Here is a 137,513-nt window from a genome sequence, read left to right as displayed (position 1 = left end):
CCATCGTTATCGCCGAGAAGATCCAGAAGTTGTGAAGGGGTCTGAGCAGCTCGAACTGCAGCCAGGCTGCCTGGTGCTCCTCCCCTTCCTCCCAGCCTTCCTCCTCCTCCTCCTCCCAGCCTCTGCAGTGGTGCGAGGGTGACTCCGGCAACACACACAAACTGGCACCTGGACGTGGGGACTCCTCGCACCTCTGGCAGTCAGTTGGTGTTCCTCCTCTCCCTCCCTGCCTATCCGACAGCCACAGCTCAGCTGATGTGTTCTCAACCAGCTTCCCAAAGGAAAAGGGACCGTCCTGCCCTGCTGCTCCAGCGCTAAGACCTTGGACTTGCCTCTTGGTGGGCAGTTTGCACGGTGTGAGCAGCCAGGCTCTGCTGGGCAGCCTTGCCCTTCCCGGCGGCTCTGAGTCCTGCAAACCACCCAGGACTTGTGGCCGCAGTCCCTGAGCAGCTGCTGGACTCTGTTCCTTCTGCTTGTAATCCCAGGGGCTGGGGGATCCTGGCAGCCAGGCTGCCGTCTGCTCCCTGGGAGGTGTTTGCTCTCAGATGCTGAAAAGTTGATTCTGTAGTTCCAACACCCCAGACCCCTCTCCCTACCCTCTGTTGATGCTGTTGGAGAAGCACCCAGGGGGTTGAGCAGTGATGCTGGCAAAGGGAGGTTATTTTGTGGCTTGAAGTGACGTGGGCAGGGCAGGACCTTCCAGGAGGTTCCGCTTGCTGCCTTGTGCGTCTCTCCGCAGGGAGGGAGCCAGGGACACCCCTGCTCCAGCCTCCTGCTTCAGCACCCTTGGATAACCCCGGCTGCTTTCCCAGCAAGGTGTGTGTCCCTCAGCGCTGCCTGTGCCTGCTCTCCTCTCTCCCTTCTTTCTTCTTCCCTTTCTCCTCTCCCTGCCTTCTGCCTTACACGAGTCGCTCTCATCAGGGTTGTGCACAAAGCTCAGGTCCCCACACCTCTGCTTCTGGACCTGTCCCTGCATCCAGGTGACAGTGGGGTCCCCTCCTCCCGTGTGGGCCATGCTGGTGTTGGGGAGAGCTTGGGGAGCCCACCCAGCTGCCCTCCTCTGCCTCCTCCCTCCCTGTGGGATGAGAGGTGGGGCCAGGTCCCCAGGAGATGCTCTGCAAGCCAGACAGAGGGAACTGGGGCACAGGGAAAGTCATGGGGAGAGTCCCAGGGTGCCCAGAAGTCCAGGTGGGGGCTCAGAAACACCTATGGAGAGACCCAGGGAGCAGGGAGAGGTGCTTGGAGGGCTCTGGGCTCACTGAGAGACTCATAGAATTCCCTGAGGTGCTGGAAGGCCTGGGGAGGGCTCCAGGGTGCAAGAGAAGGCAGAAGGAGAACTTTAGGGTACAGTGAATATGCTCAGAGGCCTCAAGCACCCCTAAAGGCACTTGGGGGCTCTGAGGGGGTGCACACTCACAGAACACAGGAAGGGGGGTGTAGGAAAAGCCAAATGCCATCTCAATACCGCGCCAGAAAGAGCGCCCAGAGGGCTCTGTTAGGAGGACCTGGGGCTCAGGGATGCAGCACAAGGCAGGCAGAGGTTCCTGGGGCACAGCCACAGCTGCTTCCATGCCCGGGGGATTCCTGGGAACACCAGGAGCAGGGCTGTGGCCATGGGGCTCTGGCTCTCACAAGCAGAGAAACCCAGATGTGTCCCGGGGGACAAGCAGCAGCCTCTGTCCCACTGCTGGCCATCCCACGCTTTGGAAGCTTTTCTCTTGGTGTCAGAGAGCAGAGCTGCAGGGCCCAGCCAGTGAACACAGCAGCTCCTTCCTTCCTTCCAAGGTCTGTTTTCCTGCTCTGCTTGTGGCAGTTCTGCCCAGGTGCTGGTGTGGGGATCTTTCCAAGTTTTTCCAGTCTGCTCCAGCCAAAGCAGTGTGTGCTCTGTGCCAGCTGCCATCCTGTGGTGGTACCAGTAGCATCTGAACTTCCCAAAGTGATGGAACCACCCCCCCCCCACCTCCAGTACAGAGAGGAGCAAGGCTGTCTCTCACCAGCCTTTTCCTCAGGTTTCTCCTTCTGGATAACGTTGACATTGTGTCTGGAGCACGGAAGTGGCTGCACATGTTACCCCTGGACACACCTGGGCCATCCATGCAGAGCTGGTGCGTGGCCAGGCTGGGTTTGCCACTGAGCTTTTGGCTGAGGATGATCCCTCACTCTCAGGGGAAGCAGGAATTGCAGCCACCAGCCCCAAGGAAGTGCAGCAGCTCCCATGGATCCTTTGGGAAAGACCACAGCCACCTGCTTCTCCAGCACTGCCCTTTTTCCTGTTCCTTCTTCCCTGTCCATGAGTGTAAATATAACACAGTCTAGTTTGCTTGGATGCTGTGGGTGCTCTGTTGCAGGCAGGAGTGTCTGTGGGGGCACCATTTGGCTCTGGGCTCTTTTTTGGGGTGGCTGTGGGGCTCTGTGCCTCGGTTTCCCTGTGGATGATCATTCACAGTACCTGGTGCTGGCTGGGGATCAGAACACCCCGGACCTGCAGCCCCTCGATCTCAAATCCACCAGATTTGATAAATGCATTGGGGGGGAGGGCCTGGCTGAATGCAGAGCTCAGAGGGGTCTGATAAGCACAGCAGAGTCCACCTGTGGTCAACACCGTCCCCAGGGATCAGTACTTCATCCAGCCTTGTTCAGTTTGTGTAGCAACGACCTGCTCGAGAGATAGAATGGATCCTGATTGTGTTTCAGGATGAGTCAGGTGGGGGGCAGGGACTGATTCACCTGAAGGCTGTGCTGCCATTCAGAGGGACCTTGAGGGGCTGGGTGAGAGTTGGGTGGAGAGAAACCTAAGGAGGTTCAACAAGGGCAAGTGTAGGGTCCTGCACCTGGGGAGGAACAACCCCAAGTGCCAGCACAGGCTGGGGATGACCCACTAGAAGACCAGCTCTGCAGAGAAGGACCTGGGGGTCCTGGTGGATGACAAACTGTCCCTGAGCCAGCAGAGTGTCCTGGGACCCTAATGGGACTCTGGGGGGCATTGGGAAGAGCGTGGCCAGCAGGGCAGGGAGTGATCCTGCCCCTCTACTCAGCCCTAGTGAGGCACATCTGGGGTGCTGAGTCCTGTTCTGGGACAAGAAGGACGAGGAGCTACTGGAGAGGGTACAGCAGAGACCCCAAAGATAATTTGGGGTCTGGAGCATCTCTCTGATGAGGAGACCACGAGAGCTGGGCTTGGTTAGTCCAGAGAAGACTGAGAGTGTTGGATGTGTGTTTTCTAAAAAAAACCCCAAAACTATAAAATGTGATAGTTTAAAGTCATAAAAGCTCAGAAGTTATATTCGACAATATGGAGGGCAGATGCACATGGCACTGATACAAACAAAACAGCTCCAGAGCCGTGACAAGCAGCCTGGTCATTTAGTCCAGCTGACTTTGGGAATGTCCTAGTGCTCAGTCAGAGCATCCAAGTGCCTGTTCACCTCCTCTGCTGGCTGCTTGTGAGTTTTGGACTTTTTCAGGACCCTCTCCACTTGCCGCTTCTCCTGCATCTTCTCAAAGGCGATCTGTGCCCGGGCTGCACGTCCAGCCCTGCTGTCCTCTGCTGCTGCTTCCTGCTGCTCGTGATCTGCTCCAGGATCTGGGGTTTGTCTTTCACCTTCTTCTGCTTGCCGCCCCCCAGGGCGCCCCCGCTGCCCTTCAGCCGCAGGGGAGCACGCTCCATTATTTTTCTCAAACTACTAGATTTTTCTCAAACTTTATACAGTCCAAAACCCATAGAAATCCATCGGTTTAATGTTTATTGGTCCCGAGTTGCGCAGTTCTTAGTATTTGGTTTCCTACTGGATACGGATTTCTTCGCCTTTGATGTTAATTAGGTGTTCACTCCCGGATTTCCTTATCGGCCTTTTCCGGGCCAGGTGTCTCCATCCGCGCCAGGGGGCAGGTCTGGGGTAGGTGTTCATTGATGTTTGCTGATGGTTCGCCAATGGCCCTTGATGGCCGTTATCTCTCGTGTATCTCTCGTGTGCTCTCAGCCTGCTGAGATGCTGAACTCATAGGGCCTCACCTGGTGGAACAAAGCCTTGGGGAGAAACTTCCGTTCCGTTCCCCCGGGGGCAAAGGCGAACAAACGTGACTAGAGTTTGAAAATAAAATTTTTAGACTTGCTATATTTTCCAACAAGAGGCGATCTCACCAATCTACATAAATATCTCCAAAGTGAGTGCCAGACTCCTTTCAGTGGTGGAATGGCCATAAACTAAACCACAAGAAGTCCCACCTCAACATGGGGAAGAATTTCTTTACACACGATGGCAGAACACCGAACAGCTACGCGGGGAGGCGGTGGACTCTCCCTCTCTGGAGACATTGCAAGCCCCCTGCTGCAGGTGGCCGTGCCCAGGTCGGACCGGACGATCTCCAGAGATCCCATTTGGGCTCCGGGGGCCGAGGAGGGGCCGCGCCGCGTCCCCGCCATGCGGTGGCCGCGCCGTTCCCATGGCAACGGGCGCGGAGCGATGGCGTCACTTCCGGCCGGGGCGGGGCCAGCACCGCCCCCGCCTGGGAGGCCGCAACGGCCGCGGGGCCTCGGGCAGCGCCGAGCGGGGCCGGGGGGCCGGGAGAATGTGCAGGTACCGGGCAGGGACAGGCACACGGGCCGGGGGGGCGTGTGCGGGCACCGCCGCGGCGGAGGGAGCCTGCAGGGATCGGGGTGCAGCGGCGGGGCGGGAGGGCGGTCAGTGTGTGCTGGTTGGGGGTCCCACAGCGCGGTCAGAGGGAGGGGAGGCCCCGGTACTCGGGGGAGGCCACGCCGGTCGGTGTGGTGGGGACACAGTGGTCAGGGTATGTCTGGGGGGCCCGCGGGGGTCAGTGAGGGTGTGGGACCCTCCCGACGGGCAGCGGGAGCTCAAAGGTCCCCGCTGGTCAGCGGAGGCCGGTCGGTGTGGGTAAGACCCCTGCAGCAGGCGGGAGGGGCTCACGGCGGTCGGCGTGTGCCACAGCAGGCGGTGGGGGCAGGGGGAGACCCACGCGGGTCAGGATGTGCTCATGGGCGTCCCTCAGTAGTCGGGGAGGTCTCGAGGAGGTCAGCGGGGGGATCGGTGGGCTTATACGGGTGCAGGGGGGCTGTGGGGGACACACACACAGTGATCGGGGAGGGGTCCCACTGCTCAGTGTGTGTTTGGGGAGACTCCCCAGCGATCAGTGAGGGGATTGAGGCCCACAGCAGTCGGGGGGGCCCACAAGGGTCAGTGTGAGTGGGGGGTGGGTCTCCATGCTCAGGGCCACAATGGGCAGTGAGGGGAGAACTCACTGGTCAGTGCTGGGGACGCCACACGGGTGAGTTGGCGGGGAGGGGTCAGTGGTGGGAGAAAGGCCAACGGCAGGCAGGGGGGAAAGTGTATGTGCAGTCAGTGTGTGTGGGGCGGGCCTCCCATGCCTGTCAGGGGAGGGGGGGCACCCACCGGTCAGTGCTGGGGGCCCCACAGAGGTCAGTAGCTGGGTGCAGCATGGACCCCCCCCCGTGGCTGTGGATGGGTGTGGGGTCGGTGTGTGTGCGGTGGGTCGGGCCCCCACAGCAGGTGTGTGGTGAGGGCTGCCCACCCACGGCGAGGTGTCCCCAGCTGATGCCTGGCTTTGTCCCAACATGTGCAAGACATACGACACGAGTGTAGCACACGATGGAAGTGGCCTGTAGTGCCACCTCCCCGCGTGGACCCCGTGCAGGTGTGCGGCCACCGGCTCTGCCCCGGGAGTGCTGGTCCCAGTGCCACTCGGGGGATCCGCTGGTCCCATGGCACACGGGCTGCCAAACCGGGGAGGAACGGGGCTTCCACGTGCCAGGTGTGACACCGGCCCCGGCCCTGCTGTGGATGGTCACCGGCCCGAGGGGGCCTGGCTCCTACGGGGGCACGGGGCATCCCTTCACTCCCAGTATTTTGGCATATTTCAGTGCCATATCCCTCTTCCACCCTTTCCTCCCCTTTCCCAGTCCTTCGGAAGCAGATGGAGCGAATTCCTCGGGGTGTGGGCTGGTTTGACATTCCTCAGCTCAAGCCTGTGCCCAAACTTGCAGAAAATAGTTCCTTTTTTTTTTTTTTTTTTTTTTTTTCCTCCCTCTCTCTTTCCCCCTTTCTCTCCCCTTTCCCCTTTTCTCTCGGGAGCTCAGCACTCCCGCACACCTGTGCCGGCACCTAGGTGGCCCCGGGGGAGCCGTGTCCTTTGTCCCATCAGCCGTGTGGCTGCTGTGGGGGTGGTGTGTGTGTGATGCTGCGCTTGTGCTCGCCCCCTCCGCGTGGGCTGCCCGCGGGGCTGGCGAATGTGGCAGGCGGTTTGATTTTGGGGGGGCTGCGTGGGCTCGGTGGGGGCTGCGAGCTGCAGAGGTGCTCGAGGAGGAGGGTGGGGACAGTGCGGGGAGCACGTTTGTCCCCGGCCGTGGGTCACAGAGAGGACAGAGCCCTCAGAGCCCCCACCCCGCCCGCAGGCCTCTGCAGCTGCCGGACGGACAGATGGACACGGCAGCCCCGCCGCACGCCCCGGCCCGCGCTGCACGGCCGGCGCCCGCCGTGCCCAGGGCCAGCTGAGGACTGGGCGTCTCCGGGCCGGCCTCGTTCCCGGCCTCTGTCCGATTCGGATCCTCCCTCGCTCCGGGCGCCTCCCGCCCCGCCGCCGTCATGAACGGGCTGTCGATCAGCCAACTCTGCTGCCTCTTCTGCTGCCCGCCCTGCCCCAGCCGCATCGCGGCCAAGCTCGCCTTCCTGCCCCCGGAGCCCACCTACGCCATGGTGCCCGAGCCCGAGCCCGTGGGCAGCACGGGCTCCCTGCGGGGCGCCGCGGGCCGCTGGAAGCTGCACTTGAAGGACCGGGCAGATTTCCAGTACTCCCAGCGGGAGCTGGACAACATCGAGGTGTTCGTCACCAAGAGCAGCCGGGGGAACCGCGTCGGCTGCATGTACGTCCGCTGCGTGCCCGGCGCCAGGTGAGTCACCCCTGGGTGTGCCAGCTGAGGCTCTGCTGGGCTGGGGCCGTGCTGGGGGGCTCCTGTCCCCTCCTCTCCCTGGGCTGGGCGTCACTGGAGGAGCTGGCCCTGCCACGGGGCTTTGGAGGCGTCCGGTGGGATGGGCGAGCTGGGCTCCCAGGACCGGTCTGGCTTGTGGCCACACCGGGAATGGGGTTAAAGCAGGAGCAGAGGCAAAGCCAGAGGCTGCAGGGATATGGGGATTCCCCAGGCTGTCTCACAATCCCCCAATGTCACTGGCAGTGACGCAACACTCCAGTTGTTGGCACAGAGCTTGTTTCTCAGGGAATGCCAGGGTGGCTGCACCAGCTGCTTCTCCCCATTCCCAGCCCTGCAGTGACCATGGGGATGGATAACTGCCCGTGCCAGCCAGGAGTGCCTGGTTTAGTCAAATTCACAGGGACATTTGATTCCTCAAGGAAAAGAATGATGGGACTGAAAGCCAGGAGGGGTTTGGTCACTCCCGTGTGGCTGTGAACTGGGAAGCAGGAGAGAGGCACCCTGGAGTGTGAGATGGAGACCTTCTCCTGCTACCAGTGCCTGGGCAGGAGGAGACAGGAGGGGACTTGGCAGCTGCTCCCCAAGCCGTGGCACAGTTTGGGTATTCTGGTGCAGAGGGAAGCCAGGTCACCCCAGCTGACCCCTTTCCTATATCCTCCCAGGAACAACAGGTCCTCAAAGACCAGCATCACAGGCTGCAGGGCTGGAGGGAAGAACCTGGGCTGGGGGAGCCCAACCTCCCAAACAGGTGCTGCTGGCTCACCCTGTCACTGACTTCCAGCTGGGGCTCTCTGGGCATCTAGGCCAGGACTGAGGCTCAGCCTGGCCCCAAACCCCTTGGACCAGCTGCATGGCCTCAGCAGGGAGTGGGTCCTCTCCCTCCCTCTGGTAGAAGGGAGCCAAGCTCCTATCAATCTCTTATTAGTGTTAATTTTTATGATTAACATTGTTTTTCTCCTTATGGTGGAAATTTCTTGTGCCTTGTCACTCCCACAATTCACTTCTCTTTCAGCATCTGGTGTCTTGCCAGGCTCAGGAGAGAAAAAACCCGCTGTCAGAATTCTTACTTGAAATCCCCATTGGGCAAACGGCCCCAAATCCTGAGCTTTTTACCAAAAATAGACTCAAAAACTTGAGCAGAATCATCATCCTGCCTTCAAGCTGCCTGTTCCCACTCAGAGCGAGCCCTTAGCTCCGGCAGCAGAAGGGTCTGGATGTCCCTTGGTGGCCAGAGGGATGTTGGCCCTTTGTGTCCCAGGGTTTGGTTGTTGGCCTCAAGGCTGATGTCCGGGGATATCCTGAGTGCCAGCACCGTGGCAGAGCCCGGGATTAACGTTCTGTACCCATGTTCCAGGTACACAGTGCTCTTCTCCCATGGCAACGCTGTGGACCTGGGGCAGATGAGCAGCTTCTACATCGGGCTGGGCACCCGCATCAACTGCAACATCTTCTCCTATGACTACTCGGGCTACGGTGTGAGCACGGGCAAGCCCTCGGAGCGGAACCTCTACTCTGACATCGACGCCGCGTGGCAGGCGCTGCGCACACGGTGAGCGGGGCAGGGAGCACGGCCTTGCTGCCCTCAGGAAAACCCTGTGCTCCAGCAGTCTGGAAAACAGGAAATCTCCCAGAAGGGGAGCCCTGGGCCACTTGAGACAGGAAGGGTGGTTGGAAAACAGTAGAGGGAGCAGCTGGGGGATCCAAGGGGCAGGGATGCTGCGGGGCATGATCTTGGCACGAGCTGTGCTTCCTGTCTCACTGTGCCAGGCTCAGCTCTGGTTCCCCTACCAGGTTTGGGGTCCCTCCCTGTGCCAGGCTCTGCCTCCTCTTCCTTGGGCCTGGCTCACAGTGTGACCCAGAGGTGGGGCTGCCCCACACGGCTGCAGTCCAGGGTCTGTGAACACCCTATAACCCTGACCTGGTGAGGGAAAGCCTTGACACACCCCAGAACTCACCTGGCAGCTCAGCCCTGGCTGCTCTCTGCTCATTTGGGAGTGCAGGGAACTGCCCTGGGCCCAGCCTAAGGCGCTGGGGGAAGGTCAAACCCTGGACCCTCCCAGGAGCCTAGTGTGTGCGGTGACCAGAGCAGAGTAACCCCTGTGCTGTATCTCCTGGCAATGTGCCTGGACACTGACCTGCCCTGTCCTCTGCCAGGTACGGGATCAGCCCGGAGAACATAATTTTGTATGGACAGAGCATCGGCACGGTGCCCACGGTTGACCTGGCCTCCCGCTACGAGTGCGCGGCCATCGTGCTGCACTCCCCGCTCACCTCCGGCATGCGCGTCGCCTTCCCCGACACCAAGAAGACATACTGGTTTGATGCCTTCCCCAAGTGAGTGCCCTGGGCAGAGGGCGGGGGTGTTTGGAGGGGCAGTGCCAGACCCCTGCTCTGGTCACAGCCAGGGGACACGTGACTTTTGGGCCATTTTTCATGATAGGTTTAAACATCCCCTTTGGCATTTTCTTGCTCTGTATTTGGTGCCCTCTGGGAGTTGTAGCCCTCCCTGGGATCACCATGGGGTCATAGCCTCCTGAGGGCTGTGCCATCATCTCCTGGCCACACTGTCCCAGTGACATTGCCTGCCAGCTTTGGGACTGTGCCCCTAGCCCCTTGTCAGGTGTCACAAGCTCTGGGTGTCCCTGGGACCTCTCTTTCCCCCCAAGAGTAATTCCTTGGGGATTTTTCTGCTCTTCAGATGGCAGGAGTGGTGCTGAGAGGACGAGCTCTTCCTTTGCCTCTCCCTTGCAGCCAGGTCAGTGGGGCCCAGGGGACAGTCCCCGAGCCGGAAGCTGTGGCTGGGAGCCACCAGCCCACGCTCTACATCCTAATGGCCTCGCATGGCCTTTGGGATTGGGCTGGGAGCAGCCGTGCTTCCCTTCCTCAGAGCCCAGCAGAGCTGATCCCAATAGGGAAGGGCTGTCCTGCAGCAGTTCCCATCCGCCCTGCTGAGGTCCCATGGGGATGTTGTCACTGCTGTCTGCTCCTTGTCAGTCACACTGGGGCAGATTTTTCCTTGGCAGAAACTCTGTGTCCCTCCCTGTGCTCTGCCATGATCAAAGAGTGTTTCCTGGTCCTTCTCCCAGGGGACGTTTTGAGGACAGGAGGAGTGGAAATGTCTTGTTCCCTGTGCTTACCCCCCTCTCTTCTCTCTTCCCCATCCACCCTTTTGGCAGCATTGAGAAGATCTCCAAAATCACCTCTCCTGTCCTCATCATCCACGGTACGGAGGACGAAGTCATCGACTTCTCCCACGGCCTGGCGCTCTTTGAGCGCTGCCCCAAGGCTGTGGAGCCGCTGTGGGTGGACGGGGCCGGGCACAATGACATTGAACTCTACAGCCAGTACCTCGAGCGCCTTCGGAAATTCATCTCCCAGGAACTGGCCAGCCAACGCAACTAGCCAGGGGGACAGGCAGGGGGGTTCTGCTTGTTTCTCCGGTTCTCCCAGTAGCTCTCCCTAGTCCCTGCTGCTGGAGCTGTAATGAGTTTGTTCAGCCTCAGCTCCAGGCTCAGGAGAGGGCGAGAAGCCCTGGAATGGACAGTGTTTGCTCTCAGACATGAGCACAGCTCTCCTCCCTCCTGGTGCCAGCCCCCGGCGCTGCTGGCACCACCGGCCTGGCTGGCCAGAGACGGCAGCTCCCTCCTTCCCCCTTCCCAGAGACATGAGCCCACCCTCCGATGGTGGATCCTTGGCTTCAGACATGTCCTCGCCTCCTCTCCCAAACCGGCGACGTCCCGAGTCCCTCCCGGCCACTCTGCTGCTCTGACCATAGCAATAAGGCGAGTTGGAGAGGGGCTGGGGCCCCGGCCTCTCCCCGGTGTCCCTGTGGGTGGGACAGAGGAGGTGGCAGTTCCCGCTCTCCATGGAGCTTTCCCGGGACCAGCACTGGTGGTGCCCGGTGTTCACCCCGCGGCTGGGGCAGAGCCGTGTCCCCACGGGGACTATGGGGATGCATGGAGGAGGTGCCCCCCTGCCCCACACCTCCTCCAGTCTGGCGCTGCTCAGCCTTCCCAGAGCACTCTTGGTGTTCAGGTCACCCCTGGAAAACCTCCTCCGGGCCACTTGCACGGGGAACGGGGTGAGGGAACCAGGCAGCGAATAAAGAGCAGAGGTTTAATGTTTCACCCGTGTGTGCCCTTTCCCTGGGTACCCCTGGGGGCTCCTACCCATGACCCAGCCCTATGGGGCCCTTCCACCTTCCCCCTGTTCAGCACCTTCCCTGGATTGCCCTTGGCCAGATCCCTGGTGCTTGTCACCCTCCTCTGGGGACTGAGCGGCCCCAGGGAGCCAGCAAGACTGGGAAGGATGCCCTTGGCCCCTGGGAGCAGGCTGCACAGGTCTGTGTGTCCAGTGGGACTTGAGGACAACAGGAATCCATTTCCCTGTCCCATGTCATTAGGGGTCCCATGGAATCATGAGTGCAGAGGTAGAGGATGGCCTCAGCCTTCCAGGAGTTGTGGGGGGCTGCGTGTGCACAGGGGAAGGGGGTGATCCCTGTGGCCTGCTCTGTACCAGGGCTAGCACAGCAAGGGACATGGTGGTGTTGAGGTAGATGCGATGGTCCTGGGGAGAGCAAACCTTAGTTTTGACCTGCTCCATGCACAGCTTTGACCAGAGCTGTGTGGGGGCCTCTGATTCTGAGGGTGTGCTGGCCATGGGGGCAGGTGCAGGGGTGTCCCATAGAGTCCTCCCACCAGCACACAGGAAACTTGCTCCAGGGAGAGGGAGAGGCTCAGGCTGGTGATTTTTGGAACAGCACCTGCTCTTACACCCCTGGGAGAGCTGTTTGTGTGTTTTTCTGCCCCTAGGATATCCCTGGCCCCAACTCAAAGAGCAAAACACTGCTCTGCCCTTCCCCTCCCTGTCCTCCTGATGTCCCTTCCCCGGCACGAGGCCCTGGGGCCCGCCAGGCTCATGTGAGGAGGGATTTAATCTCCTTAGGGGCTCAGGGGCCAGGCGGGGGGGCTTGCTGCACCCCCACACTCTGAGCATTCCAATGCACCTATTGTTTGGGGCTGGGACCCAGGAGGGTGGGCACGGGACCCCCTGCTCCCCACACATCCCTCATTTCCCCCACCACCAGAGCAGGGTGTTCCAGAGGAGGAGGGATGACCCTTGGTGCTGGGGCTGTGCAGGAGCTGGAAGAGGATGTGGATGGCTCTGGGGGAGGGCCTCATTCTTTTCCAGGGCAATTTGGGGGTCCAGGAGCTGTCTGGGTTCTCCCTGCACATTCCCCCAGTCCTTTCTTCCCCATCCCTCTGCCAGCAGTGGCCAGGTGGTTTGGGAGCCTTGGGCTCACACGTGTGTGGGAAGCCGAAACCACCCAGCCCGGCTCCCTCTGGCCCCACTGTCCCAGGGCTCCCTAATCCTAGCACAGAGGCATTTTCTGTGCACCCAGGGTATTTTTATCCTCTTACTGCTGCCTGTTTCCTGTTGAGCTGCAAATGCTTTGGGGCAGCTCTGCCTCGCTAGCAGGATGGCTCAGAGACCTTGGGTTTGGGGGGATGTTGAGGTGGCTCGAGGTTATATTTCCTGTGTCTCAGTTTAAAACAAAGGCAAAGGTCAGTAAAGTTCAGCCTGATCCCCAAGGTCTATAGCCAGGTCAGGAATATGAGAGTCCATGGAGATGGACATTTGCTGGGTGCCACCTCCATGGTGGGGAGCCCTGACTGTGATCAGGGCTTTAGGTCTGGATCTGTCACTGCTCCTGGCCCAGGATACAGGCTCCATCCTCACTCAGCAGCTGGAGTGAGGAGCTCTCCAGGGACAGAGGAGCACTCACCCCTAAAAGAGCTGCAGGGGCCTCAGAGAGCATACACTGGGGATCTTGGGCACAGAAACCCCCACCTGGGGCCAAACCGGGCCACTGAGCACTTCGGTCCCGTTTGGGACAGCACTTCTGTCCCCTCCACTGGCTGCATTTTGGGGCGAAGGAAGGGCACTGGCTGGAGGACAGGGCTGGATGGTTTTCATACCTGGAGGGGGACTCTGCAGTGTCCTTTCCCTGAAGGGGACAGGCAGAAGCAAGGCCTTGAGTGTCCCCAAAGTCCCTCCAGAGCAGGGTCAGGGCAGGTGTCCCTCTGGCCAGTTTGAAGCCCCCACCCGGGAGGCACAGGGGCCCAGGCTGGGCATGGAGGACGCCGGGTGACCGGCCAAGAGGGGTTTAAGTCTCATTTGGGGCATAAATGAGGCTTTTGATGGTTGGGGCCTGCGTGCCACAGTCATGAGACCTCGTTCAGAGGCCGAGCTCAGTCATGGGATCCAGGAAACTGAATTAAAGCATCTTAAGGAGCTTTTTTCCGAGCTCTGCACTGGTTTTCCGCGTGCTTGTCATATGAACAAAGACGGTATAAAAGGGCAGAGGGGAAGGATCCCATCGGTGGTCAGGCTGGGAGAGGGAACGGCGTTGGAAAAGGGATGCCAGGGCAAGGGGCACAGCACGGAGCTGGCTGAGGTGGAGGGAAGAGACAGGAAAGGACAAGGAGAGGGGAAGATGCATTGGCTCTGCCCTGACCGGTGAGCGAGGCAGAGGCCTTGGAGACAACAGGGACAGTGGGGACAGGAACGGGGGCAGATCTGGGGGAGCAGAGCTCGTGTCCCCACTCTCCGAGCAGCACAGAGCTGTGAGAGCCCGACGTGCCTGTGGCTGCACCGCGACACCGGCGGCACTTCCCTGGTGAGACACGGTGAGGGGGCAGGGGGGGCAGGGGCACCCACCACCCTGGGGACACCCACAGCCCTGGAGACTCCCAGAACCCTTGGAGGGCACCCAGACCCCGGGGAGGTGCCCGACCCTGCACTGCTGGCTGGTGCTGGGGACAGGGGTGGTGGTCCCTGAGGGTCCCTGAGCTGGGTTGAGACCCTGGGCCTAGGTGGGAAATTATGGGATAGCCCCACCCCTCCGTGCCTGTGCACATCCCTGTGCTCACAGCACACGTGTACGTGCACACAGGTGTGCACACGGATGAGCACATGCACCCTGTGTGGGGACCTCTACACGTGTGTTCACACACACACTCACACATGAGTGTGCACAGCCTGCAGAGACCTGCACACAGACACACACCCCTCTAGACACACACAGATGTGCACACACCCTGAGCAGCCTCACACCCCTTCTGGCCCCTCTCCTCACCCTCGGGCTCCACATGCAGTCTCTGCACCCACTGGCACCTCACACCACCCCCAGGGACCACAGCATTGCCAGGGCTGTGGCTTGCACCAGGGAGACCCACGGGCTGGTTTTCACCTCCTGGAGATGTGGGGCAGGCTGAGAATCTCCAGTTCCCTCTGGTCCCCTAGCTCCCCTGGCTCCATGGGATCCCCCAGGGTGCCTCAGCTGCCACGGATCCCAGAGGATCCCTCAGCTTCCCGGGATTACCCTAGTTCTCTGAACTCCTCGGGATTTTCCAACTCCCCAGAATCCCCCAGCTCCCTCGACTCCTTGCTGTCCCCTCACGTCTCTCCTCTGTCTGCAGGAGCTCTCGGAGGAGTGCGGGGCCGGGCCCGCTGCCCCCTGTGAGCTTCCCTTTGTCATCCTATGCCTGAGCGATGCCTGGAGGCTGGGACGGCCAAGGGAGGCCCACGGGCTGCCACAGCCCCGCGGTGACAGCGCCTGGACAGCACATGTGGGACCATGCATCGGGGCTGGGACACCCTGTGGGACTGAAATGTCCCTTTGGAGGGTCAGAGCATCCCCGTGGGGGGCTGGGGGCAGCCCCTTCGTGGCAAAAGCATTGTCTTGTAGGGGCCAGAGCATCCCCTCAGGACACCGGGAACATCCTGGAGGGATGAAAATCCCATAGAATGACCGGAACATCCTGGAGGAGGGGCTGGGATGCATCCCCTTCTTGTACCAAGAGCATCTGTGAGGACCTGGAGCATCCCCTTGGGAAGGCAAAGCATCCCTTCAGGGTGCCAGGAGAACTGTGGGGAGCTGGAAACACCTATGTGGTGGCTGGCACCCCGTGGGCTGGGCAGGGTGGGATGCAGCAGCCAGGCCATTGCCCCAGGATGTGGATGGGATTATGGGGTGTCACAGAGAATCCCCCTTGTCTGGGGGGGAGCTCCCGTGGGGGACATGGACCATGGGGTGTTATATGTAGGGTGGTACCAGGATGGGTTACTGGGAGTACTGAGAGCGATGTCACATCCTGGTCAGCCCATCCCTGCGAAGATGTGATTCCATGTGAGGATGTTCTGGCAGCTCCAGGGAAGGCTCCATTCTCCCAGCTCTGTTCCCTTCTCCAGCTTCACAAACCCCACCCAGCACCTCGCTGAAGCTGTGCTGGGACAGTGGAAAACTTCCCATGTGGGTACAAAGAAAATCTCCTTCATGGAGAGCAGCAACTCATCCTTGGGTGCTCAGATGGGGTGATGCAGAACAAGGAGTGGGGGTCTGTGGGGGGAGGCTCTGGTCACACCACCATCTCCAGCTGGTTTACAGTTTTTGGGGCTCTTCTCCCAAAACTCGACCCCATTCACCCAGCTGGGGGTTCATGGCAGGGCGGGGATCAGCTGGGAGGGAAGGGCTGGAGGGTGGGGGTGAAAATCCAGGGAGACCCCCAAGCCCCAGGGCTGAATCTCTGCTCTGGGGAATGAACCAGGAGCATTCCCCTTGGCAGCCCTGGAGCCACGATCCTGGGTCACACCCTCATGGTCCTGGATGTGTGGGGGACACCCAGAAAGGTGTGAGGTCACCCTGGTACCAGGACAGGTCCCTGTGTCACCCGACAGAGCACAGTGAGATGTCTCTCTGTCACAGGGACAGGCCCCTGTGTCACTGTCACCCAGCACACTGTGGTGTCTCCCTGTCACTGGGGACAGGTGCCTGTGCCCCCCAGCAGCAGGAAGGGCTGTGGCAGGGGTGACTCTGGCTCGACACAGTGACATCCCCCTGCCTGGCTCTCCTGGGGACGTGAGGGCCAAACTCCTGTTCTCCTTGTCCCTACAGGAACTGAGGTCAGTGACAGCCCCACCCTGTGCCCACCCCTGCCCCAGCTTCACTGCAATCAGGGGCTTTGGCTGTGGGACACGGGGGGCAGTGGGGTTGGGGACCTCTCACTTCTCTGCAGAGGGTCAGGAGCTCGGAGGTGTTGAGGTCAGTTTTGGGGGTCCCTTGGTCAGTCGAGGAGGCTGGGAGGGTTTAGGTCCTGAGCAGGGTTGGAGTGGTTCCTGGGGAGTGCTGAGCAGGATGAGGGAATTTGGGGGTTGCTGCTTCCAGAGGAGCTGCCTCGGTGTACAGAGGAACCCTTGGGACCTTTCCCAGTGCTGTTGACTGGGAGCTGAGTGGGCATCCCAGTTAACTGGGCTTAGGTGAGGAGGCAAAAGCAAGACCAGCATTGATTTTGGGAAGGTTTTCCATGTGGGGTCCTCCAGGTCTGGACAGAAACAAGTATTTTATTTTATTGCTTATTTTATTTAATTTTCCTGGTTTGTGAGTTGATGAAGCACAGGATGAGAATTATAAAGCAGGGAAATACCCTGTGTGTCTGTGCTTTTGTTTATGTGTGTGTCTTTCTTGAAGCTTCTCTGTTACAGCTGAAGTTCTATAAAATAGATTTAACCATACCATAAAATAAAAGCACTCTGTTTTTGTGGGGGAAAGATGTGCTCCCAGGCCTGGTGGGTGAGGGGAACTGGCTGGGAAGGTGTGGGTGGGGATCTCAGCACAGCCCTCCACCAGTACCTGTAAAGCACCTTGTGCCAGGGCCAGGTTTCTGCTGGAGGGAAGGCAACTTATCTTCTGGAGCTTCCTGCTTTTTAGAATCCTTCTATGGATTATTCAGGTGTCCCAGGGTCAGCAGCTGCTGGTTCTGCTGAGTGCTGAGTTCCTCTGAACTCTGCTGGGATGTCGTGGGAGTGGTGGGCAGGGAGGAGGCAGCAGCATGTGCCCAATTTGGAAAACAAAGTGGTTTTCTTTCACTTAAGACTATTATAAAACACAAGTTTCGCAATCTTTCCCTTGTCCCTCCCTTTGGCCAAGGCCAACTCCTCCTTGTGCACCTTTCTCTACATTACCCAATTATTCCTGGTTTTGCCCTTGAGCTTCCCATCTCTCCTTGCACAAGTGGTGAGGCTCTCCTGGATCATCCTGTCTCTCCAGGCTGGGGTGTCTGGTTCCACTCCATGGGATTTCTCCTCAGAGGGCTTGATCCCTGCTGGCCCCAGAAGGGCCTCACCTGCTGGAGGTGGAGTCTCCCTGCTCTAAACACCCAAGACAGGGGCACTGCCCCGTGATTCCCAGGAGCTGTGGATGCTCCTCACCTGGCTGATCCCTCCAGAGTCAGCTCCGAGTCCCTGCTCAGCTCAAAGTGCTGTTACTGTGTGTCTCAGTTTCCCCACTGGTAAATGGTGCGGTGAGACTACCTGGGGTAAGGAGGAGGCTGAGCCCTCGTGGGATGTGGAACTAATTCTTGGCCTGGCCTCAGGGCCACTGCCCAAACCCATCCAGTGTCCTGCTGCTCTTCAGGAGGCCCAAGCTGAGCTGGAGCTCAGGGAGCTGGTTTGAGGTGGTCCATGCTGGGGTGGATGGGCTATGCTGGAGCTGGTGATCCCTGGTGGTCCATGCTGGGACAAGCTGAGGCAGTGGGGTGCCCTGAGACGAGGGCAGTGCTCCGTGCTGGGGAGGTGGTCCATGGTGGGCCATGCTGGGAATACTGGGATGTGCTGGGGCAGTGGTCCATGGTGGGCCATGCTGGGAATACTGGGATGTGCTGGGGCAGTGGTCCAGGGTGGGCCATGCTGGGAATACTGGGATGTGCTGGGGCAGTGGTCCATGCTGGGATCTGCAGGCTCTGCTGGTGTGGTCCATGGTGCTCCACCATGGTTTGTACTGGGGATGCTGGGCTGAAGGGCCACAGAGCAAGGAACCTCCCCTGTGCCCACAGTGCCCATCACTGTGCCCACAGCCGGGGCACTCGGGGGTGCTCGGCAGCAGGATGAGGTGGCTCCAGCCCTGGGGCTGTACCCCCAGTCCCTGTGTCTCCCCTCGCTGTGGGGATGTGCCAAACCCGGCCGAGCTTGAATAACAGAATCCTGGAATGTCCTGAGTTGCAAGGAACCCGGAGGAATCATCAAGTCCAACTCCTGGCCCTGCAGACACCCCAACAATCCCATCCTGGGCACCCCTGAGAGCTTTGGCTCTGGATGGCGGCTCCTGCAGCCCGGCCATGCCCCCAGGGAACGGGAACGCCGGAGCTCAGCTGGAGCAGAGGAGACTGAGGGGAGGCTCCTCGGGGGCTGCAGCTCCTCCCAAGGGGAAGCGGAGGGGCAGGGGCTGAGCTCTGTTCTGGGACAGGGACAGGAGCCCAGGAAGGGCTGGAGCTGTGTCAGGGCTTGGGATGGAGCTCAGGGAAAGGTTCTTCCCCCCGAGGCTGCTGGGGCACTGCCCAGGCTCCCCAGGGAATGGTCCCAGCCTCAAGGCTGCCAGAGCTGCAGGAGCGTTTGGACAACGCTCTCAGGGATGCTCAGGGTGGGATTGTTGGGGTGTCTGTGCAGGGCCAGGGGCTGTTGGATCAGTGATCGCTGCGGGACCCAGCTCAGGACATTCCAAGATCCTGTGACAGTTCCCGGCCCTCCCTCAGCCCCGCCCGACTCTCAGGCGCGCCGCGGGCAGCCCTGTGCGGGCACTGGCGTCGCGGGGTCCTCGCTGCCGCGCCCGGCGCTCCCAAGATGGCGGCGGGGCCGGTACCGGCCGTGTGAGGTGGGAGAGCGTCCCGGCCGCCCGCGGCTCCTCCACCCGCCCGGCCCCGCTCCCGCCCCGCAGCCGGCGGGATGCTCAGATCCACCGGCTACTTCCGCGGCATCGACTGCCCGTTCCTCAACGCCGGGGGGTCGGGGCCGGGCCGGGGGTGCCGCAGGCCCTACTGCCACTTCCGGCACCCTCCGGTTGCCCCGGCGCCGTGCGGAGCCTCCGGAGCCTCGGGCGACCCCAGCGTGGGGCTCCCGCTCGGACACGGCGCAGGTACGGCCCGGCTCGGCCCGGCCGCGGTGACCCTTCACCTTCCCCCTCACCTTCCCCGGGCTGAGGCTGTTCCCGTCCCTGCCGCCCCCAGCCCGGCCGTGTTTTCGCTCCCCGTCCCGAGTGTTTTCCCGCCGGCGAGGGCAGGCCCGTGCCTGGCCTCTCTCCCCTGCCCACCGTTCGGGGCCCGGATCTGTCTCCGGCTGCCCTGAGCCCCCAGCGCCGCGGGATCGCCCCCTCAGCCCCTCCCCGGTGCGGGGACCCCCGGGGGTCTGTCGGTATCGCCCGGTGGGGCCCGCCCGTCCCTCGGCTCCGTGTGCCCAGCCGTGCTCGCGCCGGGGGCTGTCACCTCGCCCTTGGTCCAAGGGAGGGTTTGAAGGAGCTTTGCAGCCCCACCGGGTGAGAGCGATGCGGGTGTCTGGGCTCGGTCGGATCCCGCCGTTGCACGCGGGTGTTGGGGAGCAGCTTCCCGCAGTGTCCGGGGACAGGCGCAGCTGCAGGAGGGCAGCGCTGCCCTGATCCCGTTCTTTGTCGCTCCAGGCACTCGGCTCACGTGGCGCTGAGGTGTCGCCGCCGGATTCCAAACCTGCTGACAGCTCCCGGGCCGTTAGATCCCTTCAGGAGCCGCCGGGATCGGGGAGGCAGGGCGGGTGCTGGGGCCCGTGAGGGGTTTGTGGGGCACAGAGCACTGCCAGGCTTCTCAAAGGCAGCCTGGCACAAAACCCCCAGTGAATCAGGCAGTCATGGAATATCCTGAGTTGGAAGGGACCCACAAGGATCAATAGTGAGCTATTGTTGTCCGTTCTTCCAGCAACTCTTGTCATTTTATTTATACACATTATTCGCTGTTCTGCTGATTTATTGGGAGAAAAAAAAAGCCTTCATTCTTCTCCCTAGAAGAGCCCTGCTGGCTTTCTTTTTGTCAAAGCTTTGTTATTTCTGTTAGGTATAACGGGATAATAATACTGATGTGGACAGTCTCTAATAATCTGAAGCAGAAATTGCCAAAACAAAGCCCAGCTTGTGTTGTTTGTGTGCTTACTTAACTTTGGGTTGCTCTCAAGTTTGGAAGAGGATTAATTGTTGATGCCTCTTGGTTACCAAACCAGCTTACCACCACTACTAGTTTAATTTAAAATAAAAGATGCGTTCTCAGGGCTGTCACAGGTAGACAAGTGTTAGAAAGACAAAACTTTTTGCCAATTTCAGTGTTCTTTTGAATTTTAAAAGCTCCCTAGAATGCTTTAGGATGATTCTTTAGATGATGTTATAATTAACTTTCAGTGTGCTGCTCCTGCATGTCTTTAAATATCTGTAGAGTGTCAATTTTGGAACTGGAATTGCTTATTTTGGCCTGCACCAGGTGCTGCTGTGCTTGATAACAGCTGAGGCTGGGTTTGGAGCTTGAATTGGGAAGAGAAAACCTCTGTGTGCCCCTGGAAAGTGTGTGAGGCTCCCAGAGCTGTCTGGAAGTGTTGGTGTGAGCTGAGTGTGGAGGGCAAGAAAAATACCCCAGTGCCTTGCCAGGCTTGCCCTGGGCATGTCAGAGACAGAAGAGAAGCAGCCTGAGTTTTAGGGAGTAAGAGTTTGCTTACACTCATGGAATTGTTAAGGTTGGAAAAGCCTTCCAAGTTCATCAAATCCAACCTTCAACCATTGTGGTCACCACTAACCCATGTCCACAAGAGCCACATCCACACATTGTTGGGACACTTTCGGGGATGGGGACTCCACCACTGCCCCAGGCAGCCCCTTCAAGTCCTTGACAACATTTTCTGTGAAGGAATTTTTCTTAATATCCAACCTAATCTACAGCACTTAGAGAAGAGGTTTTTTTGCAAATAAATCCCACAGTGTGGGCCTGGTTTCCCAAGGGGAAATTTCTGCTGCTTGTGAAAGAAGCAGGATCAGGAGGCTGAACTCCAGGCACTGCCTCCTGCTCCCTGCAGCCACCTCAGAGCCCGTTCCTGCATCTTTCCCAAACTCTTGGCATCCAGCACGTGGTACAGCTGCCATAACAGGGATCTGTGAGTTCTCGCTCAGCTCAGGGTTTGCCTCCAGCCAGTTTTTGATGTTGGTTCTGTGTTGACTCCCACCTGCAGAGCTGCATCCAGCTCTGGGGCCTTGAACACAAGAAGGATGTGGAGCTGGTGGAGCCAGTCCAGAGGAGGCCACAGAGCTGCTCCAGGGGCTGCAGCCCCTCTGCTCTGGGGACAGGCTGGGGGAGCTGGGGGTGTTCACTGGGACGAGAAAAGGCTCCAGGAGAGCTCAGAGCCCCTTGCAGGGCCTAAAGGGGCTCCAGGAGAGCTGGAGAGGGTTTGGGACAAGGCCTGCAGGGACAGGACACAGGGAATGGCTTCCACTGCCAGAGGGCAGGGCTGGATGGGATATTGGGAAGAAAGTGTTGGCTGTGAGGGTGGGGAGGCCCTGGCACAGGGTGCCCAGAGCAGCTGTGGCTACCCCTGGATCCCTGGAGGTGTCCAAAGCCAGGCTGGACAGCTCTTGGAGCAGCCTGGGATAGTAGAAGGAGTCCCTGACCTTGGCAGGGGTGGAATGGGATGGGCTTCAAGGTCCCTTCTAATCCAAACCAGTCTGGGATTCTGTGGTTCCAGTTGAGAAATGGGAGATGAGCAATGCACCTGCTGCAGTCTCAGGCTTTTAGAACAGATTCCAGTGAGTCACAAAATGTTCTTGATTCCTATAGGAGCAGGAGGCACTTTTACAGTTATTTTGCAGTGCTTGGCTCAGCTTCCTGGGAAGGATTCTGGTTAAAGTGCTCCTGTCATTTCCCTGCCTGCCTGAGGCTCCTGTCGCTTGGAAGGATCTGTAGGATTTACACTAGAGGGTGTAGTAGCTCAGCCAGAACCAGGCAACCATCTTCTGGGAGCAGGTTCTCCATCCCCCAGGGCTTGCTCCTTGCCAGGGGAACTGCCTGTCTTGTTTTGAAGTAGCCTCCTAACTGTGCACGTGGGCAGATCTGACCTATTTAATCACATCACTCGACAGAGAAGCTTTAAAAGCGTCATTTTTTGCCAAGGTGGGTGGGTTCCTACACCAAGAGTTACAGCACAGATTGATGTTTTCTGGGATGGTGCCTAGAAAAAAAGGATAACATCTAAAGGAGCAGTGGCTGGGGCTGGCTTTGATGTTTGAGGATCACTGGAGGATTGGCAGGAACCCCAAAACTCTTGGTGCAATTTTGTAGCTTTGACAGGAGCTTTTGAAAACTGCGGGTGGAGCTGGTCCTGGCAGGTTGGGGTGGGGGGGGGGGCATGGACACATGCCAGATGGAGCAGAGAGGATGTGAAAAGAGGAATTAGTGGGATGTAACACTGTTTCCCCCCTTTTTTTGCCAACCCTCGACTACTCCAGATTTCCCAAAGTTCAGGTGTTCATATCATCCCTGTTTTTCATACATGGCGCTTGTGTGCTCCCAGGCAGTAGGGGACAGTGGTGCAGAGCCCTCCATGCCCCTTGGAGATCTGCAGGAGCAGGAGCACTGAGTTTTCCCTGACTGCTGCTGTCTGGATGTGTCAGGTGTTGCCTTTCCTTCCTGTCTGGAAGCAGGTGCATAAATACAAACACATTGAGTGAGGGGCATGTTTGAACTGGGGTCTGAAACACGGAATGTTTGATGTGGGAAACCTGTTCCATGTTTTATTGCAGGATTGCCTGTGCAGTAACAGAATGTGGCTGCCTTGGAAGTTTGTGAAAATTCTGTGCTGGCGAGCATTGAGGCTGATGGGATTTTCTGCCCAGGACTGGGAATCTGAAGATTGCAAATTCTCATCCTGACTTGGCTGAAGTGCTTTTTCCATCTCTGAGATGACTAAAACCCACCTGCTTCAGAGCAGGATGAAAAGATTATTGAATGTGTGTGAAGTGCTTTGAAAGCGTGCGCTGTAAGGAGGAGGGAAGAGCTGCCTTCAGTCCTAAAAGCGTCTTTTCAAGAGCTGTAGAGGGGAAAAATAGGTCTCTCTTTAAAGTCGAGGTCCTGCGTATGGTGAAAGACATAAAAGAGGCATAATACAGCTCTTCATAAATATCTTAAGGTAGGCAGCCCTGGTTTGCTGGTTTGATGCTGTCAGGGAGTGTTTTGGAGGTGGATGTTTTTGATCCCAGAGCACAAAGCTGCTTCCAGGTCTGGAGCTCTGAGCTCTTTTGTCTGCACTGATCGCAGAACTCTGGGATGTCCAGAGCTGAATGGACCTACAGGGGTCATCAGTGCAGCCCCTGGCCCTGCACAGACACCCCAACAATCCCACCCTGAGCATCCCTGAGAGCGTTGTCCAAACGCTCCTGCAGCTCTGGCAGCCTTGGGGCTGGGACCATTCCCTGGGGAGCCTGGGCAGTGCCCCAGCAGCCTCAGGGGGAAGAACCTTTCCCTGAGCTCCATCCCAAGCCCTGACACAGCTCCAGCCATTCCCTCAGGTCCTGATCCTTGTGTTCTTGTGGGATGGGAAAAGCCAGCCAGGCTTTCAGCACTCTGCCTGAAGTACTTTGTTCTGTAGTGGAGTGCACTGAGCTGCTCGGCAGGTTTCTGATGTGGTCCAAAGCTTGTGGGGCAGTTTTCTTGCTGTGTGGATTTTCTTCTGGGTGTACAAAGCTTCGCAGGTTAGACCTGCAAAGATCTAATCTGTGATCAAATCTGTGGAAGGTGTCAGGGACAGAATTCTGCTCCTCTGTTTGATTGATACACAGTGAGCTGCTGCAACGCTGTTGGGCTCAGGTCAAGTGTGGAGAAATCCTTGGGTTTATCTCTCCAGCTTGAACTCTGGATCCTGTCACTGGTGCAGGGAGGCATTTCACCTCTCCCTTGTTCTGCCCAAAAGCAGCCCCAAAGGATGGCTGTGACCAGCATGATCTGTGTCTGTGCAGGGCCAGGGATTGGATCAATGATCACTGTGGTTCCCTCCCAACTAAGGACATTGTGTGGTTCTGTGATACTTGGTAAAACCTAAAGAGGCTCTTTAAAAGTTTAAACCCAGCTTTAATCACCCCACGTGTCAACACAGGGTCAGGGCCATTGTCAGGTTCATCACACCGCGCTTTGCTGAGGGGCTGTGCCTGTTTGGTGGGAGCAGCCTTGGCACAGGGTGGGATTCAGAGCCTTGCTGTGACTCACATTGCAGGCCATGTTCACAGTGTGTGTGGAATGGATGGGAAAAAGATCATTCCCAGTGTGTTTTCCTTCCTGGATTTGATGTTGTGCAAGATAATCTCAGAAAAGAGCTTTTATTACTGTATTTGCTACAACAGAAGTGGAAACTCATGAAGTGTTTTCAGTATCGTTTCACTGACAGAGCAAAGCAGGTGCTCAGTCTGTGAACTGGGAGGGGGCATCAATTCTGCTTTTCCCTCTCACATTTATGTTTAGGAGAATAATTACCAAAATGCGACCAGTGGATTTTATTTTTAACCAAGTTTTGAAATGAAGAGTGAAAAATCTCAGTTGGTGGTGGGGTCAGCAGTTTGGGATTTGTGGTGATTTCCCTGCACTGTCTGTTGGGGCAGTTTCCTGTGGGTGGGCAGGTGCAGGTGCCCTTTGTGCCGGGATTTTAGTGTGGGCTTACAGGACACTTCCCATTTTTGGTCTTTCTGTGGCTGTGGGGAGATTCTGCCCTGAATCCGAGCTCCCCACATGGGGCAGATCCAGATGTGTGAAAAGCAGGAGGTGGGAGCCGATCTCCATCAAGCTACAGGATTTTGGGTTTGGCACAGCTGGAGTTGTGCCAGTGCTGGTGAGTCCCCGGCTGCTCTCCACCCGCCCAGGAGCCCATTGTCTGCTCTCCCGATACCTTCCTCTCTGCTGTGGGATATCTTCCCTGACATTTGAACACTTCCTTTGATTTATGTTTTTAATCTCCAGCCAAGCCCCGCCGCGCTGGTGCGAAGCACAGGTCACTAATCCAGGGCTTCCCGGAGCGTGTTCCCTGCGCTGGGCGAGGCGGAGGCGCCGCGTGGCTGACGTGGGTCGGGCAGGCACCGACAGGCAGGGCCCGGCTCTGTCCCAGCCCTGCCACCTCCTCCCCGGCGGGCACAGCGTGGGCAGGGGGCTGGGGGGTTTGGGTCGGGCTGGGGGCACAGCACGGCCGGGGATGGATGCCTGGGGAAGCACCGCGCACACCAAAGTGTGGAGCTCAGACCGAGCCAAAAGCAGCTGCAGGTGGGGAGTGGGGAGAGGAGGAGGAGGTCAGGAACTCCCCCAAGGTGAGGGCAGCAGCGCTAGGAGAGAGGATCGGGGTCGGGTAGCCCTTGCAGACACTCCGAACCCGAAGGAGCTGGGGACAGATGAGAGTGAAGGCGGGACTCGGGCAGGTCCTGCCCCAGTTGGCACGAAAGCGCTGTGTCAGCACCTGAGCACCGCGTGCTGCCTCCAGCCCCTGCCGGGGTGTCTCGGCAGCACCGGGCGGCTCCGGCATGAACAAGTATCTGCAGTGTTTATTGACCCCGGGCAGCTCAGGTAACTCTTTTTGAAGTTTTTGGCTTCCTGCGGGGTGAGGTCGAGGTTTGGGGGTTGTGGCTGGGAAGGAGCAGCTGGAGAGAAGCAACTTGTCCGGAGAGGCTTTCACGTGGTCACCATTCATTGAACAGGAGACCTGAGTCCTGGTGTCCATATTCCTCTGGAATATGTGGACTGTACAAAAAGCTCAGATTGGCTTTGGAGGGTTTGGTTTATAATGGTTTTCATTTCCCTCTGGATTTTGGGTTTTCATTGAAGAGAGGATTGTGCTGGAAGTGTTAGGTTCTGTGGTTAAAAGTGCCTGTGGAGCTGCAGGTGTCCAAGACCTAAAGGAGCTGCAGAGTTTTAATTCCAGCTTTAGAATTGTTTGAAGCCAGACAGGCTTTAAAAACAGCTTAAGTTTTGCTTTTAGCCTTTCGTACGTCACAGCGGAAATGTTTTAATGTAATACAGCTTGAAAGGTGCTTTTCTTTAGCTTTTAAATTAGTTTTCCAAGCGTCCAGTTGTTACTAAGTTGAAATAGTTGGGTTTTGGTGGTTTTTTTTTTTTTTTTCCTTTTTTCTTAAGCAGGAGTTTTTCACCCATGCTAGTTAAATAATAAGACAGGTGTTGAGAAGATAACTTATCTGGAGCACGCCAGAGAAAGGCTGGAAAATTAAAGGACTGGTGGGTGTTGCTGCTTCTGACTATGCTGGTTGGAGTCAGTTTTCAAGGTGAAGTTGAATAAAGAGAAGTCACTAGAATACTTGAAATATTTAAATACTTCTTTTTCTCCTTTGAAAAGAAGACTTGCTCTGCTAATTGCATATTTGACTAGATCCTTAGTTTTATCCAGCACTTTACACTTTATGAGATGTGGAAATGTTTTCTGGGCTTTTTCTTAGAGAAAAAAAAAAAAAAAAAACAAGTCTCTGTTAAGTCTGTTGTTTTGGTTTTTTTGGTTTTTTTTCCCCCAAACAGAATTTCAACCTTTCTTGTATTTTGAGGAGTAACCTTATAGCTAAAATGAGAGGGGGAATAGAAAGCTCTCCAAAGAACATTGAATATCCAGATTTTCAAATGGTGAGACTCCAGCCTGTGCATGACAGGCTGTGGGGTCGGAGTGTATTTTGGGTGCCAGTCTTTGTCCTCTGCCTGTTCTAGCCAATCCAACCAATTGGAATTCTCACATTCTTTCCTCAGTTATGGGAGAAATGTGCCAGTGGTGTGATTTCCTCTTAGGAAAATGTGTCACAGACCTTGATGCTCTTTGCTGTTTTACACCAAAGTGAGTGGGACTGTCAGTGATTCTGGGCATAGAGGGATGGGAATGATGGATTTGTGTGGGCCAGGTCATCATATCCTGGCTTTTGCATCCCTGGATTTCAGTGGTGTTGCTGTGTGAGGCAGTGACAGCCCCAGGTGTCCTTGGGGGCTCCCTGTAAGGCCACCAAGAGGGTGAAGCTGCCACATTCAGTGGCTTGAGGACATTTCAAATTATTGTTTTGCTGCACCAGAGACGAAACTGCCCAAAGTTGTCTTGAATAAGTTGAGGAGGTGAGTGCTGCATCCCAACTTGTTTTCTGTCTGAGCTGATTTGTGCCCTGATGAGTTTCCTACTGAGTTGTTCCCTGATAATGCTTCCACCTCTGGAAGGACACTCTGGAGCTGCTCCTGCTGGAATGAACCCATCTGGGCAGGTCCCTCTCTCAGGAGATCAGGACTTTGGACAAGGGCCTGGAGAGACAGGACACAGGGAATGGATTCCCACTTCCAGAGGGCAGGGAGAGATGGGATATTGGGAAGGAATATCCCTGTGAGGGTGGGGAGGCCCTGGCACAGGGTGCCCAGAGCAGCTGTGGCTGTCCCTGGATCCCTGGCGGTGTCTGGAGGGGACTTGGAGCAGCCTGGGACACTGGGAGGTGTCCAGGAACGAGATGGGCTTTAAGGTCCCTTTCAATCCAGAGCGTTCCATGATTTCTCCCTGGGCACTGCCTGCCCTCAGTCTGGGATGGCTGAGCTCAGGAAACAGCTCAGAGGACAGTACAGCAGTGGTGTCTGGCTGCTCTTGTCCCTCGATGTGACCCCCTCCCTGTGCTGTGTCACCTCTGGGGTTCAGCCCATGGGGACAGGTGGCCCCATTGGCCACAACACCTGGAGAAACCAGCGCTGCCCCAGCTGGGTCCCAGCAGGGCTAAAAATACCTCGGAGTGAGAGATGATTGTTCAGACGTTTTTTCAGCCTTGCTAATATCAGACTTTCTTTTTTCATATTTGCATTCTTTTTTTTCCATTAAAGAAATGACTGTAGAGGTTCATGATGTACTTTGAGGCTGTGGCATTAAATACCTCCCCTGGAGGAACAAATCCAAGGAGTGGGGTGCACAGGGATTCTTCTGTGTCTGATACCTCTCAAACTTTGCTTCCTTGTGTTCCTTGACCAGCACAAGGTTATCTCTGCTTCTAACACTTAATTTTATAATTGGAGTTATTTTTCAAAAACACAAAAAAGGAGAAAAACAAATCCTTGGACTAGGGTTGAATTTAAAGTTGAAGAAACATTTCTCTTAGCTCCCCTTTCCTGCCCTCGTAACCCATTTCCTCTGGATGATTATTTGAAATGTACTCTTTTAAATCTCAGTGTTAATTATTTCCAAGTGTTTGCGTATTATTGTTAAATTAATTGTTGGAAATTTGCTTTGGGTCCCAGCAAATGAGCTCTGTGCCAAAACCTGCCATTTCTTGTGTGCTCCTTAATTCTGAAGAGTAGCAGAACTCAGGCTGCTGGTAAAACCTCTCTGAAACATTTTGTTCTTAAGGAACCACTGTCCCTTCTATGAAGTGTTAAATGAAAAGCTCAGAATGATTTTCCAGTGGTGATAATTTTTGTGCAATCACAGAGGTTGTCCCTTTGCTGAGTACTGGCACTGTAAACACAGTGAGTTCTTAAGCCAACAAAGCTGTTCCGATGACGTGAAATAAAAATGCCTTTATTTTGTCTTTTTCCAAAGAGCCTTCACCTTCCCCACCTCCCTATGAATGCACCTTTTGTTGCCAGCTGCAGGTGACCCAGGGCAATGGGTGACTTCAGCCGCAGCAGGGCTAGAAAATCGAAAACAGCTGTAAGATCAGTGTGTCCAAGAGTCAGCCCAGCCACCATGGTCACCACTAAACCATGTCCCCAAGTGCCCCATCCACATAGTTTTTGAACACTTACAGGGACAGTGACTCCATCAGTGCCCCAGCAGCCTGTGCCAATGCCTGACAACCCTTTCTGTGAAGAAATGTTACCAATATCCCATCTAAACCTCTCCTGGCACAGCCTGAGGCCATTCCCTCTCCTCCTGTCCCTGTTCCCTGGGAGCAGAGCCTGATCCTCCCCTGGCTACGCTCTCCTGTCAGGGAGTTGTGAAGAGCCACAAGGTCCCCCCTGAGCCTCCTTTTCTCCAGGCTGAGGCCCCCCCAGCTCCCTCAGTTGTTCCTGGTGCACCAGACCCTTCCCCAGCTCTGTTCCTTTCTCTGAACACACTCCAGCTCCTCAGTGTCTTTCTTGTGGGTTCACTACAAGAAATGTTCAATGTCTTTTGACCCCTGCTGGTCCCTCTGCAGGTTGGCCAGCAAAGCCTTTTGTTTTGAATTCTTAATTGCTGTAAATTTGAATGTTTCTAATTTTTGCAGCCTTTTTGTCTGGCAGCAGCAGCAGCTGAGTAGCTCTGTTGGATCTGGAAGAAGCAGCTGTCATCCAGTTGTCCAGTGCAGCTGTGGCTGCTGCATCCCTGGAAGTGTCCAAGGTTGGATGGGGCTTGGAGCAGCCTGGGATAGTGGAAGGTGACAGGAATGGATGGGCTTTAAGGTCCCTTCCAACCCAAACCAGTCTGGGATTCTGTTCCCTCCATGCATTCAAGAGCTGGACTCCTTTTCCAAAACCTGCAGGTTTGCATTGACCAGCACCTGTCACACATTTGGGCTTTTCTGTATTTAAAGCATCTCAGGTATGTGCTGTGGTAGGGCTGGGGAAAAAAAAAAGAAAGAGTTTTCTCTGGAATGATTCACTGTAAAATGAGTTTTACCTTCACACAGGTGACCTTGTCCTCCCACGCTTCTTTAATGTCAGCTTTGTTTATGGCCCTTGCCTGTTGCCCAAACTAGAAGGACCAGTGAGGAGTCTGGCTCAGGGAAGCTTTGTAATAATCCAGCTCCACCTTGGAACTGAGACCTCGTGTCCCTCAACCAGCATGACAGTAACCAGGAACAAAACCCATCCGCCTGTTTTTTTAGGTAGAATCTTGTTTTATGCTTCCATATTTTCCGTGCTGCAATAGCTGATTTAAGCACAGCTCAGTTGGGTGTGTTCTAAAGCAGTTCTGGACTAAATAAAACATTCACTGAAGTTCTGTGTAAAGTATTAATAACTTGTTTTCTATAATATTGATGGTAACCTCACTTTTTGTTTCTCTGGAGGATTATTTCATATGTCTGAGGTACATTAATTTATTAAAATAGTTTGTACTTTAAGAAGTGTTTAGTTCACAATCCTGCAAGGAGTTGGCATCTCAAGTCTCATTATCTCATGATTCCCAAGGGTCAGAGCAGACTCTGCTTTCCCTCCCTCGAAAAAGAGTTATTTCACTATGAGTGCCTCTCAGTCCTTTTGCTCCCTCAGGAGCTGCAGCCATCTGCTACATCAGAACAGCAACCCCAGTGCAGCTCATCCTGTACACGCTGAGTGTCCAGGTTAGTGAAAGGAAGATGAATAAGGGAAAATGTGTACCAGACTCCTTTGAGTGTCAGATCCCAGTGGCAGGAAGATCCTTCCCTTTTCTGGTTCCTGGGAGTGTAATTTTGTCAGCTGAAAAGCTGCTCTGACTTCAAACAGCAAATTAAACATCTCTGGTTTGGAGACTTGTGTGTTTATGCCTCATCATATAGACATATAAATATAAATATATTTGTGTGTGTGTTTTCATATAAATAAAATCCCCTCCTGCCGTGTTTCTGCTGTAGTACCTGCAGATGCCTCCTGGCCAGAGGGGACGGTGCTGATGGGCATCGTGGAGCTGACACAAATCTTTCATGGCCAGGCAGCCTTTGATCAGCAGTGCTGGAGGATCCATCAGGCCTCCCCCACACTTTCACGAGAGCTCTTTCCCTGCCCTGTCTCAGAGCCTGTGGCATATCCTGAGGTTATAATGTGTGTTTTCATCTGGCTGTTTCAGCCACAGAAAATGTGCCGGGAGTTTTGTGCTGGAGATTAACAGCAGACACCATGTCTGTGTTGGGGCTGCCCTCTGCATTCCCTGATCCTGATATATTTAAAATAGTTTGGTTTTCTGCATGGACAAGATGGCTTTTGTTTGGTTAGGGTTTGTTGCCTTTTTTTCTTTGGTAAGTCTCTAGATCCAAGACTCTGTGTTCTCTGTTTGCAGACCATCTCATATTTACCCCTGCATGAATTATCAGGCTTTCAGCTGTTCCCTTAAAATATTTGTGCTGAATTTTAGGTCTCAATCCTGATTTCGAGACTCCTCCAGGCTTCAGTGCACTGATCCTTTCTGCCAGTGTGGAGCTGATGTTTGATACTGTGGTCAGAGATGAGCTGGTGGGCATGGAGAGCTCTCTGCTCCTTATCACTTCTTAGGCTGATACTATCCCTAACAATTCTGATAATCTGTACATATCCTTGCCTTGATACTGCTGCTGTTTGCACATGGGTGTGTTCATGTTTTTTCCTTGTTACCTGCTTTTCTTCAAGGTTTCTAACCAGGAATTAGTCTGTCCAGTGCCTGCTGCCCTGGTTTGTCACCTGCTCCCTCCCTCTGTCCCCGGCTGTGCTGGGTGTTTTAGGGAGGAGCACACCCTGGGTTTGGAAATGTTTTTTGTGTCATCATTACAGCTCCCTGCAATAGCTGGAGGGGAACTGGTTATAGAAATAGCACCTTGTTCTCTTCTCCACGTTTCTGGCTCTGAACAGGGCTCAGACAGGCCTGTGGAAGGTGGTGACACCACGCTGCCGTTGCCCAGAGTCCCTGTTCTATCAGAGGCTAATTGGTTTGGAAAAAAACTTCACAAACCCAAAGGGATAAAAAGTATTTTCTGAAACTGCTGCCTTTGTTTTAACCCAGCCTCTTTCATTCTGCTTCCTTGGGGGCCAGTTCTGCCAACTGCTAGACAGATCCTTTTCCTGTTGCCAAAGGAAGCTGTGCATGCATGCATCCTCTCTAAAATCCCCAAACCTACCCTTGCTCTCCCCCCCAAAACCCCAAACCTCTGTCTTACAAGAATGGTAGGAATGGGTCTTTTAACACTGTGTTTCTGACTGTTATAAGAAATTCTTTCATCCCTCTTAGACCTGAGAGGTTTTTAATTTCGTGTTTTCAGTCTCTGTGCTTATTGTTTGGTTCTTCTGCATATCCATGTTGTAGAGCCAGTTTTAGTACTGTCCTTGTAGCAGAGAATAAAAAGCTCCTCTAGAGTGTCAGCATCCAGAGACACTGTGATAGAACAAGGATTGAAAACAGTTCAGAGCCAAAAAGCAGCTGTTAATGTTCCTGTGGCTTCTGTTGATTTGCTAAATGCAACTTTTGTTGGAGTCCTGGAATGGTTTGGGTTGGGAGAAACTTTAAAAATCATCCAGTGCCACTCCCTGACATGGGCAGAGACACCTTCCACTATCCCAGGCTGCTCCAAGCCCTGTCCAGCCTGGCCTTGGACACTGCCAGGGATCCAGGGGTAGCCACAGCTGCTCTGGGCACCCTGTGCCGGGGCCTGCTCACCCTCACAGCCAACAGTTCCCTCCAAGTATCCCATCTAGCCCTGCCCTCTGGCAGCAGGAAGCCATTCCCTGTGTCCTGTCCCTCCATCCCTTGTTCCAAGTCCCTCTCCAGCTCTCCTGGAGCCCCTTTAGGCCCTGGAGGAGGCTCTGAGCTCTCCCTGCAGCCTTCTCTTCTCCAGGTAGACATGGAAGAGAGGCCATTGAAGGGACTTTTCTGGAAAGGGGAATGTGGGAAAGGGAAATGTTTTGGGTATTCAGTGTTCTTGTCTTGGTGGTTACTCTGAGTGGTTGTGTTGCTCGTTGTAGTTTTTCCTTCCTGCCAGCAGCTCTCAGTTTTTCAGTCCAGATGAGAGTGGTTTTCCTGCAGCTGCCATGAGAAACATTGAGCCTTGAGGAATATTGGAGGCTTTGGTGGCTTTAGGTGTTGGCATTGGGAAGTAAGAACCTAATCCACAGTTTCTTGCTGGAATCCTCTTTCCTCCTTGATGGCTTCATTGAATCAAGCAGATAGTTCTGTGCACAGTCAGCTCCCCTCGAGCCTAATACAGTGATCATTCTTTGGTGCCCTGAAGAATATTTAATTTATAGACCTTTTCCAGAAGGTCTATAAGGTTTTGTTAACAAAGAAGTACTTTGTTAACAGATTTCTAGTCCTGGGAGTAGTTTGTACAATCTGGTTTTAGTCTAGGCCAGGGAACATCACTGGGTGGCTTTTGGTATCCGACATTTATTTATTTTGTGGCGCAAGAGTGTGGCTTTTGGTTGTGTCATTCAGTGTTGGGGTTTGATCAGAGCAGACCTAAAAAGACCTCTTTTAAATTTTACTTGAATTGCTGACAGTAAATGATTTTTTTTCTCTTTCCAGAGCGAGGCTATGATCCCTACAACCCTGAGCTTCCCAGGCCCTCGCTGGAGGCTGAGAATGGCACTCTGGCTGACATTTCAGATGTCACACCCGGAATTCTGGAGCTGGAGCTGGTCAACAAGGCCATTGAGGCAGTGAAGAACGAAGTGGAGAGGGAGCAGAAGAAGTATGAGGAGCTGCTGGAAACCACAAAGGAGTTTGGTGCTTCAGAGGGCTCCTCACTCATTTCTAACTCACCTGTGTCAGCTGCTGGGCCTCAGAATGATTCCTTTGCCTCCTTGGAGTATAACCCAGGGAGCTACAACTTCAATAATAACTCGGACTACAACCCCACTCCTCTGGCTGCTGCTGGCCGGTCCAGTAAATACACTTTGGATTCCTCCCGCTCCAAAGGGAGCTCACTGGAATATGTCCCCAAGGCTGTGGTACAGAATAAAAAATACAGCAGCACTGTCACTAACAATAAATACGTGATTGATGACTCCAAGCCTTCCACAGACTTGGAGTATGACCCCCTTTCCAATTACTCTGCCAGGCTGTTGGGCAAAGCTACAACCAAGGGGTCCAAAAGGGAAAGAGCCTCTGATTATGAGGACTCTTACTCTCCATCACGGAAGAAGCTGTGTGAAGATCCCGATGATGACGAAGTGTTGGCCAGGTTCTCCTCCTCTGAAGATGAGACTGAGGTGGAATGTAAAACAGCTTCTGGTAGTTCACCCTCAAAAGCTGGTTCTGAGAGTGAATCAAACAATGAATTCTCCAGCAAAGAGCAGAGCACAAAAGTGGATGGCTCTGCTTCCCAGCAGAGCAAAGAAGCAGCACTGCACAAGGAGGGCCTTCCAAATTCACAGAAAAACCTTGCCAAGAACTCATCAGACAAGAACTCAAAAGCAGCAAAGTTGTGTTCTGGTAAGAACAACAAGGAAATTGAAAATAGAAACAAAGACTCCAAAGACAAAACAAAAAAGAAGAAAACAGATGTTAGTAAAACACCAGGCCTCAGTGAGGCTGGGAAGAAGGAGAAAAATAAAAATGCAGACAAAGACAAAGTGCTCAAGAAAGAAGAAAAATTAAAAACCAAGAATGAAGAGAAAAACTGCAAAGACAAAAGCATCAAAGTGAAAACAGATGGGAACTTGAAGAAACCTGAAAAACAGAAGACAGAAAAAGTGGATGGGTGTAAGAAGGAAAAATCCAAGTCCACCACCAGCAGTTCAGGGAAAAGCAAGAGCGAGGGTGTCACCAAGGGCTCAGAGAAAGTGGGGAGCAGCAAGAAAGAGTCACAGAGCAAAACAGCTGATGTGAAAAATGGCAAGGAAAGCTCTGGTCGTAAAAACAAGGAGAAAGGGACCAAGACCTCCCTGGAGCGAAAGAAAGACAAGGTCAGTTGTGCAGGACAAGGAGACCCAAAGAAGGGTCGGAAGCAGCGGAGTTTGAGTCACGTTGACCTGTTTGGAGATGAGAGTGGAGATGAGGATGACAAAGGCCGGCCTTTATCCTCCTCCTTACTTAGTGTGAGCTCAGACCTGGATGGGGCTGACTCTGGCTCAGCCTCTGAGAGTGACGAGGACAGGACAAAGAAAGTGAAGCGCTCTAAGTTGTCCAAGTCATCATCATCTTCTTCAACATCTGATGACATTGATTATTCCATCCTTGAGAAAGATGTGGACTTTGAGTCAGATCCCATGGAGGAGTGTCTCAGGATATTTAATGAATCAAAAGATGTGAAAACGGAAGACAAGGGAAGGCTGGGGAAACAGGTAATGCTGGGTTGGGGTTGTTGGCTCTCTCCCCTCCAAAGGTGGAAGGATTTGGTTCAGTTTAGTGGTTTGCTTGTCTCAGGTAGAAGAGGGAGACTCCGTGTGTTGGAAGAATCTTTTACTTGTCATGACTGAATGCTTGGAAGTGTTTGCACCTGAATTTACCTGCTGGGTTGAAAGCTGCTGTGAAATGCAAGGGTTCAGTTCCCTTTTGTGTGGAAGGTTTTCAGGGTTATCAATTGCTTCTGTCTCCATCTGACCACCTGAGAACTTTGGGGGTGTGGGTAGCTGGAGAAAAGACTGAGGGAGTGAGTTTTGGGGGTTTCAAAACCAATCTAAGATTGCCAGTCTGGGCACTGCCTTCTTGTTGCAGCAGAGTTTAAGGAACATTGGGGCAGCTAGAACCTGGATGAGGTGTTGGTGCAAGTCAGTCCAGTATTTGTCAGAAACTTTGTAGACTCCCCAAATTCATCTTTCCTATTCTAAATGCATACTACAGGTAGTTCCTCAGGATCTCTGGATACCTTGTGGGTGGTGCAAGCAAGAAATGGAGGGTAAAATTTCTTCCAGTGGTACCAGGGGCTTCAGACTAAGGAGGTAAAAAGACAATATTTACATAAAAAGAAAATAGTGGAAGGGCACATAATCTGTAGCAGGAATTATTGATCACTGAATTCAGAAAGTGCTAGACCAGGGGCTGCCACTCACAGCAAACAGTTAATTGTGGCCTGGAGTGACAAAGCTCAGCTGTCAGCAGCCATGTGTGGCTCCTTTGCCCTCCCTGCACTGAAGTTTGATTTCCTCCTCTTCTGGGAAGGAGGCTCACTGCACCACAGGGATCCTTCTTTGGGAGATGGGTGTCTGTGGATAGGCACCTGGGAGGTGGGATTGGACATGGGGCATTTTTTTTGTTGATGGAATAATTTCCTTGATGGACCCATTGTGGTTTGACACTGGCCAAAGTCCAGGCACCCATGAAAGTCACTCACTTGCCCTCCCATAGCGGGAGAGGAGAGAAAAAATTCAAAAAAAGGGTTTGTGAGTTGGGATAAGGACCAGGAGAGAACACTCCAAGGGCAAGACAGGCTCAGCTTAGGGGTACAAAGTGAGTTTATTGCTAACAAAATCAGAGGAGGATAATGAGGAGAAAAATAAGCCTTTAAAACACCCTTTTCCCCCTCCAGCTGCTCCCTCCTTCCCACTGACAGCACAGGGAGACAGGGCAGCGGGGTTTGGGTCAGTTCATCACCAAGATTTTCTTCTGCTGGTCTGGGAGAGGAGTCCTTCTCCTGTGAGACCGTGGGATCCCTCCCACAGGAGACAGATCTCTGTGAACTTCCCTGGCATAGGTCCACTCTCACGAGCAGCAGCCCCACTGCACCTGCTGCAACATGAATTCCCCTCTGTGGGCACACTGTCCTCCCAAAACTGCTGTAGGGTGGGTCACTCATCCATGGGGTGCAGTCCTGCAAGGACAAGCTGCCCCAGCCTGGAAGCAGGGATCTGTCTCTCCACTGGGTCTTCCACTAGATCGCAGACTCCTCCAGGCATCCACCTTCTCTGGCATGGGCACCTCTGCCATGGGCTGTGGGTGGATCTCTGTATCCCCTGTGGATCCCCATGGGGTGAGTGTGGATCTCTGTATCCCCTGTGGATCCCCATGGGCTGTGGGTGGATCTCTGCATCCCCATGGATCCCCATGGGCTGCAGGGGCACAGCTGCTTCACCATGGTCATCACCACAGCCTGAAGAGGAACCTCAGCTCTGATGCTTGGAGCAGCTCCTGCCCCTCCTTCTCCACTACCCTTGGTGTCTCCATGTTGTTTCCCTCACATGTTCTCATCTCTTCCTCTTCTCTAGCTGGAATTAAAACTGCATGCCCCACTTCATTTTGATTTTCTTCTTAAGTCTGTTATCACATAGGTGTTACCATCTCCTCTAATTGGCTCAGCCTTGACCAGCAGCATGTCCATCTTCAGGCCCATCAGGGACTGGTTGTGCTGGACATGGTGGAAGCTTCCAGCAGCTTCTCATAGAAGCCATCTCTGTGCTTTCCCCTGCTCCCAAACACCAAGCTGTGCAAAACCAACACAACCCCATGTTGTTTGGTCTCAGTAATGTGTCAGGGACTGGGATGGAGCTCAGGGAAAGGTTCTTCCCCCCAAGGGTGCTGGGGCACTGCCCAGGCTCCCCAGGGAATGGTCCCAGCCCCAAGGCTGCCAGAGCTGCAGGAGTGTTTGGACAACGCTCTCAGGGATGCTCAGGGTGGGATTGTTGGGGTGTCTGTGCAGGGACAGGGGTTGGAATGATGACCCCTGAGGGTCCCTTCCTACTCAGGATGTTCCAGGATTCTGTGGTTCCAGGAAGCTGTGTGTGGGCAGTGCAGTGCTTTTCCACCTGGGAGAATTGCTTTGTGAGAGAGTTTATTAGGGATGTAAGTGGATTAACAGACTTTGGAGTTCCTAAGGAACCAAGTGATTCAGGGTGAAGTGCTCATCCTGAGTGCCCTTGTGGTGATGAACACAGGCTTATCCCAAGTGGTGCCTGAGCTCATCCCTAAATTCAGCCTTTGGCTCTCTTGCTGAATTTCAGAGATTGTCAGGCTCATCTCAGAATTTTGCCAGGAGTTACTTTGAAAAACTGAGAACAAGATTGTCTGGAGAGCAGTTGGAGTTTTGAAAAATAAACCTGTGTTTTATATCAATTAACAATTTCAAGCAGATTTCTAAGTGGTTCTCCTTGCCCAGGAGCAGGTCTGAGGTGTCACTTTGCAGTAGCTTTGGCTGGAGGGGTGCTTCTGCCTCCTGTTGAGTTTCTGAATGTGACCTGGGCTGTGTCACCAAGAGTCTTCCTGCAGTGACAGTTGTGGATGAACCTGTAGAAAATATTTCCCTAAATGTGGGGTGGGGGCACCATGGTTTGCTGCTGAGCATGTGTCAGCACCTGCCCAGGGCAGAAATGAGTCAGTTCCCAACTTCTCAAAAAAAACAAACCACCCCAAACCCCTTGGGCTCTAAAAATGCCATGGGAGGTGAGGTGTGTGAGTGGCTGGCAGGGGAGGGCTGATCCTGCCCTGTGCCAGCTCATGGAGCTGCTGCTGGGCTGGGAATGTCCTGCTGCTGTTCCTTGGCTTCCTTGGTGGCTCCTGGGGTCACAACAAGGTTCTGGCCAGTGGCTGACCACATGTTCTCTCCTGCCCCCTACAAGTTTAACCCAAAAGCAGACTTTCCACATCTCCCTCTTGTGAGGGGTCTTCTAATCTGTTCTCCTGTTATTTTGTTTTCCAGCCATCCAAAGAGGAAGCAAATGAAGAAAAGACAGAAGATAATTTAACTACTTTGTTTCCTGGCCAAAAAAGAAGGATCTCTCATCTTGTCAAACAAGGAAATGTAAGTGCAGATTTAGAAGCAGATGTTTAGGTTGTTCCAAGTGAGGATTTTCTGTCCTGACCCTGGAAAAGGCTACACTCCCAGGGCCAGACAGCAGTGTGGGAGTTGTTTGTGCTGGAATCAGTCTATGGTAGTTTTATTTCCTCTCTTGCTAATTTCTCAAGAAACCCACATGTTTAGGATCTGTCAAAAGTGGCAGCAGAACTCTAATAAACCTTTGTAAAACAAGGGGTAGGCTGGGAAGAGTAAATGGACCGTGCTCTTAGTAACCCTTTGGGATAGGTTGGGGTGTTCGTTTTTCTCCAGTATAGCTTCATCCAGCAATTGCAATAAAAATTAACAGAACACAAGGTCACTCTATGGCTGCTGGTATTTTTCTGTGCCTTGTGGATCTAAAAGATACTGCAGTAATTTGGTCAGATGTTTAAAACATTACCTTACATCTGTTCTGAATCAGCCAATATCTCAGCAGTATTTGTCTGGATATTCTTCTTTCCCAGTTGTGCAAATACAGAGGAGAAAAATTAAAAAAAAAAAAAAAAAGCCAAGAAGGAAGACATTCTGATTTTTTTATTTCTTTCTCCCTGGGATTTTAATTCATGTTTTCTCTGAGGGTTTAATGTGTTTCCCTCCAGGTGCTGAGCACAGATTAGTTTTATGTTGCAGCAGGATAAGAGTAGAGGCCTGTGCACTAATTTGAGCTGGGTAGTCCAAATTAATTGTTCTGCCTTTCCTCTCTGCCTAGGAAAGGTTTTTTTGCCTTTAATAATTTGAAGCCCTGGGGTCAATACAATGGGTTTTATTTAACTACATATCTCCAGCCAGTTCATGTGGATTGATAAGGGCCTTTTCTTCCAAAGTGAAAAGATAAGAGACTGAAGCAAATGGCTTGGAAATTCATTAACTCAAATATTTATTGTAAAGAGGCACCTTTTAGACATGTACAAATCTTTAAATATATTTTCTTAATGTGACAGCTGATCCCAAAATGCTTTCCAAAGATGGGAGCCCCAGCACAGCCTTTGCTTGGGCAAACAGAGCCGATCTGGTGTGCTCAGCTGCCAGGACCTGCATTCCCTGGAGTATCTCAGCTCAGAGCAGCTCCCAGCTCTGTCCAGGAGGTGCTGTAACACCTGAACTGCCACTTTGCACCTCAGAACTGAGGCCTGTGCTTTGCTGTGTCCCTCCAAGTGGAATATTTGCTCAGTCTTGCTCATGATTTATGGCTCCAGGACTGAGCAGGGGAAAAGGGGAGGGAACCAAGTTTGGAGTTGGTTGCTGGGGGAAATGGGGGACCAAAGGAATTGCAGGTGAGGCAGAAAATGAGTGGCCTGTCCTGCTTGGAAGTCTGTAATTATAACTAAATGTCTGACTACACTCAGTTTGGTATCCAGAAGCTGCTGTCAGCATCAGAGGTTGGGAATGCAGGAGGTGCCAGCTTGCCCCCAGGTGTTACACTCAGCCACCCTCCTCCAAGGAGATTTCAGGAGGAAAGGCCTCACATTTCAAAGGCTGTTAAGTAGAGTGGAGAAGTTTGTATTACTGCTGCTTCTCTTGCACTTCTGCTGCTAGGAAACTTCTCTCTTTGCTGACATAATTTCTGGCACTTTTCCTGCAAACCTAAAATTGGCCGTCAAAGGAAACGCGAGGGGAACCTGTTTGTGCTGTAACGGCCGAGGCAGTGAGGTGCCTCCAGAAGTGTTTGAAATTCAGAGCTCAGTTTATGTAATGCTCTGATCCCATAAATACATATCTGTGATGCTTTTAAGCAGTTCCAGGGCTGCAGAGAGGTGGGAGCTGCTGTGATGCAGACATGGATGCAGGGAGTCCTCAGGCAGAGAGCAGTGGATCTCAGAGTCTTGTGGCAAAGGGGAGTGGAGAATTGTTGTCACTTTTTTATTGCAGTAGAAAGCAAAGTGGGCAGCACAGGGCTAGGGCAAGGCCGAGAGTGTTGATGGAGTCCAGGATTGGGCTGGGCACAGCCATGGGGAACATCATGCCACTGAAAGCAGTTCATTAATACCACCTGCCAATTGAGGAACGTTCCAGTGAGCTGGGAGGCCTTCCCAGAGCGTGAATCATTAATGCCATGTTTGTTGAAGGATGACTCTTAATTATTTTGTTCTGGAAGACAGTTGGGATCTTGTCCTCTCAAAACCCTGTAATTGCTAACAGAGATGTTGGGGAGAGGAGATCTTTCTGGGGTGAGTGGAAGGCAGGGGGCGTGGATGGAGCAGGGGAGCTGCTGGCCCTAAATGCTGTTTGTCTGTGCAGGCAGAGGCCCCGAGCAAGCCGGTAGTGCGGCCCTACCGTCCCCCCACGGCCCAGGAGGTGTGTTACCAGAGGATCCAGCTGGCTCAGCAGCAGGCAGCACAGCTGGTTGGGGCCGTTCAAAAGCCCTCTCTCAGTTTGCCAGGAGAAAAGAGGAGGATTGCTCACGTGCCAAATGCAGCCCTCACCGCAGCAGCCAAGCAAAGTAAGCCAGCGGCGGGATTTGGGATTGCTGTCCTGTCCTTCCCCTGGTCAAAGGCACTACCCTGTGTTTACATTTCTCCTGAGCAAGTGGGAAACTGTCAGGGGATGTGTAAGGCTGGCCATGACTTGAATCTTTGCTGATAGTGTCCAGTGGAAAGTCTTCCCCTGAGAAATTCCACCATGTTCTGAGAAGCAACAGGTCAGACATGTACAGCCTCATCTGTCTCACCCAGCCTCCCTCACTTCAGCCTTTCCTTTTTCTGTTTCTTCCTTGGATTGTATTTGCTCTTCATTACCTCTTCCATTTAAGCCTTTGGAGGTGGCAGGAGCAGGAGGGAAGTGATAATTAATGCTCATCGCCATCCCTTTGTAATGGAAGGACTCAGAGCTGACGTGTGGGGTGTCAGTTACCTCTTTAAACTCTGCTGACTCAGTCACCCCAAAACAAACCCAAATGAGACGCATTTCCTGGCAGAAGATTTCTTCATCCTTGCCTGCAAGGTGGTGAAATTGCCCAATTTGTATCCCTTTGGAGACCTGGAGTTGAGAAAATCACAGCTTGCAGCACTGGCCTTTGATAGTTGTTCATTCTGGCAGCCTGAAGCCCAGTGGCAGGATTTGCACCTGAGTGTTTTGTGTTCCCTGCAGGCCTCGGGAGCAGTAAGGCGACTCTTGGTGGCAGGAGTGTCACACCTTCCAGTGACTCTGAAGCCCCCACCCTTCCTCTGAAGCCTTGCACCTTGGCTGGGATGGCTTCCAAGACTACCAGCACCATCGTGCCCAAAAGGGTAGCACATGTTCCCTCCTTACAGGTAAGGGGAATTTGAATTCTTTCCTGTCATTCCCTGGGGAGGGTGGAATGTTTGATCCTGCTGTTCCAAATTTAGCACTCCCTGAAAGTGGTGTTTTGATTATGTTGATTAAGTGGGTTTGTTTCTTCCTGTGGTTTTCCTAGATAGCATTGTGTTAAAAATTAAACACTCAAGGGGTAGGAGCTTAAAAAGGTAGAAATACTTAAGTGCTGCTCTGATCTCTGTGAATATTGATCACTTTTCTTCAGTTTGAGCCTTCTCTTGTGCTGACTGGCCTGGGTGTGTTTGGGTCAAGGGCTTAGAACCTCCTGTGCTGAAAAGCCAGGGATGGATTCATGGCCTTCCCAGGCTCTGTGGGCCACACTGAGGCAGGTGGTTATGAATGATGTCCCTCTGTGACCTAGATAGTAAAATATGATCACTGAACTTCAGGCTGCTGCTGGTGTTTAAAGAAAATACTATTTTGTGTTTATTAGTTGTTATTGTTTTGTTTCTCTTGACCTCCTGGGATCTCTGCCCCACTTTCGGGTACCTTTGCTATGAGTTCCTTAGCAAAGTGACAGGACACAGGGAATGGCTTCCCACTGCCAGAGGGCAGGGCCAGATGGGATATTGGGAAGAAATATGGCTGTGAGGGTGGAGAGGCCCTGGCACAGGGTGCCCAGAGCAGCTGTGGCTGCCCCTGGATCCCTTGGCAGTGTCCAAGGCCAGGTTGGACGGGATTTGGAGGAGCCTGGGATAGTGGACGGTGTCCCTGCCCATGGCAGGGGGTGGGAATGGGATGATTTTTGAAGCCCCTTCCCACCCAAACCATTTCATGATTCTGTTAAGTCCCTCCTTTCCATGAGGACTGGGAAGCTGTTACTTGTTAAGAGAATTCAGAGCAGAATTCCTCACGGGGCAGCCTGGGAATAGCATAAGGAGCTGCTTGCTGGAGTGGATGGCAGAAGGTGGTTAGTGCCAGGACTTGATTAAAGATCCCTTTATTGATGATGTTTTGTGTCAAGATCTGTCATAACTTGCTCTGATTATTTCTAGAAGAGTGAAAAGTAATTTTCTTCCTTTCCCACCCAAACTGCCACCATAGTACCATAGAACTTGAAGCTGATTAAAAGTAAGAGAAATAACTGAAAGGATAAAATACTTAGCAGAGTTACAGAGGTGCTTAAGAGTATCATACTAGAGATTGAGGATTTATATATTTAATGAAAAGGGCCAAATTCCCTTGGACAGGGCATCAAAGTGAGAGTCTCCTGGGGAAAATGAGGACTTTTCCCATTGAGATAGGACCAGTTGCTCCCCTTGGAACAAGCTGACATCTTCCACAGAGCTGTTTTGATTCCAGATTGCAGCAGATGGTTGGTTTATGGATATCTCTTGAGTGGGATGGAGAACAACTGACAAAACAATTGGGTGTTATAGAGATGAATTTACATTTTCCTCTCTGAAAAAGAGACAAGTGTGCTGTGATGTGAGGAATAAACTGGTGTGAAATGGAAAACTGCAGTGGTGGGTCATAGCTCAGTCCATCATGCAGCTTTTAAAGAACATGCCATTAAACTGAAGGAGTAAATCCTTTTAGGAACATCATAATTGGCATTAAAAAAGGAAGAAAACTCCCACTGCAGTCAATTTGCAGGAATGCCCCAGGAAGTGGGATGGGTTAAGTGACTGGCAGGAGGGGCCTCCTGTTCCCTCTTCACAGCCAGAGAACCAAAGCTGTCTATGGTGGCCATAACTGGTGTTGTGTGTTCATGGCTCCAGTTCAGCCTGTGGTGCTTGGTGCCATCCTAACCTTGGATTTCTCACTGGAACTGTCAGCATTCCCTGCTCTGGAACGCCTGTGTGTGACTAATGCCACTGGAGTCCTTGGCTCCTGGCTGACTTCAGAGTGAAATACAGCTGTTTTCTAAAGGAGTTATAGCACTGAAGGTGGTGAAGCCTCAAGTGGTATTTTTAGTACCAAAAGTGCTGCGTGTTAAGTTTGGCTTTGGGCAGATTTTCAAAAAGGAAATCACCCCTTGATTAATAACAGGAAGAGGGAGAGCCTCAGAGCAACCTTCTAGAGCTTGACCAGCCTCTTTCTCTGTCTCACCTCCAGAGCACCACTTTACAGAGGCCTGTTATTCCCACAGAATTTGGAGCTAAAGTCCCAACCAACATTCGTCAGAGGTATCTCAATCTCTTCATTGATGAGTGCCTGAAATTCTGCTCCTCCTCTCAGGAAGCCTTCGACAAGGTCTGTACAGATCTCTGCTTCTCAGGAATAAAGTTTGCAGCGGGGAATGACATCCTCTGCCTTGCCCAAGACCTTCTAAAATGGTAGCAAATCCAGAAAACTGGACTGGATTTATGCTTGCCGAAACTTGGGGGTAGGAACTAGATGATCTTTAAGGTCCCTTCCAAGCCACACCATTCCCTGATTCCATGAAAACACCACTATCCACAAACAGTTCAGTTGAGGAAACTGGCATTAAATATTACCAGACTGGGCAACAGAAAGTGTCATTCCAGTGGGGGTATCCAGTAGGAAATCCCATCTTTCCCTTCGTTTGAAAAGCTTGCCTGATCCCTTTAATAACTCCAAGAGAGGAATGCAGAGGAATGTGCATTGTAGTCGAAGACCTTTTGCTCGGGTGCAGCCAGAAACACCACCTGGAATCAAAGTATTGAGCACAGGGAAGTATTTGGGATAGATGTAATTGGTTGGGCATTGGTTCCTTGCTGCTTCTGAAGCCTTTTTAGGAGACTTTTAAGGAGCTTTCTAGCAGTAGGACAGCATAGGAGGATTTCCCAAAGCAGAGTTGAGAAGGTAATATATTTTATTGGAAAACCTTGGCCATTGGTTGGATAAATGTGGGACATTGTGTGTTGTATTCCAAAACAAAGCAGGCACCACGAGGATTTCTTTTGTGGGATTCCACCTTTCCAACCTCCTGTTGCATCCAAGGAGTCACCATTTGCTAAACCTCCTTTTCTTACCAGTTCAGATCTTGCACTGCACTAAAGTGGGAAAAGAGCCTTTCCCAGGCAGTTCCAAGAACAAGAATCAAGAATTACTTGATGAAAACAATGGCAAGGTTAGATCTTCCTGGGAGCAAGAGCAGCTCTGGAATACTTAATCCAAGGTGGGAGCAGATTTTATGTTAGGGCAAAGAGAAGGGATGATTTAAATACATTAAACAATTTTAAATATGTTAAAGTTTGAAGAAATTTTTTTTTTTTGCTAATTAGGAAATTTTTATTAATCTCTTTGGGAAAGTTTCACATGAAAGTGCTTTTTCCAGCACTTTGTTTAAAATAAAATTACTTTTTTTTTCCTCTTACTTACCTGAGCAAGACCCCACACCAGTACATATTGGTGCCATGTTCCACTTTATTACTCAATTCCTTGTCAGGCAACTTTTTTTTTTTTGTAGTCCTACTTGGAATCAGAATTTTAAGAACCAAACATTTTTTTCTCCAAAAGCAATGGAAACTGTGGCTGCCTCATCCCTAGAAGGGTTCAAGGCTAGGTTGGATGTGGCTTGGAACAACCTGGGAGAGTGGAAGGTGGAAAAAAGTGATCTTTGAGGTTCCTCCCAACCCAAACCATTTTGGGGTTCTGTGAACAGTGGGAAGAGAGTGTGTGGTGATGAGTTGTGCTGTTGGCAGGCCCTGGCAGAGGAGAAGGTGGCCTATGAGCGCAGCACCAGCCGCAACATCTACCTGAACGTGGCCGTGAACACCCTGAAGAAGCTGCGCAGCCTCGTGCCCAACTCCCCGGCCAGCACCAACAGTAGGTACCTTGCAGTTTAACAGCTGGAGCCCTGCTGGGATTACACACCACAGACAGAAACTTGTTTGAAAAGGCAGAACCCATTTCTCAGCAGCATTATGCTGAAAGGCAAACAGCTCCAGTTTAGCTTTTTATAGCCTGGCAAGCTTTAATGGGCCTTCAAGAGGCAGGTCCTGCAATGCTTTGTTGGCTTTCTCAGCCTAAATGGAGATAATGCCACATGGATCTGGGTTTTTTTTAGCACAAGTTCTTTCAAATGAAAAGCCCTGCTAATGGAGTAACTTTCACATGATGCCTTCAAAGTGATAGACTCGTCCATCACCACAGAAATCTGTTACACACATTAAGCTTCAAGAGAGAAACGAAGAGGGTTAAGACATTTCATTATTGGCTCTCGAGAGGGTACATTAAACAATCAATTTGTGCTGTTCTTGTGATTTTTTTTCCTCTGGTCTCTTCCCTTTTCTTCCCCTCTGTCTTCATTACGTTCCTGGCCATTAGGCAGAGCAGCTGAACTTGGAGGCTGGCCTTTAGGAGAGGGCTGCCAGTTAATGATTAGTAAAAAGCCCCTCTCTGCCATTATCTGATGTGCTGAGCATATTCTAGAGCTCTGAAGCTCCTTTCTGAAAGAAGTTGAAAGATCCTGCGTGGGAGGTTGGTCTGCAGGGCCCCAGAATCAAAGCTGCTTCCTGGGGCTGGGTGATGCCCTCACACAGCACATGAAGGGGTCAAGTTGTTTCTGTGCTGGCTCCTCTCTTGCTTTTGGTTAGTTGGAGGGCTTGCTGTGCAGAGTGAGCAGGGAGAGCTGCAAGTTTCTAGCAGAACTGTAAAAATATCCTTGCTGCCCTTAAAATTTTTGTGGGCTGATAGTGTGAACGGAAAACTCTCTGTGGTGCTGAGATGGAAATTCTGGGCCAGTATGTGGCACAAAGAATCCATTTCTGGAGCAGAACAAGAGTTCAAGAGGGTAAACACAGCCGTCCTCTTGCCCATGTGTAGTGTCGCAAACTAGGACTGAAGTCACCCACTGGGTACCTGATCTCTGTCCCCCTGTGCTGTTTCCTTCTTGCAGAGACAAGTAACAAGAAGGTGGTGTCCCATGAAGCTGTGCTGGGAGGGAAGCTTGCTGCCAAGACCAGCTTTACTCTGAACCGCTCAGGGAGCCTGAGAGCCGAGGATCTGACAGGTCAGACCCCGCTCCTGCTGGGCTGTCACTTGTGAGGGTGGAGCTCAGATGTGACACAGAATCAGGCTGTTGCATTCACTTTGAGTTGTGGGGGCACTTGGGACACCACACTGTCAGAAGGATCCAAAGCTGTTGGAGAGTGTCCAAAGGAGGGACATAGAGCTGGGGAAGGCTCTGAGGAGAGGCTGATGGCACTTGGCCCATTCAGCTGGAGCAGAGGAGACTGAGGGGAGGCTCCTCGGGGGCTGCAGCTCCTCCCGAGGGGAGGCGGAGGGGCAGGGGCTGAGCTCTGCTCTGGGACAGGGACAGGAGCCCAGGAAGGGCTGGAGCTGTGTCAGGGCTTGGGATGGAGCTCAGGGAAAGGTTCTTCCCCGTGAGGCTGCTGGGGCACTGTCCAGGCTCCCCAGGGAATGGTCCCAGCCCCAAGGCTGCCAGAGCTGCAGGAGCATTTGGACAACACACTCAGTGTGGGATTGTTGAGGCTGGATCTCAACAGGAACAGGGGTTGGATCAATGATCCCCGAGGGTCCCTTCCCACTCAGGACATTCCAGGATTTTATGACCTGCTGGGATTTCTCTGTTAGGAGTTATTACCTGGCTGCATCACGGAGCTACAGAGTCCCTTGGGGGATGGTGACACCACTGACCAGTGCCCTCCTTCCATCCTCACTGGGGCTGTGAGGTCACTGCTGCAGCCTGGCTGGCTTTGATGGAGCATCAATAACCATTCAGGACTGCCTCTTGTGCTTTGGGCATTATTTTACTTAAACTTTCTTGCCCTGAAGCAATTCTTTACAATGTGCCTGTCAGATTAAAAGGCAAACTTAAAAATCTCCATCTCTGCAGGGCTCAGTTTCACTTTCACCAATGTCACAGTAAGGTCGTATCGTAGCCAAAGGGTTGTGCCACAAGCATTTTTCATGTGGGCTCAAATCAGTTATGGGTATTTTGGTTGCCAAGAGATGTAGGGAAATTGTGGAGGAGATCAGAGAAGAGCCAGGGAGGCCATGGAGCAGAAGGAATTGACATTGAGAAAGCTTAAAAGGGCCAGTATAGCTCAGCTAAGCAACATCAAAGGGCACCCAGGAATATTGGAAGGGTTTAACGCAGCAGCTAAAGGAGATATTGAGCAGAGTGCAAGAAGTTATAATTATTCTGTGAAATGAAACGAGCAGCCTGAAATCAGTAGCAGGAAGAAACTTCTGATAATGAAGTTTTTAGGGAGCTGTGGGTGGCCTTTGAGAGGTATTTGAGGGCTGTGTTACCAATTATCAGCTGTTGCATTTAAACTTTAAAATGGGAGAAGTCTCACATTTAGTGACAGGACAAGAGGGAATGGCTTTCCACTGCCAGAGGGCAGGGCCGGATGGGATATTGGGAAGGAATTGTTGGCTGTGAGGGTGGAGAGGCCCTGGCACAGGGTGCCCAGAGCAGCTGTGGCTGCCCCTGGATCCCTGGCAGTGTCCAAGGCCAGGCTGGACAGGGCTTGGAGCAGCCTGGGAGAGTGGAAGGTGTCCCTGCCCATGGCAGAGGGTGGGAATGGGATGAGCTCCAAGGTCCCTTGCAACCCAAATTGTGTTGATTCTATCAGTAACAGCAAGGCTGAAGATGGGCCTTTTGGAAGAATTCTGTTCCAGATGTGCTTTCCAGACTTGTTCAAGGGGTTCAAAAATCACCTCATGCACTAATGACCAGATTTTAAAAATTACCACCTGACACCTATTCCCCTGCCCATCCTGAGCTGAGGCAGTGGAAGCAAGTTCAGAATAGTGGGGGCAGTTTATCAAGGCAGGAGACTGGGTGAAGGCAGAGAAGCAGGCAGTGCTTTGGTGAGGAGAGCTCAGCACTGTGTTTGTGTGCAGGAGCTGCCCTGTACCGGCGCCTCAAGGAGTACCTGATGACTGAGGAGCAGCTCAAGGAGAATGGGTACCCAATGCCGCACCCCGAGAAGGCCGGACGGGCCGTGCTCTTCACTGCAGAGGAGAAGAAAGTGATTGACTGTAAGCTCTGCTGCCTCTTTCCTTCTGCAGGATTTGCTGGATACAGCTGGAGTTACCTGTTCTGGTTGTGTAAAGGTCTCAGGGTGGAGCCTTTGCTCCTGTTGTGACGGGGAGTGTGGCTGCAGAATTCTGCTGCATTCCTGCATGGAGGAATCCCTGGTGCTCTGCATAGGATTTCCAAGTCAATTCAAACATCATATATTGCACTGTAGTGCATAGTAATGTCAGAGTAATAGGGAGTTTCTTCAGTTTTCACATCCTGAGAATGCTATTTTTGACCCAGAGTTTATAGTCTGTGGGGCTGAAAGAGGTTTCTAATTTCTAATTCCCAGGTAACAGGTGTCAAGATGAAAGGAAATGGCCTCAAGTCACACCAGGGGAGGTTTAGATTGGATATAAGGGAAAATTTCTTCATGGAAAAGATTGTGAAGCATTGAACAGCCTGCCCAGGGCAGTGGGGGAGTCGTCATCCCCATAAATGTTAAAAAAACGTGTGAATGTGGCACCTGGAGACATAGTTTAGTGGTTACCATGGTGGTGGTGCTGATGGTTGGACTTGATATTAAAGATCTTTTCCAACCTTAGCAATTCCATGATTCTGTGCTGCCAAAGAACAGCAACTGAGCAGGTTGGAAAGAGGCTCCTGTTCTGTACTTGGTGACCCTCCCCTCTCCCTTCTCCCAGGGGAAGAATTTTTTTTCTGTCTCTGTCTTTGAGAGCTGCTGTTATAGTGGGATAAGAACTGACAGTGGGCCAGGCTGGCTTTGCAGTGCTGTTCTGTTCTGGATTGCAGTTTTCTGTTTGATCTTGTGGCACTGCTGGGCCAAATAGTTCCCCAGAGCCCTTTTTGCAGCTGGACAAAATAATCATAAAATCACAAAATAGTTTGGATTGGAAGGGACTTTAAAGCCCATCTCATTCCACCCCCTGGAACACCTTCCACCAGACTGGGTTGCTCCAAGCTGCACCCAACCTAGCCATGATCCCACAGGTTTCCTCAGGACAGGATGGGGTCCTCCTCTGAATTTTCTGAACTCATGGCAAGATTTCTGCTCCTCTGCCCCTGACTAAAGCAGACTGTGCTGCAGCAGGGATAAATCCATACTGGGGATTTCTTTTGAGGTGCTTTGCCACGCTCCCCTGAGCATCTGTATAGAGAGGCCTCACTAAAGTGTGTTAAGTGCTCATCCATGTTAACACCTTGTGCCTACATTTGTCCTGTGGTTGCTGAAGCAACCTGGGCAAAAGCTCTCGTGCATTAACAGTTGAGTGCTGTATTTGTGAGGGCCCTTTTTCCCAGGGAACCAGCCAGCTCCTTTATAGGATCCTGAGCTCACGTTCCAGGTTTTATTCCTGTAGTTTCCTGCAGATGTTGCCAGGATCTTTGAATTTCTCCTTGTTTAACTTAAGCCATTGCTTGCTCTGTGCCACAGGGCTGGTGATGTGCTAACAGCTTTAATGCTCACACCAAAACTCATGGAATTGCATGGAGGTTAGAAGAATGTTAGCTCCTTCACAGTGCCTTTTGCATCACTCTTCCCCAAATTTTGGGCAGTAAAAGCAGAGGTGGTAGGAGGGAGCAGATGCAGACTGCCCCCTTGCTGGGCCAGACCCTGCCCTAAGTGTTCCTGGGTTTAGCTGCTGGAAAGTCCTGACAGAAAATCTGTGCCCTGGAAGAGCTAAAATGTCATTTGGAAGTGACAAGGCACAGATCCCCTGGAAACCAGGCTTCATTAGCTCTGGTGTTCAAAAAATGACTTATTTATCCTGCTTCTTAAAATAACTGTGTTAGACTCCAACGTAATTTGCTGTGCATGGAGAAGCAATGCAGCAAACCTTGATGGAACTGGGGGGCCGCTGATGTGGACCAAAGCCACTGGAGAGTCTTTGTGTTTGCCTCTGGGAAGTGTTTGGGGGGCAGATTTCAGAGGGGTTGCTGTGCATTTATAGAAGTTTGGAACAACATTTGGAATAGTTTTTATCAGAAAACGTCATTTCACAGCATTTGGGGCTTGAGTGATTGTGATTTACTTTGCTTTGGCCAGGTTAAGCAGGTGAGGGGTTTCCAGTGACGTGGCTGTTGTTTGTCTCCTGTCCCCAAGCCTCGTGCAGGATCTGCTGTCGCTGTGGCACCGAGTACATGGTCTCAGCCTCGGGGAGCTGTATCCGCAAGGAGGAGTGTGTCCATCACTGGGGGCGGCTGCGCAAGCAGAGAGGTACAGCCCTGCCAGGGGCATTGGCCCGTGCTGGCTGTGCTCCAGCTTCAAACACACAGTCTTCTCAGGTTTGAGCTTGATTTTGGGGCTTGTCATGCTCCCAGGTGGTGACAGTTCCTGTGCCTGTCACTGACATGGCCTCACAAAGAGCTGCTGGGCTTGGTGGTCCCCAAAATGTGACACTGGAGCTGCAGCAGAGGTGCTTTGTTTGGAAAAGTAAAGGAAAAAAACCTTTCGGTGCTTTTTGAAAAAAATCAGCCTTTTAAAAGGCTGACTGGGAGCACTAGAAGTTCTCACTCCCAGGAGAGTTCACTGATCTTGGTTGAATTCATTTGCAGCAAGGCACTAACCTAGTTTGAGCTCTGCTCTGGTTTTCCATCAGAGCATCCAAGTGGCTTCTGGAGTTTGTCTGGCTGAGTACCAGAGACTTAAACTCTTTAGAATGCTGCCTGTGAATCCACAGTTATTTTCCCTCTGTGTTTGACACCTTATTGTTGTGGTCATCCAGGGGATCTGCACGTGAAAGCTGAAGTTCAGGTCTCTTGTTAACAAGACTCTTCTCCTTGACCCTTCATCTCTTGCTCTTTCAGTGCCAGGTGGGTGGGAAACTCACTACAGCTGCTGCTCCGGAGCTGTGGGGTCACCAGGCTGCCAGGTTGCTAAAGTAAGTGATGGAACAACACCTTTTTATTCTCAGTGACATTTGTACTCTGCTCACAGTGGTAGTGGCTGGGAAATCCTTGCTTAAGCCTTTAGAAGAACAGTGGCTTCCCTTAAGGGGATGAAACAAGTGCAGCTTAAATTTTTTGCTCTGCAATGGTAGAAAAATCCAGTATTTGACACTCAGCTGTCTGGAGTGAGTTGGGTTCATTTATCATGAATTGCCCAGCTCATCTACTTGAGGGACATAGAAAAGTTCATGTTCTTTAGTGAATCACAGAAAAAATGAAAAATAAGGGATTTCCTTTTAAGGAGCAGTCTCAGAGCCTTGGCAATAATGTGCCAAACCCTTTTTCTCATCTTTTCCTTTCCAGATTCCCATGCTAAGGTAACTTTCTCCTGGTGGACAAATCTTTTCTTACAAGTTTTCTGTTTGTTATCCTTGGTAATGAGAGGAGGAACCTTCCCAAGGAGCCTTTGTAACTCCAAAATATCACAAAACTTCTTTTGAGGGAGCCCAGTACTAAAAAAAAAGAATTAAGAACCTACTCAGACGTGGAGTTTGATAGAGCAGAGCACTGTTTGGGGTACCTTTGCACAGGTGCTTTTTCCTTTCCTTAGCAGGAGAATTGGTGTCCCAGCCTGGCATCCCCAGGCTGTCTTGTGCTTTTCCCTCAGCTCTCTGGGCACACTCCTTGTCACTTGTTTTAGTGGCATTTTTATATTTGGCAGCTGCCACACAGGGGAGAACCAAAAGCTAGAGGTAGAATGTGAATTCTGGGCAAAATTCAAGTTTTGTTACAATTGGAAATGTTTTCTGGGCACCATAAAAGCCTGCCTTGCACATAAAAATCAGCTTCTCTAGGTAACCTGTGCCAGGGCCTCCTCACCCTCACAGCCAAGAATTCCTTCCCAATATCCCATCTGTCCCTGCCCCCTGGCAGTGGGAAGCCATTCCCCCTTGTCCTGTCATTCCATACCAGTATAAAAAGTCCCTCTTCCTCTTTTTTATAAGCCCCCAGTTTCCACAGCACCCTTTGGAAGATTTGGATTCCCAGCCTGCTCAGCATCAGAACACAGGGGAGTTTTGGGATATTGGGGAGTACAGAATCCTTCAGTTTTGGAGAAGGGCTTTGAAAGCAGAAAATATTTGTAATAAGACACCATTCTCAGTATTTGGACCTGGAGCTGGTTGGAAAAGCTCGTGTGTGTCTGTCCAAGCACAGGGGCGTCCTTGCCTGGGTTTGCTGCAGTTAGGCAGGGAGGCAGGAGGTGGCAGGAAGGAGCTGTGCTGCTCCAGGGAGCCTCGAGTGGCTCTTTGTGATACCTGAGGCTGCTGCTTCCTCAGCTCTCAAAAACAGGAGCAACTTCCCTGCCCTCCTCCCAGCCAGGAGGAATGGACAGTTTCAGAACAGATGGAGAAAAATATCTATTAGGGTTGGGGTTTTTTTTTTTTCACTTCACTGCTCAGTTCTGTTGTACTACACAGGGAGGGAGGGGCTGAAGCTGTGAGGGAGAGGTGTTTGCCGTCTCCTGGCTGCTGAGCTGCTCACCCCGTTCCCTCAGCAGAACAGGGTCCATGCAGAGTGGACAAGGGTGGCCCCTTGCACCTGGGAAGCAGTGATCCATGAGGCCTTTGAGCAGTGCTGGCTGTGAATACAGGGAGAGATTGGCCTCAGTGTTGGCCCAGCTGCCTCATTAACTTCAAATGATGCAGTTCCTGTGCTCTGGCTGCACCTGCAATAGTGACCTGTGCAGGAAAATATGCAAATCCTGCTTTGGTTTCCTCTCTGCCTACACATGTCAGCTTTACAAGTACCTCAGTTCCTCATCTCTTCGGCCTTTTATCCTGAGACAAACAAGAACAGTTTCATTATTTGTAGGGTGAGACCTGTGGGAAGTCCTGTACCGTGCTGGGCGCTGCTGAGACCCCACCTCAGATACTGGGAGCTGTTTTGGGTCTCTCATGACAAGAAGGACATTAAGGGGCTGAAGTGTGTCCAGAGAAGGGAAAAGAGCTGGGGAAGGAGCTGGAGCACCAGGAACAACTGAGGGAACTGGGGGAGAAAAGCCTGGAGAAAAGGAGGCTCAGGGGGTCCTTCTGACTCTGCACAACTCCCTGACAGGAGGGGACAGCCAGGGGGGTCAGGCCCTGCTTCTAGGAAACAGACAGGAGGAGAGGGAATGGCCTGAGGCTGTGCCAGGGGAGATTTAGGTTGGGTATTACAGAAAATTTCTTCACAGAAGGGGTTGTAAAGCTTTGGAAGGGGCTTCCCAGGGCAGTGGTGGAGTCACCATCTCTGGAAGTGTTCAAAAAACACGTGGATGTGGCACTTGGAGACGTGGTTTAATGGTGACCATGGCAGAGCTACTGGATTGACTTGAACTTGGAAGTAATTTCCAACTTTAAGGATTCAGTGATTCCACAGTTTTGAGCATTGCAAAGGAGGCTGTGCCCAGGCTGCTGTGATTGTGCACAAAAAAATACATGAAAATTTAGGGACAGACAAAACTTCAACACAACAAACAACTCCACTGGGAAATAAGAGAGGGAGAGCATCACCTCTGGGTGTGGTGCAGGTTGGTTTTACCTAAAACCATGTCAGCAGGCTAAAGGGCAGTCACAGCCCTGCCATGCCCTCAGTCACCTGTTCCTGCTTCCCCTTTAAACTTCATCCTGCTTAGAACCTCTGCTGCCAGGAAGGTTTCAGAATAACCAGTGGGATCTGTGCTGGGAGGAGTGTGGAAGTACCTGTGTTGCAACAGCAGCTCAGTCATGCACTGGCTTAAGCCACTTGTGAAATCACTCCCTGAGTTTTCCTGCTGGATCTTGTTGACCCTGGAGCTTTAGCTGGGAACAGTGCAGAGTGCTTGGAAATGTCCTTTAATGCCTCAAGTGCTGGTGGGCTGGAGATCCTGTTAGTGTGGGCTGGCTGGGTGTGGAATGCAGTGGCTATGAGTGGGTGCACACACAGACACACTCTGGAGCTGAGTGTCTGCTGTCACATGCACATGGTGCTCGTGCTCACACAGGAGTGTCTGGGGATAGGATCCTGCACCTGGGCTTGTCTTGGCCACAGGAACCAAGAGCTGGAGTTACATCCATGTCAGGCCTCTATGTGACCCTTCCTGACTAATTCTGCTCCAGATTGAAAGCTCCTTCTCCCCAGACACATCCTGTCCTGCTCCTCCATGTGCTGTCAGTATGATGCCACCAGCCCTGATCTGCCATTGGAATTAGGGCTGCCCATGGCTGTGTTTGTTGTGGTTGTGAACTTCTTAGGCTCACTGTAGGCAAAACTTATTCCTCATTAAGAAATTATTAAAACCCCACTTCTGTTCAAGTGGAGGTTTGTTGGAGTGGGCTCTTTGGCTTCTTGTTCTCATCATCACCAACTGTCCCTGTCTTTTCCTTTCAGCAACATGTGCACGATGGGCGCAAGGAGAGCCTGGATGGCTTTGTGAAGACTTTTGAGAAGCTGCCCACAACTGATGGTTACCCTGGGATCTACGCCTTAGACTGTGAAATGGTGGGTCCAAAGCCAAAACAAAGCTTTTTGGGACTGGCTGAGGTGTGACACAAGTGGCTGAAGGGAAGCTGTTTCCTGACCTCATTTTCTCTTTTCTGAATATTGGTGCTGGAGGTGTAAATGAGCTCTTATTGATTGGTGTGTTTGATTTGAGGGCTGTGCAGCCCTGGCAGGCTCTGACTGGCCCACGCTGGGCAGTGCTGCTGCCTGGCCTTGCTGCACCAGATGTGCTGCATTTTGGGAGCTGCAGCACTTGGGCGAGTGGTTCCACAGATCCCACACTGTGGCTGGCCTGTGCCTCTCATCACATCTGCCCTGTTCCTTGCAGTGCTACACTAAGCAAGGACTGGAGCTGACGAGAGTAACTGTGATCAACTCAGAGCTGAAAGTGGTGTACGACACCTTTGTCAAGCCAGACTCCAAGGTGGTGGATTACAACACCAGGTGAGGCTGTGACACCAGGTGAAAATGGTCTCCCCTGGGACAGAGCTTTGTGCTCTCTCAGGAGCTTGGTGTGGCTGGGAGCACTTGTTGAAACTCCACTGACCACCACTCCCTAGGGGCTGAGGGGTTTGGTGCTTTGAGGTGTTTCTTCAAGTGAAGGACCCCCACCTGTGTCCTGTTGCTCTGCAGATTCTCAGGTGTGACAGAAGAGGACCTGGAGAACACGAGCATCACCCTGCGCGATGTCCAAGCTGTCCTGCTGAACATGTTCAGTGCAGACACCATATTGATTGGGCACAGCTTGGAAAGTGACTTATTTGCACTAAAGGTGACTTGGGCTCTTGCCTTCACATCTTCCTGTGGTGCTTTCCCACCCTGGGGGGTGTTAGGTGTCTCCTTCAAATTTAGGAACTGCTTGTTTTCAAGAACCAGTAGTGGGATGGCCTCACCTCAGGTCCTGTGTGCAGTTTTGGGCAGCACAATATAAAAAAGCCATGCACCCATTAGAGACTGTCCAGAGGAGCTGTGAGGATGGGGAAGGGTCTGGAGAGGCCTCATGAGGAGCAGCTGAGGGTACTTGGTTTGTTCAGCCTAGAGAAGACTGAGGGGGAGACTCATTGTAGTCTTCAACATCCTCGTGGGGGAAGAGGAGGGGCAGTTATTCATCTTTTCACTCTCATGGTTTGACCAGGGACAGGAGCCCAGGAATGGCTGGAGCTGTGTCAGGGCTTGGGATGGAGCTCAGGGAAAGGTTCTTCCCCCCGAGGCTGCTGGGGCACTGCCCAGGCTCCCCAGGGAATGGTCCCAGCCCCAAGGCTGCCAGAGCTGCAGGAGCGTTTGGACAACGCTCTCGGGGATGCCCAGGGTGGGATTGTTGGGGTGTCTGTGCAGGGACAGGAGTGGGACTCAGTGATCCTTGTGGGTCCCTTCCCACTCAAGGCATTCCAGGATTCCATGGATTGTCCAGTCTCTGAGCCTGTGCAAAGCTGGTTGTGGTGGAAGTGCAAGGGATTGGGATCATGTGTGTCACACATGGTGTCCACCTGAACTTTTAGTAGCTGCTGCTGCCCAGGGTGACAGAGCTGGACAGGGCTCTGAGTACCCTGGTCTAGTGGAAGGTGGAACTAGATGGTCTCTAAGGTCTCTTCCAACCCAAACAGTTCCATGATTCTATGACTGATCCCAAATCATTTGCCTCTCACCCCTGTCAGATGTGTTCTCTGTTCTGTGCCAGCTTTTCTAGGAATTGTGGAGTTAACTTCAATGAAGTTATTTTGACCTTTTACCTGTCCTGTCTCCTGCCTGGACCTCCTCAGCCCGGTGTGCCCATCCCTCAGCCACCTCTGCTGTCCTGCCAGGGAGCATGTCCTGCACTGAGGCCCCAGGGCTTTGTCCTGGATCACCAGGAGAGCATGTGGCAGGCAGGAGCCAAGTCTTTGTGCTCACATGCCAGAACTTCCCTCAGCTGTTCTCTGTCCCACAGCTCTCCTGCTGAAGCCTCTGTGGCTGCCAGCTCCCAGCGCTGGGTTGGAAGCAGGAGCTTTTAATGCCTGTAAAACAGTTTACCTTTCTGTGGCACCCTTTATCCCAGCCTTGGAGAGGCTTCATCATAATCAGAAAAACATTATTTCCAGTTAGATCAGCTTGAGATGACTGCCTTGGCCTCTTAGAGGCTTGATTTTCTCTTAGCACCACAGCTGCTGCCAAGAGAAGGAGCCCAGAGCAATCCAGCAGAGCCGTGGGGTGTCACAGCAGAATGGCCGAGGGCTGTGGCAGTAAAGCCATATCTCACTAATGGCTGTGGCAAGTTCCAAGTGCTGATGACATTTCAGGTTTTATTTAAAGCTTTATTATCCTGTTTACTCAGTCTTCCTGATCTACATAAGTAATTACCACTGTGTCTGGGAGGGTGCCAGAGCTGAGTGCAGTCCAGGGGAGATTATCCATAATGTTGGCAGTTTTATACTCCGAGGATTGGAGCAGGTTGTTTCTGTTAAAGTGCAGCTGTTCTGGGGCAGTTGTGGAGCTGTTAGTGATGGAATTATGGGCTGTCCTGCAACATGAGCTGGTGCCTGGAGGCAGAGAGGAGAGGGATTATCAGGGTCCTGTCAGAATCATCTGTGGTGGGACAGGACTCAGGTTTATCTCTTAGGCCCTGCACTTCACTCTTATGCTCAGGATATGGGATTGCCTTCATCCACATTCCTATAGTTCCCACTGAATGCAGCTCATGACAGCAAAGGATTAATCTTGTCTTAGCCTGAGAGGAAGAAATCAGTATTAAAACAAGCCAGCCTGCCGTATGATTATGGACTTCGTCAGGTGGGACCTTCTGGCTGTCCCCAGGCTCCTTGGTGCAGGCCAGGGAGCACTTGGACCTGTTCAGCATCCTCAGTTCCTCCAGCGTGGTGACAATTCATAGCTGAGGTGTTGGATTAGAGGGCTGGAGCCCCCCTGCTCTGGAGCCAGGCTGGGAGAGCTGGGGTGCTCACCTGGAGAAGAGAAGGCTCCAGGGAGAGCTCAGAGCCCCTTGCAGGGCCTAAAGGGGCTCCAGGAGAGCTGGAGAGGGACTGGGGACGAGAGATGGAGGGACAGGACACAGGGAATGGCTTCCTCTGCCAGAGGACAGGGCTAGATGGGATATTGGGAAGGAATTGTTGGCTGTGAGGATGGGGAGGCCCTGGCACAGGATGCCCAGAGCAGCTGTGGCTGCCCCTGAAACCCTGGAAGTGTCCAAGGCCAGGCTGGATGGGTTTGGAGCAGCCTGGGACAGTGGAAGGTGTCCCTGCCTGTGGCAGGGGATGGAGTAGAAGCTCTTTAAGGTCCCAACTCAAAACACTCTCTGATATGATTCAGTGATAGAATTTCCTTGTCCCATTCCATCCTTGCTGAGCTGGTGCTGGTTATAAACTTCCTGTTGAGTCACTGCTGGTGGATGGGAGGATTTGGGGTTGGTTTGCACCCTGAAGGCCAGGCCTGTTCTGTAGCCCCAGTGTGATGTACATCCTGCTTTGCTGTGCGCATCCTGCCCACTTCTGTCCCCATCTTAGGATCCCAGAATGGTTTGGTTGGAGGGGACCATGAAGATTACCCAGTTCCAATCCTCTGCCATGGGCAGGGATGCCACTCACTAGACTGAGCTGCTTCATCTTGAGAAGCAGTTGAAAGGTTGCTACAACTCACACATAGGCTTTGTGCAGTCACTGGTTCTTCAGTTTTTAATTGTGAAAGACTCCAGAACTATTCCAGCTTCTCCAGGCTAAGGGATTAAGGATTGGCCTGTTCTGCTTGAGTTACACAAACTGGATCAGCCCCAAACCTCTGCTGCCCTGCATGTGAGGTTTCAGGGCTCTAGGACAGGCGTGTGGCCAAGCAGTGGGAATCCTGTGTGCACACCCTGCAAGGGGAGTCATCCTGGATCCAGCCAGAGCCTCCTGCCAGACTGGTTGGGTGGGAAGCTGCTGAGAGCATTGCACAGAGCCCCAGAGGTGACCGGGAGCATGGCTGATCCCAAGGAGTGCCTGTCCCTGTGGGAGTGGTGAAATAACCCTGTTGCTGTGCTCCCTCCCTCAGCTGATCCATGGCACTGTGGTGGACACAGCCATCGTGTTCCCGCACCGCCTGGGGCTGCCCTACAAGCGCGCCCTGCGCACACTGATGGCCGACTACCTCAAACGCATCATCCAGGACAACGGTGAGACCTCTGAGGATCCCCACTTCCTCCTGGATGTGGTCTCCTCAGCCCTGCCTTCCTCTGCTCTCCCCAGGCCCATCCTCTTGCTCCTGGTGTTTTTTCCCCTGCATGTGTGTGGTAGCTGGGAATGTGCTGGCATAAGAAGCTTCAGCCACAGCTCGTTTCAGTGTGACCCCTGTTCTGAGGGCAGAGCTCTCCCTGCTTCCCTTCCTGTGCTGGGACAAAGGAAGTGGTGTGGGAAGGCTGAGGGTGGCTCTGCCAAGGCCAGATCCTGCCCTCCTTTCTCTCTCTGGCCAGCTGAGATGGATCCTTGTGTTGGAAGTGGGGCCTGTTCCCTCCTGTCTTCCCTGAGCACATTGCAAACACTGCTGGGGAAGCTCTTAGCTGTTCCATAGCTGATAGTGTCAGGCTGAAGCCCAGCAGAAAAGTGTGGGTTTAGTGGAAAAAAATACATGTTAAAGTTGGGAACGTTCAGCCTGGAGAAGAGAAGGCTTTGGGGACTCCTTAAAGCTCGTTCCAGTGCCTAAAGGGGATCCAAGAGAGCTGGAGAGGGACTTTCGATAAGGGACGGAGGGACAGGACAAGGGGGCATGGCTTCCACTGCCAGAAGGCAGAGTTAGATGGGATATTGGGAAGGAATTGTTGGCTGTGAGGGTGGGGAGGCCCTGGCACAGGGTGCCCAGAGCAGTTGTGGCTGCCCTTGGATCCCTGGCAGTGTCTAAGGCCAGGTTGGATGGGGCTTGGAGCAGCCTCGGACAGTGGAAGGTGTCCCTGACCATGGCAGGGGTGGCACTGGATGGGCTTGAATGAACCATAAAACACAAACTATTCTGTTGAATTCTTTAAATCCCCGGCTGTGGCTCAGGGTGCTCCTGGCTGTGGCTGTGGCTGCAGGGGACAGGGGGCAGCTGGCTCTGCCTGGGGAAGCTCTCTGTGCTGTGCTGTGCTGAACACGCAGCCCCTGCAGCAGAGAGGTCACTGCCACACCTGTGTTTTTGTCCCCAGTGGAAGGACATGACTCCAGCGAGGACGCCCGAGCCTGCATGGAGCTGATGGTGTGGAAGATCAAGGAGGATGCGAAAGTGAAGCGATGACCTGTGCGTTGTCTCTCTGCTGTTCTCCTGCACCTCTGTGAAGAAGCAGTGCAATAAATGCCCACAGCCACTCTATCTCCCTGTGCCAGCAGCATGTTCCTGCTCCCCAGCCATCCCAGCAGGATTCCTGGACTCACACCTGCAATCCCCCTGTCCAGGTGGTGGCTCTTGGATCCTCAGACTCCACCTGAGGGATTCTCTGTGGTCCAAGCACTGCCTTGTGGGCCTGGCAAGGTGGTTTTGAGTAGCACAACCAGAACTTCTTGGTTCCTAGGAGAAGCTTGTTAGAGGTAGGTTGGAGATGTGCAGAAAGATCTTTCTCGTTCAGTTAAAGGTAGATCGTTTACGTTTTTTTTAATTCAAAATGTAACTTAAATTGCCTCTGTACTCCAAAGCAGAGTTTGGAGAGGGGAGAGATGGAAGAAGGTTGGGCAGGAAGCTGTGTATGGATTGTGTAGCTGGTTGGGAAGCAAGAGCTGAGGATCAAGCAGTTGGGAAGAGGTCCTGGTGCAATCGCACTGTGGAGCTGCAGAAGAGAGGCTGGCTCTGACAGCTGAGGGAGAGGAATGAGGTGGGATCTGGGAATTGCCACCTGCTGTGCCCCAGGTGATCTCCTTGCTGAGCACTGGCTGGCACCTGGTTCTGCAGTCAGTGCAAAGGGGGAAACCATGGGTGTCACAGCTTGCCCAGACCTCAGGGAGCCACGTGGCAGGACAGGGACAAACAGCTCCCAGAGTCAGGGAGAACCTGCATCTCATCACTGCAGGGGAGGACAAGCAGTCCTTCCCTGACCCTCAGCTTCCACCAGGGCCCCAGTGAGCTTGTGTTCAGGGAACAGGGATTTTGAGGTGTGCAGGTAAAGTTTCACCTAAGGGTGGCCTCAACAGTGTGCAGGACTCCCCACCAGCCTGTCCCTGATGCAGGGACTTGGTACAGGCAAAAGCAATAGGGAAAAATCCTTCATTTCAACTCGTTTACATGTCGGGAGTTCTGCAGAGAGCAGAGGAGCCAGCTGTGTGTCTGGCACCTGGACAGAAGCAGCTGCTGGATGTGACTGTCACTGGGGTAACTGGGGAAGAGCCCAGGCAGACTGGATGGCACTGGTGGGTCCCCTTGCCCAGACCCTGCTGCTGTCTGGGGACAGCAGAGCTGAGGGGAACAATCCCCATGGACTGGGTCTCTCATCTGGGGTCAGGGAGCACCTTCACCATGTTCCCAGAGCAGTGACCCCTCACCTTCCCTGGCAGCACTGGAATTGTGTCCCTTGGAGGCTGCTATGTCCCTGGCATGGGCTGGCTGTGTCAGTCTGGGGGCAGTGGGGCAGAGGAGCTGCTGGGGTTTGGTTCATGTCAGAGCCAGGTCCTGTTCACTCCTTTGTACCCCTGCAGGGCTCAGGGTCTGGGGACAGCTGTATGTCCCCTGGATGTCCTGCTGAGCTGCCCCACCTTTGGGCAGGAGCGTGGGCTGGGCTGTGTTCCAGGACAGGGATGTCCTGCTCCAGCCCCACACTGGGCCTGGTGAACTCTCCCCATTCCACTGCTGCCCTCCAAGGCAGGGAGGTGGTTTCTCTGCCAGACTCTCTGGGAGCCACGAGGAGCAGTGGGGCTGTAAAGACTCCTGTTACTGCTGAGCCCATCTGTGTTTTCTCTGGAAGCCTGTTCCTTACCCCAGGTTTTGGGGATGCAGCTCCCTGCTGCTCCCCCAGTGCTCCACATCCAGCTCTGCTCCTTCCCTGCATTGGGGCTTCTACCCCAAGCAGCCTTGGGACACCTTGGCCTATCCCCATCCCACTGCCTGCGGGGAACAGTGCTGTTCCTGCCCAGGCTGTGGGAGAGACAGAGTGCAGTGCTTCCCAGCTGGGGAGGGAAGGTTTGCTCCTGCTTCTGCCTCTTTCAGTGTTTATCCCCCATTTATCTTCACCCCTGGCTGCAACGATGGAATGTCCCTGGAGCAGCCACGTCAGGTCTCAGACCTGGCTCTTGCCTGTTCCTCAACAGGCAGCCCCTGCTTCCCAGCCGTCCCACAGCTGGAAAAGGCAGGGAATTCTAACATGGATACGGTGTGCTGGTGTCCTGCTTGTGGAGCTGTTTGGCTTGATCCCACCTCCTGGGACTGGAGCAGGCAGGACATTCCTCCAGGCAGGAATCCTGCCAGGCCAAGAGACCTCCATCAGTTCCCCTCCCTTTCCCCATGGTCCACCCTAAACTGAGGCTTTTGGGGTGGGGGTGTGGGGGGGTTGCCTGTATCAAAGGGTGTCCCTGGGAAAGTGGAACCATATCCAGCCATGCATCAGTTTGGTCAGAGCCAGCCCAGGGCTGCCATCACCTCCCCAGGCACCAGAGGTTTGGTTGGGTTGTACAGAATGATTGTAACCTGTAACTTTTTGTAATTGTTTTTAATAAAAGAGTGTTGACTAGATGCACATTCCTGAGTCTGGGGCTGTTCTGCCTGCAGATGGATTGTGGAGGGGAGGTGCTGGAGCCGTCTTGTAGCTGGGAGGGGCTGGGCAGGATTCCCAGGAGATCCTTCCCCAAGCTGGAGAAGTGGGTTTAACACATCCAAGGTCCTGCTCATGGGTCTGCACATCCCAGCCATGAGCACAGACTGGGAGATGAACTCATGGAGATCAGCCCTGGGGAGAAGGACTTGGGGGTGTTGGTGGGTAAGAGGCTCAGCCTGCCCCGGCCATGGACACTGACCCCAGAAACCCCCCTGTGCTGGGCTGAGCCCCCAGCGTGGGCAGCAGGGGAGGGGGGGATTCTGCCCCTCTGCCCCACTCAGGTGAGACCCCACCTGCAGAGCTGCCCCAGCCCTTGGAAACAACATCAGGAGGACGTGGAGCTGCTGGAGCCAGTCCAGAGGAGGCCACAGAGCTGCTCCAAGGGCTGCAGCCCCTCTGCTCTGGGGACAGGCTGGGACAGCTGGGGGTCTTCACCTGGAGAAGAGAAGGCTCCAGGGAGAGCTCAGAGCCCCTTGCAGGGCCTAAAGGGGCTCCAGGAGAGCTGGAGAGGGACTGGGGACAAGGAATGGAGGGACAGGACACAAGGAATGGCTTCCTCTGTCAGAGGGCAGGGCTGGATGGGATATTAGGAAGGAATTATTGGCTGAGGGTGGGGAGGCCCTGGCACAGGGTGCCCAGAGCAGCTGTGGCTGCCCCTGGATCCCCGGCAGTGTCCAAGGCCAGGCTGGACAGGGCTTGGAGCAGCCTCGGACAGTGGAAGGTGTCCCTGCCCATGGCAGGGGGTAGCACTAGATGGGCTTTAAGGTCCCTTCCAGCCCAAACCATTCCAGGATTCTGTGACAGCAGTGGGGACAAGATCCCGTTCTGCTGCTTGGGGCTGGGGGTGGCCCTGTGGGATCCCGGCGTGGCCCCTCAGGTGTGTCCCCCCTGCCCCCACCACTCTGGCACAGGGTGACACCGGTGCCTCCTGGGCACTGGCTGAGGGGGGTCCCAGCCCCGGGGGGTCCCAGCTCATCCCCCTTCTGCCCTTTCAGAACCCGGGTGCTCCCCAATCCAAACCATTCTGTGATTCCTCGATCCCTTCAGTTTACAGCCGCTGTTCATTCCTCCGTGTGCCCCCGGCGTGGCTCTGCAGCACTGCCCAGCCTCCCCCAGCCCCACTCCCAGCTCTCGGTGCTCCTCCAGAACACTCCTGCCCGCCTGGATGAGCCGAGGAGCAGAGAGGAAAAGGGATGAAAACGCTACCACTCTTTTTGGAGAGAACTCCAATCCCAGCTCCCTGGACTGAACGAGGAGGGAGGGCTGTGGCCGGACCCTCGCTCTGTGCAAACCCCGCACACCCCGAGGGGTGCCCGGGCAATAGCCGGGCACATCCTGGCTCCTCCTGCCTCATCCCGGAGTCGGGATGGAGCCTCGACATCCCCCCAGCCCTGCCCAGGCTCCCCCAGAGCCCGTATCAATCTCCCAAATGGGGCAGGAATTAAAGTGCCAAGCCAAGGAGCTGATTCAGCACGGAGGAAGAGGTGAAGGTAAAAAGTTCAAATAAAAAAATAATGGGCCATTAGATGACCTCACTGGCAATGTGTTTTATTTAACGCGCGGGGTGATGGCTCGGGGGTGGCAGCGGCTGCTCCGGAGGCTGTAAAAGTCACACCTGGCACGTGTTCTCAGACAGATCCTCCGGCCTTTGTGGCACTGGGTGCTCCGGTCCCACCCCCTGCCCGAGGGTCCCTCTTCTCCTGCCATGTCCCCCCTTGCAGGTCACCTCATGGTAACATCAGGGAACCCCTGTAGTGACAAAAGCATTTTGCTTTCTTGCTCTTTTGGAGCCTCGAGGGTGACAGGGACCCTTTGAGTCTCCTCCAGGTCGAGGATGGGGCATGTGGGATTTTTAGGATTATAGGAACCCTGGTCCCAAGGGAGAAGCATTCACACAGCCCCAGGCATGTGGAGGGACAGGACACAAAGCCAGCTTGGACAGGGCTTGGAGCACCCTGGGACAGTGGAAGGTGTCCCTGCCCAGGGCAGGGGTGGAACTGGATGGGCTTTAAGGTCCTTCCCAACCCAATCACTCTGGGATTTGATGACACAGAAGCATGTTCAGAATATGTCCCGCCTGTTTTCCCTGGAAGATCTTGTCTCCCAGGGCACTGCCAGAGTCGGGGCATCCCCAACAGAAGGGGTTTTCTTGCTCTCTGAAGCCTTTGCCCCTTCTGGGTGGCTTTGCCTCTGGCTCTGAGCGTGGCTTCAGGGCTTGGCATTGCCCATCTCCACCTTGGTGTTCAGCTGCTGCAGCTGAATCAGGGGAAGCAAAGGAGCAGAGAGAACCCCAGAACCTCATTCCTTCCCCTTCCCAAAACCCTCTGAGCTGAAACCTGGGAGATGAAAGGAAGCAGCTTGCTGGGGACAAGGCTCCATTTTCACCCCAGCAAGGCAAGAGCGCGAGCTCAGAGGTGTTGGTGGATCACAAATCTTCCCACTTTGCCCCCTCATCACTGGGGTGCAGCCCCTAATTCCACACTGTGTCCATATCCATGGGACCTGCCCCTGGCCTGTCCCAGTCTGAGCTCTACCAGTGAATTGGTGCTGCTGGTCTGGTCCTGGGAGCTCTCAGGGCTCCAGTGCCCCCCAGGGTCCCTGACAACGCTGTCAGTGTCCCAGCCCTGCAGGAGTGCCCTGCCTGGCTTTCCCTGCCCCCTGCCCCCATCCTTTCCTTCCCAAGGATAGAGGGATATTCTAGACCTGAATCAAAGCAGCCTCGGCCCCAAAGCTGCCCCCTCACCGGGGGAGGGAGGTTTTGGGCAGCCCGGGGTCCATCGGGTGTCAGGGTCATGTCCCTCCTTCAGCCGAGACCAGGAAGCTCAGCACACCCAGCCCCGCGTCTGCAGATGCTCCAGGATGTGCAACAGGATCTGCCCTGTCCTGCAGCACTTCCCCCCAGCAAGGGACACCCACGGGTGTCTGGGTGTCACTCTCTGCCCCTGAGCCACCTGGCACAGGTCAGAGGTGACCACGGCCATCGATCCTCTCGTTAAAGAGCTTTTTACCACATTTTGTCCAGACCCTCCAGGACGGGGCGTGCTGGGGCCGAGGCAGGGGGTGTGTCCCTCCCGTGTGTGCGGGCAGGACAGCTCCTCATGTGGTGACATCAGTGAGCCACAGCCGGTGGGGACAGGGACCTCACAGCAGCCCCTGCTGCCTCCACTCTCCTCCTCGCTCCAGACTTTTGCTTGGCTGGTCCCAGGGACGGTCCTTGGCCGTGGTGCTGAGCCCGGGCACCTCGGTCACTGCTCTGTGCCTTGGATTGTCCTGGCTGGCAGCATGGGATGCCTGTGTCCCCATCAGGGATGGCCCTGTGCTCCCACCATGGCCCTTTGTCCCCACCAGGGATGGCCCTGTGCTCCCACCATGGCCCTTTGTCCCCACCAGGGATGGCCCTGTGCTCCCACCATGGCCCTTTGTCCCCACCAGGGATGGCCCTGTGCTCCCACCATGGCCCTTTGTCCCCACCAGGGATGGCCCTGTGCCCCAAAGTGCAGTGCAGGGGGGGGCTGTGATGCTCCCCAGGCACTGGGGTCCCTGTTGCCAGCCCTAAACCCTCTGCAGGGCAAGCTGAGTGACACCTGTGACACCACAGGGACTGGGGTCCTTCTGCACCCTCCAGCCACCAGTGAGAGGTGAACTGGCCAGACTGGGGAGCAGGGGCTGGTGGTGGGCCAGGGTCAGCACCAGTGACCGGCCTTGTCCCCTCCCTAGAGCTGTCCCCTGGCCTGGAGTGGCTCTGGGGTGGCTGGGGACAGAGGAGGAGGAAGAGGAGGGTGAAAGGAGCAGGAAGGAGGGCAGCAGCCACTGATTGTGCAGGTTTTGGGAGGGGAGTGAGGGGAGTTTTTGGGTGTTGGAGGCAGGTTCTGAGTGCTGAGGGCATCACTCACTCTGGGCATCACCTTCAGACCAAAGTTTGGGACACGAATGGGAGCCCAGGAGGTGTCAGCCTGGTGATCCTCATGGGGCTGTGCCCAGGCTGGGAAACAACCCTTGTCCCACAGGAAACATTCCTAAACTATTAATATTAATATTATTATTAATTGTTTTCTCCAAACAAATGGGGCTTTGTAGCTGCTCAGCCTCTCGGAACGGGGCACCTGGATCTGCTCAGTCCTCGAGGAGAGGGAAAAACCTGGCTCGGAGCTTTAACTCTTCCTGTGAGCGCAGGGGCTGCCCGGGGACAGCTCCCGGAGAGGGGACACGCCAGGACAGTCCCCTGCAGTGCCTGGGGAGAGGACAACTAGGACAGCCCCCGCGGTGCCTGGGGAGGGGACACACCAGGACAGCCCCCGCGGCGCCCCAGGGACACCCTCTGCCCCGGCCTCCCGGCGCTCACTTAATTACACGGGAAGGGAGGGGGTGTCAGCTAATTGCAGAGGGCGATTGATTGGGAAAATGTCATCTTCACTGGCCTCTGTTGCCAGGGTGACCTCGACCGTTCTCGTTCCCGGGTGCCCAAAGCCACCCCCTATGTGGCCTGCGGGGGGGACACGGGGGTGGGATGTGGAAATCCCTTTCCTTCCTCCAAACCCAGCCCCGGTGCTCCGGAAAGCCGGGCCACGCCGAGGTTTGGGGACCCGCTGTGCCCAGTGGCCACGGGCCCTCCCTGCGGTGCCACCTTCGCTGAGGGGTTGACAGGAAGGGAGGGGGCCGCGGGTAGGACACGGCAGGTGAAGGCTGAGACACTGAAATCCCTTGTGGCTGCTGCTCCAGCCCTGCGGGGTGGTCGCAGAAGCGACAGGCAGGTGATGGGCTCAGGGAGAGGGAGGGAAGGAGGCTGGAGCACCCTGGCTGAGTGGGAGGTGCCCCTGCCCGGGGCCGGGGATGGAATGAATTGGGCTTTAAGTCCCTTCCAACCCCAACCAGTGCCGGTTCCGTGACTCCCCACCCGGCCCCGCTGTGGCCTCTGCCCTCTCTCACCCCTGGCCCCAGCTCAGACCTTCAAACCCAAACCTCCCGCCCTGCTCGCTGTGCCCGGACCTCTCCCCTGGGGCTGGACCCCCCCGAGCTTTGTTTCAAACCTGTGCCACTGCCACCAGCCCTGCGGGACAATGAACAACAGCTCGGCCCTTTGGCTCAGCACCAGCCCCTGAGGCAAAGCCTGGGAGAGGTTTCTCCCTCTTTGGCGAGAGCTGGGGAGTGACCTCAGGGTGGGAATGTGCCCAAATCTGTCCCCACTGCAGGTCAGATCCTGCCAGTGTCACCCAGAGTGGGAACATGGGGACACATAGAGGAACGTGGAGATACGTATGGGGACATCGGGACACATGTGGGGACATGTGCAGGGACATGGGGACACAGGGACATGAGGACAGGTGTGGGAACAGGGGGATGTGAGGACATGTATGGGGACACAGGCCCAGGGGACTTGTATGGGGACGTAGGGATGCTGTGACTTGTGTGGGGGCCTGGGTACACTAAGGAGAACACAAAGACATACATGCGGACATGGGGACATGTATAGGGACATGGGGACACGTGTGGGGACACGTAAGGGGACACGGGGACACAGGGACACAGCAGGCACCGTTCAGGAGCTGGCAGGAGCCGCTCCCGGCTGTGCAGTAAATGCTTTACGGACCGTGCGGCTGGCGCTGGGTGATCGCCTCCGGGTCTCTGCGGTTAATTGCAGGCAGTAATTAACTAATGACGGCGATGACGGGACCACTGCGGGTATGCAGGATGAGTGCGGGGTGGACAGCAGGCTCCGGCCTCATTAGCTGCCGTCACTAACGAGGTGGCCTCTGTCCCCAGCTGGGCTCGCAGTCCCGGTGCTGGCACTGCCCGGAGCTGCTCCTTTGTGCCTTCGGCCTCCTCCTCCTCGCCGTCCCCTTTCCCGCCTTCCCCGGTCCCCAAGGCACGGCCCGACCCCCGCGAGCTGCCGCCGCCCCCCGGGGGGCTCTGGGGGGACCGGCCCAGCCCCGGGGCTGCCCAAACCTGCCCCGTGCCCACCCCGCCCTGGGATCCAGTCTGGGGCCACCCGGGTCTCCCCTGGGATGGTGACAGGGACATCCTGACCGCGTCCCCGTGTCCCGGAGCCCGGACGGGTCCCCCGGGAACGGCTCCTGCGGCGGCAGCTCGGCTTGGGTGGAACCGAGCCAATAACGCCGGGCAGGGGAGGGGAGCGGGGGCCCGGCCGGGGGCAGGAGGGGCCGGAGGGGGGCGGGCAGGTCCCCGCGGAGGTGTGGCATGGGCTGTCCCCACGGCCCCGCGTGGGGCAGGGCGGGTGGCGGCAGTGCCCTCCCGGCGGAGGTGGCGGCAGCGCGACACTGCCCGGGGCTGAGCCGGGCATCGGTGCAGGTACGGGGACCCCGAGGGGAGCGAGGTGACAGCCACTCACCGCGCCTGGGACAGCGGGGGCGCGCGGGGGGGGACACGGCTGGCAGGTCCTTGGGGTCCCGGGGAGCTGCTCCTGTCCCCAGGACAGGGCAGGGCAGCCCTCGGCCGGTGCTGCCCGGGATGCCGCGTGCGGAGCAGAGTTTGGGGATGGCACCTGAAACCACATCCGAGCGGCTGGAAAATAGGGCGAGCGGAGGGAAACTCATGGCTCGGGCACGTCCTGGGGAAACAACCCTCGAGAGGCTTTGATGATCCACCCGGCCGGAGCGCGGGGGCGTTTCCGGCGTGCCGGGGACGGGAGGGGACACCCACCCCCCCCGGGCCGCTGTCACTGTCGCCTGTCGTGGTGGGTGACACGGGCTGGCCCGGGAGCGATGCCGGAGCGGGGTTGGTGTCCCCGGGGTGGCTCTGGGACCCACTGGGATCAACAGGGACACAACAGCAGGAGGGGTTACGGACCCACGGGAGGGGTTACGGACCGTGTGCCAGCCCCGGGAAGGGGACACGGGCCGGGCCGGTCCTGTCCCCGCCGGTCCCTGCGTGGGAAGGGGCACAGAGGGGACCGGGAACCCCCAGCTGTGGGCACTGCCCGTGCCGGCTCCCAGGGAGCCCAGCACCCTCACACCAGTTCCTGCACTGAGGAGAGCTCGGCGCTGAGCCGGTGATTTCAGGAACAAAACCTCCACAGAATTCCCGTGGCAGCGGTCGGATCAGCCGGGACATAAATCAGGGACATAAATCTCCGCGTGTTTCACCACCCTGGGCCAAACCCGGGTGGCGCCGTGCCCGGCCCTCTTTAAATCTGACTTCTGTCCAGCCGTGCAAACCTCTAACAGCCCAGAATTGCATGTTTGGGGTGAGAAAGTTCTGCTTTGGGGTTTTTTAGCATCCGGCAGCCCCGCGGGGACTCTTTACACTGGAGCCCTCGGGCATGGGACGTTCCCTGCGGGGCCGGCTGGGTCACCCCAGGTGTTGGTTTGGGGGGACATCCCGGGGGTTAAGAATTCACTGCTGGGCTCGCTGAGGTGTGGGGCAGTGGTCGCAGGGTGTCCTGTGCCTTTGGCCATCGCCAGCCCCCCCTGCCCCCCCAGAGAGCTCCGGGCTGGGGCCAGAGCAGGGTTTGGCTGTCCAGGCTGTCCCCCCGTATGGCTGGGGCTGGCAGGGAGCCCTGGCACCACCTTCCAGCCTGTTCCCGCCTCCCCAAAGTGCACTTTTTATCTCTAATTACTGAGGTGATGAGTGAGGTTTGTCAAGAGCTTTCTTGGAACGGAGGTTTCTCGGATACCTCCTCGAAAATATTTTTGCAGTCCTTTGAATCACCTTTTTTTCCCCTTTCGCCTTGCTCCAGGCCCTGGCAAGAGGCAGCATTCCCGGCTGCCTTTGCAGGACACTCAGCCCCATGGAGTGTCCTGCCTGTGCCAGCTGCAGGTGCTCAGCCAGCCGTGCTTTTGTTTGGCACCTTTGAGAGCAGGGATGCTTTGGAGCTGCTGAGTGGAGCCTGGCTGGGGGTAATGGTGATCCTGACTGGGCACAATGGGGCTCAGAGATGCAGACACAGTGGGGACATGATGGATCAGCAGCTTCAGGCCTGATCCTGAGCAGGAGGGGACCAGGATAACCACAAATAAAGCCAGAGGTTCCAGTGTGTCTTGTTGAGACTCAGGACAGGTCACTCAGGTCACTGGTCTGGAAGCAGCAAGCCCAGGAAAACACCTTGGAATCTCTCACTGTCAGCGTCACCCCCAATATCCGTGTCCTGGAGTGAGGAGTGAGGGCAGAGGATGCTTTGAGCCACTGATCAGAGCCCCGAGGGCACAGCCAGGGTTACTGGCCCTGAGCAGCCCCCTGGGGCCCCTCGCCCATTACCCTGGGCTCAGGAAGCTCAGCCAGGGCTCAGTTCTAGACCAAGCTCCCAAGGTGGGTCTGGCTGCAGCTTGGCCACACTCCTGGGCCTTGCTGTGGACCCTTGGAGCTGTCTTGTCCCAATGGATGGGCTGTCTCACCCTCTGTCCCCTTTGCAATCCTGACTCTGGACTTCCTAAGCCCAAATCTGGATTTCTTCATCAGGAGCTCAGCTGAGGCTCAGGGCTCATCCCAGCTGCCATCCCTGACCCTGCCCTGGTTGCCCATGGTTGGGATCTTAGAATGGGTTGGGTTGGACCTTAGAGCTCATCCTATTCCACCCCCTGCCATGGGCAGGGACACCTTCCACCATCCCAGGCTGCTCCAGGCCCCATCCAGCCTGGCCTTGGACACTTGCAGGGATGGGATCAGGGTTTGTGAGCAGGTGACTCAGTTTTCTCCATCCTGGATACCCTGAGGTTCATCTTGTCTCCTGTTGGACTTTCCTTGTGGAGCAGCTGCCCCTGGGCCTGTATCCCTTGGCCTGTTTATGGTCTCTGAGGAGATCCCCCATATCCCTACCCCAGAGGAGCCCATCCCTCTGGTGGGAGGAGAGAGGGCAATGTGCTTGCCAGGAGCAGGAGATGGAGGGATTTGGTGTCCCTCCTTTGTCCCCTCCTTTGTCCCTCTGCAATCAGACCCAGCCCTGTCTGTTTGCAGGGAAAGGTGTCCCCAGCTGGCAGCACCCTGGGACAAGGACAAGGGGGTCACACAGGTGGGAGATTTGCATTTCTCTGTGCCAACCCTGTTTTGCCTAAACTAAGTGGTCACAGCCAGGCTGGGGCACTCCTGTGGGCTTTCTGTGTAGAAGAGATCTCATCCCTCCAGGTATCCACCTGTTCTTCCTGCTCCCCCTTACCTGGGACAAAGGGGAGTGGGAGCTTTGGGGTGTAGCAGGAGTGTCCCACCACCCCCAGCAGCTCCCTGAAACCCTTCCCTCCTTCTCAGCCATGCTGTGAAGACAAAGAAAGCAACATTTGGGGCTAAATTTGCCCAGAGCAGCTGTGGCTGCCCCTGGATCCCTGGTAGTGTCCAAGGCTAGGCTGGGGGCGGGGGGCTTGGAGCAGCTTGGGACAGTGGAAGGTGTCCCTGCCCATGGCAGGGGGTGGAACAGGATGAGCTCTAAGGTTCCCCCCAGCCCAAACCATTCTGGGATTGTGTGTGCTGAGCTCAGGGGTGTCATTTAGGATCCAAGGACAGGGACAGCACCAAGTGCTGGGTGGTAAAGAAGGATTTTGTGGATTGAAGCTTTTTCTGGGCAAGCTCTTGGCTGCAGGGGCTGAGGTGCTGTTGGTGTTTGGGTCTCTGACCTGGGATGAGATGACCTGGAATGAGGAGGGATGCCCAGCCAGTGGCATCTGGGAGGTGTGTTGGGACAAACCAATACCCACGAGGAGCAGGAGAGAAGTTGATACTTTGGGTTAAAGAATGGAAAAAAGTGATCAAAGGAGTGAGATAAGAAATAACGGCAGGGAGTGACTTCTGGTGGGATTATTTAATAATAAGGTAATTAATGCTTTATCCCTCACTGCCTCCTTTCATGTGAGGATCACAAGGCGCTTCACAAACGTTAATTAATCTTCCCTACCATCCCTGCAGGAAGGTCACAGAGCCACCAAGCGTGAGGGAAATCTTGTCATTGATGAAGGTGGCTGCTGTCCCAGCACGATGGGAGCTCGGGTGGGATGGCAGGACAGGGAGAGCTCCAATTCCTCACCAATGACTTCAAATGATTTCCAATAACTTTCCCAGAGGGCAAAAATGTCTTTGAGTTGTCACAGGCAGCTGGGCTGAATGTCCCTCTCATAGGGTGTCCTGCCCTGGAGCCTTGGGAAGCTGGAGCATCCCAGCGGGATCACACTGTCATTGCTCAGGGTTTCAGGTGTCTGTGGTTGTTCTTGTCCCCAGGTCCTGGCAGTGGTGGCAGCATGGCTGAACAGGACCCAGCCGCAGGCTGCCCACGTGGGAAGCAGCAGTTGCCAGGTCAGTGTGCAGTGGGTGTGGTTTGGGGATTTTCCCTCCTTTCAGACACTTTATGAGGAAGTGGAATGTGGGACATGGTTGTGAAATGGGGAGGAAGAAGATTTGGGGTGAGGAGGGACTGTCAGCTGGGGCAGGTGTTGGGAGCAGGACTGGGAAGTTCCTGTTTGGCAGGGTCTGCACTGGGATGGCAAAAATGGAACTGGGAGAGAAATGACACTGCCTGGAGCAGTAAAGACTGGGGCTCCTCCTGCCCGTGGCCTGAGCACCAAACCTGAGCTGTGAACCAAACCCTGAGCCCAAGGGGTGGCCCTGAGGCTCGGGGGGAGATGTGGGCAGCACTCTTGCAGCTCTGGAATGTTCTGGTGTCCTCTGTCACTGACCCTGAGACCCAGCCCCTCCCCAGCTCTCCAGGTCCCTGTGCCCTTGGAAAGCCACTCCAGCAGTGACCATCACTGCTCCTGGTGCCCTGGAGGTGCAGGCTGGTGCCTGGCCTGGCTCCCATGGGAACTGCTGGATGTCCATTTGTCCACTTGCTTTTGCAGCTTTCACCTGGGAGGTGAGGGCCAATGACCGCAGCTACCACAGGCAGTTCAAGAAGAAATCTGCCTTCTGCCTGAGCAAGAGGAAATACTCGGTGAGCCAGGATGGCCCTGGGCTTCCCTTCCCCAGCCCCTTCTCCCTGAGCCACTGGTGGCTGTGGAGACACAGCAGAGATGCTCCAGAAGGGTCTTCAGCAGGGTGGAGGGTCACGAACACAATCCCCAGGGAGGAGAAGTGCTGCTCCCTCCCCACCTGGTGCCCCCTAGAGCTGTTGGAGAAGGAGCAGAGCTGTGTGGAGATTTTTTAGTCTGGTGGTCTAATCCAGAGAAAGATTTTTCAAAATGTGTTGAGTGACCAAAACCAGATTTATTTTATTTTATTTTATTTTATTTTATTTTATTTTATTTTATTTTATTCTTTAGTGAAATAACATCGAGGCCAGTGAGCTGGGCTTTAGATCACAGTCAGAATCACAGAATATTCTGAGTTGGAAGAGACCCACAAGAATCCAAGAGTCCAACTCTTGTTGAATGGCCCACATGGGGAACAAACTCACAAGCAAATGGTTTTGTTCTCATTTTTATACGGCCCTTGGATCTGATAATTTCTTCTTTTCCCTTCTGGCTTTGATAATTTTTTAAGGCACCTCTTGTGCTGTGAGAAATCTTAAGAACACCAGATATTTGGACATTTGCAGAGCAGGGCCCTGCTTTCCTAGGGCTGCCCTGGCAGTGGCTGTGACCCCCTGTCCCCTGCAGGGCAATGCCATCAGGACAGCCAAGTACAACCTGCTCACCTTCCTGCCCCTGAACCTCTACGAGCAGTTCCACCGTATGGCCAACATCTACTTCGTCTTCGTCATCCTCCTCCAGGTGGGGTGGGCACCATGGGAGCACCGGGTGTGTGCCAGGGCTCTGCCCAAGGAGGTTTCTCCGGAGCTCAGAGCATGGAGTCCGGGCTAAAAGGTTTCCCAGGACGCGGCTTTTCCGTGGTGTTTGGTGTCTTTTGGGAACTCTGAGTGGTTTGACCTAAATGTGGCTAATTTAAATTAAACCGTCCCAACATCAGGAGGACGTGGAGCTGCTGGAGCCAGTCCAGAGGAGGCCACAGAGCTGCTTCAAGGGCTGCAGCCCCTCTGCTCTGGGGACAGGCTGGGAGAGCTGGGGGTGTTCACCTGGAGAAGAGAAGGCTCCAGGGAGAGCTCAGAGCCCCTTCCAGGGCCTAAAGGGGCTCCAGGAGAGCTGGAGAGGGACTGGGAACAAGGGATGGAGGGACAGGACACAGGGAATGGCTTCCCACTGCCAGAGGGCAGGTTTAGATGGGATATTGGGAAGGAATTGTTGGCTGTGAGGGTGGCAGGCCCTGGCACAGGGTGCCCAGAGCAGCTGTGGCTGCCCCTGGATCCCTGGCAGTGTCCAGGGCCAGGCTGAACAGGGTTTGGAGCAGCCTGGGACAGTGGAAGATGACCCTGGCTATAGTGGGGGGTGGCACTGGATGGGCTTTGAGGTCCTTTCCAATCCAAATCGTTCCTTGATTCTATAAAATGGCTTTGGTTCGCATATAGGCAAAGCTCACACTGACCACACCAAAACAAAAATTCATCCCCCCAAAGTCAGAGACCCAGGAGCATTTCACACCTCAGAAAGAGGTGGAAACCCATGAAAAGAGGTGTCTGTAACAGAGATTGATTTGATGATTCTGAGATTGGTTCCTGCCACCCTTGGGCCCTGGCTTGGGAGTGAGGGAGTCACTCAGCCACCTCAAGTGTCCCAAGGTGGGACAGGAGTTGTGTCACTGGTGTAAAATTCTCCTTCTCCAGACTTTCCCTGAGATCTCCACACTGCCCTGGTACACTCTGCTGTTCCCCCTGAGCTGCCTCCTTATCATCCGAGGGCTGCGAGACCTCATCGATGACATTGTGAGTGAGGGGGGTGGCCCTGGGGACACTGGCAGGGAGGGGCCCTTTGCTGTGAGCTGAACTGAGGAGCTCAGGAGCTGCTGCCATCCATCAGTCCTGAGGTATCATCTACTCCACCACATCCACATTTGGCTATATTTTCCCCTGGGAAAGATGTGATGCCCTGGCTACTTTTCTTGGGGTCTAAACCCCATTTCTGCCATCTTTAATACAGCCTTGGGCTGTAGTGCCAGGTTGGTCTCCAGAAGTACCTGAGGGGAATTCAGCCTCTTTATTCATCAGAACCTGTCTTCCCATGGCTCAGAACACAGCTCTGGGGCTGAGGAGGGAGGTGGTGGCATCAAGGGGTTGTTTTTGTGGGACAGGACAAGCTGGCATGGCCTGTGCCCATGGTTTGGCCTCTCTGTCTCTCCTGTGTGCAGGGCCGGCACCGCAGTGACAGGAACATCAACAGCAGACCCTGTGAAATCCTGGCTGGGAACAGGTGAGGGGCTCTGGGGGGCTGTGCCCGTGTTTTCCACACCCTTGTGGAACAATGGAGCAGCTGAAGTGCTGAGAGTCCTTGAGCAGCTGAGAAGGGGTTTGGTGGGATTGTCCTGGGCTCTGCAAGCTCCTTTCACCTCCCAAAATGTTCTACAGGTCCTTCTGTAGGATTGGTCGTGTTCCAGTCATGGGCAGCTGGTTTTAAAAAGCCCCAGTTCGCTGTGATGTGCTGGGGGAGGCTTTCCTTGGCTGCAGAATTCTTCCAGGTCATCAAATCCAACCCACAGAGTCGTGTCCCTGCTCAGCACTGCTCCAGGGAAAGATGAGCTTTTCCCACCTGTGGTTAGGGTGCTGAAAGTCCCTGTCACCTGTAGGTACAGGGACATGGATGTGACACATGGGTCCTGTGCCACCCTCCGTGCTCAGCCCTCTGGAGGCGCCACAAGAATCTGGAGGCCCAAATCCTCCAGGAATTTGGGACAGGCACAGGCTGAAACCCCCATAATCCCCAGTCCCACTCGTCTGCAGGGACAAAAAGTTGTCCCCTTGATGCCTTGGGAAGGCTGACCTGAAACAGAGACTGGACTGGACCTCTGAGAGCAGGGAATCTGGGCTAAAAGGTAGAGAATAAAGTAGGTATTTATTGAAAGGCCTTTAGGGTACTACGTTGGTAGTACAAGAGCCTGACCAGGGCTACACCCAGGGTGGACTAAGAATGGTCACAAAATGGCTGACCAGTCATGCGGTCTTACACTAAGTTTTGGTCCATTTGCATATTGGGGTTTAATTGTCCAATTACAGCTTCAAGTTGTGAGGTCCCACCCTCCTTGTTCCTCCCTTCAGCCACCCTTGTTTGTGCTTTTGGGGTTGAAAGTTGCCCTTGGTCTCCAGCAGGAAAAGCATTTGTTTTGTCTCCCTGCTCTGTGAAGAGAGCTGAGTGACACTGAATGTGAGGCTCAGAATCACACCCCTGGGCAGCACAGAATCTGAAATACATGAAAGCTCAAACTAAAGGCAGCACCCTGAACCCCCGCAGGTTCCGCTGGCAGAAGTGGCGTGACATCTGCGTTGGGGACATCGTGCGGCTGCACAAGGACAGCGTCGTCCCGGTGAGGGGTGCCCGGAGCTGGCCATGCCCTGGGGGGAATCGGTGACCGGGGGCTCATCCAGGTGCTCTCTCCTCCTTTTTTTGTTCCTCAAGGCTGACCTGCTCCTGCTGTGCAGCTCCGAGCCCAGCAGCCTGTGCTATGTGGAGACCGCTGACATTGATGGGTGAGGACAGGGACAGGGACAGGGACAGGGACAGGGACAGGGACAGGGACAGGGACAGGGACCCCTCTGGCCATGGGTGGACAGGGACAGAGGCCAGAGACCCTGGTCTTGGGGTCCCACCAGTGCTGGGAGGGTTCAGGGAAACCACAGGATGTTTTTGGATCCTCCAAAACCCAAACCTGCAGACACCCCAGAAATGCAGATTTGACCCACAGATTTTGAAAATGGGAGTCCAAAGGCTCTGGTGAGGGTTCCAGAGCACCTAGTGACCTCAGGCCAGTGTCTCCATCTCCCAGCTCCTTCCCAGCCCATCCTGCCCCCTCCCTATGCAGGATGATTTAATGGCAGGGTCCCTGGGCCAGGGCTCATCCTGCACAAGTGCTCCACGTGTAGCATCACAGGTCCCTGTCTGGCATTTCACTGCCACCACTTGTGTAATTACCTGATAATTAATGTCTGTCTCTATCCCATGGGCCCGACAGGAGGATGAACAGCTCTGTCACCCCACAGAGTTGTTTTATTTTCCTTTCCCTGGCTCCTGCTCACAGGGAAACAAACCTGAAGTTCAGACAGGCCCTTCTGGTCACCCACCAGGAGCTGGGGAGCGAGGAGAGCATGGCTGCCTTTGATGGTGAGTCTGCTGGGTGAGGGCGATGTGGCCAATCCCACTGGGGTGGGATGGATTCATCCTTGGGAATTCTCTAATCTCCTGGCCCCATCAGTCCAACAAGAGGCTGGAAGACAAAGGCCTCGTGGGGAGGCTCTTCCCATCATTTCTGCAATGAATCCATCAGGGCTGTGCACCTTCCCCCTTCCCTGGATCTTGATTTTCCTACTGGTACCAAGCTCTTGGTTTCCAAAACTGAGCTCAGCCCCTGCTGCTCCTCCACAGGGTGCAGAATTCCCCTCTCCAAGGCCTTGGGGATGAAGGGGGTTGTGTTTGTACCTTCTCCTGTTCACAGCCCAACAATGTTCCTGCACTGACCAACCTCCCAGCACCTCTATCGGCCTTAACCTGAGCCATCCAAATCCCACCTAGACACAAACCCCGAAACTCCCCGAGAGGCCCCGACCTCCCTCTTTGGGGGGGACACGTGGGCATGAGAGGAGAGGGAGGGTCTCTCTGTCCCCTGACCTTCCCGTGCAGGGCGAGTGACGTGCGAGGAGCCCAACAGCCGCATGCACACCTTCACGGGCACCCTGCGCTGGCGGGGCCGCGCCCACGCCCTGGACAGCGAGCGGATCCTGCTGCGGGGCTGCCGCGTCCGCAACACCGCCCTCTGCCACGGCTTGGTGCTCTACGCAGGCGAGTGTCCCTGCCCGGGCCGGGGAGGGCGAGCATCCCCCGGCATCACGGGGATTTTAAGCTGCCCGAGCGCTTCCAGCAGCGGCAGGTGCCGTTCCCAGCTGGCGCAAGGCGGAGGAGCTGCCGCGGTGTGTCCTGGTGGTGTTGGGGTCGCTGGTGGGAGGGGAGGTGGTACCAAACCTCTCCTAGTCCCGGGTTATCTCCCAGCTGCAACTCATCCCACATCCAGCCCACCTAGTGCAGCTCAGGGCTGGGCCATGGGGAGCTGTGGGGTGAGAGCTGCTTGAGCATCACATTTTGGAATGTGCAGCCACGGCTCGATGGACACTGATAGAGGGAGGGTCCCCTCTGGGCTCTTCAGGGGAGGGGAAGTGTCACTGTGGAGGGAAGCAGCCTCACTGACCAGCAGGTGAACCTTCTGGGGACTTGCATTTTTACTTTGGAAATGTTTCTTGCCCAGGGTTTGATTCCAAAATCATGAGGAACTGTGGAAAGATCAAGCAGAAGAAAACCAAGCTGGACCACCTGATGGATCGGCTGGTGATCATGGTGGGTGTGGTGCAAACACCTCTGCCCTGCTCCTGAGGTGCCTCACAGGGCTCCTCATGAGAGGCCTCCTGCTTGGGTGGTGCTGCTTTTCCTCATCTTGCAATATTTGGCCCAAAATATGTTGGGTTTAACATATTCAGAGAATTGGGGAATCCCAGACTGGTTTGGGTTGAGAGAGACCTTAAAGCCCATCCAGTGCCACCCCTTGCCATGGGCAGGAACACCTGCCACTATCCCAGGTTCCTCCAAGCCTGTCCAGCCTGGCCTTGGACACTGCCAGGGATCCAGGGGCACAGGGGCCCTGTGCCAGGGCCTCCCCACCTCACAGCCAACAATTCCTTCCCAATCTCCCATCCAGCCCTGCCCTCTGGCAGTGGGAAGCCATTCCCTGTGTCCTGTCCCTCCATCCCTTGTCCCCAGTCCCTCTCCAGCTCTTCTGGAGCCCCTTTAAGCTCTGCAGGGGGCTCGAGGTCTTTCTGTAGCCTTCTAGAGAAGAGTCTGGTGGACTCTGTGATCCTGGGACTTTCTCATCTTGGGACATTCTCATGCTGGCTTCCCACCCCAGATCTTCCTGATGCTGTTGGTGACGTCCCTGGGCCTCGCTGTGGCCTCTGGGTTCTGGGCCAGGACATTCCAGGAGAAGCATGGATACCTGGCTGCCCTGTACAAGCACACAAGCCCTGCCCAGCAGGCCTTCCTCAACTTCTGGGGTTTCACCATCTTGCTGAGCGTCATCATTCCCATGTCCATGTACATAACGTAAGGACCACGGAGCTTGGCAGGGCTCAGGGCTGGGCACCCACCCCCTGTCCTCACCCCTCACCTGGAACTTGGGTAACAGCCCCAAAATGAGGCTGCACTGAGGGCCAGGGTGTTGCCCATGTCATTCCTAGGGGCTCCTTTAGCAGTGAGAGGGGAGGGGTGGATGGGGTGTGTATTCTAAAAACACCAAGGATGTCCTCTGAGATTTTCCCAGGGGAAAAGCAGAACAGGGATCCAAGCCCTGGGCTGCTGTTGGGAATCGTGGGCAGGCTGAGGATGGCTCTGAGGAAGGTGCAGCTCCCTGGGAGCAGGATCTGAGATATTCCTGGGATTGCTATGGACAGCAGCAGGGTGGGGGAGGAGAAGGGCACAGCTGCTCTGTGCAGGCAACAATCACAATTTATGTTGGAAAAAGCTGCTTCCAAACTTTTGGGCCCTTCATTGGACCTCCAGATCTGTGAGCTTGGTCACTAAGGGACAGAATTCCAGAGGGGACCCAGTGGGTAATGAGCTTTTTGGAAGCCTGGCCAGGTGGGGACCTCCCCCTGCCTTTCCTCCCTGTGTCAGGTCCCCAGTGCCCCTGGGTTGTGAGGAACACCATCTCCTTCTGGACTCCCTAGGTTTGAATTCATCTACCTGGTGAACAGTTGTTTTATCAACTGGGATCTGGAGATGTATTATGGTGCCAAGGACATCCCAGCTGAGGCCAGGAGCACCAGCCTCAATGACCAGCTGGGCCAGATCGAGTACATCTTCTCAGACAAGACGGGCACCCTGACACAGAACATCATGAGCTTCAAGAAATGCTGCGTCAACGGGACCATCTATGGTAACCCAGGTTGGGATAAATTTGTAGGGGCTCAGATGAGCCTGGAGCTGGTTCTTTCCACCCCTTCTGAGGTGGGTTGGTGTTGGTGGTGCTGTAGGAACTCTCCTTGTCCTCACCCCCCACATTTCAGGGGCCACCACACCTGAGGTCCCACTGGTCTGGTGTTCCCAGCACACGGAGTCAGGGCACAGTCCAGCCTCCTACATGGGAGAGGTTTCATGGCCCAAACTCAGCTGAGATCAGCAAAGTTTTCCCTGATAAAAAAGGGAGCCTGGGGTAGGAGCCTGGGGCAGCTACTCCAAACACAGTGTGGGTGAGCTGGATCCTGCCTGGAATCGTGAGCTGATGCTGGCCCAGACAGAGGAGAAACGGGAGAGGGCCCAGGAGAGCCCATGGACTTGTTTTAAGGTCTTGTAGACAAAAAGGAGATGTTGCTTTTCTTCCTTTCATCATTTTCTAGGGAATCTCCAGCGTGGTTGCCAACTCTGGGGACTTTGAGGCTTTCAGGTGACCTATGGAGGAGGCGAGGAAATTATCATTGTCCTTAAGTTGTTTAATTAGAGTGAACATATGTAATTGTTCTCTCTTTTTTTTTTTTTTTTTTAAATTAATTTTATTTGTCTGTTTGTGGTTTTTTTTTTTTTTAACCATTTTTTTACATTTAAAAATTTATTATTTTTAATGAATCTGCTTGGTCTTCCCTGTAAAAGCTTGAAAATTGCTGAGTCCTTCCTCTTCTCATTGCTGTGCTTACTCCAGCTCTTGCTCATTTTAGGAGCAATCATGATGCTTAATTAGTGAAATTTAATGAGCAGGGCAGACCCAAACTTTAACATGAGGCCATGTTTTCTTGAGATAAGTATCATGTGCTTTAGACAAATGCACAGTGATAAAAGCAAAAAGGAGGGCAAAAAATACCTAGCAAAGCTTTTAGGCAGAAACAAGCCAAATTTTCCCTGCCTGGTGCAGCACATTCCACCTCTGTGGAGCAGCATCTCCCTAATCCCAGCAGTCTTTGGCCAAATGCAGAATCTCCCAGGAAATGCAGCTGAAAGTAGACCTGAATTTTTAACATTAAAATAATGGTAAAAATCTGAAAAAAAAGCCAAAAAATTGAGGCCTGGATATCCCAGTGGAGTCTGACACTGAGCAGATGCTGAACTGGTGCCTTTTTGCTGTTTTTTCAGCCAGCAGGAGCACGAGTCACTCCAGAGAAGCTGCTCCAAGCCCCCTGCCAGCCCTCTATTAACTGGATTATTTTTATTTTGGCAGGTCCAGGCACAAGCCATGAGAACAAACAGCCACCGGTGCGTAAGTCCCCCCCTCCCACGTGCCCCGGGGCTGTCACTGGTGACACTGGTGACACCAGGCACAGCCTGCTGCTGAGGAGCTCAGCTGGTTCCCAACAGGGTCCAGGCTCCCAGAGGGGCCTGGCGAGTTTGCCCCTCCCTCAGCTGCCTTCAGGACAGGGGAATGGGGGTTATAAAATGATGCAGTTCAGATTTTTAGGGTTGTTTCATTCCCAGCTGTTTTACACTCACCCCCTCGGTGTGGGCAGTGCAGGGCTCGGCCTCTGTGCCAGCAGAGTGCCACTGTGTCACATCCCTGGTGTTCCTGGGGACACAGAGCCCTGCATCCTGCCTGTACCTCCTGCAGGGCTCGGGGCTGACCTGGCAGCACCCTGGGGAGCAGAAGTTGGATGTTTGCGATGTGACGCTGCTGGAAGCCGCCCAGAGGGACAATGACCCAGTGCTGAGGGAGTTCCTGAGGCTGCTGGCCCTCTGCCACACCATCATGGTGGAGGACAGGGGCGGTGGGTTGAGCTGCCCCTCGGGGCTGTGGGGCCATAGTGGGGTTTGGTGACGCCAGCAAAGCTCAGCTGTGGGGAGCAGGGAGTGTGAGAGCCTGGGGACAGGTCGTGCCACTGTCACTGTGTCATGGGTTTGTGTTTGGGGGTGTTTTAAAGCTCATGGGTGAGAATTGAAGCACAAGGGGGATAATCCTGCCTGAGCAAAAGGGATCATAGGATCCCAGAATGGTTGGGCTTGGGAGGGACGTCAAAACTCATCCAGTTCCATCCCTGCCATGGCAGAGACACTTTTGGGTTAAGGTGTCCCAACTATCCCAGCCTGCTCCAAGCCCTGTCCAACCTGACCTTGGACTCTTCCAGGGATCCAGGGGCAGCCACAGCTGCTCTGGGCACCCTCCTGTGCCACAGCCTCCCCACCCTCCCCGGGAACAATTTCTTCCCAATATCCCATGTATCCCTGTCCTCTAGCAGTGGGAAGCCATGCCCCCTTGTCCTGTGACCCCAGGCCCTTGTCCCAAGTCCCCCTCTGGGACTGAGTTTCTCCAGCCTGGTAGCTCAGGCTTCAGGGTGTCACAGCTACTGCTGAGCAAGAACAGGGCAGTGTGGTTTGGCTGGGAGTCTCTGTGTAATCCCTGCTTCTCTCCTGCAGACCAGCTGGTTTACCAGGCAGCCTCCCCAGATGAGGAAGCGCTGGTGTTGGCAGCCAGGAACTTGGGCTACGTCTTCCTGGCCCGGACACAGGACAGCATCACCATCAGGGAGCTGGGCAGGACCAGGACGTACAAGGTGCTGGCCATGCTGGACTTCAACAGTGACCGCAAGAGGATGTCTGTCCTGGGTGAGCGGGGTGGGCTGTCCCAGGGTCCCTTCTGTGCTCAGCCCTATGAGAGATGGCACTGGAGTGGCTGCAGGTGGCCACAGCTGGCACTGGGTTCCTAAGGGTCATCCTGGTCATCCCTGTGGGTTTGTTCACCTTGGTCAAGGCAGCTGAGAAGGGTTTGAGCAGCCAAGAGAGAAGAAGTAAATCCAGGGCTCAGAGGAGTTGTGTGAGGAACTGAGAGTCCCTGAGGCCTGATTCTGCCCTGTGGTGGTGCAGATCTGGGGACATTCCTGTGCTTCCCATGGCCACAGACAGAAAAGCACCGCTGAGCCCTGTGGTGCCTTCTGGGGGCCAGCACGGGCCAGTGTGGCCACTGTGCAGGGATAGTGATGGACAGGAGCCATCTCTGAGGGGACCTAAGGTGTCCTTCCCCTCTGTGCCAGTGCGAGACCCCCAGGGCACCATCCGGCTCTACACCAAGGGTGCTGACACCGTCATCCTGGAGCGGCTGCGGAGGCGAGGGTCCAAGGAGACCCTCACGGAGAGGGCCCTGGATGTGAGTCCCACACCAACCCGGGGTGACAGGACTGCTCCCCTCCTGCTGGCTTTCGGCTGGGTGTCCTGCAGTCAGTGCCCTGCTGCTCTTCCTCCCTCTGCCTTAAGGATTTTGGTTCTGCCTTCTGCTCTAGGAGCCTCACCTGCATGTGGGACAGGGGGTGAGAGGGTATGGAATCCACCTGTGGTGTTCTGCATGGACCAGCTGCATCCAAGGCTGTAGGATGGGAGAAGGGAGTCAGAGGGAGACTCCCAGGTCCTGGAATGTCTCTGGCTCTGCCCATGGCTGGCCTGGGGTGATGCCCTGGTGCTGTGAGAGTGATCCTGGGGAGGGAGGAGAGTCCTGATGTCTCCTTCCTGCAGCGCTTTGCAGAGGAGACGCTGAGGACGCTGTGCGTGGCCAGCAGGGAGGTGAGCGAGGCCGAGTTCCGCGCCTGGAGTCGGAGGCACCATGAGGCCGCAGTGCTGCTGCAGGACCGTGCCCAGGAGCTGGACAGGCTCTACGAGGAGATGGAGCAGAACCTGCAGGTGGGATGGGGCTGGAGTCAGGAGGAGCTGTCTGTGCCCCAGAGGGCAGACATGGGGGGGTTGGCTCTCCAGAGTGAGGAGCAGTGTCCAACCCAACACTGATTCCCCAGGTGGGAGGAGAGGTGGGGTTTTCCCCAAGGGGTGACTTGGTGACATGTCACTGGACACTGGGGTGTCAAGCTGTAGCTGTCAGGTTGTGTCTACCCCAGCAAAGGCTGCTGGTTGGATCCAGGGGTGATTCCCACCTCCATGTCCTGCCCTGCCCCGTGCCATGACACCCCATCACCCCCCTCCAGCTGCTCGGGGCCACAGCCATCGAGGACAAGCTGCAAGAGGGAGTCCCCGAGACCATCCAGCTGCTGAAACTGGGCAACATCAAAGTGTGGGTGCTGACAGGAGACAAACAAGGTCAGTGGAGGCACTCCCAGATCCCCCAACATGTCACTGTAGGACAAAAAAGAAAGATTCCAAATATTTCAGAAAGCAAAGAGCATAGAAAAAGAAGGCTTTATTTTCTAATTCTTACTACGTTTTATAAGGTATTCCCATACAGACTTAACATGGTTGGGGAATAGGAACGACACCTCTCTAATCCCATTGGTTAATCCAGAGAAACAGCAAAACACTGCCTGGAGAAACATTGTTTTGAGAAAGGATATTGCAAAGATTGTTTTGAGAAGAAACTTTCTTGAGAAATTTTTCCTTGGGAAAAAGTTAGCAACTGCTAGCAGGCTAAAATCTCTCAGACACAGAAATATCAGGTCCACACCAACACATTTCAGCTTCTCCCCCAACCAGGACCGGAGAGGAGAAGGGCCACTGACAGTGGGCAGGAACTGGTCTTGCTGTTCCCTTTACTCTCCAATAGCAGCAGCACATCCCACCTGCCAGGGGAAACTGAGGCAGGGGAAGGAGCTGCTGCCCACCAAGGGCACTTGAAGCCACGGGCTGGGGGCTGCCCTGGGCTGGGGGACCATTGACAGCTGGGTGTTGCAGAGACTGCAATGAACATCGGCTACGCCTGCAGGCTGCTGACAGACGACATGGAGATCTTGGAGGAGAAGGAGGTCAGGTGAGGAATGTCCTGGCTCAGGACACTGCTGTCCCTGCTGAGGACACTCTAGGGCAGAGGAACTGGGGCAGGTTGGGCAGAGTTCAGCTCAGCCAGAGGTGCTTCTCCTTCCCTGTGCCAGCCTGGATGTTCATGGTCTTCATCTGATGCTTTGCCAGGCCTTCCCACCTGTTTCTTCTCCCACCCCATACTCTTCCTTGGCAGGCTTTGACCAGTAAGGGTTTAAGCTTCCTTCCAGCCTCTAAACCAGGCTGATTTCTGAAATCAATGAACCTCTTCTTTGTTCCTCCTGTTCCCACCAGGTCCCATCTCCCTAGCTTTGAAATGACCAAGGCCCACTGTAGGTCTCACCAGCATTCCCAGTGTCCCCAGCTCATGTCCAACCCCTCTTCCTCCCACAGTGAGATCCTCCAGGCTTACTGGGACAGCAACAACAACCTCAGTGGCAGTGGGGACACCCCGTGCAGCCATCACCTCTCCCAGCAGCACCCAGAAGCTCTGTGCCACAAGAGAGCCATCATCATCAGTGGGGACTTCCTGGTAAGGTGGCACCTGGGTGCTGTTCTCTGCTCCTGCCTGATGGTTGTTCCTACCCTGGTGGTATCAGAGTCCTGGGTGTCACCAGCACGTGTTAGGACATGGTGCTGCTCCTGCCCAAAAGGTGGGAAAAGCCCATTGGGGCTGGGGGATGAAGGGTGGAGAGGAGAACAACCTTGCATGGAGCATTTGGTATTGGGGGGCTTTGACCAAAGCTGCCCAGTGTTCTGGGGTGACACAGGCTGGGGCGTGACCACAAGCTCTTGTGGTCATACTGGGACATACTGGGCTCATGGTCACAGCACCTGCTCTGGGATGAGCTTGGAGAACACCAGAGTCACCCTTTTGGGGCATTTAAGAGCAATGCTGAGGAGCTGAGGGCTCTGAGGGCTATGGGTGAGGTCCCAGCCACCTGTGCTCTCCCCCAAGGACAAAATCCTGCACACAGGAGAGGTGCTGAAGGAGAAGAAGGGGTGGCCATGGCGGTGGCTGTGCTGTGATGCGGCCGAGGCCTCACAGGACCAGGGAGGTCTGGTGGAGAAGGCCTTTGTGGATCTGGCCACCAGCTGCCAGGCTGTCATCTGCTGCAGGGTGACCCCCAAGCAGAAAGCCCTGATGGTGCAGCTGGTGAAGAAGCACAAGAAGGCTATCACCTTGGCCATCGGAGACGGGGCCAATGATGTCAACATGATCAAAAGTGAGGCTTGGGCAGGGGGAGGTTGATGTGTCCCACTGGTGATGGTGGTGCCCCATTTGTCATCTCCACCACCTCACCCTCCCCTTTGGGGTGAGGAACTGGGAAGGGAAGCCCCAAACCTGTTCCCCACATTGCTGTGCTTGGAGGGGAGTGAGAGGCACAGGACAGGGAGCAGCCTGAGACAAGGGCAGGGTGGCCCACGTGCTTTTGGCATCTGGGATGAACCTTGATGAACCTTCAAACCCAAGGTGGGCAGCTGGCAGAGCCATCCCTGCCCCACCCAGCAGCCCAGACACAGGGCTGTGCTCTGGAATATCCAGGACATGGGATACAGGAGGCTTGTTCCTTGTCTGTCACTCCTGGATTCACATTCCTGGGGATGACCCACGGGGAAATCAGCTCCCCCCAAAGCTTCCCTCAAATCTCCCCGTGTGCATTTGCCCCCCACAGCCGCGGACATCGGGGTGGGCATCAGCGGGCTGGAGGGGCTGCAGGCCGTGCAGTGCAGTGACTACGCCCTGGCCCAGTTCTCCTTCCTGCAGCGCCTGCTGCTTGTCCACGGCCGCTGGAATTACCTGCGTGTCTGCAAGTTCCTACGATACTTCTTCTACAAGACCTTTGCTGGCCTCCTGGCCCAGGTGTGGTTCGCTTTCCACAGCGGATTCACGGCCCAGGTGAGGGCTGCAGGGGTCACATCCATCCTGTGCAGGTCTTCACTCCAGAGTTATAACTCCCCCTGCTCAGGATCCCCTGCAGGGATTGTGCCTGGAGGACACATGTCCACATCACCACCTTGGTCCCCTTCTCTCCCTCACCCTGTCCAATTTCTTGTGTTTGCCTGACTGAGCTGGTTATCTGCACCAGTTACCTGCTTTTTACCTGTCTGGATTGGGAAAGCACCCTGGGGAAACTTGGGATCTCTCAGTGAGCTGTAGTTCAGTCTTGGACAGATGCAGGATCCCATGTGCATTAAGCTGGTTTCTTCCAAAATGGGAGCTTTGATCCCAAAGGCCACCATCACTTGACTAACAACATGTGGAACTCCAGCCCCACCTCTGTCTGCAGCATGACTCCACAGACAATGTGGGGCTGATGCAGAGGATGGGGCAAGTCCAAGGGGATTTCCATGTTTGGATCTGGGGCCTGGACATCCTTTGTGAGTCTTTCCAAAGCATCTCCAAGCTCACAGCTTCTCCCTGTTCCCTTCTAGCCTCTGTATGAGGGCTGGTTCATTGCACTCTACAATATTTTCTACACTGCCTACCCCGTGCTGTCCGTGGGCCTTTTGGAGCAGGTATGGCTTCCCTGGGCTCACCCAGCCCTGTGCCACCCTCAGCAGGTGGGAATCAGCCCAGCAGTCACTGCACCCATCTCCACAGCCCTTTGTGCCAGGACATTGGCAGCTCACCCTCAGTCCTGGGGTGCCACCAGCTCAGTGAGCATTTGGACCTCACCCTCAGTCCTGGGGTGCCTGTCCCCAGTCACCCCAGAGCCACTGGCCAGAGGGACCCACTGCAGCTGTCCCAGCGGGTGTGTGGGGTGGGGGAGCCCCATCCTGCTCCCCCAATCCCTGCATCCCCTCTGGGATTCTCTCTCCCAGTCCCTGCATTCTCTCTGGAATTCTCTCCCGGCAGGATGTAAGTGCCAAGAAGAGCCTGGAATTCCCTGAGCTCTACATGGTGGGGCAGCAGGATGAGCTCTTCAATTACCGTGTTTTTGGTGTCACCTTCCTGCACGGGGTGGGCACCTCCCTCATCAGCTTCTACATCGCGCTCTGGGCCTTTGAGGACCGTGTTGGCACCAAGGCCATGGGTGACTACGAGTCCTTCTCTGTCACAGTGGCCCTGTCAGCGTTGCTGTCAGTCCTTGTGGAGGTGAGCATTGATCTGCTCTTCCTCATCCTGCCCCACAGCAGATCTTTAGGGTCCCTGGGCTCTGGCGCTATCCCCAGTGGCTTTATGGCTGGGGGATGATCTCCCTGAGATGGAGGAGGAATTTGGACAAAGCAGCTGAATGGAAGAGGGTCACCACGGCCCTCATGAAACTGTGTGCTCTGCCCACTCTGCCCTTGTCCCCACAGATTGTCCTGGACACTCAGTACTGGACAGTGTTGTCCTTCCTGATGGTCACAGCCAGCCTGCTCCTCTTCTGCCTCTTCTCCTTCCTGACCCAAAGTGCTGATGCCTTCAGGATAGCCCCTGCCATCTTCCGCTTCCCAGGTGAGGTGCCCTGGGGATCCTCATAGCCGTTCCCTTCCTTGGCCTCACTGCTAGGAGCTGTTTCCCACCCTGTAAATCTTCTCCTTGCCACCACTTCTTGAATTGCTGTCTTGACTCATAACTCCAGTTTAGATGCCATCTCTTCTTTAGATGCCTCAGCACCTTCCTGGCTGAGGGCCTTTCCCCCAGCACTTGTTCCTTCTGCACCTTCCCAAATTATCACCTCTGTGTTGACAGCTGCCAGCTGGAATGCGCTGACCGACCCCTATGTCCTGCTGGTGGTCCTGCTGTCCCTGGTGGTCAGCAGCCTCCCCTCGCTCACTGTCCGTGCCTTCCGTGCCATCCTGGGCAGAGCCACCACCCAGCAGGTGAGGGCTGGGGGGGCCTGGCAGGGGCAGGTCCTGCTTCCCACCAGTGTTGGTGTCTGGGATTTGTGATGGATGGCAAGGGGAGGCTCCCCAGGGAAGCCTGGACTGTAGTGCTGGGACATGTCACCTCTCCTTGGTGGTCCCATTCATGGTGGTCCTTCATGACACTGGCACCAACTCTGACTCCAGGGGCCTCTCCCAAAATTGTTCCATGGCCCTGCAGGGGAGCCTGAGCCAAGAGATCTGATCCAGCTCTTGGAGAGGGTCTGCTTTTGGTTGCAGGAATTGTCCCCCAGGACCCCCAGGAGTGTCTGGGTGCAGGTCCCAGTGCCACCCCAGCCTTGGTGGAGCTCACCCCCACCTTCAAAAGAGTCCCAGGTGGAAGCAAGGGTTGAGATTGTGCTCCAGAGCCTTGTGAGCTTTGCAGCCCCCTGGGACACTCCCTACATCCCTCATCCCATCATGGAAAAGGAGATCATGGTGGAGCTGGGATCCAAACCCTGTCCTGGTGAAGGGTGTCCCTGTGCTTACCGTGTGTCCCACCTTGGGCTGAGGGATTGCCTGGGGGTTGTTCACAGCCCGTGTGGGAGCAGGGGTTGGCACTGTGCTCCAGAGCTCCATGAGCTTTGCAGATCCTCCGGAGAATCCCCACACTCCTCATCCCCATGGAAAATCAGGTCATTGTAGAGCTGGGAGCCAAACCATGCCCTAGTGGAGGTGCCCCTACACTCCCTTCATGTCCCCCCTTCGGGTGGGGGCTCTCCTGGGAGATGTCCCCAGCCCTGATCACCACATGTCCTTGCAGAAGATCCACCTGAAGGCCAAGCGGGACCCGGAGCCCCCGGTGGAGCTGCGATCCCATGTCCCCCGCGGCTCCTTCCGCCGCCGCTCCAGCTACGCCTTCTCCCACCAGCCGGGCTACGCCGGCCTCATCACCCGCGGGGACAGTCTGCGTGCCAGGGCCACCCACGGCACCGCCCCGGGGCCCCTGAGCCCCGAGGGGACCCCGGCTGTGTCCTACCTTCACTGCCCCTCGGTGTAGCTGCCCCAGCCATCAGCCTCACCCTGCAGGGACAGGGCGGGAGCAGCAGGGCGCACACCTGGCTGCTTCCCTCCTTTCCGGGGCCACCTTTCATCTCACCTGGTGGATTCGCAGCCCCTGCGGTTGCAAAGGGGCTGGCCCGGCCTGGGGGGCTTCTGCTGCGAGTGTGAGCCCTGAGCCGAGCCCTGCAGTGGCTCCATGACCCCCAGGCTGGGTGCCCATTGCAGAGCTGTGGAGCTGTGACAGCTGCTGACCATGGCCCCTCGCCTGTGACCCCCTGGCTGGCAGCCAGACCCCTTCCCTCTGCCGAGCCCTCCGAGCCGGGGATTCCTTTTGTGCGAGGCTCATCCCACCCAGGCAGGACACACAAAAGCAGTGCTGCTGACCCAGAGTCATTAATCCAGCTCTGGATTAATTAAATGTCCCGATGGGGAGCAGCAGTGGGGCTGGGGGAGGGTGCAGCCCCTCACCCCTGCTCATTCCCACCCACCGGGGCCTGAGCTGCAGTGGCTGCATGAAGAGCCTTGTTTTGTGTTCTCCATCAAGGGCTGGTGTCAGTCCTGTGGTTTTTCTGTCACAGAACAGCTCACAGAATCCTGGAGTGGTTTGGGTGGGACCTTAAGGCTCATCTCATCCCACCCTCTGCCATGGGCAGGGTCACCTCCACCAGCCCAGGTCGCTCAGACTTGAGCAGTGTAACTTCAAAATATCCCCTTATTTCTGGAGAGGCAGTCAAGTATGATTGATTGATTGACTGATTGATTGCAAAACCTGCAGATTTTTCTTCTCCAGTCAGACCAGCCTGGCTCCTGCAGCCCTCCTTGTCATCACCACTCCCAGCTCCTGCCTTTGCTGTCCCTGCACAAGGGGCAGTGTGTCCTCTATGTGCCTTGCCCCATCTCCACACCACTCCCCCAGGTCTGGTGTCCCCACTACTCCCCCAGGTCTGGTGTCCCCACCTTTGGGGACAACTTATGGCCACAGTCTCTGCAAAGTCCCAAAAAGCACTTCTGGAGGGGAAGTGGGTAAGTTCTGCCTGGTGGGCACAGGGGACACGTCCCACAGAGCCAGGGCCACCAGCAGTGGCTGCTGGAGAAGTTGTGTGGGAACAACTGACTGGTGACTGGGTCACCCTTTTAATGGGTTTTGGTTTTTAATTAAAAGGACTTTATAGCTTCTCTCTCCTATCCTGGAAATCTCTGCAGTGCCATGAAGGGTAAAAGCAGCACTGAAAGGTCCTGTGGTCCCTCAGTCTGTGCCAGCAGTGCTCGTGCCATGGTGAAAGGCACAGTAGGAGAAGAAATTTGGGTTAAAAGAGGCACAATTAAATCATCCAGGGGGGCTTGGCCCTGCCTGCAGCACATGTGATTCGATGGGTTTGTTTTACAAGTGCTTTGGCCTCATCTGCACTGGGTTTGTGAGAATTAAAGTGTTTCCCTTGGGCTCTGGCCAGAAAGGCCTGGATGGTGCCAAGAAATGAAAGTCTTTCCTCTGGGAAAGCTCTCACTGCTGCAACTACCAGGTGAAAAACAGGGGGAGAAACTTTCCCCAGCGTTCCGGGCACAATCCCTGAATGTGCCAGGCCAGGTTTGTGAGAGGTGGTGAATGGGGGCATGGGGAGGGAAGTGACCCCTCACCACCACAAGACACCACACACGCCAGGGTGAATGACTAGAAAATAATTTATTGAAGAAACAGAAAGCTGCAGAAATACAACACAGTCATGACCAGTAGAGGATGAACAAATAGAGATTAATTTTTTTCTCTCTTTTAAAACCTGTTGACAGGCTGGAGTTAAGTTTCCTGATAACTTCCCCTGCATGAGTCATTGCAAAGAACGAGGAACAAACTCCAGAGCACACAGCACAGTTTGGATAAAGTGCCTGACACATAAGACTCTTTTTTTTTTTCTTTTCTTTTTTAATGTTTGTAAATAGCTTAAACAAATATAGTTGCAAGACACAGAGGAGTAACAATTGCATTTCGCTGTAGAATAAAACTTATCCCATGAGAGTAACAATGAAGCAGCAGCAGCAGCAGCAAAAAAAAAAATTAAATTAATTTAATTAGAAGGAAAAAGTAATTTAAAAATTCGGAGATGTGGCCCTCAGACTGCATGGGATGAGGACGAGTGTCACCTATTGCTATACAGAAAAATGAGCAATGTTTTCTGGAGGAGGCTGGGCTGGCAGAGCCAAGGCTGTGGGTTCTCCCTGGCCAGGCTGGATTCTGTCTGGCTCCTTTGTTTCCCTTAGAAATCGAAGGGAGAAAATAAAAAGAAAACAAACCAAAACAAATGCAAATTTTGTTCTTTGCATTTTTAATTTCCTCTCTTTAAAAACTACAAACAAAGGTGTGAGAGGAAGTGGGTTCCTTGTGGCAACTCCTGCAGGTCTGGCCCCATGGCTGGGTGTCCTCTGAGACAAGGGAAAGGAGCCAGCTCCGTGCTGGGGACGTGGTGGTGACAGGGACAGGCAGATGGGGCACTGATAACCCAACAATGCCCAACATGGCTCAGGGAGAGAGGTAAAGAGGAGCTGATCGTCTTCCCCATCCAGACTTGGGATGTTAAAGGTGAATGGTGAATTTTTGGCAAAGCCATTTCTCTCACTCTGTGCCAATGTCCTACCGGCACAGTTGATGTTAGAGCAGGGAAAGCTTGGCTCTGGTTGTGCCAGAGTGGGGTAAAAATGTTTAAAACTGACCCCAAGAGACTCCTGCTTTCCTGGTGGGGTGGGAAGAGCACTGCCCCACTGCCAGTGGTGGGGTTTCAAAATATAAAAGCCATAGTTGGAAAACTTCCACTCCAGGAAGAACTGGAGTGGCTGGGGGCATCACAGGTCATGAAATGACCCAAATCCCTGAAAACTTCCACAATTCAAGCAGGAGACAGTGGCCAGGATGAACCAGCAGGTTTTAATGGCAGATCCCAGGTCTCTTCCTCTTCCTCACTGCCCTCCATCTCCCTTAGAGGTGTTCCCAGGGCCTCGTTTTCTCTCCTGCTCCCCACAGCACAAAAATGCCCTCTGGGTGCAACCCTGGTCAAGAGAATTGTCTTTAGGACAGAGCTTGGATTGTCATTACCTGCAGGGAAAAAAAAATCTTTGGTATCATGGCAAGTTGCTCCTGAAGGCATTTTGGTTGGTGTGGGCAGCAGGCACAGCCAAATCCAGCATGGGCAGGGCTCAGCTGAGCCATAAAGCCAAAGGACAGGGAAGAGGGCTCAGATCTTGGCTTCTCCAGGGTCTCCCAAGCCACCACTCCCCAGGATGGAATCCAGCTGGTCTCTGTAAGGTCCAGGGAGTTGTGACTGGGGTTGTGTCCAAACCTTCTTGCAGTGGTAATTGCGGTCTTGGCCTTCAAGCTTCTTGTGGTGGAAAAGGTCTTGGAGGAGGAAATGGGGCCTGGTGGGGATGCTGAGCTCCCCAGAGGACAGAAGGGTTGGTCAGCAGATGAGTGGTGCGGCTGGAACCAACATAATCTCCTCCTAAAAGCCAAGTCCTTGGTCAGTGGGTCTTCCACCATCATCTGCTGCTGAGCAGTGCTGGTGTCAAAGGCTGCAGGGTCATGGCACCAGACAAAAGCTGCAGACTGAAAAACATCTTCCTTGGGTTTGGGAGGCCACTTTGGTGAGGGCTAAAGGAGCTGAGATCTCTTTCTTCATGGTTAGCTGAGCTTTGGGTCCACCTCAAGTGGTAAAGAGGTTGGAAAGGGCTGAGGAAGCGGCAGTTTCAGGGAAATGCTCTGGGAATGGCACCACTGCCTCCTCCAGGTCCCCACCACCCTCCTGGCCTCCAGAGATGTGGCTTCTCTCCTCCTGTCTTTCAGAGAGAGGAGAAGGAGCAGGGGGAGGAAGGAGCCACTAGAGGGGTGGACTCTGGGCATTTGCAGAAAGCTCCAAAGCCCTTCCAAAGTGCCCTGAGATCATCAGGTGGGTTGGGATCCTCCAGGGACTCTTCCACTGCCTGGACTCTTCTTCAGCCAGGGCAGGTGTCTTTGCACAGTGAGAGCCAGGCTGGTGGCACAAGAAAGTCTGACAGGGGCAGAGTGCTGGGTGTGCCTCTGACCCAAACCACATTCTTGAGGACAAAGACCCCAGAAATGGGTCACTCCAGCCCATGCCTGGGTCCAGCTGGGCCTTGATGCAGCACCATCTTCAGCCCCTCTTTCCGTGCTGGGCAAGGGCAGAGCCAGGCCTGTGAGGTCATCCCAAGGATGGGGATCTGGGAGCATCAGCTGGAGATGTCTCAGCCCTGAGGGGGGTTTTGGGGTGCCCAGGGCTGTTTCCCTTGTCTCAGAGCACACGAGGAGCCCTGTGGCTTTGCCTGCTCAGGTCGTGGTGGTGGCTGATTGTCTCTCCTCCTCTTGGCTGCACTTGGGATTTGACCCACAGAGCTGGATAAAGCAAAAAAAAAACCAAACCCAAAAACCACAACACCCCTGCCCCAAACAAACAGAAAACACAAAGCAGAGCGAGGAGCCAGACCTCAGGAGGAGGCAGGAGGGGTGGGCACGGCAGGGTCCCATGTCCCAGATTCCCTTACCCTGTTTGCTGGGCATGGGGCCAGGCTGTGCCCCCCACCCTGCCTGGGGGTCCCCCGAGCAGCCCCTGCCTCCCCCCGTGGCTGCCAAGTGATTCTCAGGGTGAGGAAGGGAACAAAAGAGGTGAAGGAAGAAACTGAAGGGATAAATGATGACTTTCCCGTGGTTGTGAGTTGGAACAGAACCATGATCCATGCAGAGAAATCTTCATCAACCAAAAACTCGTGGACAAAAAAAGCACAGTTTGTCCCCTCCCGCTCCCACCCGACCACCCCATCCCCAATAATTATTACATTACTTCAAGAAAGAGTATATTTTTTCATGCATAAATCAAATTCTCATCTTGTCTTTTTTTTTCTTTTTTTTTGTCTTCTTTAAATTACATTTGAACACAGAACACATATAATAAATACTCTTGTACGACATGACTCAGAGAAAAGTAACACATCTGAACGCAAAGGTATCGTCATCATTATTAGTTTTTCTTTTTTTTTTTCTTTTTTTTTTTAAAAGGACTTGTTTAAATATGAAATCTGTAAACTCCAAGGGTCCTTTTTTTTAATCTTTCTCTCTCTCTTTCTCTCTCTCTCTTTCTCTCTCTTTTTTTTTTAAATTGTGAAACTATCCAGCTTTCATTTCCTTAACATTCAATATGTCTCCCATTGAACGCATCAAAGAAATAAGAACATGCCGTCTTCTGCAAAATTATAATTTAACAGTATAAAGCTTCAAGTCACAAATTCCAAAAACTAGCTAAGTAATTTTTTTTTTTATCACATAAACTATACATTAAATATTTTGAGGTATTTCAGAGAACATTGTCAAAGGCTTGTAAGGTCTGTGCTGGGTGGCAATGAAGGCTTTCTCCTGCATAGAGAACGTCTTTGGTATCACAAGCCAACTGGGGACTGGGGACAAGGAGGGTGGCGTGGCCAGGAGGGCGGGCAAGCCCTGGCCAAGGCAATAGTGTGGAGGGGGACAGGGGTGACAGGGAGGGGACAGGGAGGTGACAGGGTCTGACAGGCCCTCCCAGACTGCCCAGCAGGATGGAGAACCCAGATGGGGTTGCTCTCACCAGGGGCATTGGAATCCTGAAATCCTGGGATCTCTTGGATTGGAAGAGAACCCCCCCAGGATCACCAAGTCCAACTCCTGGTCCTGCACAGGACAACCCCAAGAATCACGCCAGGGTTGGCCCTGGGCAAGTTTGGTCCAACTCAAGGGAGTCGCCTTGGCCGGATCCTGAACCGGGCAGGTACAATAAACCCCAAGTTTTCCCTAAACTGAGCATTCTGGAGAATGCTGGGGAAGAGCATCTCTGGCAGGGCCTCCTGCTGCCTTCTGCTGAAGCCAAGGAGCAGAACGAAGCAGACCTGGCTGCACAAATCCTCCTCAGTGAGCCAAAAATGCCCCTCTGGGGACTTAGAAACAGCTCCTGTTGAAAGGATTCACAGCTCCAGCCCGTTCCCTGAAGGAAGAGTTTGGAGAAAGCTCAGAGTGAGGCTTTCCATTGCTCCTGCCTTTGTCTGTCCAAACAGAAATGTCACAAACTGTGCTACCAAAAGTGGGAACCAAAGCTCAAATCTGAGCTGAGTGAAGCAAGAACAGCCTGTGAGGAAACTCACTTTGTCACCTCGTGGGCTTCTGCAGGGTCCAGCACTGGGAGGCTGGAGAAGGACATGGAGCAAAGCCTTTCCCTCGGAGCAGTGTCCCTGGACACCAGGTCTGTGCTCCTGGGGCAAGAGGGGTGGGCTGCATGGAGGGACCCTGGGGACCAGGTCAGGGGACACAGGGACATCTGAGAGGGGGGACATGCTGGGGAACCAGCACCTTTCCCTCAGCGAGGGGGATGTTTTCTCTTCAATTAGGACAAGGGTTAGGTTTTCTTTCCTTCATCCCAACACCCAGAGACTATAAGAGCCGTGGGAATCTGCCCCTGTGGAGAGCTGAGGTAACACTGAGTCTTTAGGATTAAAGCAGAGGAGCAAAGAAATGGCCACACACCTTTGGTACAAGAAAAAGGCACTCATCTACCACGCTGCCATCCCGGAGTCGCTCGCTCGCCTCCTCCCTCGCTCTCTGGGGACTCGACAGGGCTGGGGCTGGGGCTGGGGGTGGCCAGGGGCTCTGGGCCGGGGGGCTCTGGGCCAGCCTGGCCATGGGGAGCAGGGAAAGTGGCGTTTCCAGCACAGACCAGACAAGGCAACAAAATCTTTGGTATCAGACGTGATTTTCAAATCACAAAAATTGAAAACTCAAGTGAGGTAGCCTTTAGTCTCGGGTTCTCACTAGAAATGTCTTTGCATCCTTGAGGGCCTGTGGCATTTACTCTTTTTTTTTTCTTTTTCTTTTTTTTTTTTTTTTTTTTTCTTACTTTTCCTTTTTTTCCCTTTTTTTTTTTTTTTTTTTTTTTTTTCCTATTGTGTTTTTCACTTCCCAAACCAAGGCCCCCTTCCTGGCTTTTCAGCCCTTGAATACTACTCGATGGGGTTCAGGAATCCACCACCATCATCACCACGTCACAACAAGACAAAGAAACAACATTAGGGGAAAAAATCAGTGGCGGGGAGCAGGGTCCTGGGGGGATGAGATTCCCATTAGGATTTGGGTTCTGGTTGGCAAAACACGCTGCGGCACCTGCCCCTTCCCGCTCTTCCCTCTCTCCATCCCTCTCTCCCGCCCTCTCTCCAGCAATGCTTTGGTTCAGTTTGGTGTGACCGTGTCCAGTCTGACACCCCCAGCCCCTCCACCGCCCACCTACCCCAGGAGCTCTTTGGTTCAAGACGTCCTCTGACCCCGCTCGGTCAGGACTTCGTGTGCAGGGGTTTTTTTCTTTCTCTCTTCATTCTTTTGTCCTTTCTTTTCTTTTCTCTTTATTTTGGGGTGCTTTTTTTTCCTTTTTTTTTTTTGGTTTTGGGTTTTTTGATGAACACGTACCCTTTTACTCTCTTTTTTTTTCCTTCTTTTCAACAAGGTGCCTTCCTGTGACACAACTGATCACTCTCAAAGTAAAGTGAATCGAAGAAACCATAGCGCTAGAACACAGATGGTACTTTTTACCCGCATAAATTCAAAAGTGTCCCTTTTTTTTTTTTTTTTTTTTTTTTTTTTGGTTGATGGTTGGTTTTGGAGGATTTTTTTTCCCCAACTGGTGGGGGAAGAAGGGGACCTTGCCTCCCCCTTCACCCCCAAGCCTCTCCCAGCCCTTCCCTGTCCCCAGCGGCACCTCTTGCTCCTCCTGAGGACACCCTGGGCTGGCGAGGAGCCCTCAGGGGGCTGGGAGAGGGCTGATTGTAAGGGTTTGGCCTCGTGATTGCTTTTTTATATGGCACAAGTCACCATCGAGAGCTCGGAGGAAACGATCCCTTTGAAGCTAAGTACCATTGCTCCAGAAATTCGAGTTTAAGGCAGGTTGTTAATTGGCACAAAAAAAAAAAAAAAAAAATCTGGTGTCTTTTTGGTAAGTTGCCGGTCTTTGTTGAGCTTGTTTAGTTGTGGTTTCTGTTGTTATTCCCTTTTTTTGGGTGGAGTTGGTTTTTTTTCCCTTTCAATCTCGTCGGGGAGTTTTCCCCCTTCTCACACCCAGGGCTGGATTTCGCCACCAGATCCCTTGGACTTTTCTTTTCCCACCATGCACCGACATTGGTTCCCAGGAGGGAATTTTTTTTGGTTGTTGTTGCGTTTTTGGTTTTGTAATTTCTTTGGTAACAGAGATGAAGAGGGGGGATGGGAGGGGGCAAGAGTGTGTGTCGAGGGGTGGATGGGTCAAGATGCAAAGCCAACAAATCTGCTTTGTCTGTGTCCATTCCTCAGCTGAAAAGTGAACCAGAAATCCAGAGGTGAAAGGTGGAGCCAGTCACCAGGAAAGAGCAGATCCTTTGCTCCAAGTCTCTCCTCCCGTCTCCTTTCGAACAATTATTTTTTGTTAAATACCCGATTTCTGTAGCTAAAATGTGCTTCTTTGACCTGCTGGGGCGCCAGACGACGCGGAGCAGTGGGGTCCCCTTGGGACAGGGGTGCTCGGGTCCGTGGAGGCAGGAGGGGACTCCTTCATCGTGGAGCTTCTCTGGGAGGGATCTGGGGCCGTGGTGCTCTCATGAGTCGGGGGCTGTGGGTGCATGAGGGGCCTGGAGGGTGGGTGCTCCTGGGAGTGCTTGGGGGGAATCAGAGGAAGATGCCCATCGAGGAAATGGGGGGTAGAGGAATGTTCTCAGCCAGGTTTCCAAATCCCTCAAGGGACAGAAATGCCGTGTGGTGCTGGCACAGAGGGTCTGGCTGCCTTAGGGAACCCACTGCACCTCAGCAGGGGAAAACCTCCAGCAACCAGAGACCTGGCAGGAGCCCAGGAGCCCTCCAGGCACACCAGGAGCTCTTTCCCTGCTCAGTCCCCTTTGAACCATGGCAGGTCTGGCCCTGGTCCAGTGGGGTTGAGCCAGAGTCCAGCCTGTGACACCAATTCTTGTGTCACCCCCACCTCTTCCCCTCCCCTGTGGGAGCTGTGAGGATGGCTGTGACAGAGATCAAAATTGGTGGAGAGGTCAGGATGGGCCCCTCTTCCCAAAACCTTCTTGGGCAGGGGAAGACAAGGCTCTGTGATCGCCAAGGATCAGGGATGTTTCCTTCCAAACAGAGCCTTGCTCCTCCCTCCATCCTATGCCACCCCTTGCTCCCCATGGGTTTCCTCTGAGCCCCCCCGGGGATGGAGCTGGCCTGGTCACAAACCCTGTCCCTGCTCCATGAGCTGGTAGGACATGGCACCAGGAGGTGGCCCGAGGCCCATGTCCATGGGTGACACCCAGCTGAGGGTTTGGGAGGCTAACGAATCCACCCCAAAGGCACCCACCCTGGCCAGGCCATGCGTGTGAGTCTGGGGTTGGCTTTGTCATGAGGGGGACATCCAGGAAGGGGCAGGGAGGGCTGGGGGACATCATGCTTTGGAGAAAGTGCTTGTAGATGTCGAGGGGACCCCAGGGTTGGCACCCGGCTCCTCCTGCCAGCGGTTCATGCACCGCCGGCGGGCGTTCATGAAGAAGTTGCTGACGGTGTTGAGCTCCAGGCCCAGCTGCTGGGAGATGGTCATCTGCATCTCCTTGGACGGGCGCTTGTTCTCCTTGAAGATGGCGATCAGGGTGCGGCGCTGCAGGTCCGTGAAGACCAGGCGCTGCTTCTTGGGCTGCAGGCTCCGGTCCTTCTGCTGCTCCTGCTCCTTGCGTTTGCAAGCTGGAGACGTTCAAAAGAGAGAACAGGGCTGTTAATTGGGGCTCCCCACCCTGCCCTGCTTGCAGGCTGCCCAGCTGCCTCCCGAAATCCAGGTCCTGCCCTCCAGGAAACTCACTGGCTGGTATCCCACCACTCCCTCTTCTTCCTCCCTGTGCCTCCTGAGCGCCTGCTGAGAAGGGACAATGGCTTCTTGTGACACCAGCGTGACAAAAGCCTGGGGGAAGCCCAGGAAAAGTCTCAGCATCTCCAGCTGACTCTAGGACTAGAGACTGAGGAAGCCCCTGGACTGCTCTGCTCCCAGAGACTGGCTATTGGGATTCATACCTAAATTTTGGGGGTTATCCATTGGCCTCCCTCAGCACGGTCTCACTTGTCTCCTCATCATGTCTGTGGACCTCTCTGGAGGACTCAGGGAAACAGTCTCAGCTACCACATCCAGCTGCCAGCTCAGAAATGCAGGGAAGAGTCAGGGACAGGGACATTATAGAAAGGTTACTCTGCAGCCTTAATCCCATAGCATCAGCTTGGAAGGACCGATCATGGATCCACCTGCTCTGGGAAGGGATTTTCCTGCCTGAGTCACTGGAGGCTCTAGGAAATTCTGTCTCCCCTGTGTGCCTTTGCTACTGGATCCTCTGGCACATTTGTCAGCACTGAATGAAAAGCCTTCCCTGCAGGTTTGACTTGAGCCAAAGGTCAGCACAGAGGGGCTGTCACGTGGGAAGCCAGGAAAGCCCCCTGACCCCAGCACGCTGCATGAGGGCAGAGGGGGAAGTGAATATAATAAATAAATATATGAATTTTAATTGTGGGGATATCAAGCACACCGTTGGTGGAAGAGATGGGGACCTTTGCCAAGAAAGCTATAAAATGGTGGAGGTGGCTGATCCAGGCCCTGCTCAAAGCAGGGCCAACTCTGAAGCTGTTGAGGTTTGATCTGGGTGCTCAGGGACTCACCCAGACATGGAAATGCAGGAACCTGAGATGCCACGGGCAAGGCAGGGCATGGATCTGACCCTACATGGCTGGGGACAAAGCATTTCCTCCTGGGAAGCTCAGAAAAGAGAGAGCAAACTGTGGGCTAAAGGAAGTTCTGGTCTTGCCTGGGGTAGCAGCAGTTTTCAGCCCTTGGGGTTTCTTGGTTCAAAACTTCTGAAGGATTTTGCAGAGAAGGCACAGGCCCTTGAGACATTTGCTGTCTGGGTGGCAGATTTCAACTTGCTTCTCTCAGGCACTTGCAGGAGCCTCTTTGGCCTGGAGGGATCAAAGCAAGTTCCAAGCTCCAAGCACAGAGCTCAGAGGGGCCAAAGGTTAAGGCCAAAATGCTGCAGGGATAGGGTAGCACAGGACAGGTATTCTCCTTGGGCTAAACCCCTGCCTGCTCTCCAAACACACCTCCACAGCCAAAGGGGAGGCAGTGCATAGCCCAGGAGTGGTAGGAGGGTGTTTGGAGTCATTTCTTCCTCACTGGAAAACAAGCAATCTCCTCCTCCTGTAGCTCCTCAGCTGCCTCCACTACAAGCCCTCGTCACATCACCTCGAGCTGAGAGAGAAGGATGAGATCCACCCCTTCCACCCAGAACTGGGAAATCTAGAGCTCACTGAAGCAGACAATTTATCCAGCAGATTTAGCTCTGTGTCCCAGCTGCTGGGCTCGGTCCTGGCCCTGTCCCCACACGGTGCTGAGAGCCACCAGTTCTGGCTCCACTGGGCAGGGGATGGGAGGCACCAAGCTGGACACAACCAACCATTCTCAGTCCAAATCAGGCACCCCTGGTAAAGCCAGTGGAGACCCTGCCCCTCCCCTTCTCCCCCCCAGGCAGGTTTGGCTGCACACCACCATCCTTAGGGACAAAGGGACACTCTGAGTGATGCCAGGGGACCCTGTCCCAGGAGTACCTTACTCAAACAGCCAGCAGAGAATGTGGAAACCTACCCTATGACCATCAGAGGCTTGCAAAAAGAACAAACAAAAAAAGCCTTTATAGAAATTTTGACTTTTTTCCCCAGACATGAATTTAAAAAAAGACCCCCCACAAAGTCCCACCAAGCAACAAACAGAAAAATTCCCCCAACACTTGTGCCCCTCACCCACCCTCCCCATGCCCTCCCAGCACCCCTGGCATGCTCAGATCCTCCTGTGTCCAAGGTGGGCTCCTCACACTCCATCCACAGGGCTTTTGTCCTGCAGGATGGCTCTTGGAACATCTCCCATGTCCCCACAGGACCTGTGGATGTGATCCAGCTGTCACCCTGGCAATCCAGCCTGTCCTCTTGCTCTCCTGCCTGCTGGCACCCATTCCCACCACAGGGCTGGACATCCAGCCTGAGATTCAGGTTTTCAGCTTTCCAAGCTCCCATTCCTTTTTTAGGAGTGATTATTACAGCCCAGTCTCCCATTAATAACTCCAAGCTCTGAGGCAAACACAAACCATCAGGGCCTTGCTGGTAAAACTGGGCTCCTGCAGCAGAACCAGTGCCATTGTTCAGGCACAGGTGACATCCTGCTCCTCACCCCCGAGCCCCCTGCTAGTTTGGGTTATTTTTGGCCTGCGCTGCCACCGGCGGCCGCATCCCACATTTCCTGTGCTCGTTTGTTTATTTATTAATTTCCCTTTCTGCTGACGCAGCCCAACACCCCTCTCCCCCAGCTCAATCTAATTACAGCTCCGCACAGCAGCGATCGATGGGGACGCTGCTCGGATCTATTTACGGCAGCCATCAACCCCTCAACGGAGGATCTTTTTCCCATTCCCCATCCCCTGGGCGCTGCTTTCCCAGGCAGGCTGGCGGTGGCCGTCCCCATGTCCCCACAGGCAGCCAGGGACAAGGGGCAGCCGGGGGCACGGCTCTGACTCCCACCCACACCAGCCGGGGGTGAGGTATTTTCTTTGTGCTTCAAAATCTCCTTTTCTCCCCAAGTTCTAAGATCCAAACAACACAGCCTTGGTTTAATGTTGTTTCTCCATCAAGTCCCTCTCGGCTCTCTGGGTCCGTGGGGATGGGGACATCTCCACCCCTCCCTCTGCATCGTGTCCCCAAAGGATGGGATTTGTTCCTGGGCTTGTGCTGCTCCTCCCGGGGCACAGAAGACCCGGGCAGCACCAGGACCAACCGTGGGAGAGATGGATTGAGGTCTCCCGTGGCCGGGGGACGCTCCGTTGGCTGATTAGGGGTTGGGCTCACCCACAGTGGGGGTTTTCTCCTCCCTCAAACCTTCCCCAGCTCCTTTCACGCCCTCCAAACCCAAGCGAGGAGCCCAGAGGTGCCAAGGAGGGGACGCCAGGCGCCGTGGGTGACGGCACAGTCCCTGCACACACCAGGCACGCAATCCAAACAATCCCATCCCTAAGGCAGCGCTGACCTGGCTGCAGAAAACACACAAGGAGCAAAGACAAGGAGGAGCCTCGGGCAGGGAAAGCAAGAGGAAAGAGCTCCAAAAGCAGAGGCATCCCACCCTCCTCCCCGGAGGATTCTGCCGAGGGTTTCTGCCTCCCGGGAGCCTCGTGTCACAGGGAGCGCGTTTTCCTTGACTTAACCTTGACAGCTCCGAGCGAAACATCTCCCAAATCACTTCAGAGGGGACATAATAGAGACAATCAAATGGCTGCTGCTCAGGAACTGCGATTATGCCTCGCAGCGTGAACTCCACGAAGCGTTTAACTAATACCTGATGGCTTTGCAGGCTTCCGCAGCCTGCAAGTCCCCGCTTTCTCTATTATACCCGCAAACCTCTGTTTTTCGGCCTCAGCGTGCTCTCCCTCTCCATTCACTTGCAATACAACCTGTAATTTTCTGCCCACTTTGCTTAAGTGCTGGTGATTTGTTGAAATCACAAAAGACAGCCAGGGGCTTTCAGAGCCAGCACGATGGCTGTAAGCAAGGTTGGGGGGGGGAGAAATCTGCACAAACCCCACCAGTTTCTCTCTTTTTCTCCTTGTCAAATCATCTCCCAGGGGTGGAAGGGGACCGAGGAGCATTTATGGGCTCAGAGGGAGATGGAGGAAGGGACGGAGAGGGGGAACCTGGATGTGGTTGGCCAGGTGGGGACAGGTTTCCCTGGTGCAAAGGTGGGATGAGCTGATCCCATTGGTGGGCACTGGGTGGGAAATGGCCCCGAGCAAAGCTGGCTTCTCTCCGTGCCTTCAAGACGGGCCCAGCCCCTGGGCTGCCTCACTTTCCCCCTCTCCTTGAAGGTGCAGAGGGATCTGAAAGGAAGTCGTAGCCAGGTGGGGATCGGTCTTTTCTCCCAAGTAATAAATGACAGAAGGAAATGACCTCAAGTTGCACCAGGGGAGGTTTAGATTGGATATTAGAGAAAATGTCTTCATAGGAAAGGTTGCCCAGCCCTGGCACAGGGTGCCCAGGGAAATGGTGGAATCACCATCTCTGGAAGTGTTCAAAAATGTGTGGATGTGGCACCTGGGGACATGTTTTAGCAGGGAGCATGGGAGTGGTGCTGTGTTGACAGTTGGACTTGATCTAAGAGGTCTTTTCCAGCCTTAACAATTCTGTGGCTCTGTGATCTCACTCCCTTTCCCAGAGAAGGGGTCTGGGTCTTACTGGCTCAGCCCCTACCCTGCTGTTCTAGAAGATTTTGGGAGCTTCAGCTCTGAGCAAACAGGGATGAGCCCAGAGCCACACACAGGGGTCTGAATGAACCTCTGGCATCTGCTCCCCCAGAGCTGGAGCAGAGTCTGGAGCAGAGATCAGGGAACTTTATCTCCAAACCAGAAATCCTTTGGTGCACAGTCACATCCTTTGGCTGGCCAGGTGCTGGGGCAAGTGTGAGAGTTTGGTTTGATTTCTCTTTGCACTGCAGGAAAAGAGGCCAAAGAGATTTATCACTAATAGGGGTCTCCAGCAGAAATTCAGATCTTCTCCAGCTGGAAGAACACAATGCTGACGGGACAGGCAGCAGTATAGAACAAAGGAAAAGTGCTCAAAAAACAAATCTCAGCTTCCTTTTTGCCTTTTCTTTCCCCTCGAAACCCCATTTGGTTCCAAACACAATCAGATGGGTGCAGGGGATGTGGTGTCAACCATGGAATGACCTGAGCAGAGCCTGCCCTGCAGTGCCCATGCCTGGGATCCCCCAGACTTCAGCAGCACATGATTAGAAAAGCACCTTCTGGGCTCCAAAACTTGTGGGGAAGATTTTGGGTGCCGTGGCCCCACAGCATCTGAGCCACTCTGTAGTGAAAACAAAAGCACATCAGTGGCCCATTCAGAGTGTGAGAGATGTGGCCAGGAGCTGTGATGTGCCTGCAGAGCCTCCCAGCCCTGCTGGGTAGGATGAAGAGGGCCGGAGGTGCCACCCCACACGTGTCCCCGTGGCACGTGTCCCCGCCCCGGTGTGGCCAGGCTTCCCCGCCGGTGTCCCTGGCAGCTCGGGAGGACAAGGAGAGCCCCTGGTCATTGGTATGCAGCCAGCGCTGCAGGGGAGCCGCTTCCCCGAGCCCAGCAAATTAAATCTTCCTCTGAACGCTGCAAATGAGGAGATGAGATGAGATGAGAGGAGACAAAGCTCTGCCGCCTGCACTTCCCTTCACTTCACTTCCCAAGCCGAGGTTTCAGTGGCTCATCCCAGGGAGCAGCTCTGACCCAGCTGGATGGGGCCGTGAGGCTCCATCACCCCATACATCTCCCACAGCCCAGGGGCTGCCAGGGGTTGGCATCTGGAGGGAAGGGACTAGAAAAGGAAGCACAAGCCCTCTGTCCTCTGCTCAAGTGATAAGGGGCCTTCCTGAGATGAGGGTCCCATCTCTTCCTGATTTGGGATCATCAGAGCTGCCCCAACATGCAGAAGAGCCTCCAGGACGCCTCATTTCCTCTCCTGCACTTCTCAAGCTTGGCCTGTTCTTCCATGGGTGTCATTTTCAGCTTTCCCAGCACTGAAGCAGACGAGTTAGTCTGGTGGGAGGGAGGCTGAAGGGATACAAAGGAGCTGTGGCTGCTGCAGCTGTGCCTGGCTCCATCCCTCCACATTTGCCCTGGTTTTATTCTTGTCCTTTCCAGGTGAGCTGTTCTGGCCCTGGTAGCAGCCACCAAACCCCTCTCAAGGACACCAAAACAGCTTCTCATGACTTAAAAAGGTGAGTTTGTTGTTAAAAGCGTTTCCTTTCTGCAGAGGTTTAATTTTCCACTTGCTTTTCCAGACACCTTTGTGAAGGCAGACCTGGTGCCCTGCTCTGCTCTCCCCACCACCCAGGGGATCTGGGATCAGCTCTCAGCTCTACTCTCGGTCATTTGTCCTATTTCCTCCCTTTCCAGGCCTTTTTTTGGACCAGGATCAGCTGCTTTTATTGTTCCGGTGGAGACCACGGCCATGGGGAGCTGCTGCCGGGGTCTGGACCAGCTGCAGTTGTGAGGCAGGGCCGGGCAGGAGCCCTGGGAGTGCTCGCGGCTGCTCCGTTCTCCTCACTCCTCTCCCGAGTCAGCACCACTTACCGTGACGAGAGCAAATTGCTGCTAATGAAGTGCCGGAGTCAGGCAGCAGCGGCAGCGCCCGGAGGGATGGCAGCGGGGAGGGGATGAGGTGGGGGTGCGGCTGGAAAACCTCCATCCCCTGAAATAAGTTTTCCTTGGAGTCAGCGGGACTTGCTCATGCTCAGCGTTGATGCAAGAGCCCCAGCTACAGAATCTTGGGGGGAAAGGGGAGTTTGGGGTTTGATTTGTGCCACAACTGCAGAGGGGGCTGCTGTTGGGTCAGACAATAGGAAAGGTTCTTCTCCCCGAGGCTGCTGGGGCACTGCCCAGGCTCCCCAGGGAATGGTCCCAGCCCCAAGGCTGCCAGAGCTGCAGGAGCATTTGGACGACGCTCTCAGGGATGCTCAGGGTGGGATTATTGGGGTCTGTGCAGGGCCAGGGGCTGGACTGATGGTCCTTGAGGGTCCCTTCCAGCTCAGGATATTCCAGGATTCTCCATTCTGTGAGAATGAGGTAATGCTGGACAAGGAGCCTGTGATGGGAATCCGGGCTGGCATCCCTGTGACACTCATGGCTGATGTTCCTGTGCATTCCACTCTGTCCTTGCTCTTTCATACAGGAGAGCAGCAGCAAGGATCTCCCTTTGGCACTGGGGATTCCCACCAGCCTGTTCCTGCCTCCAGCTGCTCCTGCCTGCAACTCTGAGCAAGGACAATGGGCAAGTTCAGTGTCCATGACGCGTCTTTCATCAGTGTGTTGGCCCTGAGTTGGTCTCAGCAGAGATGGTGTCCAGAGAGGGCCCAGAGCCATCATCAGCCACAGAACATGTGCTGGAGAAAGGGAAAAAGCAGTAGAGGGGAAGAAACCCAAGAGTTTCCTGCATTTCCTGATTAAATCTGGTCCCAGGTGCATTTATTGGGTGTGAGATGGGGAGGTCCTGTGGGGCTTGGCTGAGTCAGTTCTCAATGGGCTGCTGGATTTCTTCCTCTGTGGTGCAGGGAAAATCAGGACAGTCCATGATCCTCAGGGTTTGTGTCTCCAGGACCCTCTGAAGGTGGGCAGGATGATCTGGACAGGAACATTGGCTGCTCCGTGTTATCCCTGAGCTCCAGCAGCACATGGCAGGAAGGAGATCCAGGCTGGAGCCCTTCCAAGGTGTGAGGCCCCACTCACTCCAAGAGCCCCTGGGCTCTCCAGGCAGTTCACAGCCCTCTGTCAGCCCATGTCACAGCCCAGCTCCAATGTGACCCCAAATGCCAGGTAGTCTCACCCAGCACAGAGTCAGTACGAGTGGCACGAGCCCAGCCCAGCAAGGTCTGGGTAGTCCCAGCCATGAGCACAGACTGGGAGATGAACTCATGGAGATCAGCCCTGGGGAGAAGGACTTGGGGGTGTTGGTGGGTGAGAGGCTCAGCCTGCCCCAGCCATGGGCACTGACCCCAGAAACCCCCCTGTGCTGGGCTGAGCCCCCAGCGTGGGCAGCAGGGGAGGGGGGGATTCTGCCCCTCTGCCCCACTCAGGTGAGACCCCACCTGCAGAGCTGCCCCAGCCCTGGGGAACAACATCAGGAGGACGTGGAGCTGCTGGAGCCAGTCCAGAGGAGGCCACAGAGCTGCTCCAGGGGCTGCAGCCCCTCTGCTCTGGGGACAGGCTGGGGGAGCTGGGGGTGCTCACCTGGAGAAGAGAAGGCTCCAGGGAGAGCTCAGAGCCCCTTGCAGGGCCTAAAGGGGCTCCAGGAGAGCTAGAGAGGGACTTGGGACAAGGGATGGAGGGACAGGACACAGGGAATGGCTTCCCAGTGCCAGAGCGCAGGGCTGGATGGGATATTGGGAATGAATTGTTGGCTGTGAGGGTGGGGAGGCCCTGGCACAGGGTGCCCAGAGCAGCTATGGCTGCTCCTGGATCCCTGAAAATGTTCAAGGCCAGGCTGGAGGGGGCTTGGAGCACTCGGGGACAGTGGAAGGTGTCCCTGCCCATGGCAGGGGATGGCACTGGATGGGCTTTAACGTCCATTCCAACCCAAGCTGCTCTGGAATTCTGTGACAGCGACAGGGACAAAACCCCACTCTGCTGCTCGACATGGCCCTCAGGTTGTTTCCCTCACCCCTCTGGCCCAGGGTGACCCGGGCCCGTCCCTGGCTGAGGGTGAGGAGGGGTCCCAGCCCGGCCCCCCCCCGCCATTCCGGAGCGCTGGTCCCGCCCGCTTTCCCCGTAGTCGGGAATGGTTTGTTCCGCCCCGCCCCCCCGGCTCCTTTGGGCCGTCCCCGCCGCGCTGGCGCCCCCCTGCGGACGGCCGGGCGCGCTCCCCCCCGGGGCGGACGCAGTGGTACAACCCGGTACCCCCCGCTGCACGATGGACCCGCCCTGTCCCCCCCTCTCACTCCGCGCCATGGGCCGGTCGGGCCCCTCCGCGCACACCATGGAGCGGTGCACCCGCGTCCCGGGAGGGGGGTGGGGGACGGAATGGGCAGCCTCGGGAGCCGCGGAAACGGCACTACCCTGTCCGGGTGCGGGGCAGGGAAGCTCCGTGTCCCCCATCGCTGCCCATCATTGCCCCATCACTGCCCCATCGCTGCCCCACCACTGCCCATCGCTGTCCCATCACTGTCCCATCATTGCCCCATCGCCGCCCCATCACTGCTTCATCATGGCCCATCGCTTCCCCCCCCCCCGCCCCGTCACTGTCCCATCATTGCCCCATCACTGTCCCATGATTGCGCCATCACTGCCCCATCACTGCCCATCGCCACCCCACCACTGCCCCATCACTGCCCCATCACTGCCCCACCACTGCCCATTGCCACCCCATCACTGCCCCATCACTGCCCCACCACTGCCCATTGCCACCCCATCACTGCCCCATCACTGCCCCACCACTGTCCCATCACTGCCCCACCACTGCCCATTGCCACCCCATTCCTGCCCCATCAGTGCGCCATCCCTGCTCCATCGCTGCCCATCACTGCCCCACCATTGCCCCATCGCTGCCCCACTATTGCTCCACACATACGGGGCAGGGGGCAGGGAAACCACCCAGCCGCACAGCCACCCCCCCGGCCTCACAGGCCCCCCCCTGCCCCCCAGGTGTCCCCGGCCATCCTCCCACTTGCGTGGGGCCGCCATGGCATGGCCAGCACTAAGCCAGTGACTCTTAATACACCGGCCCGGCGTTATTAGTTCAGCTCCCAAGGCATTTCCCGCAGTAATTGCACTGATCTGGCAGGGATTATGCGCTGCCACTGTAACGATGGATGATGTTTTAATTTGAGCTGGGCATCTCCGGGGAGGGCAGGGCAGGACCGAGACCCCCTGAGTGCTGGGGTGGACGCTGAGCCCTTTCAAAGTGCCAGTGTGGGGTGAAGGGGCTGCTCAGGGGTGTTTTAGTGTGAGGGGCAGCCGGAACCTGGACCCCGGTGGTCCATCAAGCGATGCCCTGGCTGGGAGCTGAGCCAGCTCTACAACAGGGTCCCAGCGCTGAGACAACAGTGATCCCGGCTGGATGGGGTACAGCTTCCCCTGAAGCTGGGGAGGGTTCTTCCCAACTCCCAGATCGCTGCTGGGGGAGGTGAATTATCACTGTCCCTGCCCACCGGCTGCTGCTCCCGGCCCCATCCTGCTGGGAGGGAAACCCACGGGAAAAGGGCTCCTGCCTCCTCCCCTCCAAAGACAGCAGAGAAACTCCCTCCTCAACGTTACCTTTAAAAATGACCCCCACCCCGCGCTGTTCCTTCTGGTAAAGCAGCAATTAATCACGGCAAGGATGGGATAGATTTGTAATCAGCTCCCCCCTCCCACCGCCCCCATTTCGCAGCCCTGGGTGTTTTTCTTGCCCCCCCTCCCCCCCCCCCGCTCTCCCCCGCCCCATTCCGTGTGGGGATGGGGCCAGCGCAGCCCATTGATCCTACCCGGTCGATTTTATTGAAACTCCCACGAGTGGCTTTAACTGCGTGTTGGATATTGCTGGCACATCACTTTGATGGCGACGTGACCGGCGGGAGCTCGCGGGCAGGTTTGCGGGGAGGGCTGCGGGAAGGAGGGATTCATCCTGGAGGGGCTGCCCCATCCCCTGCCCCTATTCCGTGTTCCTATTCCCTGTCCCTATTCCCTGCCCCATCCCCTGCCCCTATTCCCTGCCCCTATTCCCTGTCCCTATTCCCTGCCCCATCCCCTGCCCCATCCCCTGCCCCATTCCCTGTCCCTATTCCCTGCCCCATCCCCTGTCCCTATTCCCTGCCCCATCCCCTGCCCCATCCCCTGCCCCATTCCCTGTCCCTATTCCCTGCCCCATTCCCTGTCCCTATTCCCTGTCCCTATTCCATGTTCCTATTCCCTGTCCCTATCCCCTGCACCATCCCCTGCCCCATTCCCTGTCCCTATTCCCTGCCCCATCCCCTGCCCCTATTCCATGTTCCTATTCCCTGTCCCTATCCCCTGCACCATCCCCTGCCCCATTCCCTGTCCCCATTCCCTGCCCCATTCCCCGGGCGGGTACTGCCCGTCCCCAGGGCTTCCCCCCGAAGGTGGGACTGTGGAATGTGACAGCACAACTCGGGGAAGGGGCTTGGGAGTGGTTACAGGAAATGGTTTCTCTTGGAAGGTGTCTGGGAAAAGGGTTGCGGGGGGGGGGGGGGGGGGGGGGAATGGGTTGAGAAGGAAAGGAGAGAGTGAAGGGAGGGAAACGGGAAAAAAAAGCAGAGAGAAATGAGTCAAGGGGAAAGGGAACAAAGCGAAGGAAGAGAAAGAAAATGAAGAAGAGGAAAAAGAGAAGGAGAAGCAGAAGAAAAAGGGAAAAGGGAATGAAAAATAAATAAGAAAGAAAAAGGTAAAAGAAAAGGAGAAGTATAAGGAAAAGAAAAAGAGAAAGAGAGAAAGGGGAAGGAAAAGGGGAAAGAAAAAGGAAAAATAAAAAGGGCAACAAATGAGAAAAGGAAAGAAAGAGGGAGAAAAAGAAAAGGTAAAGAAATAAGAAAAAAAAAAGAGAAAAGAAAACAAGGAGGAGGAAGAGCAAAGGGAGGAGAGGAGGGAGCGAAGGGACCCGCCGGGTGTCACAGCTCTGTCCCAGCCCAGTGCCCAGCAGCCCCTTTGTTTCTCACCTTCCGTCCCCCTTTCCATCCCTGCCTCTTTTCTCCCTTTCTTGCACTACAGGAGACGCTCCCGGCGGGCTCTGCCGGGTGACAGTGACACTGCCAGGGGCTGTCCCCTCCCACCAGCGGCACCCGGGGGTACCCGGGCTGGGCTGCGGCACCGGGCCCCGGGAGCACCGGAATGAATCCCTCATCAAGGGGGAGCACAAACCCTCCACAAACGTCCTGAAAAAGTGCTGGAGTACGAGACTGAGGGGGGGCAGCTGAGCCCCCCAATGCCCTAAATGTCCCGCCAGGGTCCCTTTTCCCAAGGATGAAGAACCTGGCTCATCCCCAGGTACCCACAGTGGGGCGACCACCTCGGCACGGTGACAAAAAAACAGAAAAAATAAATAATCTGGGTTTTTCTTGGAGGCATTGAAGGCAGAGGCATCAACAATTTGGGTTGGGAAAGGCTGTTATGGTTTTGGGGAGATGCTTTCAAAAATTTTTCAGGAAAAGCGAGCCTGTTTGGAATTATCTTTCCTCGAATAAATGTCCCGATTTTCATGAATTATTTTTCAATTTATGTTTTCTGGCTGCCCGTGTGTGTGGGCAAGTGAGTGAGTGGCTTTGGGCTGTCCAGCAGGACTCCAGTAGAGGAGCTCCCCTGGAGATACCGGGGAAGGGATTCACTGCCTTCCACCTGAGAAACGGCACCAAAATCCCGCAGTTTTGCCCCAAAAAAAGAGGATTAACCTCAGGCATTGATCCAGGCATCCATTTCCAGAGGCCTTGGAATGACTCTGAAGCCTGGCAGGGCAGTGTCACCGCCCCACCCTCCCCCTGCGAGTTGGGGGGCGGATGGGGAAGGGACCCCCCCTCCCCCCCATTCTGGGGAGGCTCTGGAAGCACAAACCCCCTGGGAATCGAGCATCACATTCCAGCCACACTGCGCCAGGTGCTGCTCCATCCACAGAGGAAAATGCAGCAGAGATCCATCCCCCACCCCGGGCTGGAATTCATCCGGGGGGTGCCAAGTCAGGCCAAACAAGGGACCTTTGGAAAATGGGGAAAAATACGGAGTAGGGCCAGATCTGTGGAGAAATTTCCGGGCTCACTGCGTTCCCCGGCCCCGTGCCGGGGTCTGCGCTGCTCCGCAGTGGGAGCAGCTCCCCCGGAGCCGCTGAGATCTCTGTCAGCCCCTGATGCTATCGCCCGTCAGCAGCTCCCGGTGCATTTGCAATTTTATCCCTAATGGAGAGACTTCGCTCATTACCTGCTCCTTATCGGCCGGGAGGAGCGTGACTCGCACAAAGGGACCTCATCTCCCGCCCGAAAGGCTCCGTGGCACCGCGGGGTTCCTCGGGTTTAATAGCCCGGCGCTGGCAGAGCTCTGCCCCACGCTGCCGCAGCCCCCTCATGCCCACCGCTGCCCTGGGAAACTGAGGCCCGAGGGGCTGTGGATGCTCAGCCTCTCAATCCACGGCCACCTCACGGCTCCTGTCGCTTTCCCGTGGTGGCACTTGGCGTGGGGAGGCTTTGGGACATTTCCCAGGGGTCAAAGTCAACCTTGTCATGGCCCTCGGCTCCTCCAGACTGTGCCCTGCCCGTGCTGGGCATCGCTCTGGGGACTCCTTGGGGACACCATCACCTTTGAAGATCCCTGCGGCCCGAGGTGTTCTCCCTGCTGTTGGTCCATTTGGGGGGTTCACAGGGTCCCTGGCAGCCAAACCTGACACTTTGGGTTCCCAGCGCTGCCCTCAGAGCTCAGTGCCACACATCAAGCCCCCCTGGCACACCCGACCCTGCCGGCCCAAATATTTAAGGCTCCCTGGATTCATTCCTACAACAGGAGAGCTCTGTTCCCCTCCAGCCTGCATGGGAGACCAGCAGCTCCTCTTGCTGCCTCATCCTGCCCAGCAGAGCAGGCTTGGTACCCCTGGCCATGGCAGCAGCAGCAGAAAAAGCTGCAATTTGCTCTTCCTTTTTTTTTTTTTTTTTTTTTTTTTTTTTTTTTTTATCCAGTTGTTGGGATTTTCCTCCCTACTCTGCAAGCAAGGAGTATACAGCCAGTGCCAGCTTTCCTGCAGCAGCTCCTGCTTCATATGGAGATTTTCCATCTCCTTCTCCCAGGCTGGGCAGAGCTGAGCCACCCTCAGTCGGTGACGAGGTTTCCCAAATCCCAAAGTGAATCCGAGCAATAGAAGGAATATCAGCAACCTGCAGCCCTGCCCATCTCAGCCCAGCATCCCACCCATGTGGGCAAGGCATCGACTTCCCCACCTGTGAAACGTCTTGAACCCAACTTCTCCAGACATAAAACACCTTGAACCCCCTGGAAGGGATTTAAATCAATTCTGAACCTCCTCTCCTTGCACTGCAGTGCTTAGAGCATTGATGCAAATCCCTAATGGAATATATATATATATGTATGTATGTATGTATGTATGTATGTATGTATGTATGTATAAAAATTTGCTAAGTTATTAGGGTCATTCTTGAAATCTTACCCATGTCCATATAAACATCTCTCAATTTTAGTATTGGGTCTTTATTTTTTAAATACCCTGATCCCTCCTTCCAGCACCAGAGAGCCCACACTGCCTTTTGGCTTCACTATTTTTTTACCAGCACCAAATGTTTTAAAAATCCATTTCTCCTGTCCAAGCCCGAGTTGGTTTTACATCTTGCTGGATACAGAGATCTCCTTGTATCATTCGAGGTATTAACGACATTTTTGAATTTCCATTAAATCAGCAAATTTTGCCGCTCAGTGGCCTCAGTCCTGCTCGGAGCCAGGATTAAACACATTCGGCTGCCAAAAGCTGCTGCCCGCCAGCGCATTCCTGCATCGCTCCCACCCGGCATCGCTTCTGCATGAGGATGGATGGGCTAGAGGGGAAAGTTTTGAATACCAACTTCCCATTTGGGCCTGTTTTCAAACCAGAGGCTGGCCCCAATCTCTCTGCACCGCCTTTGGTGCTGTGCAGGAGTAGGGCCATGGCCAGGTGCACATCCCGAGTGGATCAGACCATAGCCCAGGTTGATGGGACACATCCTGGGTTAATGGGACTCATCCTGGGCTCCTTAAACCTTGGCTTCATGCTAAATTTCAGGAATTTGGACATCTCAGCTCAAATGCAAAAAAGAAGCTGGGCCAGAGCCACTCACTGAACGTGGATATGGGGTGAGGGCAGACCAAAGCTGCCCAATGCCTCCATTCCTACTCAGGGTGCCAGCCTCCCTCTACCTGAACCTTTCCAAAAACCTCAGGGGACCTCAGGAGACTCTTCCTCTCCAGCCAGTGAGGTGTTGGGGCTGGGAGGTGACTGCTCTGGTTCTATCTGAGCCAGGGAGGCAGCAATTCCTGCCGGGAACACGACCTGTCCTAAGGCAGCAGCGTCCCAGATTGCACCCCAAGGCCTGGAGCAGTTGGATTTCCACACTCCCCCCGAGCTGCCAAGCCTCAGCTCTTTCAAACCAGGCTCTGATGGAGTTTATTTAATTTTAAATCCTGTTTTTGTGCTCGTGTTTCGAGTCAGTCATCGCCACCCGCTCCAAGCCCGCAATGGCTTCACACCAGGAGCTCCCTGTGCCAGGAGGTTTGTGCAGAGACTTTTGTTTCCTGTACACCCAGGGGATGCCCAGGGCAAGGTAGGACATTCCTAAGGCAGGAAAACAGGAGCCTGGGCCGTGCCTCTGGTCTTTACCTGCTTCCACCATCCCTCTGCTTCCTCTGCTTTTTCGGCACCAAGGAAGAGGAGCAGAAAACGCAGCAATGGGAGCACAGAGCTTCCTCCTCATCTCTGAAGTGGCGCACAGCTACCCCCACAGAGCTACAGGCTCCCCGGGCCTGCAGCTGCCTCTGAGCAGAATGAGAAAATATTGGATTTGTTTTGTGAAGGGGAAAAAAAATTAAATAAATAAATAAATAAAAATCCAATATTCTGTCTGCGATCCCAGACCTGTGCCTGGTTATGGCAGGAAAATGCTGTAAATCTCCCCTTTCCCCACCAGCTGGGAGAGAAAAACCCATTTTCTTTTAATATTCTTATTTTTCTCCTGGTCTAAGCCCCATCATTTTGCAGTCAGCTCTGCAATCTCTTTGTTGACCAGGGCTTAAACCTGCTCTCCCGGCTCCCCCGACCCCGGGAAGTCGCCTCGCACACCCTTCCCAGCAGCTCCCAGGCAGCGGCAATGAGATTTTAATAGATGTATTTTCAAATTAGTTCTGGGCCTTTCAAGACTTATCAGTTAAATGAGGTTTTTCAAATTGATTCAAAGGTCACTCCGAGAGTTTTCTCTTCTCTGTTATCTCTCCCTTATGGTTTCAGTGGCGATTGACAGGACAAGGAAAAAAATTATCGCCCCCGTGTTGTACACCCAGAAAAAGATAAACCCAACAAAACCCACCCAAAATGAAAACCCGAAATAAGAGGGGGCAACACGAAAAGCCCTAGATGTGGCCCCCGGGGCTGGGGCGATGTGCAGAGCCCGTGGGGGACTTGGGGGAGCAGCCTTTGGGGGAACAGAACCCCAGGGACGCGGGTGGGTGGCAGCCCGCACCCCGCGGACAGGGGAGCTCGTTTCCTGCGGGGTGCGGGGAAGGAACCCCATTTAATGTTTAACCCGCGGGAGGTTTATTGGCCCCTTCTGACGCGCAGATTAGGAGCAAACAGAAAAACAGCCGCGGGCGGAGCGGGGCGGCCCCGGCGCGCTGATAAGGCTGAGCGCGGTGCGGGGCGCGGTGGGGGCGCGGGGCGCGGAGGGCGCGGGGTTCGGGCCGTGGGAGCCACCACGAGCTGCGGGACACGGCGCAGGGAAAGGAGCGGGGACGGGCGAGCGGCTCCGCACCGGCCGAGAAAGTCGTCTTTAATTCACGGAATCCCAGAACGGGTTGGATCGGAAGGGACCTTAAAGCTCATCTCGTTCGAAATCTAATAACGAGCTTAAAAAAAAAAAAAAAAAAAAAAAAAAGGTAGCAAAATAAACTTGTAATTTAAGGGAAAAATTAAGATATTCAAGTATTAAAAAAAAAGAATACAGCCCAAACCAAAACAATAAAACCCCATACTTTTGGGGGGTTGTTTTTTTGTTTTTTTTTCCCCAGCTGGGACAAAGCTTTGCCTCCTTTCCCGAATCTTTCCCCGAGTCCCCGCGTGGGCCGCTCTCCCGGGCCGGGAGGAGCCGCTGGGAGCCCGGACTCCCAAACTCTCGTTTTCGCCCATTTTACGGCTACAAAACCCATTCGCTCCTGGTCCTCCGCAGCTCCCCGCGGCTGCGGCGCCTCTTTCCCGTCGCCCGCGGCCACGCGCGGATGGAAAGCAGCGAACCCGCGTTCCGCCTTTCCGCGGTTTTTCCGCCGCTCTCCCGGGCCGGGCCGGGATCGCCCGGTGCCCGCCGGCCGGACGAGCCGTCCTTGGGCCAAAGTCGTTTGAAAGAGGCTGAAATTAAAACAAAACTCGTGAAAAAAAAATATTAAATATATATATGTATTTTGCGAGGTTTTATTCAGCGCCATCTTGTCCCTTTTTCTATCACGTCTGTTGTATTAATTCGCGGTATTAATTAGTGACATTAATTATTGGTGTTGTCAAAGCTCTCGGGCATTTGCCTCGGCCCAGCCCCGCGGTCGTGCTCGCAGTTTCAGGGTGGTTTTGGATTTTGGGGTTTGTGTTGAATAACGACGCTTCGTGCTGCGGTGGAGACACGTTCAGGAAGGGATTCGTAGGAAGAGAGAAAGAATTTAAAAAGAAAGGAAAAGAAAGGAAAACAAAGGAAGAGAAAGAGAGAATGAGAGTGGAAGCGAGAAAAAGAAAGAAAAAGAAAAAGAAAAAGAAAAAGAAAGAGAGAAAGAGAGAAAGAGAAGAAAGAAAGAAAGAAAGAAAGAAAGAAAGAAAGAAAGAAAGAAAGAAAGAAAGAAAGAGAAAGAAAGAAAGAAAGAAAGAAAGAAAGAAAGAAAGAAAGAAAGAAAGAAAGAAAGAAAGAAAGAAAGAAAGATAAAACGAACAAAGGCAAGTTAAAACAAAAAATTAAAATGGAGAACGAAAAAACGGGGGTAGGGGATGAGGGGTGGAAGTGCTAATGGAAAAATAAAACGAAAGGTTGGAGAGGGAGAAGGAGAAGCCGATATCCAACAGGAGGAAGTGCCCGGCTCCGAGGGCTGCCCAGGCCCCCGGCCCCTCGGGGCAGCCGCACCCCACCCGCGGGGCTCAATTCCCCCCGCAGCCGGGGAAACCACGGGAGGAGGGAACCCCGAGCGCCCCTTCGAGTTCGGGATGAAGGAGGACGGCGAGCGGGGAGTGCTTCGCGAAAGGGACACGACGGTGTTGTCACCCTCCCGAGAAATAATCACGAGCGAATTTCCCGGTGCTGAGTGCCCGAATAAATCCCTGCCGGGGATGGAGGCGGTTCCCGGGGCGGCGGCGCTGGGATGGGAGCGCACCCACTGCCCCGCCAGGGACACGCAGGGTGGGCAGGCACCCACCGCCCTCCGCGGACACGCGGGGATGGGAGCGCAGGAACGCGCCCACCTCCCGCATCATCCCCCGCGGAGAAGCCGATGCCTTTTCCGCCTCCAGGCCACCAGGCTCAGGGGTTTAGCGGGTGGGGGTCAGACCCGCGCAGGGGACCCCCAAAAATCACCGTGGGAGCTCTCTGTCACCCAGGGGCCCTCGCAGGCCTCGCGGGGCTGTGACGAAGTTTGTGGAGATGAATCTGGAGCGGGCCCGGGGGTCTGCGGCCGCCACTTGGGGCCCGAGGGGATGGGCTGGGCACCGCCAGCTGCTGCCCAGATGTTTCTCCGTGGGACCCCTCCTCTTTTCGGAGCCCCTCGGGGCGAGCGGGGCCGGAGGGAGCCCGGGGCGGCCGGAGCCGCAGCCCCCTCATCTCCCAGCTGAATAATTAATGGTTCATCTGCGGAGGGGGCGGCGGGACGGGAGGAACTGGGGTGGAAAGAGGAGAAAAAGCGGCGGGTGCCATTTCTAGGGGCCCGGCGTGGTCATCGATCCGCGACTCACTGACTCGGACTAATCCATCAGATGGACTCCTGCGGCCGGGCGGCCCCGGACCGGGACCAGGACCAGGACTAGGATCAAAAATAGGAACAAAAATAAAAGAATGGGAATAAGAATAGGACGGGGACCGGAACCAGGACCAAGACCAGGAACAGGACCAGAAACAGGAATAGGAATATAACCAGGAGCAGAAAGAGGAATAGAACCAGAAAGAGAAATAGGAATAGAACCAGGAGAGAAGCAGGAATAGGATCAGAACCCGTACCAGTCCTTGCCCCGGCAGTGCCACACTTTTGTTTTGTTTTGTTTTTCCTTTTACCGGGAAGAAAAAATTCCGCTCGCTGCCCAGGTCCCTTCCCCGCTTGCCGGGGGGTGAAGGCTGCAATCCCCCGGACCCCTCCAGGCCCCCAGCCCGGGGCAGCCGGTGAGAACGAGCGGACTCACCCCGAGGCCTCGAGCTCGGGATTCACGGCATCGATCGGGGGCTCGGGCCCGGCCCCCCCCGGCACGATCCTTCCCCCGGGTGCCGCTGCCCGAGGCCGGGCCGGGGCCGAGCCCGAGGGGCTGGGGCGGACCCCGGGGCCGGGCCCGGGAGGACGAGAGGGCGGCAGGAGCAAAACGAAAGCGGGACCCAGCGGGGCTCAGGGCCGGAACAAAGCGGCAGGACCGGGGGGGCAGCTCGGCCGAGCCCCTCCGGGAGCCCCGTGGGGCGGCCCGGGCCCGCCTGGGGAGAGAGGCGCTACACGGGCGGATCCGCGGCGGGACCTCGCGCCGGTGGCTGCTGGGGTTTTTCCTCTTTTCCCAGACAGCAAATGAACAAACCCCGTTCCCCGGAAATCTGGGGGGTTAATTCCTGTAAATAATGGGGACATGGCGGCCTTGGCGCCGGGTGAAACGGCGCCGGCGAAGAAAAATCATTTTGGGGAGAATAAAGCTCCCACGGCGGCGCGAGGAGCAAAGAGGTGACAGCAGGGACAGGGACCCCCCGAGCCGGCTCGGGAACAGGGAGCCCTGACCCGGGCCGGGGACAAGGACCTCTCGAGGCGGGCCGAGAAGAGCGTTCCCTCTGAGCTTCCCCCAGCTGCGGCCACCTTTTTATCATCGCCATCACGGTTATTTTTAATTATTATTACTATTATTATTTTTGAATTATTCATTATTATTTCCAATTCTGGCGAGGCAGAAGCCCAAGCCCGCTGCTCAATTAGCCCCAACAACGGGGGCATTAAACGGCCGATCGCGGCAGTGTTTAAATCTTTATTTACCAGAACCTTGTAAAGCCAGGAACAATTTGCATTCTATTAACTGCTTTTCAATAGGGCATCGACTGGAACTAAAAGATGCCACTACCCTGCCCTAATTAAAGAGCAACTGAATTACACTAAATACATATGAACGCGGCTCTTCCCCATAAATAACGGCGGGTCCTCGTCGCCGGCTTTGCCCGTCCCCACGGGGAGCTCGGATTTCTTAAAAAATAAATTAAAAATCACTAAGGTGTGTTTTGTCCGCCACGGCTCGGCCTCGCGGAGCCAAGAGCTCCGGCCGTTTCCGGGGGGAGCGGCTCCGTGCCGGGGCTGGCGGGGAGCACCGGGCACGGCCCCGCTCGCCGCTGTCCCCTCTGTCCCCTCTGTCCCCCCTGTCCCACCCTCCGGCCCTTTCCCCGCGACCCCCGCCCGCCCTCGGCACAGACACCCCGCGTTCCTCCAGCAAAGCCTCGGCCCTGGGCCGGCCCGGGACCGCGGGAAGGGCGCTGCGGGACCTCAGGCCAGCGGGAACCGGAGACACGGGGAGGGCGAGGGCAGCCCGGAGGGAGCGGAGCGAGGCCCCGGCGGGTGGCCCGGACATTGCCCCGAGCGCGGCCCCGGTGCCGAGAGGCGGCGGCCGAACCCACCGCGGAGGAGTTGCAGGGTATTACCGGTGCCACGGGGCCGGTTCGGCAGCACCGAGAGGGAAATCCCCGAGGCGGGCGGACGGGCGGCGGCCAGCGGGCACCTCTCGGCTCTCTCCGCCCGCCACCCCGCATCTCTCGCGGGCAGCGGCAGGCCCGGGAGGCGGGGGGTCGCCTTAGGTATAACTCACCTTAAATATAAATCCCTTCCCTTTGGTCTCGAGGTTACAAACCGGGTCGGTAACGCCGCCCGAGCCCGGCCCCAGTTGGCGATGGCAACCCCGGAAGCCCCAAAGGTTCCCACGCGTGTTGGCAGCAGCCCCTGAGCCACCCGAGCCGAGCCGTGCCGTGTCCTACCTGCCAGTCTGAGCGCCGACATCCTCTGAAATTCCGGCTCCTGCAACCATTTCCACATCCTGCGGAAAGTCTCCCGGCCGGACTTGAGCTTACTCCAGGGCTTGGGGTTCCGCAGCAGGTCCGAGAGGGTCCCCTGGGAGCGGCACAAGATCCTCTGCGCGAAGATGGCCTGCGGGATGCTGTACCGCTTCAGCTCGGCCGTGATCCGCTGAGCCACCTCCTTGGTGTTGATCTCCTCCACCTGCCCGGAGCCGCCGGGCTGGGAGCCGGGGCCGGGCGCCGGGCGCTCCCGCTCGCCCAGCAGCGAGGCCCCGGGCTGGCCGTGCGGGTGGCCGTGCGGGTGCATCCCGTTGAGCGGCGGCATCATGGCCGAGCTGGGCGCCGCCAGCCCCCGCGCCAGGTGCTCCTCGCCCCGGGACAGCATCGCGGCGTGCGAGTCGAAGCCGTTGGGCGAGAGCATCTTCTCGTTGGGCAAGTGGCCGGCGGGGCCGTAGGGGGCCAGCGGCTGCTGGGCGTTGTGGAGGCTGCCCAGCCCGTTGGGCAGCGGCGATAGGGGCTGCCCCATGGCCGGCATGTCCTTGGGGTAGTGGCTGTAGAGGTTGCCCATGGAGGCCAAGCTCCGCTCGTCGCGCATGAGGGTGAAGCTGCCGCTGACGTTGCCGGCCAGGCGCTGGTGCGGGTGGTGGTGGTGGTGGTGGTGGTGCGGGTGGTGGAACTTCTCCGAGACGGTGGAGATGGGCGGCAGGTGCTGCAGGGGAGTCAGCGTGGTGTAGGTGCTGCTCAGGCTCATGCCGGAGGGCGACTCGCAGGACATGCTCATGGCGGGGTGCAGCGGGGCTCCCAGGCTGTGCTCGCCGCGGTAGTCGCCCCCCTCCAGGATGGAGGCCATGCCCGAGACCATGGCGGGCCGGCCGTGCGGCACCAGGTTGCGGTGCGAGCTCTGCCGCCCGTGCGCGGGGCTCAGCAGCTCGGCGGGCTGCGAGTGCGGGACGCCGTGCAGGCTGCCCAGGTTCTCCATCGCCAGCTCCATGGTGGCCGCCGGGCTCTGCCGCTGCCTCGCCCGCTCGCTCGCTGCCTTCCTCCCCCACCCCCCCGCCGCCGCCGCCGCCGCCGCCTCCTCCTCCTCCTCCACCGTCGCCCCCCCTCCCCGCGCCGGCTGCCCGGATTAATTCAGACTCCGCGCCCGGGGATCGATGTCCGCGCCCCGCGGTCAGGCCGGCATGATGCGCCCGCCGCCCGCCCTGCTCGGCGCGGGGCTGGGGGCGCGGGGCTGGCGCGGGGCTGTGCGCGGGGCGCGGGGCTCGGTGCGGGGCGGCTGCGGAGCCTCGGCCGCCGGCTCCCGGCTCCCGGCAGCCTCGCTCTGGCCCGCGGCGTGACGTCAGCGCCGCCCCGCCCCCCCGCCGGACCGAGCCGCCCCCCCGCACCGAGCCCGGTGCCGCCGGGGCCGGGGGCGGGACGGGCGCGGGGAGCGCGGGGAGCGCCGCGCCCTCACCCGGACCCCCGCGGGGGTCACCTTCCCCCGGCCCGGGGTGACACCGCCGCCCCGGGGTGACCCCGGCCCCCGGGCCGACCCGCCCCGTACCGGGTGTCACGCCCTCCCCGCCGCACCCGGTGCCCGGCGCGCGTCCGGCGGCGCTGCAGGTGGCCAGTGCCCACCTGCGCCCCGCACATCTGGCTGAGCTCGGGCCACTCCCTGTGCGCACATCTGACCGTGCCAGCCGGCCCTGGATGTGCCTGTCCCCGGCGTCCCCCACAGCCCGCTGCCCCCGCTGCCGGCCCCGTTCTCCACCCCGTGCCCCTCCCAAGGGCCTGGCGTCCCTGACTGCCCCAAATAGTCCTTCCCTCTCTTCCCCATGCGTGTCCCCCCATCCCCACCTTTCCCCTGCCCCTCGGCGGGCGCTGCCTCGGGAATGGGGAGGTCGCCTTGGCACGGGGAGGGGAGGTGACAGGGACACGCCTGGGGCGACACACGGTGCTGCAGGGCCCTGACCAGCAGTGGTGGAGGAAGAGGAAAAAAAAAAAAAAAAAAAAAAAAAAAGGAAGGAAGGAAAGGGAAGGGAAGGGAAAGAATAAATTGAAATGGAAAATGGAAAACGCAAAGGGAAAATGAAATGGGGAAATAGAGAATGGAAAGAGAAAACTGAAAGGGGAAAAGGCAATGGAAAGATAAAGGAAAGAAGGGTGAGGGAGGACTGGATGAAGAGCCAACGTGAGCCGGTTTTAGGCCACTGGAAGGGCTGGTGCTCGGTGTCCTCCCAGGCAATTTTTCAGCTGTCCCCAGCCCCGTTATCCCGAGCTGGGCTCCCCGCGCAATTCCGGCCTTTCCCGGCCGTGTCCGCTCATCCAGGTCGGCACGCGCCGCTTTCCCAAGCTTTATTGAACAGACCGAAAAAATAAAAATAAAATCCATAGCTTCCTGCGCGTGGGGCCCGCCAGCCCCGTGTGGGCTGCTCAGTTCCCGGGCACTGCCGGGCTCCAGGCGGCTTCCACAGCCGAGGGACGTCCGGGAGGAGCTGCGAGCTCCGGTGCGGGACAGCAGGGCCCGGCCCTTCCGGGGGTGTTCGTGGTGACCCACCCGGCACCCCCTGCTCAGGGAGTAATTCAGCCAAATTTCACATCCCGTCCACGCTTTTAACACGAGCCATCTCAAGCCACCCGACCTCACTCCATCCCCACCCATCCGTTATATCCATCGCATCCCATCCATCCCATCCCATCCCATCCATCCCACAGTTTTCTATCCCATCTGACACCCTCTCCGGGAAGTCAATTAAGTGCCCAGTTCATTAAAATAAAGCCCCGCAAATTCCCGGGACGTGAGAGCAAGGGCAGATGACGAACGGAGAGGGGGAGTCCTCCCCTCAGCCCCTTTTGTGCCCCTTACAGCGCGATGCAGCCCCTGGAGCCGGGGCGGGCCCCGCCGAACCGGGCATGGAGAGACTCCGGCCCCTCCCGTGGCCTCCCCCTCGGTCTGTGCCTGCCGGGAGGGCTCGGGCCGTCAGCGGGACCCTCGAAACGGAGAGAACCACGTCCCGAGGGGTCTGCCGGGGATGCCAAGTGCCCGATATCCAGCCGGGCAGTGGAGGCTTTGAGGCAGGTAACGGGACCGGAACCGGGCAGAGATGGACAGGACGGTCTGGAGGCCAGGAGAGATGAGAGGGCGGCAGAAGTCGAGGTACCAGGGCTGGGCAGGGAGCCACAGAGCCGGGCAGAGATTGGCAGGGATGGGCAGGGGAAGGCTCGGGGCTGGGCAGGGATGGGCAGGGGAAGGCTCGGGGCTGAGCAGGGATGGGCAGGGGAAGGCTCGGGGCTGGGCAGGGATGGGCAGGGGAAGGCTCGGGGCTGAGCAGGGATGGGCAGGGGAAGGCTCGGAGCCGGGCAGGGATGGGCAGGGGAAGGCTCAGAGCTGGGCAGGGATGGGCAGGGGGCCTGGAGCCGGGCAGGGATGGGCAGGGGGCCTGGAGCCGGGCAGGGATGGGCAGGGGAAGGCTCAGAGCCGGGCAGGGATGAGCAGGGGGCCTGGAGCCGGGCAGAGCCAGAGCGTGCCGGGCGGGGGTGTCGAGTGAGTGGCGAGGAGGAGGTGGGGAACAAACCAGGCATGAAGCAGCCGCGTCTGGAAGGGTTTCATTGAGTGTAATAATGGCGATAGCGCATCGACCGCCCATCGATAGATCTATCCCTGCAGCTGCCGTCCCGCACCGCGGCCCCGTGCCGGGCTCCCGACCCCCCCCGCCCCATCTCCGGCAGCGCCGGGCCCGCAGCACCGGGAGCCCCCCGGGACGGGCGCTGGACTCTGCCCTCCGCCGAGCTTCACACCGAGCAAACGGCAAAAAAGAGAGAGACTTTTTAGTAATTAGTGCGACATAATTGAGTAATGCGGTAGCCCCGCGCCCCCCTCCTGCCCCCCCCCGCCCCGGCCCTTCCCCGATCGATGCAATATCATTAGGGCGAGAGGCACCGAGACACGCGGGCCCGGGCCGCGGGGAGGCGGCGGGAGCTCCCCGGGCCGCCGTGCGGGGTCCGGCCCCGGCCGAGCCGCTGCGGGCCGTGAGAGCCGCGGGGTTTGCTGCCTGCGCGGCGGCTCCGGCCCGGGGAAAGCCCCACGGAGCGCCCAGAAGCTCCGGCGATGGGCCGGGACGCGGCGCGGGGAGAGGCCCCGGCTCCATTCGCCAGCTGGATGCTATTGATCCCTTCCCTCGCCACCTCTTTCTTCCTGAGCTCCCTCTCCCTATTTAACTTCCTTCCCTCTGCTCCTCCGCAGCCGGCCGGGCGGCGCTCCGAGCGGAGCCGGGCGGTGCGGGCTCCCGGGGGCGCGGAGCGGTAAGTGCGGAGGGGGAGCCCCCCCCGGCCCCCACCCCCGCCCCATGCACGGAGCGGAGCGAGGAGCGGAGAGGCGCGGAGCCAGCAGCCCCCCAGCTCCCCAGAGCTGCCTCGGTGTCCCCGGCCGTGCCCCGCTCCCCCGGGCCGTGCGGGGCTCTTGGGGCGGCCCGCACCGGAGGGTGCCCCGGAGCCGGGGGAAGTACCGGGTATCGCTGCCGGTTCCCTGCCGCCGGTGCTGCTGAGCAGCTCGAGAGCTGTTTTGAGTTCAAATCTTTTTTTTTTTTTTTTTTCCCCACTGTACTTAGGAACAGCGCGAAGGCACAAAGGGCCCGGCCGGGAGCAGCGGAGGGGCCGCAGCGCGGGCGGTGCTGCCGCCGAGCGGGCACCGGGCACCGCCAAACACACCCGGGCTCCACCGGGCAAGGGAGGAAAAGGAGCCGGAACGCGGCTCCTCGCGCCCCGTCGGGAGTCAAAAAGTTCCTTAAAGTTCTTTAAGGCTTCAAAATAACAGCACCATCGCCTGGCAGGTGAATTATTTAGTGCCTATAGATCCCTCGGAAGCCCTTTCATTTAGGTTCCAAACCTTCCCCAGCCCAGCCTTTGCCTATGGATGTCTCGATTTTCCAACAATCAAGCGGGAGGCAAAGAGCGTGGCAATTCCTGCTAATCGATTTTCCATACAATGGGCCCCAGATGATGTTTTAAAATGTGAGAAACTAAAATGTGTTGGTTTAAATAAGACTTTTGCAATCAATAGCTTTTTAAAAAAGAGTCTTTGATACCGGTTCTTGAAGGGGATTCAAACGCTTTCGCTTCCAAAACAAAACAAAGCAGGGAAAAAAACCAGCCACGCCGGAAAAGTTCCGCCTGGGTTCGGGGTCATTAAAGCGGGATATGGAGAAAGCCGCTCGGGGGGCGCAGCGCCGGCCCCGCGACCCCCCGGCCCCGCCGCGCCCCCTCCGCGGGGCTCCGCTCCCCCCGGGCCGGGGCAGCCCCGCGCTTCTGCCCCTTCCCTCCCTGTCCCGCCTGCTCGGCTGCGCTTTTCCCTTCCCGCTCTCCCGGCGGCGCCCGGTCGCGCCGCGCTGGGGTTTGTTGCGCCTCGGGAAGGAATCCGGCCGGGAAAAAAACTCCGGCCCTTTCCCCACCGACCGCTTCCCCTCCTTAAAATTCCGCCCCCCCTCGGCCGATCGCCGGGATCTGCGCCCTGGCAGGCTTTTTATTTTTTCGATTTTAAGACAGTTTTAGCTGCAAGATCAGGCCCTTTCCCCACCCCTCCCGACTTCTTTTCCTTTCCTTTTCCTTTTGGCGGGATATAATATAATTTTTTAAATGCCCTACCCGCGTGAAAATTTTCATTCTCTCTGCAGCTTCGGCCCGGGAGGTGCTCAGGGCCAGGAGCCGAGCGGGGCTCCGGCCGGGACCTGCCTGTCCCCGCCAGGCTCCGCCGCCCGCCTTGGCCCGGTAACGGTGGGTCGGGCCCGGGCCGCGCCGGGACCGGGGAAAAGCGTCAGCAACGGGGGAAAGCGATGCGGGGGGGTCTGGAGAGGGGGCCAGGGGGTGAACCGGCCCCTCCACGGCCTTTCCGGAGACTTTCTCGTTTACTCGGAAACTTTGGGCGGCCTCGGAACTCAGCGGGAGGCGGCGGCGGGGTCGCGGCGGCGGCGGGGAGCGGGGACGGGGGGGTTTCCATCCGATTTCACCCCGGGGGAGCAGTTTGAGGACGGGCCGTGTCTCTTTTCGATGTAACCCCCGCAGATTTTCCCCGAACGAAGCGGCCCCGCGGAGCTGCGGCGCATCCCGGGCCGGGGCCGGGCCGCCCCCGGGTTCCGCCCCCACCTCGGCCCGGGCCCGGGTCCGGGTCCCCCCCGCTGCCCGCGCCCCTCGGACACCACCGGGAGTCTCTGGGAGCCTCTTTCGGCCGCAATTTGTTTTCAAAAGTTCCCCGCAGAGCAGCGCTGAAGTTTACACCCTGGCAGCGGCACGGAGAGGGCTCGACCCCGTCCGAGCTTTCGGGGGAAAAGCGTGGAAAAATCTCTGGGATTCCGCCCAGTTGCGAGATATAAAAATTCCACAATCGAATTTTATTTTTTTTTCTCCTTAATTTTCCCTTTCTCTCCCGTTGTCTTTCCGCGTTTTCCCCGGTGAGGCCCGGCCACCCCCGAGCCGGGTTGGGGTGCGGGTGTCCCCGGTGGGACACACACAACGAGCTGTACGGGACGGGACCGCGGGTGTCCCCCGGACCTCCGAAATGTCCTCGCTCCCCCTGCTCTGCCTTCTGCCGCTTTTTGCTCCTTCTGCATTTTGAAGACCTTCAAACCCGCGTCCCTGAGCACCCCAAAAGCTCTCCGAGGCTCGGGGGGTTGGAGGCAGGAGCCGCGGCGGGGCCGGGGCCGGTAAAACACGGAGGGAACGGGAGGGACCGGGGGCTTTGTGCCGCATCCCCTGTGCGCCGACAGCACCCGAGCCACGTGCAGTCACTTTATACACAAAATAGAGAATCTACAGTATCTTATTCATAACATATCTTATTAATAATATATATAGAAAGCGAGAGGATTTATTTTATATAAATGCGATTTAAAAATATATCCTATATATATATATTTCCCCGCTGTGTTTCTCTGTTTCCCGCAGATATTTTCCTGTCTCTTCAGGCTGCTTCATCTGGCTCGGCAGAAGCCGTCTCTGCTTTTTCGCTCAGATCCCGGCTTTGGACACTTTTCCCCCGGCTCCCGAGGGCGCAGGGAAGGCAGGGCCTTGTGCGATCCTCGGGGAGGGGGAGCGGGCCCGGCCCCCCGCTCCCGGCGGCTCAGCCCCGCAACAGGTACCGGGGTGCCCCTCCCGGGGCTGCGGGGACCGGCCCGGCCTGCGGGAGGAGCCGTGGGGGGCACTGGTGGGGACAGGAAGGGCTGGGGAGAGGGAAAATGGGAAACGGAGCTGGAATGGGGACAAGCAGGGACAGAGACAGGCATTGATGAGGGTGAGGGGAAATGGGAGAGGAGACAGGGAAGGGGACAAAGCAGGGATGGTGACACGGCAGGGAGGGGGATGAGGGAAATGATGCGGGGATGATGACAAGGCAGCGATGGGGATGAGGGAAAACAGAAAATGAAGCAATCGGCGGGGACGAAGCAGGGACAAGGCAGGGACCTGCCAACCCCCAGCCAGGACAAGCAGCTGCCCTGGGGGACAGGCAGGGGGCCCTTGCAGGCTGGGATGCCCGGGCTTGCCCCTCGCCCAGCCGGACTTGCTTGGGACATGCAGCGCTGGTCTCCAAAATAATCCCGAGCGGCTCAGAGCCCGCCGGGGCTGCTCCCCACGCTCGGAGCAGCCAGAGCCGACACCATCGCACAGACCCGCCCGAGGGAAACGCGCATCCACTGCCCCCGAGCCCCCCCCTCCTACCACACCCCGCCACCTCCCCGCGCACAAAGCCACCCCCGTGGCAGGTCCCCCGGTGGCAGATGCCACCCCAGAGCCAGCCTGGCTGGGGCACCAGGCGCTGGCACCCCCTTTTCCCGCGACCTCCTCTCTCCCGCGGCAGTAATTGCTGCTGTATTTATCCAAACTAGGAGGGGGTGCCAGAGAAAGACTTCGAAGAGTAATTTTCCGGGAATTCTCCTCGGTGTAATTGTCTTGATAATAAATCCAGACGCTTAGCCTGTGTATGAATTGCTTTTTACCATTTTCATTTATTATTGAACACAGTGGGGAGAGGGGGAAAACGCAACAGGGCTCTTTCTTGTGAGAGAGAAGGGGCGAAGGGGCTGAGGAGACAATTTCTCTGCAGATCCGGGAAACCTGGATGTGTTCATCATCCTGCTTTCTGGTTTGCTGGGTTTTTTTCTCCCCTTAATACTTAGCCCATTTCCCCACCCCCCACTTTTTTTGGGGGGTTATTGAAAACTAATTAAATAACCCGTTAGCTAACACGTTAAATTAAGATCCACTCTTGGATTTAATGATGTCTCCGGAAGAATTGACAGAAATGTGAAGACAGACTGTCAATAGATTCCTTCTCCTGGTTAAAGTGTATAAATGTGATTAAAACAGATCTCCAAGAAGGGTGTCCCGACACACAGGGATGGACCCAGCGGGGCACCTGTGAGCTCTGGAGGGAAACATCTCCTGAAGTGGGTGCTGACTGGGGACATGGATGGTAGGACAAAATCGCTGCTCCCTGGAGGATGGGAAACCACCCTGAGCCATGATTTGGGCTGGAGGGAGACCCTGGAAAAAGCTCTGGGGAAGAGGGGGGAGCATGTCCCAGACATCCTCAGGCTGTGCAGTGCAGCACCAGAGCTGCTCCTTCATCCCCGGCCCTCGCAGCGCTCCAGGGCAGCCTTGTGCCACCAGCACGGATGCAGAGCTGAGCCCAGCCGTGCAAACAGCCGGCGTGGTGAGCACACACCCATGGCTTTCTGCCTAAGCTCTCAGGTAAAGGTTACCTTAGCATCCAGGCTGGAAAAAATCAATGGCTGATACAGCATGAGACTCAGAGAGACAACATACATCTATCACTTAGGGATTCGATGGGCTTAGAATAGTCTTGTCAACAAATGATTGTTTAAACAGAATATCTCAACTGTTTATGGCACCCTTAATCCATACATCTGAGCACCACTGGAACATGTCGGGAGCATGGATTGCTCTGTGGAAACCTCTGTCGTTAGGTCCGGGGCTGCAGAACACTTAAGCATGTGCTTAAGTCTCTTAGACTTCAAATTAATCATGTACTTAAGTGTTTTGCTCGGCCAGGCCTGGCTTAAGAACAGGGAAATACCTGTCATTATGTTAATGGATGAAGTTTTTGTTTCCTGCTCTTCATTTGTAAAGGGCTGTGCACACACGTGTGCTCTGGACACAGAGGCTCCTGGCTGATTTATCCAATGTGCAAACAGAGCCAGTGTCACCCGGCTTTCCAGGTTATTCCGCAGCTCTTCCCTCTCCCCTGGGCACTGGAGTCCTTCATGTGGCATTTCAGGGAGGTCTCGGGTCAGTGGAAGGGGTGGTGGAGGGTGAAAACTCCCCAGGGGCTGTGAGCTAAATTATGTGGAGAGGAGCAGATGGAGAGGGCTGCAAAAAAGGCTGCAGAAGAGTGGAGAGGAAAAAGAATCTGGTAAAGCACCACAGACCTGGAGCAACAGCTATGATGCCCACCGGGACCTGAGCAGGGAGGGAGAAGTTTCAGATCCAACCACCCTGGAGATCTTCTGTGGAGACTCACAGCCCCCCAGATCCCCCAGCCCTGAAGATGTGACCCCCTGAGAGCAGAGTCAGCTGCTGAGGAGACACTGTCACAGGGCCTCTGGTGTGACGTGGGGAACCCAGGGAAGTGCTGGAGCCACTGTCCCTGGAAGTGTTCAAATAAGCTGTGCTCAGGGCCATGGCTTAGTGCTGGGCCTGGCAGGGCTGAGTTAATGGTTGGACTCGATGATCTCAGAGAGATTTTCCAACTTGAATGACTCCATGAAATGCCAGCACTGCCTCTCCTTCCTTGCATCCATCACCCGTCCAGCCGGGCTCCCAGGTCTCCTGGCACGGGGATCTCTGGCTGTGGGCTCTGCTCCTCAACACTTGTCTCACGTTAATCACACAACAAACTCATCATGTTGGGAAGGCGAAGCTTCTGTTTCCTCCCCCAAGCTTCCAAGTGGATGTGAAAGAAGCCTTTCAGGTGTTCACAGGATTTGCAAGGGAACAGGAGCTTTTAGAAATAGGGCCTGAACAATAAAACCTTCAATGTTTATCCTAAAATTGTAGAATGAATTTTATTTTCTGCAAAACAAATAATCTCACATTGTCAAGGGTCTCTCTCTCCTTCCCACTCGTGGCCCTCCTCTTCCTTCCTCTTCTTGATATTCTCAGAAAATCCCAGAATGGTTTGGGTTGGGAGGGACCTCAAAGCCCATCCAGTCCCACCCCTGCCATGGTCAAGGACACCTTCCACTAGCCCAGGCTCCTCCAAGCCCTGTCCAGCCTGGCCTTGGGCACTGCCAGGGATCCAGGGACAGCCACAGCTGCTCTGGGCACCCTGTGCCAGGGCCTCCCCACCCTCACAGCCAACAATTCCTGCCCAATATCCCACCTAGCCCTGCCCTCTGGCAGTGGGAAACCATTTCCTGTGTCCTGTCCCTCCATTCCTTGTCACCAGTCAGCTCCAGCTCTCCTGGAGCCCCTTTAGGCCCTGCAAGGGGCTCTGAGCTCTCCTGGAGCCTTCTCTTCTCCAGGTGAACACCCCCACCTGTTCAGCCAAGCCTCTGGTTAATGCTTCACACCTGATGGGTCTCACTGGAGGGGACCAGGGTAATTCTGTCCCAAGATGTCACAAACCCAGCAGCAAGTTCCTGAGCCCATGGAGACCTTCACCACCCCATGAAACCTGGATTGGTGTTGATGGAAGCCGGGGGGAGGCTGGGGCAGAGACGGTCACAGTCCTGCCCACTGTGGGGACACCACAAGGGGATCAAGCCAGCAATCAAACCCAGCCCCATCACCCTGGAATCCACCAGCTGCTGGAGCTGTTCAGGGCTGGAGAGCTGGGAAAAGGTGGTCAGGAGCACTGGGGACCATCCACCCTGCCTGGATGCTGCAGCTGAAGATTTCTGGAGATTTCAGCACTGAAGGTTCCTGTGGCAGGGAGGACAAGGAATATTTTCCCGAGACGCTGCTCAGCTCTCGGGGCCAGTGCAGAGCTTGTCAGATATCGAGCAGGGCCGTCAATGCTGCAGCTCTAAGTGAAAGCAAAAATCAGTTAATGGTCTTGCCGAGCCCTGCTCTGGGCGTGGGGAGTCCTCGCAGAGCCCGGGGCAGGTGATTTGTGAGGGGCTGCTTAGTAAAGTGATCATTCAGCAGCCATTACCGTGTGTATAAAACAAAATATCCCAAAAATCCCAGTGGGAAGAGGAAAATCACTGCCCCGATTGGAGGAAGTGCTGCTATTCATCAGAGCCTGTAAGTACCTGCTTCAACCCCCCGGGAATTTGGAGAAGGGCTTTGGGATCTGACAGGATCCTCCTTTTGTGAGGATTTATGGGAATTTTAATGTCTTCATGTAGGAAAAAACCCTAAGAAACTGAAAAAAGAAATCTCAACCATTGTCAATCAAGGCAGGGAGTTCTGACAGGCTTTAGAGTAGCAGCTAAATTTAAGTTCAGGCGGTTTTTCAATTTTTCTTTTAGTATAAATTAATTATGATTTTAAAACAAAAATGAAATCACACAGGGCTAGAAGAGTAGAATGATTCCTTTGGAAATGTTGAAGTAGGATAATCTGATGACTCCTTTTCACATGGCAAATTAAAGGTTTGAAAAGGGAGATTTCAGAAGCAGTGACTCCTTTGGAATAATGATTTCTTTTGATAAGGTGACATTTTTCTGATTTTCCAAACTTTGTGACTATCCCTGATCTCTGCTTGGTGTGGAAAGGCTTCAGATGCTCCCAGGGACAGAGCCCTGCATTGATAGGGCTCTCAACTTCTCCTCCAAGGTTTGTGTCCTGCCCTTCCTCTGGGTGAAAGAAAATAGTGCAGGACAAGAAAATTCCAAAAGGCACCTGCAGAGGAGGAGAAAATTGCAGCAGCAGAGTCAGGAGGACTCCTCTCAACAAAGGATTTGCTTCCTTTGGCCACCCTGAATGGGGAGTTCAGCCCTACCTGGATGCCTGGGTATAAAGTCTGAGTAACTGCACCTGCCTTGCTCTGAGTTATGCTCAGCTCTTCTGGATGAAAAACTACTGGAATTTTTACTCTACATTAAGATAATATTTTATCTTTCAGTATAATAATGTATCTTTAAAACAGGATAATAATCTATCTTTAAGATGGGATAATAACACTCATGTCCTCTGGTGGTTCCTTCTTAGGCTGAAGGTCAGATGAGGGTCCATAAAGCTGCTCACAGTGTTCAGGGGTTCGGATCAAAGCCCATGCAGGTGAATTTCTTGTCTCCATTGCAAGCCAGAGTCTCCCCAGATGTGAGGCAGGCCCTTGTTGACTCACCTTCCCAGCAGGAAGAAACTTTTCCCCCCACTGTGACCAGGAGCTGTTCTGATGCAGAACCCCAGAGCTTAGTGTTGAACCCCAAAATTAATCAAAGGGGTGACCCAGGGAACACCAGTGGACATGGACATGCCAGTGTGGGGGATCCTGGGATTTACTGGAGTCAAAGAGGTTGTGCTGACAGCTGAGGGTTGGGATCAGAACCTCTCTGAGCCAGCTCTGAGCTTGTTTTCCATCTGGGGAGCATCTCTGGGTGTGAGTTACCTCTTGTGGGAGCTGATCAAAGGGCTTGGGTTTGATGACTCCAGAGAAATGTGGCTTTTCCCAGCTTTTGTGGGAGCCCATCTGCACTTGTGGAAATGAAGCCACTTCCCATGGGTCTCCCAAGGGGAAACATCCACCTGGGAGCATTTGTGGTGCGGTATTGACCCCTCTGTCTGCTGGCCGTGTGACTAATCACAAAACAAGGGCTGTAAACTCTGGTACAAAGAGTTTGGGCTCTAAATGTGTCCTCTTTCAGGGACTGCAGTAACAGACACACAGGAGGTGCCTCCATCTGGAGTGTGATGGAGCCAGAGCAGCATCAATACCTGCACAGCAAATACTCTGCAGCACCTGGGAAAGCACCTCCCCACCCTGATCTGAATCTGATGCAGGAACAGCAAAACTTGGGCAAACCTTTTAGGATGAACTGCAAAGAGAACACTGTTGGGGAGGCCATGGGAGCCAGAGCTCCAAGCCTCCCATGGCCTGGGATTTGCCTAATGAAGGGCTCTTTGGGAGGAGGGATGGACCTTGTCTACACACAAAATTGCAAGCCAAAATTGGTCTTGTGTAGACACTCTTAAATCATTTTAAAGCAGGTTGGTATTGGTTTGTATAATTCGATTCCTTTACCAAAGCGAAGCGAAATCGATGCAAATGGGGTTTACATTGATCCCAGTACATCCGCACAAAGGTTTTGCCCCAGTTTAATGAAATCAGTTTAAAAAGACACCTTTAGCTAACCTGGCATAACTTTGTGTCCAGCCAAGGTGAGGGAGACAGGGAGAAGGGAGGACAGGAGTGTGATGTGCCCTAAAAAAAGGAGGTGATGGGGAGTGAGCGGGCAGTGCAGCCCTGGTGCAGAGGCTGCAGTGGTGAGAAGTGATAAGGAATGGGTCAATAGAGTTTTCTCAAAGATTTTTTTTTAAAGAAAGGTTAAATGTGAGGTGATATTGATTTCCCTTTTCTCCTCGTCCCTCCTCTCACCACCCCCCAGCCCCTTCCCTTCCTCCCTGCCCTTTCCCCACCTCCCCGGCACCCGGAGCCAGCCTTGGAGGAGGACTGGCAGCCCAAAGTGGCCAAGTGACCAGGGAGGACCACGGCACGGCCGAGCGCTGGCCAATGGCCATCCCAAGGAGCCCCCGTTGCTTAGCAACCCGCGGTGGAGAGAGGCAGGGAGCGCAAAAAAGATGGATTTTCAGATTGCAGCAGCCAAGCAGATCAATTCTGCAACATGGGCTACAGTGGCCAAGCGGAATCTCTCTTGCTCCCAGCAGGTATTGATCCAGCCATGCTATAGGCATTGAATGAGCTCTAATAAGTCCTGAGTAAACAGGAACAAGGACTTAAGTGATAGCCCAGCAGTCAAACATCAACTCCCTTTGTCTTCTTCTTCCTCCTCTTCTTCTTTTTTTTTTTTTTTAATTGCTGAAGGGTTTGTGCGAAAAGGACAATAAACTTTATTGATAGAAAAATAGAGTCAGAATATCACTTCCTTTGCAGCCTGGGAGGGTTTGGAGGGGAAAAAAGCCTTTCCTTGAAATTCCAGGTTGGCTTTGGAGAGCAGTGACCTGTGGACACACATGGTGAATGTCATCTTCCCTGAGCTTCCTTGGGCATGGCCAAAACTCAATGGCAAGATCTTCCAAAGGGAATTTTTATTGAATATCAGACTGGTTTAGGTTGGGTGGGACATCAGAACTCATCTAGTTCCATCTCTGTGCCATTGATAACTTCCACTTGACCAGGTGGCTCCAAGCCCCATCCAACCTGGCCTTGGACTTTCCCAGGGATGGGGCACAGAAGTCATCATGGAAAACATGGAGTTTTTCCAGAGACAGATTCATGTCCAGAGCTGCCCATCTGAAGCAGACACAGAAGTCAGCACATCCAGGAGTTTGGGCTTCAGGTGGAATCTCCTCCACATCTCCAGGGGAGGAAAGAGGATGTTCAACCTCCTGGCAGTGAGATGTAACCCAGGCCAGCCTTTGGGAAAGGTCTGAGAGCAGGGAAAAACCCCTTTGAAGATGCCAGGACAGGCAGAAAAGCTGGCAAAGAGCTAGAAGGACTTGTCCAGAGCTGTGGGATGCTCAGGAAAAGGAAGTAGCAAAATTTGCCTTGGCTGTGAGAGGCTTTGTTTGCTGAAGGGAGATGCTCAGTCTGGGAGTGGAACCAGGCAAGGAGGAGTCTGGGCAGACTGAGGAGTCTGAGGTCAAAGAAAGGAACCCAGGGTGGCATTTTGGGGAACATCACCAACCTTGAAGGACCTGACTGTATTGGAAATATGTGGCTGAGACTAAGGAAAAGCCCAAAATAACTCAAGTGACAAAAACTTGACTTGGCAGGTCCCAGACACTGGAAAAAGTGTCTTGAATGGTTTGACAAAAATCCTCAATTGCTTGGACTTTTTCATCTGCAGTGCCCAGCTCTTTGCAGCCTGAGAACCTGGAGAACAAATACCCCATGGCTATGTCAAAACCTGCAGCCCTGTCCCTCTCCTTGTCCCTGTCCCTGTCCCTCTCCTTGTCCCTGTCCCTGTCCCCATCCCCTCTCCACTGCATTGCTCCTGTGCCTCCTCCTTCAGTATCTCCACCCCCTTTCCTTTCCCCAGCCTTCCCTTCCCTGCAGTGAGAAGCCCCCCAGGCTCAGGACTCTCCATCTACTGCTCTCCCTGCCTCGGCTTTACCTGTTCTCTCCTCAATTTCCTTCAGTGTCCTAAATTTCCACCTCCATCTCATGCACAGGAAAGCTCCCAGCCCTGCTGTCCCCAGGTGAGGAGCTGCTGCTGACACAGGGAGGACCAGGATCCCATCCAAAGGCCTGGATGCTGCTCTCCCTGCCCATTCCCAAGGAACACCAATAAAATACCTGGAGCTGCTCCAGGTTTATCCTGGTGTAACCAGATCACAGGCCAGGGCTGTCTGCAGTGATTGTGGGACTGGGGAAATGAGAGCTCTGTGCTTGCACTCCTGAGTTCTCCCAGCCCACATTTCAGCAGCTTCATTGTAACAGGGCTGATAATTAATTGATCTGATATTAAGGTGGCTGCTGCCCATGCTGGCGGCCGCAGCTCAGCACCAGTTACAGGAGTGAGTTTGTGAACCCTGAGCAGGGAGAGGGAGCCAAAGGCACCTCTGGGCAGGTGCAGGAGTGTGTGGTGCCTGTGTGGGTGTGTGTGAGGTGTGGGGCTTGGTTACCCCAGGGGTGGGAGAAAGAGCAAATGGCTGAGCACTTGCCCATCCCCAAAGATGTTTGCCATTTTCCAGGATGAGGGAAGATTTAGTCTCTTTTTCTGAAGGTTTCTGCATTTCAAAGTAATATCAGAAGGGCTTGAAGCTTAATCTTTGTTACCCAGGAGGCTCCAGGAATCAGGCAAAAGGAGGAAAAAAATCGAATCAATCCTGCAGTATGAATTTATTCCCAGGGGTGTCCGAGGCACCAATATTTTCTCTCCCCCCCACTAAAGAGGTAACACCACCCCCACACAGAGGCCCCTTGTGTGTCAGCTCAGGAGCTGGAACAGTGACACGGGTGATGAAACCCACTGGAGTTAAATGGCATCACCTGGAGGGCTGGAAGGAGAACTCCTGATGGTACCAAATGGCTCTTGTTGTTTTCCAGGGCCTTCCTGCAGCCCTTACTTTGCATGGTGCTGGACACTGGGGATGCAGGGAGAGGGGCAGGGATGCTGCACGGGCTTGGGATGCTGAGCAGGTCCCAGGGCTGCTGAGCTGGAGATGTGGGAGGACCAGAATAGAATCACAGGGTGACACAATCATTAAGGTTGGAAAGGGCTTCCAAGAGCATTGAATACACACTAACCCAGCACAGCCAGGTCCACCTGAGGCCCCTGTGGGGCTGGGATCCACTCATGTGGGTGCCTCAGCTCCCCTGGGGGGATCATTGTCTGCCAGAGGGACTCATCCTGAGCACAGGTCCAGGGAAGGCAGGGGGCTGCAGGGTCCTGGGAAGATCCTGCTCGAGTGGAACATTAAACTCTTCACCCTGAGGAGGAGCCCACACAGGACCCCAGCAGCAGCCAGGGCTGAGCACAGCCAGGCAGGGGAGTCTGCAGCTCCTCAGGTTCAGGTCCTGCCACCAGAGCCGTGTCCTTGGGGCTGTGAGCCAGCCCCAGACACATCACTTGGGGAAAACAGAAACCCAGCCATTCTCTGCACAACAGATCTAGCTGGAGCTTCACCGCCTCAGCCCTTGACAGGAGTGTGAAGCTCCTGGTGTCCCGTGGGATGTAGGTGTCCTCTTCTGGCATGAGCTGTGTTGGGAAGGTGGTCCCAGGTCCCACCTGCTGCAAGTTATTGCCTTTGGCAAT

The 137,513-nt window shown here is 55.2% G+C and overlaps 6 protein-coding genes across 8 annotated transcripts in view; 5 read left to right on the top strand and 1 right to left on the bottom strand.

Moving 5' to 3' along the window:
• The window catches only part of LOC310920188 (AN1-type zinc finger protein 5-like), a 9,577-nt gene extending 7,251 nt beyond the window's left edge, over nt 1–2,326 (top strand). Inside the window, exon 7 of the mRNA XM_083880001.1 lies at nt 1–2,326. This exon is cut by the window's left edge and continues 114 nt beyond it. Within this exon, the coding sequence (XP_083736127.1) occupies nt 1–35 (35 nt within the window). The 3' untranslated portion in view covers nt 36–2,326.
• A 2,181-nt stretch (nt 2,327–4,507) lies between these two features.
• ABHD17A (abhydrolase domain containing 17A, depalmitoylase) lies at nt 4,508–11,088 on the top strand. 2 transcript variants are annotated; one of them, XM_083880100.1, is made up of 5 exons: nt 4,508–4,577; nt 6,428–6,922; nt 8,316–8,510; nt 9,116–9,295; nt 10,138–11,088. In XM_083880100.1, the coding sequence occupies exons 2-5, from the start codon at nt 6,618–6,620 to the stop codon at nt 10,361–10,363; spliced, it is 906 nt and encodes a 301-aa protein (XP_083736226.1). In that variant the 5' UTR covers nt 4,508–4,577; nt 6,428–6,617; the 3' UTR covers nt 10,364–11,088. The 2 variants fall into 2 exon arrangements, with proteins under 2 accessions (XP_083736226.1, XP_083736227.1); XM_083880101.1 differs by lacking the exon at nt 4,508–4,577 and having other exon boundaries at nt 5,863–6,922.
• A 7,512-nt stretch (nt 11,089–18,600) lies between these two features.
• On the top strand, nt 18,601–62,457 carry REXO1 (RNA exonuclease 1 homolog). Of its 2 annotated transcripts, XM_083879888.1 has the most exons (17): nt 29,176–29,359; nt 29,448–29,645; nt 33,005–34,764; nt 38,052–38,153; nt 40,428–40,629; nt 41,277–41,440; nt 43,542–43,679; nt 45,095–45,218; nt 46,291–46,404; nt 48,267–48,404; nt 50,507–50,620; nt 51,211–51,284; nt 54,700–54,810; nt 55,139–55,254; nt 55,444–55,582; nt 58,828–58,948; nt 59,954–62,457. In XM_083879888.1, exons 2-17 carry the CDS (start codon nt 29,603–29,605, stop codon nt 60,040–60,042), a joined length of 3,549 nt encoding a protein of 1,182 aa, XP_083736014.1. In that variant the 5' UTR covers nt 29,176–29,359; nt 29,448–29,602; the 3' UTR covers nt 60,043–62,457. The 2 variants fall into 2 exon arrangements, with proteins under 2 accessions (XP_083736013.1, XP_083736014.1); XM_083879887.1 differs by lacking the exons at nt 29,176–29,359; nt 29,448–29,645 and adding an exon at nt 18,601–18,929.
• Nucleotides 62,458–68,203: 5,746 nt separating this feature from the next.
• Nucleotides 68,204–76,899, top strand: LOC310920304 (phospholipid-transporting ATPase IK-like; the record flags this gene model as incomplete). Its single annotated transcript, XM_083880179.1, has 8 exons — nt 68,204–68,221; nt 68,587–68,848; nt 72,698–72,772; nt 73,315–73,406; nt 74,071–74,184; nt 75,132–75,230; nt 75,653–75,714; nt 76,750–76,899. The coding sequence occupies 8 exons, from the start codon at nt 68,204–68,206 to the stop codon at nt 76,865–76,867; spliced, it is 840 nt and encodes a 279-aa protein (XP_083736305.1). The 3' UTR covers nt 76,868–76,899.
• Nucleotides 76,900–79,588: 2,689 nt separating this feature from the next.
• Nucleotides 79,589–90,180, top strand: ATP8B3 (ATPase phospholipid transporting 8B3; the record flags this gene model as incomplete). The annotated part of the gene is made up of 17 exons (XM_083880178.1): nt 79,589–79,599; nt 80,223–80,431; nt 81,704–81,738; nt 82,088–82,244; nt 82,891–83,079; nt 83,505–83,617; nt 83,980–84,144; nt 84,441–84,552; nt 85,141–85,216; nt 85,618–85,756; nt 86,183–86,450; nt 86,901–87,124; nt 87,661–87,744; nt 88,085–88,324; nt 88,531–88,669; nt 88,907–89,037; nt 89,843–90,180. 17 exons carry the CDS (start codon nt 79,589–79,591, stop codon nt 90,077–90,079), a joined length of 2,529 nt encoding a protein of 842 aa, XP_083736304.1. The 3' UTR covers nt 90,080–90,180.
• Nucleotides 90,181–99,548: 9,368 nt separating this feature from the next.
• ONECUT3 (one cut homeobox 3) lies at nt 99,549–121,630 on the bottom strand (the record flags this gene model as incomplete). Its single annotated transcript, XM_083879909.1, has 2 exons — nt 99,549–99,841; nt 120,601–121,630. 2 exons carry the CDS (start codon nt 121,628–121,630, stop codon nt 99,549–99,551), a joined length of 1,323 nt encoding a protein of 440 aa, XP_083736035.1.
• Nucleotides 121,631–137,513: the final 15,883 nt, after the last annotated feature.

Source organism: Zosterops lateralis (assembly GCF_965231275.1).
Source record: "Zosterops lateralis genome assembly, chromosome: 29".
Taxonomy (NCBI): Eukaryota; Metazoa; Chordata; class Aves; order Passeriformes; family Zosteropidae; genus Zosterops; species Zosterops lateralis.
This window is presented reverse-complemented; position numbering and strand designations above follow the sequence as displayed.

Coding starts and splice junctions, on each gene's coding strand:
- REXO1 (XM_083879887.1), top strand. CDS start 18,740: ATGCTCAGATCCACCGGCTACTTCCGCGGCATCGACTGCCCGTTCCTC. Junction 38,154..40,427: donor ATCTTGTCAAACAAGGAAAT/GTAAGTGCAGAT, acceptor TTGTCTGTGCAG/GCAGAGGCCCCGAGCAAGCC. Junction 45,219..46,290: donor CTCCCCGGCCAGCACCAACA/GTAGGTACCTTG, acceptor TCCTTCTTGCAG/AGACAAGTAACAAGAAGGTG.
- ABHD17A (XM_083880100.1), top strand. CDS start 6,618: ATGAACGGGCTGTCGATCAGCCAACTCTGCTGCCTCTTCTGCTGCCCG. Junction 6,923..8,315: donor CGCTGCGTGCCCGGCGCCAG/GTGAGTCACCCC, acceptor CCCATGTTCCAG/GTACACAGTGCTCTTCTCCC. Junction 9,296..10,137: donor TGGTTTGATGCCTTCCCCAA/GTGAGTGCCCTG, acceptor CCCTTTTGGCAG/CATTGAGAAGATCTCCAAAA.